Source organism: Trematomus bernacchii, unplaced genomic scaffold (assembly GCF_902827165.1).
Source record: "Trematomus bernacchii unplaced genomic scaffold, fTreBer1.1, whole genome shotgun sequence".
In the NCBI taxonomy this organism is placed as follows: Eukaryota; Metazoa; Chordata; class Actinopteri; order Perciformes; family Nototheniidae; genus Trematomus; species Trematomus bernacchii.
In genome coordinates, this window is record NW_022987910.1 from 5,174,784 (window position 1) to 5,282,279 (window position 107,496).

Here is a 107,496-nt window from a genome sequence, read left to right on the forward strand (position 1 = left end):
AAAGATGTCACTTTAAGAGTGGACTAGTTTTTTTAATGAAATAACAAAGATGCAGAGACACAATTAGCTTTTTTCAAACGCCTCAGCTGTATTGGCTTAATTGTTCCCCATGTGAGTTTAAAAATAACTAATCTAATTAGTCTTTTGTGTAAATATTTGGTTTGGCAGAGTCTCTTCTTGTATTAAAAAGAAAGTGTTTTTATTAGCAGTAATCTCTGCTAGTTTACATTTCATGCAGACTATGGAACTCAACCAAGAAAGGAAGAACCTGTGCTTTAGTTAAATATAAATCAAATCAAATAAAGTTTTATTTATATAGCACATTTTAAAAACGATTTTTGGTCGAGCCAAATGCTGTACATGCAATAAAAAACACTTTACTGCGATAGCAAACAGAAGACAATAAATTACAAGAGCAAATATAAAAATCAAACACAGGGAAATGTCAGGAGTCGTGCTCCTGACAAATATAAATGCCAAGAAAGACAATTCTTGATTTTGCTGTTTTATTTAATACCCTGGATACAGTTTTTTGTTGTGCAGCCTTGCATGCTTTGATTTGGCCCTCGCCCGTTGTGAATACTGAATATGCTGTCAAATATTTGAACAACAAGAGTGTTTGACAAATGTCCAGGAAACAGAGAAATGCTGTTAAGCCTCATTTACCATTACATCTATCATTCAACATTTGACCCCAAGTAGAGGTACTATCAACAACAAAGTGTACATCCTACACAGGTTGCTCTACTCAATGACATATTATAAATTGTATTGGATTTTAATTATTGCTTAGTCCCAGGAGATTGTGACCTCTTCGTTTGTCTAAACACCAAAAATAGATGTTACTAACTGTTCAATTGATCTGATTGACCCATTACAATGATACAATAGCAGCCCAAAGGCGCTTTGTTGAATTCTTTATGTCGATAATATTTGATTTAGATTTTGTTCATCATGTATTGTAAACCCTACCTGAAGGCCCTGATGCAGTCCACTATGGGACAAAGGTGATTTCACTTATGATCCAAATTAGATCTTCTCAGGACTGTGGCTGATTTCCCTGATGACACAGTGATTTCCAGCATAAATCTTACATCTTCAACCTGAGCAGGGGTCTAAACAGGTGGAACAGGGGTCTTAAATGTTTTTAGGCCCAGAACCCATTATTTGAAAGAGAAACGTAGCAAGGACCTACATATAAGGTTACATATTATACTACGCTTACAACATTTGGAGGGTGACCTAAATGGCCTTGATAGCCTCCACATGAATACAATACAGAATAATTAAAAATAATAATATATACTGTAGACATAGCTAACTCACAGTTATGAACAGCTACCGCACAGTGATTTAGCAAAGGTTATAGCTTCATTAGTAATAGTTATCTGTGTGAATACAATGTTTTTCTTACCCTTTAAGATAGTAAACTGAATTATCTGTAGTAGGTTGATCTATTTTAATGAATTCAACAAAACATGAAGGTTGTATCCAATTGCTGTAATGATATGTTGGTTGATGGATATAAAATGAACACATCACCATTTACAGACATAGGATATGATAATGGTAGTGCTGAGGTGCCATTGCTGCTCTTCATAATGCTTTCTTTTCATGACAACTAAAATAAGATGTAGCAGCAATAACATCACCACAACCAACAAAATAGGCATGAATACATATTGCTGCATATTAATTACATTTTATTGCTTAGTTTCACTCTCATTTGCTTCCTGGCGGTTCCTGTAATTGACAGAACAAATAGATAACAGCGCCAATTTTCTATTCCGGACGGAGTAATGGAGATCCCATTTCACAGTTTTCTACGCTGAAAATGAAGCAGTTACACCGCTGCTAGTGGGTGGTAGCTTGCTGGCACAGATCACTGGGATATTGTAAGACAAAGACATGCAGATATTTGTTTTTAATCTTCTTCTTAGTTTCACTCCATCCCTCCAGCCCTCACTCCCTCTCTGACAAACAAAGCTCTAATTTACTTTTAACTACACAAGACACCTGATGGCATGGATGGCATCCGAGGTGTTTACAGTTGCCCAGCCGATAAAACAAACCAGGCTGCCACCTTTAAATAAACAGCAGACATGAACGTGCAAAACAAACGCAGAAATACATGCATACTTTTCCAAAACCAGCAGACGGGTTTGTAAACATATTCCAAACGAGACACCCAGGTCATGATACATAAGTTTATAATAAGTTCAGCACAGCATAAATTTACAACAAAAGCTGTTGTCTGGAGCTGTCTCACTATGGACTATGGAGATGGACATGTCTGGTCATTATTAGGCATCCTTTGTTCCTCCAAGTGAATTCCAGAAAACCTTGCTCCTTTCAACTTACTATTAAAGGAATGAGGTCAACCTCTGGCCTGTCTTGTGTCAGTTCAAGCCTGACCATCTGCTTGTTGGTTGGAATATGACGCAAGCATTTGGAAATCCTCAGGAAGAGGACCAGTACCAGTAAGCAAGTGCATTTATCGTACCTCATAATTCATTTTCTCTTTAAAAAACAATATATTTGCAAAACACATGGAGCCCAGGGAGTTTCGGTCTCTGTGGTTTTTCTTGGACTGTTTCAATCCTAATTGAAAGCAGAATTGAAAGTGGTAACACAGACCCAAGGAACTCAAATCCGTTGAGGATTGATATGTCTGATCTAATAATGAAAAAGGTCACATTTGACGTTGTGCATCTGTCATATTTCAAACATGCAGCCAACAATGCATGTATTGTTACAGACACAACAATATGATCAAACTCAGCTGAGCAGAGAGTGTGAGAGAGTGTGTGTGTGTGTGTGTGTGTGTGTGTGTGTGTGTGTGTGTGTGTGTGTGTGTGTGTGTGTGTGTGTGTGTGTGTGTGTGTGTGTGTGTGTGTGTGTGTGTGTGCGTGCGTGCGTGTGTGTGTGTGTGTGTGTGTGTGTGTGTGTGCGTGTGTTGTGCGTTTGTATGTTTTAGAGAAAGTAAGAGAGAACAAATAAGGAGTTTTTGTCGTTACATATTGATTTCTTCTGTCAGATTGCCTTCCTTGTCGAGAAATCTCCTCTGTAACAATTACAATGGGTATTCATCAGATGATAGGTATCAAGTCTACAAGTCATGGAAATGTTAATCACCAATTTATTTAATCAGCCGGCACATGTTTTCAGCTGTGTCATGATGTCTGCCTTCCAAGACGTCAGTTCTTCTCTGTGTTTGTTTTTACATTAGGAAAACCAGCGGTGGAAAAAAGGTTTTAACATCAATAATGGTAAATACTGCTAATGAGCCGGTGCGACGCTGAGTGTAAAGACTTAAGCTTGAGATGGTGACGGAGATGCTGCTGATTTCAACTGTGAGACCACACACAGAGCATAATTCTGATGGTAACTGTAAAGAATTGTAACTCACAAAGCCACAGTATAACTAGTACTTCATATATTCCACACTAAATGTTTCACACCTGGTTGACCTCTCCAGCCAGCACACCTGCTTCTGATAAAAACTAATTAAGAACTTAATCCCAATATGAAAGCTTATTAGATTTGCATAGTACTTTTCGATATACATTAAAAGACGTTTGTTGTGCAGTAAAAACTTGACTTGTATTTGTGTATTGGCTCCCCCACTGTTTGTACTTTCAAAATAAACCACTAATTTTTTATGGAATCAGGTAAACATTGGAGACCTTGCTACACTGTGATGTCTGTCCCATCCTGCTCATGTCCACAGTACACATTTGACTTTGATCACATCCCCAAATATGACAGGACATTTTCATATAAAAAACGATGTATTTATTTACCATAAATTAAACTGTTTTTATTAGCAGAACATATTCTCATAGTTGCTTACTGTTACTAAGATGTGTGTCCTACAATAACAAGCTTGTCATTCTGTAAACTGAATTTTGTGGTTCAATTTGAGGCAAAATAGTAAAAAAAAGGCAAATTCTCAGTTGACCGCTTACTTACTTTTCTTATTCTCTTATAATAAGTCAGGAAGTGTAATTCTTTTGTTTACCCATACATGGTCAAATATATAGTGCTGAAAGACATTTGACAGGCGTAAAGAAACACACCCACAGATATGGCACAGTGGAAATGTACACAGAAATAATACAACAATAATGATCCAGGCCTGCATTGTTTGATGTAATTCAGAACATAATGGAATTTAAATATGTGTTATCTGCTAATAGACGTTGTTTGTTTTAGCAGCTTTTCCTGCTGTCTCTGTCTAAACAGGCTTTGGAGACTACATTTCCCACATAACAAATGAAAAGTATGCTACTAAACTCAGTCGACAACATAATTTTAAACTTTCAAAAGCTTTCTCTTTGCAGTATACACACCCAAACCAAAATGTGTATATTTAAGGGATGTTAAAACAAGTCAACTATTGCTTCTGCAACCTAGACAAGCACAGCCACTTAAAGAATCAATCAATCAATCAATGTTTATTTATATAGCCCAATATCACAAATGTTACATTTGTCTCAGTGGACTTCACAGTTTGTACAGAATATCAGTATGACAATACGACACCCTCTGTCCTTGGACCCTCACATCGTGCAAGGAAAAACTTCCAGAGAAAAACCCCACAGTTTAAAGGGGAAAATGGGAGAAACCTCAGGGAGAGCAACAGAGGAGGGATCCCTCTCCCAGGACGGACAGACGTGCAATAGATGCCGTGTGTAAATCGAAGAGATAATACATTTTACAGCATAGGTAGACCAAATCCACAGCAGTTACCAACCTGGGTGTAAGATTTGACAGACATCTGACTTTTGACACCCACATCAAACACCTGTGCAAAACCTCCTTCTACCACCTCAGGAACATTGCAAAACTCCGTCCCACACTCTCCCTGTCAGATGCAGAACAACTGGTCCATGCCTTCGTCTCCTCAAGGCTCGATTACTGCAACGCTCTCCTCATCGGGACTCCTAGCGGGAGCCTTCAGAAGCTCCAATATGTACAGAACAGTGCCGCTAGGATCCTGATGAGGGTGAGAAAGTACAACCACATCACACCCGTTCTTCATTCCCTCCACTGGCTTCCTGTCTCATTCAGGATCGACTACAAGATCGCACTACTGACCCATCAATGCATCCACGGGAACGCTCCTCCATACCTGAAGGAACTTCTCACATCTCAAACCTCCACACGCAACCTCCGCTCCACAACCAACCATCTGCTTCGCCCCCCCAGGACCAAACTACGCACAATGGGGGATCGGGCTTTCTGTGCAGCTGCTCCTCGCCTGTGGAATTCCCTCCCAGACCACCTGAGGACTCCACAGACCACTGACGCCTTCAAGAAAGGCCTAAAAACCTTTCTTTTAAAAAAAGCTTTTGATTAAAACTTTTGTTTATTTTGTTTGTTTTTATTATGCCTCCTGTAGCACCTTGGGATTGCTGTTAGCAATGAAAGGTGCTTTATAAATTGAATTTATTATTATTATTATTATAAATGTTTGGAAATGCATGTGTCTATAATGAGAAGATGAATCCACGAGGATGTCAACAATCCTGTGGGAGCCATCAGGGAAGTATGATGAGAGTCAGGCAGGACCACAGTGATAGGTTCAGCCACGACTCGAAATCCATGGACTCAAATCCAGAACTCAGGATAGAGGATCCAGGACACAGGATCCACGACTCAGGACTAAGGATCCAGGACTCCGGATCCAGAACTCAGGATGCAGGATCCAGGACACATGATTCAGGATCCAGGATACAGGACCGCAGCAACAGGAAAAGCCACGACTCAGGATCCCGGCGTAGATAGGTTCAAGGTTCAAGGTTCTTTATTAGTCATACAACCATAGCTACAGAGTAGTTATGTCGATGAAATTCTTAAGTCACAGGCTTCTCCAACAGTGCAACACAATATTACAGAAAAACAGAAAAAAATAGTGCAAGTAAATATTAAAAGTAACTGCAAAAAGAAAGGAATAGTTTAAAAAAAAAGTGAAATAGTGAAATAAGAGTCTATATGCAAGCTATTTGAATGATATATTAGGTAAATAGATAAATGATTACTAAGTAGCAGAATGTTATGGATGTTGTTACAGCAGTTCAGGTGTTTAACAGTCTTATCGCCTGTGGGATGAAACTGTCTCTGAATCTGTTGGTTTTAGTCCGGATGCTGCGGTAACGTCTGCCAGACGGCAGCAGACAGAACAGTTTGTGGCTGGGGTGATGGGGGTCTTTTATAATCCTGAGGGCTTTCTTCCTGAGGCGTTGGGAGTAAAGGTCCTCCATGGATGGCAGCTCCGTCCTGGTGATGTGCTGTGCAGTTTTCACCACCCTCTGTAAAGCCTTACGATCGAGGGCGGTGCAGCTGCCGTACCAGGCCGTGATGCAGCCAGTCAGGATACTCTCTATGGTGCACCTGTAGAAGTTGCAGAGTATCCTGGAGTCCATGTTGAACCTCCTCAGCCTGCGGAGGAAGAAGAGCCGCTATCGAGCTCTTTTGGTGATGGTGGTGGTGTGAAGAGTCCATGTCAGGTCGTCAGTGATGTGGACCCCAAGGAACCTGAGGCTGCTGACTCTCTCCACCATAGTCCCATTGATGGCGATGGGGGCGTGTCCCTCTCCCTGCTGCTAGATAGATAGATAGATAGACACCAAAAAGAAATTTGGGGGAAGCTGGGTTATTCGGAACATGAGAGTACACAGGTACAGACAGACAGAAGGAAGAAGTAAGGTGTCCCCCGACAGTCTAAGCCTATAGCAGCTAAACTAACGTGTCTACGTACATGGACTCCCTTAGGATAGGTTGAGGGAAAGGGGTAGCAAGTAAGAAGTAAGGAACAGAGGTGGAGAGGCACAACGTGTCTACGTACATGCACTCCCTTAGGATAGTTTGAGGGAAAGGGGTAGCAAGTAAGAAGTAAGGAACAGAGGTGGAGAGGCACAACGTGTCTACGTACATGCACTCCCTTAGGATAGGGTGAGGGAAAAGAGTAGGAACTAAGATGTATGCGCCACATCTATACCATGAGCGCATCGTTCCTAAAAAATTTATTTTGGCACTGACACCAATCAACAGTTGTGCGTCGACTCGGCAGGGATCAAGGCACGGATATGCCTCTGCTTCCACCGTCTACACACACAACCAAAGAAGCCCTTGGATGTGTGTTGAGGTGTAATGAAGTTAGACCTTTTTTCTATTCTTCTATTCTCACAAAACTACTGCCATCACTTTTAATGTTTACAAAGAAACGCCCTGCTTCGGGGAAGAGACGTCTCAGAGTGGTCACCGTTTCCCCCTCATCCATGTTAAGTTAAATTCATTATATCCAGTTTAAGACACACACTATAAATACAATTCTTGGGGGAAGATATAATAAAGGTCTTCGGATGCCCCCTGGAATAGGCTACAACCGCAGATTTTTGTTGCATCATTGCAATTATTGTATTGCGTATTAAGACATTTCAAATTTCCAAATAATTTCTGCCGAACCCTTACGCATGAGGTACGTTATGTTCCACAATTAGAAAGGGACAACACCCTAACAAAATGAAATATCACAGCAGCCCTCTGCTCTTTATAACTGTAAAGGGAAAGATTACTAATGTAGTTCCCGTTTTAAGAAGTGTTGAAAGTAAGATATTTTCACTTCCCTTTCTATTCTCTTTTGCAGACAGTAATTAACGGACAGTTTGTCTTAACAATAGTTTTGGTGCTGAACTCGAAAAAACAAAAAACACTAAAACTAGTTGAGCAGTGTTTAGTATCTGTTGTTACGTTTCCTCCAGATATATTTGTTCATCAGCTATGACAATACTTTGGGTTGGTTTTGAGGTTAATGAACATGCAGTTCAATACAGTCAATATTACCTCTGTTGCTCTCCCTGAGGTTTCTCCCATTTTCCCCTTTAAACTGTGGGTTTTCTCCAGAAGTTTTTCCTTGTACGATGTGAGGGTCTAAGGACAGAGGGTGTCATATTGTCATACTGATATTCTGAACAAACTGTGAAGTCCACTGAGACAAATGTAACATTTGTGATATTGGGCTATATAAATAAACATTGATTGATTGATTGATTGAGTCAATAAAAACAGAAAGCAAATGTGGTCTTTAATTAGAAAAAGGTCCTGCTGGGAATTTTCCATTTAAAACCACTCCACTGATGTATTGATGAGTAATAATGTTTTAAGAACAAAACATTTAAGATCAGGGGAGCATCGACTCAAACCTAATAGTTTCCACATCAGTTTCTGTTATTGATTGAAACTCATAGTCTTTCAGGGATGACTCATCCACAATCTCATTTGAAAAACGATCAGCATTTTCTAAACAGTGGCTACCATCACATAGTGTTTTTAATAAGATTAGGTTTTAATCATGTTTAGCAGATTACTGTATACTAGAAAAGAACATTTGTCTGTTTGAATGGGAGATACAGCCATTACACAGCCGATGGTCGTGCAATAGACAGTCTAATCATTATAAAAGCATGCACGTTCAGTGATATCACAAAATATTATGCGGATATGTTACAGATCTGCTCAGTCAAGTTTTGAATGGAACACTGTGATCGTCATGTTCCTCTGAAGAACGAACATGTTTTATTAGTTAGGTCATTACGTGAGGTCCTATGGTATGATACAACGTTTTTGAACATGACATTTTAAGAACAAAACTGAACACATTTTTATAAATAGACAGTAAAAGCTCTAATACCGCAAGGTGCGAAAACTATACAAAAAGGCACACAGCACAGTAAATAAGTACACTTTAAATTTGGCTTAAAAGAAAATGCAATTTGTTTTTGAAAATCAATTTTTGAACTTCCATAAAATGAAAAACTGTCACATTACCCAATTGTAGTTTTTAGATATTTGTTATTAGTTAAAAACTAATAATAACTAATAACTGGGTTTTAATGCAGTGGTTAAAAAGCGATATTAATGCTGATTTGTGTGTCCTTCTTGAGAAATTATCCAGAATATACTAAAGGGGAGGTGTTAAATTGGTGAGTGGTTAAGATGGATGCCACATAACCGCGGCTCTCCTTGTTACGTCTGTCTCTATCAACTGTCCAATACAGACGGAAGTGGCATAAAATCAAAAAAGAAAGAAGACATGTAAAGATTAGTTTCAGGTACTTTTGTTACAATGAATATGTTGGAGGTGAATTAAGTATCACCAGAGACACTGAGCAATGAGCCTCTGAAACCAGGCATACCTACACCCTAAAAAACTATTCTGTATCTAAGTTTGTTTCAGTGTTACAGCTTGGTAACTAACATGAAGGAGGACAACACAAGAGTAAGCAAATGTGTTAGTTTGGTCACATGCAAAGTGAGCGGGGGATAGTGAACTATGTCAAAGAGGGAGATTCTGTGTATGTTCTTGGGAGGAGAGATTTAGCTTATAAATTCAACAAACTGTATACATATATTCCAAAAATAGAAACATTGTTCAGGAGTCCCAATTGCACAGTATAGTTTCCATAGTCCTCCAAATCCCCTCCCCCAGGCATAATGAGAATAAAAAGGAAAACACAGCGTTTCGCAGTCTAAAGGCCCTGACACACCAACAGTCACCAGAGAACTTGCCGACGCCGACTGTTGCGTCGCCGTGTTCTCCTGCGTCTTGGCCATGTGTCGCACTGGAACACACCGCAAAGACTTCAGCCGAGCACGTACAAACTGCACATGCGTGAGTGGCAATAACTCTCCTTACCAGCAGGCGGCGGTAGTGTGTATTCGTCATTCAAAAGAGGCAACAACCGGAAGACAGAGAAGAAGAACAGACTGCGTGATCTAAACAAACAACAAATAGCGCGTGCGTTCCATTTTCACTCTTGTCCATCGAAAACATGTTTCGTGCGGTACTGGAGCTATCTGCCATTGGAGTGTTGCTTGTAGAAGACATTCTCAAGCAACCGTTTCGCTTCTCATGCACTGATTCGCTAGCTGAACAGCCAATCAGAGTGATTTCTTTGTCCGACTGCCTGTGGCCGACGCACGGCCGATTCAACATGTTGAATCGGCCGTGCGTCGGCCATGAAAGGCCAAATAAGGCGTGTCACGGCCGACGGTGCGGGACACACCAAATTGAGTTTGGGCGACAGGGCACGCTTCGTCGTCCCACTAACGAAAACGGCAGATTTCGGCCTGGTGTGTCAAGGCCTTAAGGGGTAAGGTCAGATTACATTGCAAAGTGTACACATTAAGGCCCTGACACACCAGGCCGAAATCGGCTGTTTTCGTTAGTCGGACGACGAAGCGTGCCCTGTCGCCCAAACTCAATTTGGTGTGTCCCGCACCGTCGGCCGTGACACGCCTTATTTGGCCTTTCATGGCCGACGCACGGCCGATTCAACATGTTGAATCGGCCGTGCGTCGGCCACAGGCAGTCGGACAAAGAAATCACTCTGATTGGCTGTTCAGCTAGCGAATCAGTGCATGAGAAGCGAAACGGTTGCTTGAGAATGTCTTCTACAAGCAACACTCCAATGGCAGATAGCTCCAGTACCGCACGAAACATGTTTTCGATGGACAAGAGTGAAAATGGAACGCACGCGCTATTTGTTGTTTGTTTAGATCACGCAGTCTGTTCTTCTTCTCTGTCTTCCGGTTGTTGCCTCTTTTGAATGACGAATACACACTACCGCCGCCTGCTGGTAAGGAGAGTTATTGCCACTCACGCATGCGCAGTTTGTACGTGCTCGGCTGAAGTCTTTGCGGTGTGTTCCAGTGCGACACATGGCCAAGACGCAGGAGAACACGGCGACGCAACAGTCGGCGTCGGCGAGTTCTCTGGTGACTGCTTGGTGTGTCAGGGCCTTTAGGCTTGTTTGAGACGAGCGAGGCCGACGCAGACCTGCGCAATTGCGATGGCCGTCTTGCTAGTGCGTTGCATGATGGTTAGTCATTTTGTCCGACTTGCTCTGGAGGCTCGCCTACATGAGACGTTCAAATCTCGCGGGACAAAGACGCCCGCAGACTTGAGAGCGAGGCGCGGCGAGGCGGCGCAGTTTCTCTCCACGGGCTGCGGAAGCGCAATGCTTGATGGGAAACGACTCGCTTTCATCATTGTTCCACAATGTTTATCATCATGAAATTAATATCTATATATTTTATACTATACTTGCACTGCTTACCGGTTTCATACTTTATATATCTTAGCATATTCATACACACTGTTCATACTGCTCATAGGCTACTGCAGGGTTGCCAACTCTCACGCATCTGGCGTGTGACACGCGCTTTCACTCTCAATCTCACGCTCTCACGCTGCCCAAACTATTCTCACGCCAAAAACAAGATGAACCAGCGATAGTTTTTGGTTGGTTATTTACAATGTTGAGTTGACAGCTGCTCAAGCTGTCGATCCGCTCCCTCCCCGCCCCCACCACTCTTAACAACGTTAACAGACAGCAGAGCAGTGGGAGCCGGTTGGTCAATCCCCGACCCGTATTGCGCATGCGCAGATCTAAGATCCAGTAGAAATTATAAAAAGTTCAAGTCTGCTGCTTATTGTTCTACTAGGCCAAAATAGAGTCAAAGAGTATATGAGAGTGAGAGTGTGTTAATTAATATATTTGGCAGTTTGGAGTAAGTCTGTAGATTTGTTTGTGTCTGTGTGTTTCATTTATAGGCCTCTCACGATAATAAATGTTGTTGGATACATTTTCCCGGAGATTATTGCGATAAACGATAATATTGTCGGCACCGTTGTATGACCATTTTAGACCACTGACATAATGATAATATATAATAATAATTCAAGTACATCCTTTCAAACTGCTAGTCACATCCTCATGTAAATGGCAATTTATCGAGGTCAGAAAAGTTATGGAGTTCATTTTTATTTATCGTACGATAAGTCAATTAATTGCTTATCGCGACAGGCACACAATAAAACAGTGGAAACAAACATGTTTGACTTTCATTAGTGAATGAAACTTTGTGCCCTTTATAGTCTGTGTCCAACATTGTGTATTTGTATATATTGTAGATATATCATATATATATGCTAAGGTCCCGCTACTGACACGATAGCAGTCATTTAGTGCGCATATGTGTAATTAAACCCATGATATCAAAATCTCACTCCAGCCATGTACCCAAAGTTGGCAACCCTGGGCTACTGTGTATATCAATTTTATTCATACACACTGTTAATACTGTTCATACTGCTCACAGGCTGCTGTGTATATCTAGTGTATTCATACCCCTCACTGTTTATTCATCATTCAATTCATTCTATATTTTATTCTGTAGATTGTGTACATTACTTTTCACTTTATTGCTTTTTGCACTCCTGGTTAGAAGCTAAACTGCATTTCGTTGTCTCAGTACCTGTAATCTGTGCAATAACAATAAAGTTGAATCTAATCTTGAGCAGGAACAAATGTATTTACTTAGTACATATCTGACATTAACGATTAAACACATTTGTGCATTCTTTATAAATGCAAACCGAGTCAAGCCGACTCCGGAGGTGGCGGTATGCACCTTAAAGTTAAAGCACACACACACACACACACACACACACCTTTTTGATTAAAACTGGCTGTCTTAAAGGGCCCATGTCATGGCCATTTCCACTGATCATAATTACATTGTTGAGGTATACTAAAATAGATTTATACTGTGCAATTTTCCAAACTCACATTGGTTTCGCATACAGCATCTCTGTCAAGCATGTGTATTCAGCAGTATTCACTTTCTCCACTAAACGACTCGTTGGAGCTCTTGCCCCCCCCTCCCTGTGAGCCTAGTGTGCTCCGATTGGTCAGCTCGGCCACTCGTTCTGATTAGTCAACCACCAGAGAGGCTGCGCCCATGTCAGTGCTTTTCCCGGCTGCTCTCAGCGTAACATCAGTCTTATCATGGCGTCGGTACAGCGGTATATTTTATATACATATATATTTTTAACTGTTGTTATAGAAGAGTGTGACGGCCTCAGGGCCTTTGTCTTACGGTGGGGTGGAGCTGAAGAGGGTAATCAGCGCGATCACGGACACCTCCGTAGCCGGTGCTATTAATCCCAGCGGCCCGGAGTCTCTCTCCAAAGCGGCTGCAGAAGGACGAACTGAGCGACCCTCTCCCCTCGACCACCTGTCTCTGCATTTACTACAATAAATGTGCCGTGGTTTTGTAAACTCGTGTATGTCTCCTTGTATTTCCGTTGTGGCCTACGAGCTACTCTCATAACAAAGAGTAAGTTATTTTTACCCGTTATAAACTACTACTGTTTGATGAGAAATCAAATCATGGTTTGCTATATATGAATTCAGGGAAGAAAGGATAGGCCTACTAAGTATTTCCATTAAACTTTATTTTTAGAAATGTACAAAATGAACATAAATATACATATATACACGGTATATCATCCATTCCTCCTCCTCGCATCTTGCCTGCGCACAGTCGGTGCGGTGCCTTTTAGCACCCTCAGTAGTAGTAGAATCCCTTCCCCGTCATGGATTGTCCGCCAGGATCTGGCTGGACGAAATCAAATGCAAATCACAAAATATTAGAGAAACTTAGTTGTTTTAGATTCGTTAGTAGTAGTTGTGTAATGAACAGCTTGCCTGCTAATATGCTAACCTAGCTTTGTTTACCTTGGTAGCTAACACGATATGAACGTTAGCTTGGAGGAAAGGCAACTATAATGCAGTGTAATAAAACTACTATGAACAAAAGCTAGTGGTTCATATTAGGCTAGCAATAACGTGTTTATAATTGCAATCGTATACGGGTATTCTGCTACGTTCGGTCATACAATGTAACTTGCATGAATACATTGTTTTGCGCTAGCATACAGCTAGCCTCGTTAGCTACATGCAGTATATGTACGGTCACAATGTACGGTAAATCACAGTACAGTATACTGTATGAGTATTCCGTGTGTGTGACTGCAGACATTCTCCTGCCATGACAAACATGTAAGGCCATCTGCTGACATTGTAGTTGATATATTTAAACGCTAGCAACGTAGCATCACAAAAATGTTTTTCTGACCGAAACTAGCTCTAGCTCCGTGTGTTAGATCGCTACGCCAGCTATAATGTAATTACGTTTCGCGACTGACCGGCAAATCACCCGGAGTATACTGTCAATAGGTATTTTGTGTGTGAATGCAGACATTCTCCTGCTATGAGATACATGTATGCAAGGCCATCTGCTGATATTAGAGTTGATATATGGAAACTCTAGCAACTTAGTTAGCACTGTGTCAATGGCTTAGCAGTCCAACACAGTTTACACATTTAAACAGTCTTGTTTGATAAATACACAAATAACAATGCAAACTTACAGGTTGTATACCCAGATCTTCCCCTGCTCCAAACGGTCCAAACAAGCTGTGCATATCCGGCCTCAAACTGGGCAATGTTTTGGAAGCTTTCGTCTGTGAAATGCCGGTTCTTCGAACCTCTGGAGGAGGAACACGACGCTGCTGGTGTGGCCATAGCTCTTCGGGATTGGTCCATTTCGTTCCGGGTACCGCATGACATCAGGCGGTACCCGGAAGAATCAAATGGGCAGTGACGTATCTCCAACGAGGCGTTTTGGGGAGGTATTTTCTGTGTTAGAGTTTTACTCGCTACAGGGTGTACTTTGAGGGTTTTGACTCTGCACACCGTTTACATGCATAAAAACCTTCATAACACACAAGGGGACGGGTAATAACCGGAAAAGCATGACATGGGAGCTTTAAGTCAAGTTGCATTTCATTTATAGAGAACTTCACTGGGTTTTATATAATTTGTTAATACAGCTGTTTTAAATGTAAATGTGTTGACTCTCAGGCTCACTGTATCATGTCTAAAATTAGACACAGGCAGTTGAGTTGGCTGATAAAACAGCACCACCTAGTGTCGAAGTTACAGTCAAATCCTGTGCACCTGTCATGTTTTATTTATTATTGGCCATGAATGTATGGTGTCTTGAGGCCAACAATGTAACTAATCAAGTCATTTACTTAGGTACAATTGTGAGGCACTATACCATTTTGATTGTTATTTACATGTCTTCTTTCAGCAGTGGAAGAAGTATTTAGATTGTTTGTATGAGTAAAAGCACAGATATATTGCCATCAAAACATACTTTAAGTATCAGAGATAAACTTCTCATTATGCAGAAAGCTGCCTCAATATCACTGGATCATTATTATTGTTGCATTAACATTCAACTAATTTAAACACCGTACAGTATATATCTAATAAGTAAAAGCGCCCAACACTTGTACTTCAGTATTACTTCATGTACGTAACCACAGGAGATAATGTGATAGATTTTAAGCTTTCTTTAAAGTTAATAGTATGCCTTCTGTAAGACCCCGATATTAGCATATACTGAACACTCTACATGTATAATGTATGATTAACATAAACATGCATCTTATGAAACCAGCAAAACATTTACAAAATATCTCTAGTATTCTCTCATAACAACACCAGTGGGCATCTCTTCTGTTACACAACCAGAGGGATAATCACACCTTCCTGTGCCTGTGATTCAGTTCTTATTGTCCTGCTGAGCGTGCTCCTAATTCATTCTCCTTATCTATTTAAACCAAACGATTAGCAGGTGGACACACATCCAATGACCTCTACCTGCCCCAGATAACGGCTTGTCCCATTGGCTGTTGGTGCTGCCTGTCAGCAAGAGGGCAAGGCGCCTTCTTTGCATTTAGTGTGAAAGGTCACAACCCTATAGCTGACGTGGATTACCACACACTCCTGTTAGAGATCTCATGAGCCACTAAATATAGCCTGTGCCTGGGATAGTGTCTCCAGTGAAGGGCTAGGGTGACCAGCCCCGACCCAATCTCAAACTGTCTGGAGGAGATCAGTGCTCCTTTCTGGCAGGAAAAGAGCTTGAAGAGTGACAGTTAGATTAAACATGACAATGAAATGCAGGTGAAGTAAAGCTCAATTTATTGATTTATGGAAAATATATCACATCTTTACATTTTTGATACCTTCAGAAATTAACAGTCCATTAACCATTTACTTTCTGACATCCGAATCGAAGATAACCAATTGAAACGCCTCAAGCCGAGCAGCATTTAAGTTCCGTGCATTAAAGAAATCAGCTAACCCGCTTTTTAAATGTAGCCTACTGTTCAAAACCCTAAAACATTTCCCATCTAAAGCTGAATTATTTGCTACAACCCAAATTCATCTCTGTCTGAAAGTCCCTTTCTAATAGCCCAAATGTAACACTTAAACCCCACCACCTGTAGTTTTGGTGAATATACAGTTTATGCATCCTGTTCAATAAAACAGCAAGCAGATTGAAGTTTGAATCACCAGACTACAAATTGAAGACGAGACACCTAGGACGGGAAATGAGTGTAACATATAGTCGTTATAGCAGCAGCAACAGTGACTTTTGGTTTCTTTTTCTTCTTTTACAACAAACCTTTTTTTTTTTAATATCCATATGGTTTATACCAAAGTGCAAATATGTTGAACTGCTTATATTTGTTATGTTATTACATTAAGTAGGTTTAATATAGTCTAATGAACTACGAGTCTTGCAAGAAGGTTGAGGCGTTAAGAGTATTATGGCACATTTCAAAACCAAAGATAAAACATGTCACAGGTCATTAACTACAACAATAGGCAATGCAAACTTTACGACACACTAATATATATATGTATAGATATATCTGGTGACCAAAGTTTGTCATCAACACATTAATATTTGAGAACACATTTATAAAGCATTACATCAATATTGTACCATCAGGATATCTGATTGCAGGACAAATATTTTAACTGCAGTCCTTAAGTATTGTTTTCACAATAATCCTTCTGAAGCAATGCAACATACTACTGTCTGTCTCCAATCAGTGCCGTGGGCCATGTAAAGCCCACAACTCAAAACCAGACAATATATAATCCCCAAGAGGAAAAAAACATCAGCACTTTTCAGTCTTTCGTTCTTGTCTGAACTCTTCAAGGTTAAAGGATGCTCTTCTGCAACCCGCCACCAATAAACACCCTATATCTCAACTATTTGCTCTTGCAATAATCAATAGTGACACAAATGTTACAGATATATAGCTATATAGTTATGTATATACCTCCAGTGTGTACACAGTCTGACCACTACCTCTGATGGGATCAGAGCCTCCTTGTTGTGACAAGAGACCGCCACAGGAAGGGTGCATGCAAGAAGAGTACTTAATTCAGTATTTAGAGTTCTTTGTTGAATATTGGAAATAATTAAATAGCCAACTTCTCTATACGAACTGTGGCATGGGCTCCTACCCCTCTGCCATTTCAGTGTTGCTCTTTCCTCTAAATTAATCAAGAGCTGGGTGACTCAGCAGAATCTTGGTCTGAAGTCTTAAAGCTTGGTCCATTCACTTCTTTAGGGATTATTCTGTTGGTGTTTAATTTACAGAAACCTAAGAAGTATTTGGATATACTGAAGCACAGATTGTTAAGTTCAACAGAAATAATTTTGGGGGAAGTTTGTTTATCATTTGATAATTGTTCCTTTTTTTGGTTCTTAAAGACAGTGATCTTAGGAGGACAAGCAACATTGAGAAAAAATGCAGTGTTCTCTTCACTTGGCAGTCATCATCTGGACAAACTCTGTGAACATAACAGAAAACAATTCTTTAATGACAGTCGCAAATGAAGTTAAGGCTTTTGGTACAGTACATTTTTTTTTTTAAATTATGTCAGAGCCCATCTAATAGTCATGTGGAAACAGACATTATTGCCGGTTTCTGTCTGAGTAACGCAACAATTAATGTTTTCTTGTTCTAAGATTTTATAAAAAATACAGTGATTATGTTGTTGTGAAAACAAGTAATGTGGCAAAGGGAACAAGCAACGGCAATGTTTTAATTAGTGTAAATTCGAAAAAAACGTATGTATTTTCAGGAAGAAACCAACCAAAAAGAAAATCTCACCTTCGTAGTTGACCTGCCCATCGCCATCAATGTCCGCCTCTCGGATCATTTCGTCCACCTCCTCGTCAGTGAGCTTCTCCCCCAAGTTGGTCATGACGTGCCGTAGCTCTGCTGCGCTGATGTATCCGTTACCATCCTGCAACAAGAACCATTGTTAATGCACTATTTAAGATTATATGCAGTACAGCAGCTAAAAACAAAAAATATCACTTATGTTAGTTGCAGTTTCTCTAGTATTAGGTTACACGAAAGATAGGTCAGTAAACCTAATTATCTCTATTCCTAAGCCTCAACTGTACATTGAGCCTAATGCGAAATATTTGTATATTAGCATGCAAAAGATAATTGTTGAGCTAGCAGAGAGGCCTGATCCTTTTAATGGATGAAAGTGCTGGTCAAAGGAAAATAAATAAGCTGTGACCTTGTGCAAGGGAGTTTAATCACATAAAAGACTTTGTCCATATTTTTTCTTTTCAGAATTTGGCTAGCCATCACAAGGATACAGTGGATAAACACATCTGTGTGGAGATCCTGTTGAGAGGTTCTAGTTAGGTCTACTCGTTCCTATCGTACCTTGTCAAAGACTCTGAAGGCTTCTCTGATCTCCTCTTCACTGTCTGTGTCTTTCATCTTCCTGGCCATCATGGTCAGGAACTCAGGAAAGTCAATTGTACCATTACCTACACAGTCACACAAACAGAGCGAGGTCAGAGCAGTTGTCACCAGTAAGTTGTGACTACATCAGGCTGTGTTCAATCTTGAGTAGAATCCAACGGATACATCTGCATTGCTGATACTAGTGAGACTACTTTTTTGTCAGAAATAAAATATGTTTGAAGCAACAGCATTAAGATGATGGCCTTTCACATGAGTAACAGGGAAGGGGTTATCTGCCAGACAACAACAGTCACCAGAGAAAATGTCACATTTCTTAAGGATGACATAAATGTCATGGTGGTAATTTAAAACCAAGTGCTTCCACTGATACCCTAAATATCTCCGCACTGCATAGAATGGGCAAACCTCCTAGGTGGTTTAAGGCATGAGCAACAACTGACCAAGGTTACCCTTTACATTGTGGTAATTAAAAGTTTCAACATATCATTTTATTGTGTGTTTGTGTGTTTCCTCCTCACCATCAGCATCCACCTCATTGATCATGTCCTGCAGCTCGGCCTCAGTGGGGTTCTGTCCCAAAGAGCGCATCACAGTCCCGAGCTCCTTGGTAGTGATTGTACCATCGCCATCCTTGTCAAACAGCGAGAATGCCTCCTTGAACTCTGTGCATTTACAGAAATAACACTCGTCAATACAGACACTTCACTGTTAGGCTTTCAAGCGGCCTGAATAGAAAACACGTGCTCAGCATTACCAGGGTGTGTGCATGACTAATTCAATGCTATGAAGGAATGTAACATGTGGGGTGCTGGACCCCTGATTTAAACAACAGCATAGCATGAGTTAAAGCATTGGTGCATCTGTTGATTCCTATAAATGGATGTGCATATGTGAGTTTTTTCACATGTGAGTATTATCCCGAGACTCCTTTTAGACTTGTCAACCACCAGCTAATATCCTCACAGATCTCTGGTTACTTAAATCTCTGAAGACATTCAAGTTTGTCAGGTTTGTTGGAGAATGAAGGTGCTTAACCTAAAACAAACCAAACACAGTTAAGGTATGCCCTCACCAGCAATCTGCTCCTCAGTCAGCTGATCAGCCTGTTAACAAAAGAATAAGACATTGATAAAAACACTGATAGTCCAACATGAAAATCATATTGTGGGCAGTCCTGCCAATGATTATCATATATTTTATACTTTTTAGTTTGGTAGATTTATTACAAATGTATTGTTTAAAAGTCAAATGTAAAATTTAGTAGGTTAGTTGAAATATGAGGGTTTTTTACATTATTGTCGAGACGAAAGTCAATATTAAAATGAAAATAATAATATCCGAGGAAAAACGGACGGATAAATAATTATTTTTATGTATTTTCGTTTAGATTATAATTATTATAGTATTGTTCAATACCAATAGGTTTTATTTTTAATAGCGTCGGCTACTTTTTCTGAATGATAAGCGAGCTGTTCAAAATATGAATGCCACTTCCGGTAACACGGCAACATAAGGGGCAGGAATTATGATGGCCGGTCTTTGTTCCCAAAGCCACGGAGGGAGAAGTTGGCGACAATGTGTGTGAGGCTTCAGAGATGCCGTTGGTATGTTTCTCCGTTGTTTATTGTGTTTTGCGTACTTGATCCGTTGCCTTATTGTGTGAGAGTGCTGTTGTGCAATCGACGGCTTTTACGCAGCGTGGTTTGTGTGCGCTCCGTTTTGTTTGGTGTATATTTTTAGACAGCGCAGATGGTGTTCAGTGAGGTTTTCTGAGTTGCTTGGTTTCAAGTAGAGAAATATACTTTCTTATTAATTCATTTAAGTTAATGATGTTTTGTAAAATAACTCACAATTTATCATTTGAATTATAATACCCTGAAAAGGCAGGAATGTGACTGAATTATTATTATTATTATTATTATTAGAAATAATGCAATGAGGCATACAGAATGTTTATAATTGTATTTGCATGTGAACTAACATTTGTTTGTCCTCTGTGTTTTGAAGGTTTTCAACCTGATGAAAATCTGATGCAAAGTCTGATTTTAAAAACTGCTGAGCAGAAAATAAAGACAAAAGAAAGAATCTGAGTTGTCCAAGCGTCCTCTGTTGCCCTCCAGCCTCTCAAGTTCGGGCAAAACACTGAATATAGGCCAAAACCGGGAAGAACTTGACAATTATCCTAGTGCAGACTTAACAAATAAAAATATAAAAACTTGATTTAATTGCCTTCACTGATGGTGTGTATGGCTGGAGTTGCTGGAGCCCTTTTAGTCTGACTTATGACAAAATTGTCCTTCAAATCCAGTACTCATTGTCAATTTTGTCATTCATCTTATTGGGAGGGTGTTCAAGGTTCATATGCTCAAGATCTCTTTTCAATGCAGTGTTCTGTAAAGATCAGAGGCAATATCCTAAATAAATAACCTGTTCCTAACAATATGGATAAGGCTACAGTATTTAGATATTATGTGTATTTGCCATATATATGTCATAATGCTTTTAATTTGAATTGCCTTGATGTTGAAAATGTGCTGCATAAATAAGCCTGCCTTGCCTTACAGTTGTTAAGTGTCTACGAGTTTCTTTTTTTCTACCATGCACACTCGGAACACCTCAACATGACTCAGCTGCTCTTCTTTGTGTAGAAGGTAACTACAGACTTTTAAAATTAACCTTTCAGTGGGGGAGTGTTAATACTCAAAGATTTATTTTAGGTGAATGTGACTTTGAAATCTTCCAGTACCATGATTATACAGATATAAGCTTTGGGTTTGCCGAATGAGAAGCACTGGCAGCAGATTTCACTCTTCAATCATCATCTAAAGATCTACATCAATGCAAATGCACTATAAACAAAGTAATTCAAAACAGACTGTGATATAATCTGACAGCTGGGCACAGTCATTGCCCACGAACTACCAAAAGACTATCCCTTCAGAGAAAAGGCTATTAAAACAAGCTAAATATTGTGTAACACCACTTCCTTTATTGAAAGCGTGCCCAATGGAGAAAGTGGATTTATTGGCTTTATACTTTATTTATAAAAATGATATTTTATACAATTTGGCTACATACACATTTTCAGGGTGGCTATGGTTTAGGCAGACCTAAACGTTTTAAGTCATTTTGATAATCACTAAAAATCTAATAGAAGACAGACTCGGAGATAGGGGTGGTTGTGTGGTGGAGAAGACGGTAAAACTGAACTGGGAAAAACATAGCGTCTGTCAGCAGGTTGACTTCACAGCTGTGAGTTTCTCAGTCTGCATGTCGGATTGAGCCGCCTTGATTCCAATCGTACCGGGTTTGAAACACTTCCTCCTCTAAATACAGTGTGCTTCCTGCCTCGTATACATAGCCTGGTACTGATTTCAATCAAATGTTACATTCGGTGAATTGTATTTCAAAAATTGATTACTTTGGTCAGTTAATTTAGAAAAATTCATTTAAGCCATAATATAAATAAGGCCCTATTGTTAGATAAATTAATAGTTTCAAAGGATCTGCAGGAACCCTAATGGGATTTCAGTTTATTTGTTGTATTAAGTAAAACATATATTAGTATTTTACCCAAACCCACATGCTAATATCAGTGGGCCAATGTTATCCAAACCTGCTGCTCTTAAGATTGCACTTTTTGCTTTGGCATTTCTAACACACAATTTATTTTCATTAACTTAATTTGACAGGTCATTCTGCCACTCCTGTGAGGTCTTACCAGGCCTGTCTAAGTCAGTCAACATGCCCACTTCAGGCTGAGAAAGTGTGATGAGGGACGGGTATAAATACTCCATAGCCAGAAATACACACGCCTGCTATAATTAGTGAGACACGAACAGGGTCGCCAATGTAGCACACTGAATATCACAGCAAAACTAACCACCTCTTTGCATCTTCTTTACTGAACAGATGTGAGGTGCAGTTTATCATCATAGACTAGCCCCCGTGCCAACTGTTGCTTGACATTGCTTGCTGCTTTGTGAAGTCCTTCATGTTGTCAGGAAATTATTTTCAAATGAATTAGAAACAACTGGCATATTCAGGTATAACAAGAATTTACTAGCCACATGAAATCCCAATAGCCTACAATAATATAGTACTGATAAAGGACTTGTTCATTTGAGTATAACCTAAGTTAGGCAATTCAACAAGTAAATATATGTAGATAATGCAACAATAAACAAAAAAATGGTTCCTCTGTTGCATCACAGAGTGAAGCATTAATTGGTTACTAAAAATGTTGTGCTATTTCAGAACTAAAGAGATAAACGCTAACATTTCTGTAGCTCAATATGGTGTTAACACCATGTGTTCCTCGAGTCAATTTCTATGAGTCACTGTGTTGGTTTTGGGGAGGGGGTTGGGGGGATAAAGAAAAGGGAGCAAGACAGACTGCAGAGTATTCACTCCGTCCACTGCAAACCAGTTCAGCGGTGCTGAAGCAAGCAGTGTCTGGATCAGAGCAAAGCAAGGTTGAGTGTAAGAGGATTTGTACAGCTGCTGTGAAAGTGCTCAGCAAAACAGTATTGCTGCTTTTCAACTTATTATTAAACAAAATATCGCATTTTCTCATGTCGAGTATAGAAAACTAAGGGCCACAGGTGATTTCTTTTCATGCATGTGACTCAATGGGGTTATGTAGTTTCCTTAAAATCTAACAGACCATGTGTCTGTTCTTGCACAGTACTGTAAATAAGAATAATGGCAGATTAAGAATAAGACATTGGTTATAGTGCCACTGTTGGGCTTATTTGAAATATGTATTTTTAGTTGTCATTTTGGAGGGGTGCACTGCGGGTCCTGACAGCCTACTGCACCAAGCATGGTTTGGTTCAATGCGGGGGAAAGGGAGGGGTGGCAAAGAGAGGATCATTCAGCAGGAGCAGAATGCGGATCCACGTTATGGCGCAATACGTAACGGTCGAGATGCTGTCATGGTGGTGTTTCGAGAGCACACAGCCCAAAAATGTTGCAACACAACCGTCATAATATCCATGCAATGTGAAAAACAATTGTTGCTTATGGTAAGCCACAAACTACTACCTGTGAGCTGTGTTCTTATGTAATCGAAATGGTTGGCGATTACAACCTTTTTTTCCCGCATGTCACTCTATATCCAAAGCCTCCTGCTGTTTTGCCTGCAAGAGGTTCTACCCATGTTGCAGCAACTTGTAATGTGGGATGTCAAATGGTAGTTAGCAAGACAGTTAGCCAGAGCTTTGATATTCATCTTGAAAGATTAACGAGATGAGTTTCAGATCGCCTTAACACTGGACGGTCTATTTTTACACAGCACCTCCTTCACCAGCGCCACCACGCCCACTCTCGACTCAAAGCAAAAGCGATAAAAAACCTTGATCCGAGCATGGAGGTTAAACCACAGTATTTACACACACTTAAAGGAAATTAGCTCAATTATAGCTATAACATAACAGCAGAGAGCAGACGGTGTGGTTCCCCTCGCAATACGACGTGCACATTAAGCTGCGCAGGTGATAATAAATACATTGGTTTCCTTTGGTTTACTTCATATGTAGAAAAACACTGAGTAACATTGTGATATAAAGATAAAGTGATTATCGACAACGTTTGTCCACATCAACCTCAGGACTTGCTGCAGTTTATCTAGCTTGTAAAAAACATTAAACAGCTATCTTTAGCTCGGATTAAGTTGGTTTACTGAATGACAAGCAGAGGATATGTTTAATTGCAATAACGATTAGTTTGCTAAAGCAGTGTAATCATATTAACGATATAACGTCAGCTAACATGGCTAGCGTTAGCCCGTACTCACCATTGTATCGTTGACGTTTCGAGCTCCGTGAAGATGACGACAAATCTAAGGTTTTGTATTGACCTTACAGTTACACGTAAGAAGTCCTTAAATTATATCAAACTTTATTACAATATATGTTTTGAGCAATCTGTGGAGACTGTCCCAATGTTGCACCAGAGTGGCCCGGAAACCTCAATCCAGTGTGTCCTATGCCTCACGTACTGTATCCTTCCGCCGGTGCCTGTTTGGTCCTCCCACTTAATGCAATGTCAAAAATATTGAGCACTGCACATGTGGAAGTGTTTTAATTGCAATATACGTTTACTATTTGTTATTAAAGGCCTATTTGATACATACACTATGCAAAACCACAATTCTTGTTGCTCTATATTCACCAAACGCGCAAAGATACCATCCTCACCACCCAGCCTCAAGGAGTGACAGTGTATGGAAGATTAACAATGCCATACTGCGCGTTCCGTACTAGTGAATTATTTAGTATGACTGAAAAAACGTTTCTATACATAGTATGTGAAATTAAGAATAATAAAATACAAGGATGTTCTACTGCACCTTCTACATAATATTCTGACCCAGAATTGATAATTTTAGTGTCAAGATGTGCAATTTGGACATATTAGTAAACTTTTAATAGAAAATGTAAACAAATACATTGCTCCCGCTGTGCAGCAGCAAGGCCCAGGCAAAAAAAAAGTAATGTCAACTAAAAATAATTCCTTCTTAATCCACTGACTCTTGCTTGCAGCAATGTTGTTTGGCCCGACACCCTTGCAGGGGTTCTGTCCGCAAATGTCGTTCTCACAATAGAGTGCTGCAGTGACGCGTCCTAAAACCCGGAAGTAAGCTGCGCATGGGTTCCTTCGACAAAAAAGCAATGCAATTTCTCCATAGGATTTTGGAAAATAGCTCGAATTAAGGTATGTGGTTGACACATTTAAGAGACGGATCACGTTTTGTTCAGTCAGATAATCTCCACATGTCTACCCTTTTAATTTTCTAATCATAAATCTATCGATCATAAATCTATCGATTAGATTTACGATTAGAAAATTATAAAAGTATAGGGCAGACATGTGGATATTATCCGACTGAACAAAACGTGATCCGTCTCTTAAATGTGTGTCAACCACAGACCTTATTTCGAGCTATTTTCCAAAATCGTACTTACTTCCGGGTTTTAGGACGCGTCCCTGCGGCACTCTATTGGTGAGTGTGCATTTGTCTCGGTGGAGAACAGGCGTGTTCAAGACTCGTAAAAAAAAAGGAGATCATTGGCTTCCTCAATAATTGTCATAACCACTTTTGAAAACAAAGTGACGCCCATGGTCACAATAACAACAAAGTGTATTTCTGAAAGAGGGACTCACTCCGCGTTCACTCTCTGTCGGAGTCCCTCAGACAGCCGAGGAGCAGGGAGCCTCTGGGGGCCAGATCCGCCCTCTGGACCTCCGAGACCCGGCCACAGCGCGGGTTCTCCGGGAACACACACAACTTTGTGGAGCTGCTCTCCAACATCTTCATTAATACATTGAATAAACGGGCAGTGTGTTCAGTGGCGACTGGTCATTAGGGGCAGGTTGGGCACAGCCCCACCTAGTGTCAGCAGAAAGTCATTCAAATAAGAATTCCAAAAAAAGGCAAAATAAATACTTCTTAAAATATATTTTAAGATCATGTTTAATCATCTGATTCGTCTGTACATTGCTGTTTTAGTCTGTGTTCTTCTAATTAGTGTCTACAGTGTGCCTATGGAGCCGTTTTGAGCAACGTGGGTCAAGCCCCGATCTAGCCCCTCTCTCTCACTGTCTAAGTGAATGGGTGCAGTAAAAACTACACTGCGCATGCTCAGAGTATTTTTCTATTCAATGTGTGCGTAAAAAAAAAAATCTCCATAGGGGCACTGAGCTGCCATACCTACCAAACGTCATCTCATAATTCAGAGAGCTGAGAGGAGCGTATAGCGATTAAAATCAGTAAAACGGAAAGAAAATGAATGAAGTTGACCATCTACTTCAGCTTTGGTAAGTTCATTTTATGTCATATCTTTTGTTGATCTTCTCTGTTTTGCCTATAGGCTATTGCTCTGCTGGATCGATTGATATTGTGACCTCGGTGATGAGTGTCTGTGTTTTCCTTATACCCGGACCCCCCCGCCCCCTCTCTCTATCGGAACCATGGATATTATACTAGATAGATACTACAGCTATTTGTTTACGTGTTTAAAAAAGCGCCAGAAGCTTATTTATACACATCTAAGTTGTTCGTGCCCCACCACTTTTGTACATATAAAAACGCCACTGAGTGTGTTAAGGAGAAAGATATCCAGAGCAGAGCCTCAAAACAGAGATTTAAACGACAGTAAACAGGAAAAGTTTTTACATTTCTTCCTGTCAAAACAGCAGCTGGGTCACATGATCTGTCCCATGTCAGCTGATTGGATCCGACAAAATAGGAACAGGTTACAAATATATATATTAAAGGGGACCTATCATGCAAAATGCACTTTTGTACGTCTTTTATACATGAATATGTGTCCCCGGTGTTCCAGGGAACTCACCAAGTGTCAGAAAACACAACCCTCTCTATTTTCCTCCATACCCAAATCTCTAAAAAAGGGGCTGCAACGGATCTGATCAAAACTGATCCAGATTTGAACACTTTCCTGACGTCAGGAAAGTGGCGCTACGGCTATTGGGCCAACTCCACCAATCAGGAGGAGACAACCACGGCATTGCCGTTCGAAAGCGCTGGAGTCTTTGTAGTACATATGCCAGGCCTCTAGATGGTGCTGTTGCTCACAGAATCAACCCTTGCTAAAACAGATCTAAAAAATGTCAAATTGAGCAAAATGAGGCATGGCTAAAATGCATGATCTGTTTGGTATTTTGAAAAAAAAAAGTATAAATATGCCTTATATAGGTATGGTCCTACACTATATTATTCAAATATAGCATGATAGGTCCACTTTAAAGTGGACCTATCATGCTATATTTGAATAATATAGTGTATAAAATGTATAAAAGACGTACAAAAGTGCATTTTGCATGATAGGTCCCCTTTAAATTGAGAGACGATATGAAGATGTAAGAAATGTAGTCACTGTGTCATTTTTATTTTCAATAAATGAATCAACCTACACAACACTTTTCAAATGTTCCAATAATGTGACTACAATTTTAAAACCATTAAATCTACTAGCAAAATCACTTCACACATCTCCTCACACTTCCCCTGGTGGTTTTACTACATTAATAACATCTGTTTAAGGAACTTTTAATTTTTTTAATTATGTATTTTGGCCAGACACATTTTTCCCCCCATCCCTCGTAGGTGGGGGGTGTCACCTTTAGGCTGGCCAGCACACAACATCCCTCAAAATATGAACACTCACAAAGGTAATAAAGGAAATGAAAACATAAAAAGTCCTGTACCTTTGTGTGTGTTTATTTCTTAAAGCAGCAAACAGAAAATCTGTTACCGTCACCCTAACAAAATGTCTCTCTCTCTCTCATTCTTCGATGAAGAGCAGCACACAGCCACTTATCTGAACTTTCAGAAGAATAACATAAGAATCTCTTGTTAAAAACACACATGTGCTTTAAAAAAAGTTAAAGACTCAATGGGAATAGGAATGAATGAGAAAAGTAGATCTACAAGAGGATAAATATTTGAAAGCAATACAAAATAACTGAGAGCCTTATTGCATTATATCTTGATAATGGTGACCTTGTGTCTGATTTTGGTTTTTCTTTGCATGAACAAAGACATTTCTGCCATAAAGTGTTGCATAAAAACTAATCAGAATGCAGGAAACTAAGTGTTTGACACTAAAAAGCAGTGCCCACCACACATTAATGTTGTCTTGACGTTCCAGCTGCATATTAGAGTTATATCATCTAAAGATTATTGCAATGGCCAGACCTTTTATTTCTTCCAGGGGTACGGAGGATGGGTGCATCCTATCTCATAAGGGAGTACACTCAAAAACTGCAAAGCATTATCCACAAGTCTCCACAAATTGTCTAAGTCAGTTGCAGCTCAATCAGAATGCTTGTCCTAGGGATTATTTTTTGTAAAAGAATAGAGGACACATATGTTATGGCCTTAAGTCCCTGTGCTGGCTTCAGTGGGATTCATGTTAAGATGCTAACACTTTACAATAACTCCATACATGGGCATGTACTTGATTTTCGTGTTAAAAATGTAAACTGTATAGTTTATTAATGTGAGCTATAAAGCACTCCAGGAGAGGGAGACATTGCTCTAGTAATTCCTATAGTTAACATCCAAAACTGGTCAGTGACAGTGACACAAGGTTGCATCAGACAGTAAAAAGAACATCAAGGAACAAGAACAAATTGAAGAATGCCCAAAACAAATTCAGAAATGTAAAACATAATTAAAAGATTGGTGTTTATTTTTCCAAGAAACGTTAGGTCACAAAGTCTGGTATGGGGGGTGGTGTAAACCATACTTGCCAACCCTCCCGATTTTCGCGGGAGACTCCCGATTTCATTGCCCTCTCTCGGTTTCCTCCCGGGGTCATATTTCTCCCGCATTTCTCCCGATTTCTGACAAAATCAGATTTACTCAGGACTGTTTCCACTCGGACTTTAATACAGCTACACCATTGTTTGGTTTCCATGGTAGCGTAGCGCGGCGCAACTGAAAGTCTGAGAGGGTGAGGAAGATAGTCACAGCAAACAGAACAAGAATCGACAATTCTACCCTCTGCTCACTCCTTTCCTGTTTCCGGTCTCAAGGTTGGCAAGTATGGTGTAAACACTTTCAGGAACACCCACAAACATCTGCACGCCCACGGGTTACAAGAAGTCCTTCTTTGCATTCTTTACGCCTTCTGTAGTGGATGTACTGAATGCGCTAGCAGGAAACAATTACTTGAACACTTTGATGACGACAGTATGTATTTTAAGTAAAGTAGAGTCTCTTTCGACTCCACTTCGAGCGATAGAATTACTAACAAAGAACTGCTAACAAAGCACTTATATACTAATAAAGGACTGGCTTATCTAAAGCCAGTTGAGTAGCACTTGAAATGTTTTGGCTCTATGAAACCTGATGTACTTATATGATTCTGTTTTCTTCAAGTTTGTATCTTCCTGGTCGAATGTACTTATTGTAAGTCGCTTTGGATAAAAGCGTCAGCTAAATGCAATGTAATGTAATGTAAAGGACAGATGCATCTACTAACTGTAAATATTTTCCTAGGCCCATAACTTTGACCCAGTTTATTAGTTAGTACTGCCCTCGCTGAGCACAGGCCTGCCACCTTGGGCTGCTGTGCTCTCAGTGTTTTGTCTCCCTATTCCTGCCTGTTGGTGTCAGCTGATAGAGGTGTTATAGTTCTTTATCTTGTTATGCACAATGTTGATTATTCTCTCAGAACTAGTTAAATACAGGGGTCTGGGGTAGAGATCTTCAGAATTGGTTTGGCAACCGCTATGTCAACTCGTGGCACAGCACATGTCTTGTGAATTCTCCGGCCGAAGCTCCAAATAAACCATCAGTGTTTGCCATCAATGTTCCTGCTCTCCCCGTGTCTCTCTGAGTCCTGTCTCCATTGCTTCAGAAGTTTCCATCACACTGATAACTTAGTTCATAAGGTTATTCCATCAGGCTTCTGCAACAGGTGTTCATAATGAACACGCAAAGGATGGAACTCTTGATTTATTTCCTTTACGTTTTTGACTATTATGGTTGCTTCTTGTCAGAGAGTACCAGAATTCGGGGCACAGGTATAAGGTGTATCATGTCATATGATTGGGTGTGTCTGACCCCAGAAGCGCATATGGTTTTTGACCACCTTAGCGCGAGTGTTAAAGTATCGCAACGATTGTTTGTCTGAATGAAATCTGAATGGAAATGGACTCTTCTTTTACGATGCACAACAATATAGAATACATGGATTGTATTATTCTGCACCTGATAACGAGCCTACCTAATCTTCATTGAAACAACAACACAAATGGTATTGTATCCACACAGTATAGCTGGTCAGCCAGGTAATTCCCGGGAGTTAAAACACCACATAGCTTTAGCATTAAGCTAAATCTCCAACAGACAAAATTCAAACTTCAATCGGTCTGTTTATTGATATTATCTTTTAGAATTATTTTAATTTAACCGGGTAGGCAGTGGATTGAATTCCTCTCGACAATTATCCTGTTCCTGTTTTTCAGAGATTCCTCTGTCTATCTCTCTGCACTCAAAGAAATGATGTTAGATTTACTTAATCTAGTTATGTCAACCGGCTGCACGTAACAAGGCTAAGTAAATAGGAAACAGACTAGTAAACTAATATTTACTTCTTGCATTTAAGTAAATCTTACCAAAGCATCTTAATTAAATGCTACATCATACAGTTATGTTGTATTTGCTTAACAGTTATGTTGAATTTACTTAAATTGTTGTTTTTACTTAACACAATTATGTTGTATTTACTTAAAGTTTGCACTGATTTACCTAACACAGTTAGGTTGTAATTACTTAACACAAATTAGTTCCATTTATGTTGTAGGATTGTGTTATTTGCACTTAACATCATTTAATCCAAATTGCTCTATCAATATAAGTAATTCAAATGACTCCAACTCAGTAATTTGTATTCCGCTCACTTTATTTTAAATGTTCATTTTACACTTATAACATTGCATTTTGCAAACAACCATCTGAATTGCCACAACAATTCAACAACAAAAAAACACTTAACTCCAACAGCCCATTTGTGGTAGGTGCACATATTAGAATTTTAAAGCTCTTTGCGTAAAAAACCCATGACAGCTGCTGAACTTGACAGTGATGAGAAACACGAGTGACTCAAGAAGTTAACATGTGGGCTGAAAAGCTACAATAATGACTTATTATCTGAACATTTTATAAAATGCAACTTTACTATGAAGTATGGTGTTTTTATGTCTTTCCAAACACTTAGATGAAACGCATCACATAATATTGCTCAAGCACATAATGTGTTACAGTAGATCTTTGCCTCTGTTATACACATGAACATATGTCTTGAACTTTCAAAGCAGAAATACAATTGTGAGTGTCTGTGTGTGTGGGTGTGTCTCTCTGTGTGTGGTGTGTGTCTGTGTGTGTCTATGTGTTTGTGGTGTCTCTCTGTGTGTGTGTGTGTGTGTGTGTGTGTGTGTGTGTGTGTGTGTGTGTGTGTGTGTGTGTGTGTGTGTGTGTGTGTGTGTGTGTGTGTGTGTGTGTGTGTGTGTGTGTGTGTGTGTGTGGTGTGGTGTGGTGTGGTGTGTGTGTGTGTGTGTGAGAGAATGTACCGAGATGGAAATGAACTGGACGTTATCTCTGTCACAGTATTTTGTCCTTGGGATTACTCTTGTAATCTGTTTTTCAGAACCTGCACCTTGGTTGACAGTCTGTTGCCATCCAACCCCATCAATACTTTTTGAATGAATTCAAATGTATGTTTCAGGTCCTTGGGGTAGCTCAGATTGAGGCTGTAAATCAGTCCAAGCAATACTGCCCATCCATTTGCCAAGTATTTCAGCTCTCGCAGCACTCCAACACCCTCGATGATGGTCCATCATCCAACATCCGCAAGTGGTTCCCCGGGTTCTGCTCCTTCGTGTTTCACGAGATAGAGTCTCAATACCATTGGCTCCATTTGGGTTGTTGCAAGTTCAACATCCTAAAGTGGGATTAGAACATAGTATTCATGATTATCAGTATGAGAACCCTGACACACATCATTTTATAATATGAAACAAATGAGCAAATCCTTTTATTGGATCCATTGTAAATAAATACATGTAGTTGTAAATGTACATGAACAATATAACCAAAGTAGCAGCAAATACTTTGAATAAAAAACAAATTCAATTATTTTTATTTAAAGAGGACATATTATGCAAATGTTCAGGTTCAAATTAGTATGGAGTGTCTCTACTTTAAAGAGTCCTCTCCTGCTGATGTTCAGGTGTATATCAGTATGTAGTGTCTCTACTTTAAAGAGTCCTCTCCTGCTGATGTTCAGGTGTATATCAGTATGTAGTGTCTCTACTTTAAAGAGTCCTCTCCTGCTGATGTTCAGGTGTATATCAGTATGTAGTGTCTCTACTTTAAAGAGTCCTCTCCTGCTGATGTTCAGGTGTATATCAGTATGTAGTGTCTCTACTTTAAAGAGTCCTCTCCTGCTGATGCTCAGGTGTATATCAGTATGTAGTGTCTCTACTTTAAAGAGTCCTCTCCTGCTGATGTTCAGGAGTATATCAGTATGTAGTGTCTCTACTTTAAAGAGTCCTCTCCTGCTGATGTTTAGGTGTATATCAGTATGTAGTGTCTCTACTTTAAAGAGTCCTCTCCTGCTGATGTTCAGGTGTATATCAGTATGTAGTGTCTCTACTTTAAAGAGTCCTCTCCTGCTGCTGATCAGGTGTATATCAGTATGTAGTGTCTCTACTTTAAAGAGTCCTCTCCTGCTGCTGATCAGGTGTATATCAGTATGTAGTGTCTCTACTTTAAAGAGTCCTCTCCTGCTGATGTTCAGGTGTATATATATATATATATATATATATATATATCTGTGTTTGGCTATGTTTCAACTTACCAAATATTCCTTTATGAAGCTCTCGGAACTTTCATTCAAGTAGACGCAGAGCGCTTTAAGGACACAGTCCCGTCGTGTTTCAACTGTGGGATCCTGAGGGACAAACACATTTTCAAAATCTTCACACAAGAATACTGATTATGCTTGTGTGCTGATTTTTGGCAAGTCAAAGAAAGGGGGTCAGAGAGGTTAAAATATATTTATATGAGAGGGACAACAAGAGAGAGAGATAAAGAGAATATGGTGTTGCAGTGCCCAAACTACACAATTTATTACAACTACATACCTTGTCCATGGCTGCCATGATCAGGGCCCAAATTGCGTCCTGCTGTTCCCCCCTTCTTTTTGAAAACCTTCATCAACTGAGACGAATGGCGATCCAGTTGAGACATGAAGGTAGGCAGCAGCGGAACGGTGGTGATGCGGGTGAATTCTGCGTTTACCTGCAACACATTGTGATACAGGTTCAAATGTTTTGTTTAAAGCTAATAATATCCATCAAGTGTCATAGCAGAAAGGACAGGACATCTACTGGTGTAAACCAAACAAAGAATTTCAGCTGAGGTTCTTTTCTTATACATGTGCATCTATTAAAATAGCTCTGCACTTAATACAGGTAAAGATTCAACATGACATCTACTTAAATGTGTTTTAAGAGCATTCCATGTTTTGAAAGAGCATGGGCATTCATAGTATGTGCATGGATATGGGTGTCTCTGACCAAAATGGCCGTGTTTTAATTTATAGTGCTTCAGTAATTGGTACCTTGTAGATTGAGTCTCAGTACACTGTTTGCATCTCCACATTCAAAACCTAGAGAAAAAGAGAAATGTGTTAATGATCCAAATGTATTGTAAATAACAACTATTATTGCAGCCATTAACATAATTCAGGGTGTGAGGTGCAGGATATAGCAACCCATTACTGGATCTTAAAGGGCCCATGTCATGGCCATTTCCACTGATCATAATTACATTGTTGAGGTATACTAAAATAGATTTATACTGTGCAATTTTCCAAACTCACATTGGTTTCGCATACAGCATCTCTGTCAAGCATGTGTATTCAGCAGTATTCACTTTCTCCACTAAACGACTCGTTGGAGCTCTTGCCCCCCCCTCCCTGTGAGCCTAGTGTGCTCCGATTGGTCAGCTCGGCCACTCGTTCTGATTAGTCAACCACCAGAGAGGCTGCGCCCATGTCAGTGCTTTTCCCGGCTGCTCTCAGCGTAACATCAGTCTTATCATGGCGTCGGTACAGCGGTATATTTTATATACATATATATTTTTAACTGTTGTTATAGAAGAGTGTGACGGCCTCAGGGCCTTTGTCTTACGATGGGGTGGAGCTGAAGAGGCTAATCAGCACGATCACGGACACCTCCGGACACTACGGCCCCAGTCTCTCTCCAAAGCGGCTGCAGGAAGACTAACTCTGCGATCCTCTCAACCACCTATCTGCATTTACCACAATAAATGTGCCGTGGTTTTGTAAACTCGTGTATGTCTCCTTGTCTTTCCGTTGTGGCCTACGAGCTACTCTCATAACAAAGAGTAAGTTATTTTTACCCGTTATAAACTACTACTGTTTGATGAGAAATCAAATCATGGTTTGCTATATATGAATTCAGGGAAGAAAGGATAGGCCTACTAAGTATTTCCATTAAACTTTATTTTTAGAAATGTACAAAATGAACATAAATATACATATATACACGGTATATCATTCATTCCTCCTCCTCGCATCTTGCCTGCGCACAGTCGGTGCGGTGCCTTTTAGCACCCTCAGTAGTAGTAGAATCCCTTCCCCGTCATGGATTGTCCGCCAGGATCTGGCTGGACGAAATCAAATGCAAATCACAAAATATTAGAGAAACTTAGTTGTTTTTAGATTCGTTAGTAGTAGTTGTGTAATGAACAGCTTGCCTGCTAATATGCTAACCTAGCTTTGTTTACCTTGGTAGCTAACACGATATGAACGTACTTGGAGGAAAGGCAACTATAATGCAGTGTAATAAAACCTACTATGAACAAAAGCTAGTGTTCATATTAGGCTAGCAATAACGTGTTTATAATTGCAATCGTATACGGGTATTCTGCTACGTTCCGGTCATACAATGTAACTTGCATGAATACATTGTTTTGCGCTAGCATACAGCTAGCCTCGTTAGCTACATGCAGTATATGTACGGTCACAATGTACGGTAAATCACAGTACAGTTATACTGTATGAGTATTCCGTGTGTGTGACTGCAGACATTCTCCTGCCATGACAAACATGTAAGGCCATCTTGCTGACATTGTAGTTGATATATTTAAACGCTAGCAACGTAGCATCACAAAAATGTTTTTCTGACCAAAACTAGCTCTAGCTCCGTGTGTTAGATCGCTACGCAGCTTATAATGTAATTACGGTTTCGCTGCTGACGGCAAATCACCCGGAGTATACTGCTCAATAGGTATTTTGTGTGTGAATGCAGACATTCTCCTGCTATGAGATACATGTATGCACAGGCCATCTGCTGATATTAGAGTTTGATATATGGAAACTCTAGCAACTTAGTTAGCAACAGTTAGCACTGTGTCAATGGCTTAGCAGTTCCAACACAGTTTACACATTTAAACAGTCTTGTTTGATAAATACACAAATACAATGCAAAACTTACAGGTTGTATACCCAGATCTTCCCCTGCTCCAAACGGTCCAAACAAGCTGTGCATATCGGCCTCAAACTGGGCAATGTTTTGGAAGGCTTTCGTCTGTGAAATGCCGGTTTCTTCGAACCTCTGGAGGAGGAACACGCCGCTGCTGGTGTGGCCATAGCTCTTCGGGTATTGGTCCATTTCGTTCCGGGTACCGCATGACATCAGGCGGTACCCGGAACTAAATGGAAGACTCAAATGGGCAGTGACGTATCTCCAACGAGGCGTTTTGGGGAGGTATTTTCTGTGTTAGAGTTTTACTCGCTACAGGGTGTACTTTGAGGGTTTTGACTCTGCACACCGTTTACATGCATAAAAACCTTCATAACACACAAGGGGACGGGTAATAACCGGAAAAGCATGACATGGGAGCTTTAAGCAGTGGTGGAAAAAGTACTCAGATCCTGTACTAAAGTAAAAGTATAAATACTCCATTACTTGCTATAGTCCCAAGTTCAAAATAATACTTAAGGTAAAGTTCCAAAGTGTTATTAGCCAAATATAATAAAGTATCAAAAGAAAAAGTACTTTGTGCAGAAAGCCTTTTGTAAAAGGGTTGCATCATAGAATAAAAATGAATGTTCTTATAATAAAAAATCTACATATATACAAGATTTTTTTAATGTTGTGATTTGTTAATATAGAGCATATTTTGGAAAGAACCGAGTAAATTAGTAGTACATGTATATGAATATAAACATTATCTAAAAAGGTAACTACAAGTGTCAAATAAATGTAGTGTTGTAAAAGTACAATATTTCCCACTGAAATGTAATTGAGTAGAATTACAGAGTAGCAGAACATGGAAATACTTTTCCACGATAAATAACTGTTTAAACACAAGCAGTTGCCACGGCAGGTAAGTGGCAACTGCCACACACATTCGCTTGGCTCGGCACCCAGAGTAACACCCCTTCAGCAGCCGCAGTTGTCTCAGCAAATAGTGGCATCTGCGGCTGAAGTACCTGCCACTATTTAATCTTGCTCTCTCTCTCTGATTATTATAAAGAAACACGTTTTCGGGTGAATTACGTGTCTATTTAAGAGCTGTCTTAATGGAAGATGTGCTTGTTGAGTGTGTTCCTGTACATGCTTTAAATAATTCACACTTTGATATTCCTGGCCGACATAATTAACGTAACGACCAGGCACGGCTCCGGCTGACGCAACAGTACAGTGCACAGATGGGATTTTATTTCTTCCAAATAAGCTTTACAATTGAACAAAAAAAACCTCCCTCAGGGCGTTACACTTGATTGAAGTTATTTTTAATAGACTTAGAAGACCTTAACCGACTATGACCTTCTTGGCACTGGAGATGTTTGCAACCAGGCTCTCAAATCTTTAAATCAAGCACATTTAAAAAAAAAAATTTAAAAAAAAGGAGGGAAAAAACGTGTCCACTTACTTTTGGTAAGAGCTAACATTACTATTATAACCACATCAAGCTAAAATCATTAAATACATAACGATTGACTTATACAGACAAAGCTTGAAATGTCACCTCTTTTGTGACATATTCTAACACTTTTAAGTGCAAGGGAACATAATTAAAAAGTGATCGTTAAGCTAGCTGTTAGCTAGCTGTTAGCTAGGCTGCACCGCTTTTCAAATCTATCATCAAAGTATACAGTTGGTAGCAGGGAAATCAAAAATACACATCAACTTTTGTATTTCATGGACCGTTTGTGTTTAATATATGTTAATATTTAAGAAACTTACCATAACATCGCAGGATGGCACAGGAAAGGGAAAAAATGCGGTTCTGTCATCTCACAGTGATACAGGATTCAAATGACAAATGTCCCCGGTCTTACAGCGCATGTGCTGAGAAAGTACGGCAAGCACTTTGGGACAATCAGTGCGTTTTAAATAACTTTACCATTTAAATACAACACAACATGGTAATGTAATCCCAAAACTTTGAACTTTTACATAAATGCAATTAAAGTCTCTTGATTTAATTGTAAAAAGTGCATTTACTTAGTAGTTTCAATATAAAAAAAGCAATTAATGCAAACAACATCCATATTTCATTTCTAAGAGTGTGTGGCACACGGTTTCCACTTGAGTCTTGTCACAAAGGCACTTACCAATAGCATTGTGTACACAGTAGTGCCACATCATGCCATGGCCTGAACTAGGGGTAGCTTGCACCTGTTTACCATTCACAGTGTCATCTTCACAATAACATATAGGAGGCTCAGAGTCAGAAAAACAGAGTTTGAGTAGTGGTCTGAGTTGCAGCATATTTTGGCGAAACCTGCCAAACACCCAGGCCAGTGTTCTCAGCATCCAGTCCAAACCCTGTTTGATGATCACAGAGATGGTGTTAAAGAGGGAATAAGTGCAGCACACTCCCAAGAGCATCAGGAGACAGTTTGCAACCTGGTATGCCCATGTGTCCTCATGGTGCTCTCTCTGGCCACTAACAAAATCCCCAAAGCCCACTGTGCTGAACGCTACAAAGCAGAAGTAAAGGGACTGTGTGTAAGTCCAGCCCTCCATGACTGAATAGAGAGAGGCAGCCCCACAAGCAACCAGCAGGACAGCTACAAAAAGGATGAATGTGACTTGGTATACAGATGGTTTCCAGTCTTCATTTCTGTCATCTTCACTGGTTCGGCCCTGCAGTCCACTGTGTTCGATTCTCCTTCTGTGACACCTAAATATAAGCAAGCTTAGCATTGTTATGACTCTCTCCAGGAAGAGATTGAAGAAGAGTATGGTAGCCGAGCAGCCCAGCAACCCATAGAGAACGAGCAAGGCCTTCCCCGTAACAGTGATCGGGGCTGTCACTCCGAACCCTAAAAGAAACATTTATGGTTAAAGCTCTCATCTGCAATTACAGACACTATCATACCATTAATGTCCTTGCACATAGAATTGTATTTTTACCACTGTAAAATGTGTTGTGTTACGCCATGGCCTAGCAAGTGAATTTTGGCAATATTAGGATGGTAGATAGTTTTACTATGTAATATTTAAAACAAGAAATCACCTGCCTTTTTACTTTTTACTATGAGATGAGAAAACACTGAAGAACTTTGATGTATATATGTCCTATTGCCCTGCATATTTTTTTTTTTCTGGCCGGTTATAAATGATTTATTTAATGTGCTTAAGAATAAAAGGATGCACCTGGCAAAGTTACACTTTTATGCTGGTGTGCATAAAAAAAACCCATAAAAGCCTAGTATATTTTTTTGGCCATAAAAGTGTTTACGCTTCCTACAAGTTCCCTTGAACCATAATTGACCTTGGTCAAATGAGACCGTGTGATATATTGAACTTTGTCAAGTAGCAGAAGTCGTGGCGGGGGTTTTGACTTCCCTCCTTCCCTCCTTCCCCTTTGGGTTTGTTCTTGTATTATTAATGACCGGATTCTACTGGAATTCACCAATCCCCCAATCCCCCAAGGAGGTAGAATTGTATTAATGTCTGTGACGTTGTGACCTTTACCCCAAAACAATTCAACAGCTGCTGTAAAGCATCTATTTAATATTTAAGACAAACTTATCTGTTAAAAACATTTTACAAGTACATTTACCCAAGTACACTACTTAAGTGCAATTTTGAGATAGTACTTTACTTCAGTATTTTAATTGTTCTCCCCACTACAATTCAGAGCTTAATCGTGTATTTTTACTCCACTACATTTATTTCATACACTAGGTTCCTTTGAAGATCTATGATATGAAATATAATTAATACCTAAATAAGACTTTGGTCAGACCTGGAGTAACATTCATAAGCTATCCTGCAGTATATAAAGTAATTAGATGTACCTACATGTTTACCAGCTGTGATAAACACATTAATGCATCAATAATTGTAAGCAAAACATAGTATTAGAAAATGGGACAATCTGCATAATTTTACTTTTGGTATTTTTAGTATATTTTGATTCTAAGACTTTTACTTGAGAAACATTTGCATTGCAGGCCTTTTACTTGTAACAGAGTATTCCAAGATTGTGGTGTTTCTACTTTTACTTAAGTACAAGATATGAGTACTTCTTCCACCTCTGACAGCAGGTAATCCAACCCAGTATCACGGCATTTTGTGTTATAGTCACGAAATGTAATCTATTGATTTGTGTTCACCAACACGATTTTCCCATTTTATGACGATAACACAAAATGCCGTGAGACTGGGTTAGGTATTCAAAGTAACTTCACCTCGACCCATAAAACTATGGCTTACTCTAACATCCTCCTTGTAAAACAAATATTACTCATATCCTTGACCACGTGTGTCTGTTCCTGTGGTTTCATCCACTCTATCCTCTTAAACTTGTGATGGCCTTTCTGGGAGTGGCAGGTCTGGAGGACATCCGAGAGTCAATGAGGTATTGGAACACTGAAAAGGCCAATTGGACTATTAATGTACACAGAGGGCACAGGCCACACAGAGACCTGCATATGTTCTCCTGTATTCATATATACAGTATGTATATAACACATTTCAAAAATCCATGTGGATTTCACAACAACACTGCTACAACAACACTGACAGGGATAGATCACTGGAGTGCTGCAATAACAGAACTTCCAATCTTTGCATGCTACTACTGTATGATCAGCAATGACGGCGGTAGCCCACCATGTTATCCTACTGCTACCATATCCTATCCACATTATTATTTCCTTTGGCACCACTGACAGGTAAACATTTTCACTGAGAGATATTTAAAGATATATTTGCTGTTTTTCGTACAACAGGATCTTTCAGCTAGGAGGAATAGAAAAGCAGTTGAGAAGAGGGGAGGAGAGGGGATTGACATGCTGCCAATATTTTTATTGGAAGAGAGTTGAAACATTGGGCTGATTGTTCCCTACCCAAGTTTTGCACGTCATATCAACGTCAGGAAATGTCTTTATTGGGTGGACCAGGAGAACCACATGTGAAGTTTATTCCGTTTCTATGTGAAAAGATACTTTCGGTATTTGTTTTGGTCAGTGGTCTAGAGGAAGGAAAATATATCTGCCAAAGCCATGAGTCATGTGAAAAGTAAAGTATTTGATTGTGGGGAAAAAAGTTTGTCAGGATGTGTTTTAGTGTCACATAGTATCCTGATTGCAGTCAGTAAATATGGAAGTTGTTGTTAGAAGGAAATTGGCCAGGGCTCTGTGCCATCTGTCGCTTGGTTTCCACAGTGACAGAGAGGGACTAAAGATAGTAGATACAATTATAAGTCTGTAAATTGATTCTCAGAGATGAGGCTTGTTTCATTTTTATCTTGAGAACATGTTTGTCCTCTACAGGTTAAGGTAGAATATGGATTTGGATTGATTGAGTTTAAAAACAACTCCCCCCTGTATGCCTCCCCAAATCAATATGGCTTAATGTGTCCTTTCTAATTCAGTTCATAGGATTAGTTAATTGTATGTAATTGTAGATGATTTATTTTGCATGAACATGGTATGGCTTGGTCATAAAGGGATCATCTCTGTGTCAGGAAGTGCTGAACAATTGGCCTTTCTCTTATCTGTTGGTTTGTCAATTGCTATTGTTGTGTGTTATTTTAGACCTCGGGACTGTGGGAAACAGTATTTCGATCTTTCTGTGTGTACAAACATATGTTGAGATTGACAATAAAGGTGACTATGACTTTGACTTTGACTTTGATTTGTGTGGCATAAAAATGTTGGCTGCAGTAGTCAGAATAATAGGTGTTGCACTTAGCAATTAACAGTAAAACGAACCGTGTTATATTTCATATTGCATTTTGAAAGACTGGACATTCATCTGACAAAAATAATCTGCTAAGCCACATTATATGTTGCGTGATTTAAAAAAAAAAACATTGATGAAAATGATGTTGTGCAGAACACTGGAAAGATAATTGATAAATTGTGGATTAATCAGCTGATGTTACCATTTTTCATACTTTATTCCAGGTATACCTCATATTCTTCTTGACTCACCAATGGTGGAGACTACTGTTCCCACAAAGTAGAAGGCACCGTGTATATCCCATAGAGCTCTGCCTTGTTCTGCCCTGATGCCTGCAGTCCTGGCCTCTTCATAGTGACACAACAGGGATTTCAGGTCTTCAAGGTTTATGTTATGCTCATAGCTGAAGTCTCTTAGCCTCCTTTCCCAGAGCTGGTGAGCCTTTAGCTCTGCTGGTCTCTCCAAGGAAGAAAATAAGGCAGCGCCAGCCAGCATGTAAAGAGCAATGAGCGCACAGAGCAAGGAGATGCGAGCAGTTTCCCTGCTAGGGATCAGGGATGGGCAGCAGCAGGAGAAATATGTCTTCATTGTAGAGTGGATTTTTCTTCTTTGTGTGCTGTAAAGTCAAATGCTAGGCAACAGCATCAAGAGCGATGATATTTGCTCAGCTGATTGACACCATCAGTATGGTGAAACAGGAGAGCACATTGTAAGTCCAGTTCTTGTCTCTGCCTTTCTATACCTCATCCATGCACTTCTAGCATATTCAAAGCAACTTAACACATTACTTACACAGCAACAGTTTCCTCAACTGAAAGTCTGTCAGTAAGGCAGCGTCTGGGTCTACAGGTGGCATTAACTCTGGTTTAATGATCTTTGTATATGTATGGCTTCTGCTTATCACCAGCTCAATAATCCATCTTGACTCTTCTTTTTATGAGCCACAAACATATGCACTCCTGCTACCTAGCATAACACAGACAATATACAGTATGTGTTTACTGCCTGAGTCTGTATCAGATATACTGGTCCTTATGCAATCTGGTCCACGCTCACTGTTAGTGTCAAGTTATGACTCTTCTTTTTCTTTCTGAGAAGAGAACTTCATAATATATTTAGAATGTGCAAACACTACATATTTCCAATTGATCAGATTTCAAGCATCCTGTTTGAGTTTGAAAGTGTGAATCTCAATCACAAAACTTAACAGTTCCTTATAAGTGTGTTTCTATTGGAGAACTATTCAACTGAGCCGTTTTCTCCATTGTTTTAGGCAAGTTTGCAAGTTTAAGTGTAAGACAAACATAACATGAGTGGGACATCAGTAGTTGTGGTTAATTAAATGAGGTAATACATAATGGCATGTTAAGTATTTCGGTTTTATCTCAACGGCTGCCATTATGTCTGGTATGTTTGGTGTTTTCCCAATGTAGAGGAACACCCCTTTTTCTTCCTCTGAAACTTACTGGAATAACACAATATAAAGCAAGTACTTTAAATGTCACACCAATTAGTCAATGGTTATTTATAACAAGACAACTATTATTTCAGTATTACTGTAAATGGTGATCTTACACTGAAACACCAAAAGAATAGTTGTGAGGCACCATATACTGTATATGTAAAATACATACAAATAAAATACTGTCGCAAAGGCCATGCCCCATGAGTCTTACACTGTAATAATTATTTATTAACATAAGTTTGCTTGCATTGAGCAAAATAAATCCCATTAAGGTCTTACTTTGGGTAGTGGGACAGCTGTTTGCATGATGTTTTATTGTTTGCACATTTTCTGTGAAGATGTGTGCTAAATTTGGATGGAAAACTTAATAGTTTTAGCTTCAAAGGCACACACAAAACAACAGACCATGTCATGGTCTTTACTTTAAGCCCCCAAGCTCATGCCCAAAATAAGGCAAGTCATAACAAGTTGTATTATGATTGTATTTTATTGCGATAAAATGTATAAAACACAAAGGACAAAAGGATGTTCTGTCGTATATTCAAATAAACATGCAATAGATATGTAATACCAGGTTTATAACACTTACTTCAACTAGAAAGAAATTCAACTATAGATTTGGAAAATATATTTTAGTTTAAATTCATACAGTAGAGATGAACAGTACTCTACAGAAAAGGTGCAGCCTAATAGTTTGTAATAAAGACACATGATGTCAATGCACAGCTTATTCTTTGGGTGATTAGGTTTTGCTTCCTTATGGCACATTAGTACCCCTGATGTTTCTTTTAAATGAAGTCATAGCTTTATTACATAATAATGACATGATAAATCCTGTAATTTACATTTCAACGTGAGTGAATGGCATGTGTGTAAACAGTTTTCATAGGAATTTAGTGAAAGAATACAAATAATAAAGCATAACAATTAACAAACAATGATTAGCATAATATACTGAAAGCCAGGGCACATTAGCTTATTCTGTATTGAACTGTTTCCAAGACCAGTCCAAAGGCAGTCAAGACAAAGTCAATACAGAGTAAATCAGTTTCAAGTAAAACTCTGCAAAAGGTTGTTGATAATAATGCCCTGATACTTGGACATTTTGGAGGGATGGCTTGATGTCTGTCAGTCACAAGGGTGTGTTGACTTCCTGTAGGTTTAAGCCCGGGGTTAAGGCAAAGATTAGGTTAACAAACAACTTTTTACTAGCTTATTAAAAAATGTACAATTATCTGATGCAAGCAAAGGAGTATGCGCACCAGACACACATCACTGTGTGACGCAGGATGTATGGCATTGACCCGAGGTTAGATGGCAAGTTCTCAGGTAATCCTGTTTCTGACCACCACATTTTTTTTGTAACGCAAACACAGAACGGACAGATAGCTTATGAGAAGATATTCACTAAATTTGATGAAAGTGTTTTAGATTAGAATCGCTGGCTGCACCTAACTTATCGATACTTTGCACACAGAGACATTCATTTTGTAATTGTTTGTGCCATATTCTGGGAATACAATAGTAATACAACAGTGTGCCTGTGCAACCCCCTGCACTGCAGAACCTGTTTAGGTATAAGCTACTTGGTAAGGTTTAGAAAGGATAGTGTTTTGGGTTAAGGAAGTGAGGTTATTGAGTGCAAAAGATTCGGAACAAAGAATTCAACATTGACTTTTAGTTTCACACGGGACCTCAACCTCCTCCCAATAAAGACTTTGTTGCTTTTTATACTACGTCACCTTTCCTGGCTCACAATCAGGTGTGTCACATACTATTTATAGTGCATTACGTTTTTAGGTACGTATAAAAAGTGCATGAGAAAAGCCTGTCAGCCTAAAAACCGTAGTTGGCTGCGTGTTAATTACAGTGTCCCTTAAGATGATGATAATAGACAAATATTGTAACTACTTTTGAAATAGCTGATAAGTAATAAAAGACTGAAGATTTTTCAGATACATTTACCAACCCTGACCATGAATACAGCAACAGAGAAACTGGTGGTGGTAACATGTAAAGCTGGTGACCTAAGGACCATAACACTTGGAAAAAATGAAATAGAGTGACTGGAGAACAGAATCGTGGTTGAAATCAACGAAGACATTCTTTCCATCAAAGAAGTAGATCTTTCCTGGGGTCAGTTTAGGGAAGCTGCAGCAGTCAGGTGTCTTCAGGATGTGAGGCAAGGCCAAATGTGTCATAGTGGCATTTCTTCCATGGATTTCCAGCACATCACGAAACACGATGCTGTTCAGAGACACACTGTCCACTGTTCCGATTTGCACTAAACAGGGACATAAACACAAATGGTTTTAAGCACCACTGTACATTTGTCAAGAGGCATCTTTAGATGTATGTACACAGAAATGTGTAGAAAATGATAAACCTATATCTTACTTTTGTTGCAAAGATCTGATTCATTCAGATTGTTTATGGACAGGAGTTTGGATTCTGAAAGGACATAATACACATATATTATTGCTAAGATCCAGAAACTGAACCATGCATGTTAAAGTGACAAAGATCAGATACTGTTCTGTTAGGCAAGCATCTCACAACTGACCATTGATACTCTTGTTTTGGTTCTTTGCTGGACTCAGCCTGCCTGCGCAGCATGACCACAGTGAGGCGTTGAAGTACTGGTGACCACAACATCCGAACCCACTCTTTTTAGAGTAGAGCACCTCATTGAACTCGCTGGAGCAGCAATCACTCTAAATTTGAAGTAGACATTATGTATAATATGAATGGTCATATTCATGAGGAAAATAAGACAGAAAAAATTGAGATTTGAAGACAAAAGATAATCAAGAACAATTTGAATCTTAAACATGGCATTGTTTTAGGTGAAGTCAATCTCACATGTACTGTCTTCATGGCTCTGGTATTGGAACACTGAAAAGGCCACTTGGACTATTAATGTACACAGAGGGCACAGGCCACACAGAGACCTGCATATGTTCTCCTGTATTCATATATACAGTAGTAAGCTGTCATTGATCAGTAACACATTTCAAAAATCCACGTGGATTTCACAACAACACTGCTACAACAACACTGCTACAGTATGATCAGCAATGACGGCGGTAGCACTGGCTAATAGATTTTAAGTGGTGTTATTGCAGCACTCCAGTGATCTATCCCTGTCATTGTTGTTGTGAAATCCACATGGATTTTTGAAATGTGTTACCATCAGAGATGGGGTCGTTACTAAAAAAAAGTAATATATTACATATTACATATTACTTTAAAAAAAAGTAATATATTACACTACTTCGTTACTCTCTACATAAAGTAACTCGTTACTTTACTCGTTACTTTACTCGCAGGGCCGGCCCGCCCCTCCCTACAGGCAGATCACGCAGACTGCTAAAGTTTCAAATGTTCTCTTTAGTTCAGTTTCCATTGTCGCATAAGACTGATCCAGATAGCTCTGACTATGGCTGTCCTCTGTGTCCTGCTATCTGTATTTTGCGCAGTATATCTCTGAACGATGCGATGGTGATTCCACTGTGCAAATGGGCAACATTACCTCTACTATGAAGGATGCTACAAGCCTGTCCATCTCTGCTTTGGTTACCGGTCCTCCAAATTCTAATTTGTGCTGCTTCGGAGTCGGCGGCGGGGCACTCACAACATCCTCACTCTGGGTTCGGGGGTCCTTAGCTATTAGCTTCACCTTAGCATGTGTTCTTTGCAGGTGTTTGTTGAGGTTTGACGTGGTGTTTGCAGCAGTGTATAACAGCTTCTGGCCTGGGGCCTCATTTATAAAGGGATATACGCTCAAAAAATGGCGTACGCCAGTTTCTACGCAATGTTTGCGATTTATAAAATACTAACTTGACGAGAAATGTGCTGTCCTCCACGCAAACTCTAACCCATGCGTACGCACTAAGCACACAAACGGGAGAGACGAGAAACTGGCGACACCGTTGGCAGAAGGAAGAATGGAGAGAAATATGTGGAAATAATACCATAAATAAAATGTTACCTCTCATTTATCAAATATGAAGAATTCATTTTCAAACATTGATTAAAGCCAATCTTTAAATGATTAAACAAACGCCTGTTTGAGACTCCTCAGTGCACACAAAAACATAACTTGGAGAAATAAATAAATACGGATATGCTATTTAAAACCACCTCGAATATGTTGTGTTAATGTTATGAAATGTTTTCTCATAAATTATGCGGTAAGCAGGAGGACAGAATAAACTGACGCCGTTTTGCATTTCTATAGGTTGTAGATACGAGCATGGTTTTATATACTATCACGTTTAATCGTGTTTTATGCCGTTTGCCAAGACTTGATAAGTCGCTCGTAAAACACAGGAGGTATGGAAACTAAGAACACCATATGTGGTAAATTGTACAGCTAATATAACACAATCCATTAGTTGTATTTCCTTTAACTGGTGGATTATGGATAGTTGCTGATCGACAGCTGGAACACAAACCACCAAATACAACAAAAATAATTCAGATCCAGTCGTCATGACTCCACTCCGGAGGGATTCCACGATCATTTCTTACAGTTTCTCATCAAGGGGGTGTCTCCTGTCCCCGGGACAAACACACTGCCTGAGGAAGGTTATGTGTATTTTTTTTGTCATTAACTTTTTTCGGACCACTTATTTATTTATTTTGGTGACGATCCGACCTCCATGCTGCTACTCTGGCTCAAACTGCATCCACCAAACAATATGATTTATCTCGACCTCCCCACAATAACCAAAATCTGACACGGTGTGAGATGTCTTTTTTAGCTGTTCTATCGTAATTTCCTGCGATCTTCTTCATGGAGTCAGTCAAAATGAATGAATGAATGGGCGTTTCTTTGACTATGTATAGGCAAATATGGGCGTTACGAGTCGATTGTGATTTATAAAGGGAAACAGGCGTAGGGAGTGCCGTACGCACTTCCCTCGCCGGTACGCAATGTTTTGTGAATCGGAAAATGGCGGAAAATTTATGTACCTATTTTTGTGCTTTGTACTACGTAAGCAACCTTCCTACGTCAATCCTACGCAAGGCGTTATAAATGAGGACCCTGGACACAGTTTGCACCTCACCGTCACATTCCTGTCTATTCTTCGGACGAACTCAAAATAATGGGCATACCTCCACCCCTCGAAAGTTATCGCTGACTCTGCCATGTTTATGCAGCACTGCACGTGGAGATGTGGACGCGCAAGTCACGCAGATTACGTACATATAAACCTGCGGCGGAAACCCCTCTTGTCTGTCAGTGTGATTATGACTGATTTTATAAAAGTAACAAAGTAACGCGTGTCGGGGCAATGTTAGTAACTGTAGTGTGATTACTGAATTATAAAAGTAACGCGTTACACTACTCCGTTACCGACAAAAGTAATATATATATATATAGTAATATTATTACAGTAACGCGTTACTTTGTAACGCGTTACTGTAATAATATTACGTTACACCCAACTCTGGTTACCATGTTATCCTACCATATCCTATCCACATTATTATTTCCTTTGGCACCACTGACAGGTAAACATTTTCACTGAGAGATATTTAAAGATATACTTGATGTTTTTCGTACAACAGGGTCTTTCAGCTAGGAGGAATAGAAAAGCAGTTGAGGAGAGGGGATTGACATGCTGCCAATATTTTTATTGGAAGAGAGTTGAGAGTTTGTTGGCCTTGTGAGGTTTGAATGTTTCTCATCATAGAAATATGTTGTCACTGCAGATACATCACACCTTTTCAAGATTCACTCACAACACTTAACAGTTGTGAAGTCGAAATCCAAATGGTTTTGGGTATCATTATTATTATTATTACAAAATCCTACCTCTGTGGTTTGCAGAAGGGATCCACAGCAGTTATAATATTTCTCTCCACTTTGTCCAGTCAGGTTGTAAAGTCTTCCCGCACAGCACTTCTTCTTTGGGTCTGAGATGTTGTAGGCTTCCCCCCCACAGCAGTGAGAGTTTCCATTTTTGGCATGCCTGGAGAAACATAGCTTTGTAATATCAAATCAGGTGATTGAGATAAAGAACAAAGGACTTGAAGCCTGGAGCGTATAGTCTTATCTTTTTAATCAGACATGCATAAGAGGCTGTTTAATGTTAATCAGTAAACCGACTTGCATCTCCAGCAGAGACGTCTGGGTCTCTTGTCACCTGAGAAGGGTAAATCCAACCTGCAGTCTCCTAATATCTCTGGTGTGGTCTACCCCACCTCCTCAAAAAAATATCTGGGTCTTTAGCTTCCCTAGAATTTTTCACCAACTAATAGATCACTTAAAAAGACTAATCCTTTTCAAGCTGGTCAGCTAGGATAGGGATTGATGAGTAATTTATATTCAACAAATTGAACTAATAGATAAACCAAAAGACCCAAAGCTTACTAAACTAAAAGAGCTGCTGAGTCAGACTTCTCTCTGGATTTGTCATTTGATTATTTTTAAGTACTGAATAAGTTAAGATTGAACCAAAAAACAGACTTGCACATACTGTAACTCGTAAACTCTTAAATGTCAGGGCCCTATCACATTTCAGTAAACGGCTGGAAAAGATAACAGGGACATGCAGAAGTATTGCCAAACCTTCCCAAACACAAGGCAGATGTTCATAAATGCAGATGCAAACCCAGACAGTCAGACATTCCTTGGCTCAATGGTGCACAAAAATTTCCAGATGTAATCAAAAAAGGAGGCACATGATCAGTGCATGGCTGCTGGAATGCCTTCCTGTCTGGGAGACAGTATGAAAACAACAAGACAGAATTTTTCTTTGCCACTCCTGTCTGAGTTTGTCTGCACCCTAACTCACAAGATAAACAGCGCAATTCCAGATCCGTCGGTTCATCTTTGAACACCCACAAAACACATACCGGACACTGCAGCACTCAAAAGTGAGCCAAAACACATACAGTACCAGACACTGCAGCACTCAAAAGTGAGCCAAAACCCTTCATATACAGTCTATGGCCAAAACATATACCAGACAATAAAGTGACCCCAAAGAAATGTTTACCGTCTCATTGAATTAAAAATGGTTTTCAATGATAAATATAAACACATGCACAAATAATCACCTGTGTCCATGGCAGCAGATGTCCTCCTTAGGAAGATAGGGTTCTCTCCCGCAGTAGTGTTGTTCAGGTGAGGGATGAGTCCCTCCAGCTGAACATACCTCTCCATCATCTCTGTACTTGTACAAGGTGCCTTTACGACAGAGGACTCCGCTTTGTGCCAAGCAATAAGACGTCTGTCCGAAGCACTTTAAGAATCACAGAAAACAAAGTAAAACTGTGCAAATGGAATTCTGAAAAAAATACAGACCCAAAATAAAAATGAAAATCGTCCTTCTGCTTGTGCCGTCAACTTAAACGACACCAATGTAAGCAGCGTCTACTGTCCATTATATCAAAAAACACAGTCACTCGCTATAAGGAGCTGGGTGGAGCTCTGAGCCCGCTGAACTAAGCTGCACCACGACAGCAGTTTTGTTTTTTACAGTATAATCTGAGATGAATTTCTATCAGTTCTAAAACTACTACATTATTTATTTGCAAAATATAAAGAAATGTGATCCAGGTCGTTGTCAGAAGACCCATAAGGCAGCCACTTAAAGTACTTGGGAGTTTAACAATTTTTTTTTTTTTTTATGTTAACCAAAAACCCCTCAAATCTCACGGTAAGGGTGTTGTTTCGTTTTCCAAAGACAAACACAGAGACAAATATTTGACCTTTACAGAAAAAATACTCCACCCAGCTGAGTTGAAACAGTTATCATGTTTAGTATATTACTTGATCTTTCCAAGGTTTCCTTCCAGTTACACAGCCATCGCAGCAGATGTGCGCCCTTGGGTCATACACAGTGCGGACACCCTCATAACGTTCTACAGAACAGACAGGGATGGTGGGGTTAGGAGGAGAAAAAAAGTATGGTTATTAGGCGGTGTTGGGATGAATGACGTTGGGAAAATTGTAACTCAGAGGTTGGGTCAATATTTGAAAAGTGAGTTTACCAGCAAATATTTCTCAAGAAAGTTCCCTTTTTGACAGACACACAAGGAGACTGTTCTCTAATCTCTGGTGGGCAAAGGGTGGAATAACATATGTGTGGTTTTATGAATTTAACATTTTCCTTGAGGTAATTCTAGCAAATATCAAATGCTATAAAGGCAGTTTTATGACTTAAGAGACTGAACATATTTAAACATCTAAAACAAGAAAAAGTCTACATTTATTCTTCCAAAAGAAAAAAAAGAACCAAGATACATAAAACCAAGATCTTATTGCTGCTTTCACGTTATGTTTCAGATGTTTCGACTATTCCTTCTGTAGTCTGTAAATCTGTTTACACTTACTAACCCATGACCCCAATCTTTCCCCAACAAATTACTACATAAACAAATCTTGACCACTCCTGTGACAGATTAGCCCTTGTATGAAGTAATGAGTTTGTATAAGGAACATGCAATGTAAACTTAGTAAGGTTGTTAGATCTGTTAGATCTGTTTGGAATAAATCAAGTCTCACACCTTTTGCAAAGGAGCGTTATATGTTTTGCTGCATAGCCATTACGAGATACGATATAAAAGCAGCTATTCATGCTTGTAACATTGTTGATGGTTCCCACATGTCATAACTTGTGCGTGCCCAGGTTATTCAGGTTAAATAGACATAATAAGATCATTAAACCTACAGTTGGTCTTCTGGCATACTTGCATATTAGCAACCCTTCACAGTTTGCCTTTAGGTGTTTTGTGTGCAACTGAGGTGAGCAAATATCGGCTCATGAATCATATTAGGGGGTTGTGTCAACACACCTCCATCAATATGATGACTTATCAGATAAAAGTAACTGATTAAAGTCCAACCCACACAAAACTACACACCCACTCACATACCTGAGGTGCGGCAACATTGAGACTTTGGCTGGTTTTTGTCACAGGAGCTGGAACCCTTTGACCCACAGATAAAAAATGTTGTCTGTTTGCTGTGGACGTGCAGAGATAAGGAAAAATAAACACAAAGGCACATTAGGCACAAAGTCAATATTTTCAACACAATATTGTTTGCCAGTTTTTGGCAATAATAGCATTTTGTTGTTCTCAGTAAGATAGTCAAAAACGTTGGTTTACTTACCAAATGAGCAGAGAAGAGGGTTTCTGGAAAACAAAACACAAATATGTGAATATCTTTAAGCAATAGAGTGGTGCAGTGACGAGTCCTAAAACCCGGAACTGAGTTAGCATTTTACCACATCCGGTTCCCTCGTCTCAGAGTCAATGGGATTTCTCCATAGGATTTTGGAAAATAGCTCGAAATAAGGTCTGTGGTTGACACAAATTTAAGAGACGGATCACGTTTTGTTCTACGACATTAAATACATCAGCAGTGACCCCACTGGTGATTTTTAAAGAGTTTACGTGTCTGAAAAACGATGGTTGTTAACAAGTGGCTGAATAGGACTACAGAAGTTGTCGAGGACGTTGTACCAAGTATTACGCCGAACACGTAAACACTCCCGCTAAGTTTGTCTGCCCCTGTTCTGCTTGAAAGAAAAAAGCAGAACAGGGGCACTAAGTTTGTCTGCCCCTGTTCTGCTTGAAAGCAAGTACCTGCGCTCTTGCAAACTGTTAAAACAAACGCTTGAACTTGTACAATTTTGAATCTGTATGTTTGAATATCGATCTTAAAGGTCCCATGTCATGCTTTTCTGGTTATTACCCGTCCCCTTGTGTGTTATGAAGGTTTTTATGCATGTAAACGGTCTGCAGAGTCAAAAACCCTCAAAGTACACCCTGTAGCGAGTAAAACTCTAACACAGAAAATACCTCCCCAAAACGCCTCGTTGGAGATTTCTCATTTACTTCCTGGGTATCGCTACGTAGGGATACCCAGTAGCCACGCCCAGAGCTATGGCCGCACCCTCTGCCAGCCTTTCACGAAACAAAGCTTCCCAAACCTTTCAGCGATTCATGCCGGATATGTACAGCGTAGGGCACTGAAGAACGATGCTGTTGTTTGGACCAGCGGGAGATTCGGGTACACAACCTGTAAGTATTCATTGTTGTTTGTATTTATGATGTTTAAAACAAACAAGGTATCTACCACGACTGTTTAAATGGGTAAACGTTTTTCGGGCCACTACGTTGGGATCGCGGAGAAATGCTCTCCGCAGACCCATTCTCACAGCGTTATAAACCTTTTTCTTACTCAATATCAAGCCACACTTATTGTTTTTACTTCGGCTGTGAGTGTTTGTGTGTGCTCAGGATGAGTTTAGCTTGTTCTCGCTGTATCTGTATCGCCGCACACGGAAGCCTGTCTCGCTGCTCCTCTGCTCCTCGCGAGCAGCTGCGAGCAGCAACGCGCCCTCAACGTCGCGACCAATCAGAGCACACTGGGCTCACAGGGAGGGGGGGCAGGAACTCCAACAAGCCGTTTAGGACAGAGAGTGAATACCGGTGAATACACATACGTTACAGAGATGCTGTATGAGAAACCAATGTGAGTTTGGAAAATTACACAGTATAAATCTATTTTAGTATACCTCAACAATGGAATTATGATCAGTAGAAATGGGCATGACATGGGACCTTTAAGTTGGCATGATGTTGAAGTCGTGCGACCCTGCTGTACTCGGCTGTAGTTCGTTTATAGCATAAAGTTAGCATTTTACTTCTGGCTATTAGATTTATGATTCGAAAATTATAAAAGTAGGGTAGACATGTGGATATTATCCGGCTGAACAAAACGTGCATTTATCAGACAGGTTCATTTTCCACCGACCTTATTTCGAGCTATTTTCCAAAATCCGATGGAGAATGCTTTAAAACATTGTGATCAATCTGAATCGACACACAATCTACATTTTAATTACAGAACTACTGCAGTAGAGTGGGTCTATTGTCAGTTGCTTCTGTTATTTTATCCATCCACTTTATTATACATGAAGTGGTCTACAGGTAATTTTTATTTTGCTTTTTTTCTAACGACAGAGAGGTCAAACACATTAAAGATATCAATTTGTTTCTTACCTGATTCTGCACGCCTGTAGAGAAAAAACACATAAAGTATTCAGTGAGAAAATAATAATTGTGTCATAAATAAAAAGTGTTAAACAGAAACAGAAACCCAGGAGCAACTGTCAGTGTGTCATCCTGCATGTTCAGGCAATCCCTTCATGCCTCATGAGGCCCGTACAACAAGGCACAATTTGGGGTTAGCAAATTAACCTCAGGGTTAACTCTGGGTTTTCAGTCCTACGGCGGTGGTTCACCCCATTTAAACCAACACTGAAATAAAAAATTAAAGAAGAGCGATCAAAAGATCAACTCGTTTAAAAGCACTGTCTGTTGACAACTTTCAGCTTGGATTGTAAAACAACATTAAACATTAAGGCAGAATGTAGACATACTAATGGGCTTAAACCTGCCTATTGATAACCTTATGATTACAGGCTTTATTTAGTCATTTAATTTATTGGTTAATATTTGAATCAGAAGCCCATTTATAAACAGATCCCTATTGTCGTTGAGGAATCTACTTATTGTTGAAGAGGCATTTTTTGTTGCTGCTTTAAGTGTCTTGTAAAATGTTTTTCTCCAAGTTAATACTTAAATTGTTATGTGGTTAGGAACTGGTTATTGGGCTCTCTATATCAGATGAATTCTAGGGAATCAGTACTGCCACATGACGATGCTCAGACGTACATAAATCCTTCTTACAGGAGCTGGAATTGATCTGCTTTGGCTCTAGGCTTCCATTCATCTCATGGCAGCACTCAGTCTTAGGGTTGTACTGCTTATGTCCACAGCACACGTGGCCACTGGAGTCTTTCTGCAGGAACGTTTTGCTATTATGCGGACCACAACACAAGTGCGTGTGTTTATCAAATGCCACTGCGGAAAAGAGAAAGATGCTGCTTAAAACGTTATCACTTTTGTCACAACAAATCTGACACAAATCAGTTTATTTTGCACACCAATACTGTGTCAGCTCTACTCACCTCTACCGCAGCAACTGGCATCTGGCACAGTTTTATTTACAACCGTTGAATCACAGCATAGTTCACTGGATATTTTGTAGGGCTTCTCTCCACAGAGAGCTGTTAAAACATATTCAGGTCAACATACAGACACCAAACACATTTTTAGCATGAAGTTCCCGACACAATCAGATTTTGCAGATTCAAAATGGGAGATGTGTAAAGGCGGAGCTATTTTTGTGTCTCAAATGAAATGTGCCGTTCATGGGAGAAATGTGGTGAAAATATTAAATTCTCAATCATGATGAACAATATGAAATTCTACAAACCAACAAATAAGAAAGATCTATGAAATTACATAAAATAAACTAGCCTTGGACACTGAAGGCAATTATAGAAATAAACCAATTACGACAAAGGCATCCGTACCCAGTATTGCGTCTATTCTTAGCATCATTTTTTTATCAAGTAGGAAAAAAGAAAGCATCAGCATAAAACATTGCAGCCGAACAAGACCCTGCAGCGCGTCGTGAACACTGCTGAGAGGATCATCGGTGCCAAGATATTGAAGTGACTGTTATTTTGTTATTTTGTAAATATTGATTGTTGTGATTTATCTTAATGTGTGCATATGTGTAAATGTGTCTGTTGATTGTATATATAGAGGATATACATATTTTATACAGATTTGTATATTTGTATTATTGTATTTTGTATTCGGGATTGTTGGAAACATTATTTCGATCTCTCTGTCTGTACAAACACACAGAAAATTTGACATTAAAGTTGACTTTGACTTTGACTGATCATATCAGAAATAATAAGCATGGCCTGAAAGTAAGAAAAGTCAAAGCTCAACGCTTTACCTTAAACTGCATTACACAGTAAGGGTCGACGTTCAAACGCACCTGACGGACAGCAGGAGGAATTGATGGATTCAACCTCAAGACTCTTGGGAGGAACAGTACAGCAGCACTGATTCCTAAGGTTGAACGGCTTATCTCCACAGCACCGGTGTTCAGTGGAGGTTTTCGGCACTACCTTCTTAAATCCTTTCGGACCACAACACAACTGCTTGTCCACATCAAAGGCCACTGTGGAAAAGATCAGGATGATATTTTCAAACTTTCATCTGAGCCACAAGTTTGAATCCTGCAAGCCACAAGGGTTTGGATCAGGGGCGTCGCCTGGACCTGAAAACATTCGGGGCTTAGCCCACAGTGGCGGCGGCACTAGTGGCATTTTTCACTGCAACACTCCCCACACGCACACACACAGTACACCCGCGACTGTTACAATGAAGGCTCGATAATCAGCTCACGGCATATAGGCAGGGGTAAAGTGGTATTTTTTATGAGTGGGGGGCGGACCTCACCTCCTCTAGAGGGGTCCGGGGCAGGGTTCGAGTTATGTGGGAGCCAATGGGAGCTGAGCTCCCATAAGGAGGGGTCTGAGCTCCCACGGACGCAGTGAAATCATACATATGTGGGGGTCGCTAATACATTACCAACAACCATTATTTTGATCACAAATAATGCATGTGTCAATGTCATGAGTATTATTTAAGTTAACGAGGTAAATAGGCTAAAAAAAATACACTGCAATACATTATTGCGCAATCTGTGCCTGTGAGCGTGCTGCGCGAGCCGAGATGATGTGTGTGTGCGTAGTCGAACCTTTTCATATTTAAGTTTGTAGCAAGTAGAGGGCTGCTGCTGTGTGTGTGTGTGTGTGTGTGTGTGTGTGTGTGTGTGTGTGTGTTTGTGTGTGTGTGTGTGTGTGTGTGTGTGTGTGTGTGTGTGTGTGTTTGAGTGTGTGCGTGTGCGTTAGTTTTAAAGACCCCCATAGAGCTCAGTTTATAACTCGAACCCTGGTCCGGGGGGATGCTCCCCCGGGAAGATTTCTTTTTAAATATTGAAGTTAAATGCATCAATCTGGTGCACTTTGAGAGCAACATGAAGAGATCTATGGATACCTCTCTCAACACCCATATGAAACAGAACTGTATACAGATTTTCTTTTTCTTTAAGGATATTTTACTAATCACTCCCCTTTTAAACTCTATTCTTGTTTTACTGCCATATAGTATTTCATAACTGTTTTTCCTTTATTCTCTTATTTTTTTTATAACTATAATGATCATATGAAGGTGTGCCGCAGAAATAATCTTTTGAATAATTTGTGACCAAACCGTTTGAGACCCACTGAGATAACTTAGACTAAAGTTAAGTATCTAAACACTCTTTAGCTCACCTGAGTCTCTCAGTCTGAGAGGAGAGGACTCTCCTCCAGCTTGTTGTGGAACAAACACCTCCTTATGTCCGTTAGTGCAGCTAGCTAACCAGATGCTAACAACACGGTCCCTGCTGGCACCGGGCACCGGTCCCTCTCTCTCTCTCTCTCTATCACACTAAATGCGCTATTGCCACACACACACAGAGCCGAGCTTGAATGACACAAGCACAGCACACGTTTATTTCCATGCAACTCTCTGATTGGTCTGGTGTCATGCCCTTGTTGCATTCACTGAACACGGGAAATTACAGTGCTGCAGTCCTCTCTTGTGTCATGATGAGGTTCACGTAAAGCACGGTTAATGTATTATATTATTGAGGGAAAATTGTCCGGGGCTACAGAAAAAACATTCGGGGCTAAAGCCCCGGATGCCCAGGCCAGGCGACGCCACTGGTTTGGATAAAGTACAGAAGAACAGAAAATAACATGCCTTTCATTTGAAATGCATAAGACTGAGGTGAACCAGTGGCAGCTGTAGGAGAATCATGACGTTTTCGTACTTAATTTCAGACATTGTATCAGAATTTATCAGATTCATATGTATGTTTTTTGGTGAACTTCTAAGCTGTTTAGTTCAGCCTGACTGTCCCGAGGCAGAGTTTAATACTCTGTAGACAAACATCTGCATCACAGGTATCTGATTATTCTGTCTGGTTACTATAAAGGAATCTACACCTTTCAGCCAATCAGAGGAAGCAAGAGTTTTTCAGGGGGAATTGTATACAATAACAAATCCTAAATTAATTGTATTATGTAAGTGTATACCCTGTTTTTATTAGATGATTTGCAACCAGCTCTACTTACCTTTACCACAACATTTGGCGTTTGGACCAGGCTTGGCTGCAACGTTAGACTCACAGCATATATCATTGAGTTTGTTGTAGGCCTTCAGTCCACAGCAAGATGACACCTTTTGACTAAGACCCTTTGTAACAGCTGTAAAAACAAAAAGGGTGTATGTCAACATGCGAACAGAGATTAATTCAAGATACAGTAACAGCCAAAAAGTGTTATATTTCTTTCGATGTGGGAAATTGAAAGCAAAAAAAAAAAATTCTGTTAATGCTGGTTTTCACTAGCCAATGCAGGGAAGTGTTTAAGTTCAAAAACAGGTCAGGTTCAAAGAGAGGACAACAGATTCAAGTGTTCATCTGCCTGACCTTTAACATTTTAGTTTCAATAATAAAATCATCAAACCACAACAGCAGCACGTCATTCAGTGCAGGTCTAGACAAAGGGTCTGTCAGTTCGCCCAGTATAAGCATTTTAACACTGCTGTTTTGTATTAACAGTGGCAGTGGTTATGACGCAATCGTTATGTTGGCTCATTGCGCATTTTTCCATTAGAGTCAGCAATGACGTTTGATGCTCTCTGAAGAAGAGCAACAAGGTTGAAGAGTAGCGGCCATTTGAAGCTTTAAGGTATCTCTAAAGATTATTATATTCCTTCTTCTCATACTAAAGCATAGTCTCTATTTTCTTAGAATTAAAATCATAAATCTAACATTGGAAGTTCTTGCTAGCCTAACAAAAATGGGTGGGAATTACCTGTTTTGTTATGTCCATTGTCTACTTCACAACACGTGCCTTCTTCAGGGTTGAAAGCCTGCCCTCCACAACACAGCCCTGCCCCTGTACAAACTTCATTCCCACAGCATTCAGCCTTGCCGATGTCATTACTTAGTTTCTCAGAGTTTGTCCTGAAAGACAGTCATTGGTATTGCATTAGCATCACAGTTATTATGTAGGAAATACAGTTATTTTACATTTAAATGTATCCTTCCTTCATGTGTATTTACATTTTAGTCTTATCCTTTGTAATACTGCCCTCTGATGGAGTTTTCTAAAAACACTCTAAACTAGGTATAGCCACAACGGTACATACACATGTCCACTCTTCGCTGTACATGCAGACATATTTCACAGGGGGAAAAAAAATCACCTACAGGAATAGATCACATGTAAACACGCCTGCTGGAAAGAGTTCTGGAATAGTTGATGAGCTTTTTAGTACAAACTATTTTGTGTGGAATGAAGGGAAAAGGGAGGACGGGAGATCAGAAGCTTTTAGTAGCCAAGTAAACTATTTGTACACAAATAAGGAATCTGAATAGTTTCTAGGCTTATGCAAATAAGGTGCTATATTTAGAAGCTGACGAGTAGAGAAGCTAGAATGAGGATGACTGTTGGGGAGACCTTCGGCATGGCATCAGGGGTCAATCAAATCGTAAAGAAAAGGTTTTTGGCACGGAGTATAAATGTATGCGTCACCTGATGATGAGTCATACAACATCACAGGCATTAACCTGGAAGACCCTCGCCCTAGGAAGAGCTGCTCTCTAGATTTAACAAACTACATATAAATGTATTTTTTTTATTTAAGGATGAATTGCTGTGGTTTTATCTTGTAGGTTTTATCGGCAGACAAAATGAGGTTGCACCGACAACAGTAAAATCATTATCACATCGAAAAGCAGAACTTGCTACATCCTGATCATGACTGAGGTGCCCTTGAGCAAGGCTCTCATCCCTCACTGCTCCAGTGACAACGCTCAGTGGCTGGCAGATCAGGTCACTCCAAGCCCAACATAATTTCATAGGAAGGCCAATAAATAGCATGCCACTTTCTAGTGCGATGTCTACACATTATCGTCTTTTGCCCTATTTTCCTTACCAACTAGAGATGCACACTGGCAGTTTAAAACATTGGATTGGGAGTGATGAAATCATACCAACTACTTGGTTAGGTTTAAGAAAGTATTTAGTTTGAATTATAATAATGACATTGTTATGTATTGTAATAATACTAAAATAATATTAAATAGATATAGCACTTTTCAAGACGCTTTGCAAAAGTCACATTTAACAAACACATTCATACAAGAAAGACAGATAATGTAACATTCAGATTGGCGGATGATAGGTTGGTTGATTGTCTGATGTGTATAGGGAGGGCGTTCCAGAGGGATGGTGAGGCAGCCCCCCAGGTCCGGAGCTTAGTCAGGTGGTCTTTAGGGTGTTTGCATCTCCATAACTAAGGAAACTTAACAATGGACATAAACTGCCTCCCAGACTTGAGTCCTGGACTTGGACTCGAGTGCCGACTTTCGGGACACGTGACCCAACCCGGACTCGCGCAGTGATGGACTTGGACTCGAACTGGGTCTCATGAATTCTCGCGCACTAGGACTCGGACTTCGACTCGCGCACTGACGGACTCGGACTCAAACTCCGACTACCGACTGACGTTGGTCTCGAACTCTTGGAAGTTTTCTCGAGTCCGGACGTACTCTTCCCAGCCGGTGTGCACTTTGCAGCTGCAGGGGGAGTTCCCGTAGCGCGCGCCCCCGCTATTCCCAGTGTTAAAATGTACAGAGCAGTGGCGGCTCCAGAGTATTTTTGTTGGGTAATCTATGGTAGGGCTAAAACCCGGCGTCATGGCCGCCCATCCAGGATTTGGGCCCGCCCATCCAGGATTTGGGCCCGCTGTTTTAATTCAGGGCAATACAACATTTTAATTGTTTTATTATTATGTTTATTGTTGTTATTTGTAGGGCTTTGTCCTAATATTTATTTTTGTTTTAAACTATGTTGAAAGATTAGTTTAATATCATTTTTGTATTTTGCTATGAAATTCTGAATGAAATTCTGAATGAAATTCTGAATGAAAGGCTGCGCGTGAGACTGGTTTTTCGCTGGGTTGAGTCGTGTGGGTTTTTGAGTGAGATGCGGCACAGCAGCCTGTCAGTTTACTCTTGCTAGGTTAGTTTGGCTATTATCATTTATATTTATCTGCAACAATGGATATCAGGAAGTGGTTCATGAAAGGAATATGGCAACTCAGCGCCAGATGCAGCCACATTAGAAGAAATCAGTTATGTTACCAATGAGCTAGCAAGCCAGCCAGGGACAAGGGAGGCTGGCAATCAATTATATTTTGAAGAGAAATTGACTCTCAAGCCGGTGTTATGCCGTAGGTTAAAGCCTTGCCGTAGATTGAAGCCCTGTTCGCGGGGACGCGCACAGGTGACATCATCGCCTGTATTGAACTTCGCCTAGTTTTCAAAGCTTTTTTCTCTCTTTTGAATGATATATTTCACATCAGATTAAACAGCAAACGGCTGAATAAATAATGTGCATACAATTGCAAGGTTGCTCATTTTAAGGAAAGACAATGAAAGGATAAGATGTCATTTGTCAGTATAGTCCTATTTCTTAAAACCTTCGCTGTTGTTTAAGTGTCTGATACTTGATAACCACGAATAGTAAGCAATGATAGTAATGATATATAACATATATGATAATGTCAGACACTGTGTTATTTTCAATCAAGCCTAAAAGATCATTTGTTCAAACTAGCTCCACTCACTTTAATTGCTCCTTTGAATGTAATTGTCCTCTGTGGTTTCCTACTCAACACATTTTTGTATTGTAATGCCACTCATATTTTATTTTTTATTTTATTTTAAGGTGACATTGAATGTTTTGAAAGGTGCCATAAAATAAAGTTTATTATTGATCTTATATCTGTGCCTATATCACGCTATTAATGTTCCTTATTTTAGACTAGGTTTTTCCTGGTGTCAATAGGGAAGATCTGCAATGTTCTCTACATAACATGTTCAGCAGAGCAGGTATTTCTCCTGCCAGATATGGCACCCCCCCTACAACTTTGTCCAGGACAGTCACACCGTCACCAAAATCACACTGGTGTTGCCTGTTCCCCTCTAGTGTGTGCTCACAAACGCATTTTACTCTGGGCCCATTAGGTAAAAAACTAAAGAGGGGCTTCCATATCCGGCAGAGAAGGTGCTGCCAGATATGGCACCCCCCCTGCAACTTTGTCCAGGACAGTCACAACTTCACCAAAATCACATTGGTGTTTGCTGTTCCCCTCTAGTTTATGCTCACCAAAGCATTTTACTCTGGGCCCAGCAGATAAAAAACTAAAGAGGGGCTTCCATATCCGGCAGACCAGGTGTTGTATAGCTGCCGGATTTGGAAGCCCCCCTATATCTTTGTCCAGGATAGTCACAACTTCACCAAAATCACACTGGTGTTGCCTGTTCCCCTCTGGTGTGTGCTCACAAACGCATTTTACTCTGGGCCCATTAGGTAAAAAACTAAAGAGGGGCTTCCATATCCGGCAGAGAAGGTGCTGCCAGATATGGCACCCCCCCTGCAACTTTGTCCAGGACAGTCACAACTTCACCAAAATCACATTGGTGTTTGCTGTTCCCCTCTAGTTTATGCTCACCAAAGCATTTTACTCTGGGCCCAGCAGGTGCAAAACTAAAGAGGGGCTTCCATATCCGGCAGAGAAGGTGTTGTGGCTGCCAGATTTGGAAGCCCCCCTATAATTGTTCACCTGCTGGGCCCAGAGTAACATGCTTTTGTGAGCACAAAGTAGAGGGAAACAGCAAACACCAGTGTGATTTTGGTGAGTCTATGACTATCCTGGACAAAGATATAGGGGGGCTTCCAAATCCGGCAGCCACAACACCTGGTCTGCCGGAAATGGAAGCCCCTCTTTAGTTCTGCACCTGCTGGGCCCAGAGTAAAATGCTTTGGTGAGCATAAACTAGAGGGGAACAGCAAACACCAGTATGATTTTGGTGAAGTTGTGACTATCCTGGACAAAGATATAGGGGGGCTTCCAAATCCGGCAGCTACAACACCTGGTCTGCCGGATATGGAAGCCCCTCTTTAGTTCTGCACCTGCTGGGCCCAGAGTAAAATGCTTTGGTGAGCATAAACTAGAGGGGAACAGCAAACACCAGTATGATTTTGGTGAAGTTGTGGCTGTCCTGGACAAAATGATAGGGGGGCTTCCAAATCTGGCAGGAGAAATACCTGCTCTGCTGAACATGTTAGAGAACAGTGCAGATCTTCCCTATTGACACCAGGATTAACCTAGTCTAAAATAAGGAACATTAATAGTGTGATATAGGCACAGATATAAGATCAATAATACACTTTATTTTAGGGCATCTTTCAAAGCATTCAATGTCACCTTAAAATACAATAAAAAATAAAATATGAGTGGCATTACATTACAAACATGTGTTGAGTAGGAAACCACAAAGGACATTTACATTCAAAGGAGCAATTAAAGCGAGTGAAGCCAGTTTGAACACATTATCTTTTAGGCTTGATTGAAAATAACACAGTGTCTGACATATGTTATATCATTACTGTTATATCATTGCTTACTATTCGTGGTTATCAGACACTTAAACAACAGAGAAGGTTTTAAGAAATAGGACTATAGCTACTGACAAATGACATATTATCCTGTCATTGTCTGTTCTGTAGGAAGGAGGAACATAACAGAGTGGACTCAAAAACGGAAGTTTGTTCACGAAGATTGTGACAGATCTGAAAAGTGTCCTTAAAACGAGCCTCCTCGCAATTGTATACACATTATTTATTCAGCCGTTTGCTGTTTAATCTGATGGGAAATATATAATTCAAAAGAGAGAAAGTAAATAGTATCTTTCGTTTTTCCGCTTAGAAAACGAGACGAACGCTCAATACAGGCGATGACGTCTCCTTTGCGCGTCCCCGCGAACAGGGCTTCAATCTACGGCAAGGCTTCAATCTACGGCAGGGGTCGGCAACCTTTTTGATATGAAGTGCCATTAAAAAAAAAGATTGTTATCAGCGTGCCAACGATCCAGAATTATCAACGGGGGGGGGGGGGGGGGGGGGGGGGGGGGGTTGAGGAGCTTGACGCTCATGAACTATCAACAGGAGGGCGGGGGGGCCTCGCTGCGGGGAAGCAGTGTGTGGACCTGGTTTAAACGGCATAATAATAAGGACGATCGTCCGTTCTGTGATTCTCCAGAACACACATGTTATGATATTAGGGTCATGCAGAGTGAGATGAGATCGCTGTCCCTTTAAGAGAGAGAGAGAGGGGTGTGGCGTGTGCATGTGTGTGTGTGGATGGTAGAGCGAGAGTGAGCGAGCGTGTGTATGTTTCTGGAAGTGAAACGAGGCAGCAGAAAAACAGGTCTGTGATGTATTTTGTGAAACAGAAGAACAGCTAAATAAATGCAACGGCCTCCCAAGAAGAGCTCGCCTCTCTCCAGTCATTTAAGCTAAAGTGGGTTATTGAACCTGAAGCTTGTTGCTTCTGCCCTCCTCGACTACGGTCTGGGAGCCGACAGGAAAGTTCAACACACAGATGGCCAGTCCGCCCCTTTGTAGCATATTATTTCAATGAGAGATGAGCAGATCGCCACTGGGCTTTCAACTAAAGACACAGCCACGCAAAAACTGCGGCATTTGTAAAGCTTCTTATGGGTACTGCAATTTGTGAAGTGCTTTCCTCTGTGGTGAAACGATCAGCCCTGCACCACGGAGGAAAGCGGCAGAAAGTCACCTGGAGTTAAAGAGAGCGGGGCTGCGCTGCGTGCGGGGAGACGCGCTCTGGCGGCGGTCTCGTTCAGGATCCGAAAATACAATTTAAATATTTTGCACACTTATTCGACTTATTCCTAGGGTGCCACTGGTTACGGTGCCGCGTGCCAATGCTGGCACGCGTGCCAGGGGTTGCCGACCCCTGATCTACGGTATAACACCGGCTCTCTCACAAACTCCTGCTCTGTGCGCAAGCAGACCACTGCACACGCTCTCTGCCTGCCTCGCTCAATCTCTCTCTCCCTTTCTCTCCATCGCTCAACCTCACTCCACGGCCCAATCCCAAACCGCCCCCTACACCCTACACCCTACCCCTACAAACTACCCCTCCGTTTGCGCGTTCGCGCGGAGGGTCCGCCACATTAAGTGCTGTTCCAAACCAACGAGTGTGGAGCGGTGTGGAAGGGGGGAGTGGGCTATCAAGCCCTCAAACAGCGAGTCTGCATCAGTGCTGACTTGAGACCGGTCTCTACCTGACCGGAGTCACGCTGTGTGTGTCCGTCAGGAAACACGCTGTTTACAAGTAGTTCCAGCAAACATCCACTGATAAATTGCGATGTTAACAACCTCATGATAACCTCATATTTTTTTAACTTAGGATCATACCTGTGTTTAGTCTAGAAAAGGTAAATGTGTGCATTTTATTATAAAGTTGTGTATATTTACAGACTGTTGCAAAAACTAAGAAGCTTATAAACATCAGGTTTAAAACTAAAAGAGCTTTACAAAAAAGTAACACAATGAAAGATGTTTGGAGTTTTATTTGAGTTATTAATTTACATTTTTTGTCTAAGAGATGCTGATTTGAAACCGTTGTTACATACAGTTAGGCATTTCCTGTTTCTGCCGGAGAGAGGGGAGTTTGTCCCAAAGCTTGCCGCTGTATTTACTCCCTCCATCTGACAGGAGGGAGCCTCATTCAGCTGCGAGTGGCTACAGACGGAGTTCACTCCGCCACGGAGGGGTAGGGTCGAGGGAGTGGTTTGGGTTTGGGATTGGGCCCACCTCTCCACCCTGTGTGCGCTCCTCAAGTTTGCCTGTGCTTGCCCAAGTTGGCACAGCGTTACAAATGTGCCACAAAACCAACCAATGGATGTAGCCTATAATAAGACCGTCAACAGCCTTATGGCAACCTAAAACCCCTCTGTTTCCGTAACAACAATTCACGAGCGCCCCTCACCCCCCCCCGTTGACAATTATGATTTCCCGGGAAATGTAAGTTTCGGGGTGGGCCCGCCCTGGTAAATCAAATGCCCGCCCAGAGACGTATGTCTGCCGCCGGGTCTGCGTAACCCATACAGTGGTGGGGCTCAAGTCAGTATTTGCAATGTAATTATACACGCTATATCGCCTCCCTTGACAGTGAAACGCCACGCGTGAGGTTTAGATTATTTCCCTGTCTCAATCCAAATTGAACTGTATGAAATAAAAAGGCACATTTGTCTTGTAGTAAATAAAAAGGGCGACCTGGAGCCAATCCTGCAATTTCCCCACAGGTGAAAGAGTTGACATGCTGAACACCCTACCCTTGCAGGGGGGTCTGGGGGGATTTTCCTCCAGGAGATTTTTTGAAATACTAACATAAAATACACATTCTGGTACTCTCTTGAGAAGAAAAATAAATAAATCTATTACTACACGACATATTTAAAAAAATGAATGCCATTTTTGTTTTTTGTTACTTTGTTCTGAAAGCTGAACCTGCTGCTCCTAACAGAGAGAAGAGGAGAGAGGCTGTGTGAATTACTTTACATTGTGGATAAGGGTGGATAGCCCCCATTGTTCTGTGTGTCAAAATGAAAGACAGCCCACACACCTATCAATCATCAAACCGTGGGGTCTTATTTCATTACGTGTTGATTTCTATCAACACGTAATGTTGTATCGATGTATAGAGATGTAGCCTACTACAGCAAAAGTATTCTCCGTCGGGACTTCCTGCAACAACACCACGCCGTTATCGTGATTCTGATTGGCCAGAAGACATTATCAAAGATGTTTTATTGAGAAGACGATCACTACGTGACAAAAGTTTTCAACACCGTTTCTAGTCTTCGGTATTTCCAGACAAGTGGCTACTGAAATCAATCTTACTAACTGCTGTCTGTGCAATTTACTCCGCGCCAGTTGGCGGACTTTATTTGGCTTCATTTAACCTCATTTTTCATGGTGGGGCTAAGGTGGGGCTAAGCCATTTCTTGGTATGACTGAAGCCTACCCCAGCCATACCCTGGCGCTGCCACTGGTGCAGAGACACACACCCCCATATCGTGCTGTGTGGTTTTACAGAAAGAGCAGGCAACATGCTCTTTAGGTGAAAGGTCGATTGAGGAGAAGACTGTGACAACGTGGAATTTCACGAGGAAAAGTTCACAGTGTTATGGTGGTCACTGTTTCACATTGAAAATTGCACTATGCTATTCCACTGTTAACATCATTTCAATGACGTTCACAACAACAAACCATTTATGTTTATGACCCATCCCTAATACAATAGGGTTGACTCGGACTTCGACGAGTGGGGACACGAGATTGACTCGTACTACAGAATTGGTGACTTGACTACAACACTCCTGCCTCCTTGATGAGAGTCAAGTGTCCATCAACTCCATTCTCCTCCCTTCCTCAACTTTCTTGCTTTTTAATATGTGCTTAATATATGCTGCCACCAGAGCAGGCATAAATTAAAAGCAAATTATTTGATAAACTTATGTTATTCATTTGAATCGAGTGCTACCAGAAGTGGCTTGGTACTGGGCCAATAATTTGGTGCTACGCCCCTGTTTGTCACTACACATGTTTGAGCTTCTGTACTTGTGAGCTACCTCACTCACTTAATGCATTCTTCAGCTCCCAATCCAGGGTCTAAAACTTTCCCTTCGATAAAGTACCCTTATCTCAAAGGCATAAAAAAACAATCTTGGTCCTCTCACACCCACACACTCAAGAAGAACACTTACAGGACGCAGTCGCTTTTAGGGTCTTCTCTTCCTCCCATGGCAGCCCCTGCACACAATCCCAGATATGAGTCATTGGGAAAATAACAGGATTTGTTAAACTGCCAACATTTAAAAAACAAAACTGCTCCATAATCCTGCAGCAAAATGCAAGACACCCATATTTCTTTCTTATCAACATAATAAAGTATTATACAATGAAGTTGTTGTGTATAGGCTTTTACTTAAAACATGTTAAACTGTGTGAGAAAGAGAGAGTTGATGAATCAGCAGGTTCAGAGAAGATGTAGCAGGGCTAACACTACAGCTCTGCCAGAGAAGCCTTAACATCCTTCATTTTCATGCCAGAACATGCATCTTCTTGCATACAGACTATTACACTTGGAACCCATTTCTGTAGCCAACGTTTTAAAAAATATCCATTGTTTGATTAGTTATTTAAATAAACTGTCCCCCACATAATTTAATGACTTAATGAGTGAGGAAAGACTAAACACCAAAATTATAACGGAACAAGAACGGCCAATTAAGCTCCGTTATATTAGGAAAGTGAATTAGCCCACTTACCACACACATTGGAGCCGCCAATCAGCCAAACGGAGGAAATGTAAGCGAAAGCAAACAGCGTGAGCATCTTAGAGCCTGTTTGGTCAACTGTTAGAGTGTTGCAAATAAAAACGATAGGCCTGTATAAATAATATCAAAGGGGCACTCCTCCTTCCTTATACACACCTACAAATATGTCACCCCATCGCTGAGTCCTGGTCATGTGACGCAAATAAGACACTAGACATCCTAATTGGCGGTATACTAAACCTCCCCAGCATGTCTTTAAGCTTATTAAGGTCCAAATATTTCATAAATATATCAATTTGTTTCATGGAAAAGTGATGTCTTACTCCAACAAAATATCCAGTTATTATCAAGTTGGGGGGGGGGTTACAGATGTCACCACCATGTGATCGTTGAATTAAAGAAAGGGGGGTGAATATGTTCACCGGTTGTTTAGTCTGCTTTTCTTTCTGGACTCGAAGCAGACGCGTTGACGCATTCACCAGCCACACACTTGTCCTTTATAGGTGGAGGATTGTTATGCTTATTAAGGACACTGAGGTTTCCAGCTATTCATTAGACACCAACTATATTTCGTTTACATGCAACTGAAGTACTCTCTAATTGTAACTTAAAATCAACATGCAGGCACTGTTAAAAATGAACATCCTGGTTTTGAGAATTTAATCAGGTTAAACTGAGACAAGCCACTATAAGAACAGCCAAACTTTTCACTCATCAATCCGTCAATTTGGGCTTACTTGTTTATCCCCCGAGGTTCTTACTAGTTATCTCATGTGCAGAGTTCCTCATACATTACGGAATAAAACTGTGCGTGAACCAAACAAAAACTTGCCCAAATGGAGTAGCCAGAATTATAGCCGTGACAAAAATCGTTTGTAAAAGTAGACTACAAGCCTCCTACCTCAGAAATGTATAGGCCCCTTTCCACAACTGTGTTATATTAAAACTCAAGAATACCAGCAGCACTTTTTCTTGAAGAAATTAATAGTAAGATGCTGGGCTGACTGAGCCTGACTCAGCAACTCAGCAGTCTAGAGTCTAGACGACACTGTCTTATTTTTCCATAAAAAATAAAAAAACGTTCATGTTTGAATAGAAAATCCGTGTGGGCGTCAATTTAATAAAATATCCTAGGGTAATGAGGCATCAACAAACTTCCCTCATTCAGTAAGGTTCAAGCAATGCCCCATAGTGGATGGAAAATGAATAACTAGTTCTCCCCCTCCATGCAGAAACTAGATGAGGAGCACGTTCAGCCACAGACGCATCCCTCCTCGGCACAGCACTGAGCGCACAACCGGGTTAACCCATCAATAACCTGCACTGAACATTAATAATATTTACACTATATGCACAACTTATACCTGCTCTGGTACCTGCTCCTTAAATGTTTATATATTCAATATCTGTTCTGCTCACATATATATGCACCGGTACATCGTTTAGCTCCCGTTATTTGTTATTTATATTAGCCTACTGTTAATCAGAGGTGAGAAGTAGTGGAGTACAAATATTTCGTTACTGTACTTAGCCTAAGTACATTTTTCTGGTATCAGTTTTTACTCCACTACTTATCTTTCTGACGACTTTTGACTTTTATTTCTTACATTTTTAACACAAACCTGTACTTTCTACTTTTTACGTTTTCAAAACAGGTTCGTTACTTTAGTTTTAATCTGTTTTTGGTGGCATGATGATTATTATTTAGAGTCATTGTGTGCCTATTGATTTTAACACAATCCGTGTATCTATCATTTCCCGGTCTTCTCTAAAGAAGAGAGACCAATGAGAACTTTGTAATGTTGCCGTTGTTCAGCATCGAAACATTCATTAGCTAACAATGACATTATTGTTCTATTCATATAAAGGGAGGTCAGTTACTCTATAAAACAGTTGATATAGTTATACGTTTTACTTATACATTTCGAAGCCCATCTTCTGTACTTCTATTTGAGTAAAGGATGTGTTTACTTTTGCCATCTCTGCTGTTAATACATATGTATTCTTATTTTATGTTTTACTTGTATTATTATTTTTTAATTCCTTTGTATATTCTATTTGTAATATCTGTGTTTCTTCTTATTCTGTTGCTGAAACGTGAATTTCCCTGGGATTATTAAAGGTCCATTTTATCATCTTAACTATCCAGAAATTCTACATTTCACACAATAATAATACCCATTAACACAATGCAATAATAATCTTCCTTCCGTTCCTATAGTGTGACTGAGGGAAGCATTGTATGTGTAAGTGTATTTGTGTGAGAACTTCGTTAAGAAAAGAAAAAGGACATAAGAAAAGGCCTGCCCTGAACCACAACGGTGCAAGCTCCTCTTGAAGAAAGCATCGAATTAAATGCTCAAGTTAAAATTAAAATATCATGGATTGAAGCTATACATTTATGAACATGATTTAATTCTGCTTTGAAATGTATAAACAAGCTAAATGCATCGCTCATATTGCCTAATAAATTGAATCACAACTTTCGTTTGTTTGGGTGATTCATTTATAATTTCTAGAGAGCGTGGATCTGCTGAGACATGTTGCGACTTGATGACGGATGTGGCTCGTGCCCAAAAGCAGCATCTATGCAGAAGTGTTCCTTGAAAATGTCTCTGAAATAATCGTGCAATAAAAGATTTGAAAAAGACAAATAGCTGTATTTCAACGGAGTCTATTGCGGCGCCTATATGTCGATATTATACAATAATAATAGCAACATTAATACTAACATAAATAAGAATAAGAATAACCTGAATAACCTAGGTAATCTTTTTTAAGTATCTGCATTTTTTTGCCGAAACAGATCCTCTCGCCAGAGGAATGAAAGCCAGCTAAATGTAGGCTAATTGTCAAACTTTCAAACTTCTTGATGAAAAATTGTATGTTATTCAAAACAAAATCACTAATTCGTTATTTTGGAACATCATTTCTCCAAAACACATAACAACCCCTCAAATATTCAAGAGAATGCAAATTTGAAATATCACAAAAAAAACGTGAGCTTATTCAGAATACAAAGCAGAACCAAGAGAACCATGCTCCTGTTCTTAAATTATAATGTGCTTCCAGTTAAGAATAATATAGATATTAAATGGCTGCTAGTTTATCACTCAATAATACGGGGCCAACATGCATTTTTTTCATATGAAGATATTCTCTATTGACTCAGATGAGTTGCATTAATTGATCTGGAACATGATGAAATCAACAGACCTTGCGTGTCAAATGTAGCTTGTTGTCAAAGGCTACATACATTTCTTCAAAAACATTAAATTCAGAAGGTCAGAAAACTGTACATTTTAATTTAAAGTTAAATGTAAATCCTAAAAGTGTCTGGACCAGGGACGTTGCCTGGATCTCATTGGGGCCTAAGCCAAGCCCAACAATTTTACATAACACAAATATATACAGTGAAGGAAATAATTATTTGATCCCTTGCTGATTGTGTAAGTGTACACTTACAAAGGAATGGACAGTCTATAATTGTAATGGTAGGTTTATTTGACTAATGAGAGACAGAATATCAAAAATAATATCCGGAAATGTCCATCATATAAGAGATATATATTGATTTGCATTTAACTGTGGGAAATAAGTATTTGATCCCCTTGCAACCAACAAGAATTCTGGCTCCCACAGACCGGTTACATATCCTCTTCCTTTAAAAAAGTACTCCTATACTTGTTACCTGTATAATAGACACCTGTCCACAGAATCAATCAATCAGATTCCAACCTCTCCACCATGGGCAAGACTAAAGAGCTGTCTAAAGGCCCTGACACACCGGGCAGTCACCAGAGAACTCGCCGACACCCGACACCGACAGTTCCATCGACGAGTTCTCCTGCGTATTGGCCGTGTGTCGCACTGGAAATCACCGCAAAGACTTCAGCCGAGCACGTACGAACTGCGCATGCGTGAGTGGCAATAACTCTCCTTACCAGCAGGCGGCGGTAGTGTGTATTCGTCATTCAAAATAGGCAACAACCAGAAGACAGAGAAGAAGAACAGACTGATATAAACAAACAAATAGCATGTGCGTTCCATTTTCACTCTCGTCCATCGAAAACATGTTTTAGAATATAAAAATACATGAATGATGAAATGAGCACATAAAGTGCAGACATACTATAAAATCACAGTTAATAGACCTGCATCTGATGATCGCAGTGTTCTGGCGGGTGTGTAGTTTATTGACTCAGCAATGTAATAATGGCCACTTCTTGCTAAATTTACGATGAGATGAAAAACCAGACTCGACCAAACAAGTCACGGAGCTCTCAGCAGAGGACAGCCGGGGACGCTCCCGCCGATATCAGAGATGTCCCTGCTATGTGTGGGAGGTAAGAGAGGACATTTAAGGGCTATGTTTGATGTCTTTAAGTATCACCTGCTGGTGTTTAGCTGCTGTCTTGTGTCTTAAATCGTTTGTTTACGTCCCTCACTTCCGTTTCGCTTCTCATTTGCTAGCTGAACAGCTGATCAGAGTGGTTTCTTGGCCCGATAGCTTGTGTCCGAAATCGGCCGGGTGTCGACCGTGAAAGGCCAAATAAGGCGTGTCACGGCCGAGGGTTCGGGACACACCAAATTGACTTTGGGCGACAAGGAACCCGTTTTCGCCCAACAACGCAAGACGGCCGATATCGGCCTGGTGTGTAGGGGCCTTATGGCGCGTTTCCACTACAGCGCGCAGCCCGGTTTAAGAGGGCTGTGACGTCAGCGGCCCGTTTGTGGTTGCGTTTCCACTTGGCCTAGTACCGGCCGGCGGGTCCTAATTCACAGTTTTTCTGGCCTCATAAAATCGTGGGGCTAGGGTTTGTGACGTCAACGCTCTCGGCTGCTGATTGGTCGGAGAGAATCGTCACAATCGCGCGCGAGATAATCCCTAGCGTCGCATATATACAGCGATGCTTGCAGCATTTTTACAAACAGCATTTTTGTTAACAGAGGACTAAGAAGTTAACAATGGCAAAGAAAAGCACACCATGGTCGGTCGAGGAAGTCACGACGTTCCTCCATTACATTTCTGATGACAAGATCCAGCGGGAGCTCGACGGGATGACTCGAAATATTAAAGTATTTCAGGAGGTGTCTACACTGATGGCCACAAGCGGGTACTCAAGGACTGTCGTGCAGTGTAGGGAAAAACTTAAAAAGATGAAGGGTGAATATCGCTTGGTGAAGGACAATAACAACACCAGTGGTGCCAGTAGGAAAAACTGGAAGTGGTTTGACCTCATGAACAGCATTTACGGCCATAGACCGGCTAGCGGAGGGAGGGAGGGAGGCCTGGACTCAGCAACAGCGTTACTGGAGTCTATGAATGGTACGTTTTTGCTAACGCTCTGTTATTTTCTTGAAACCTTTGTGTCCCTATCTGTTCTAAAGCTCACTTCTAACAAATAAGTCTATTGTATCCTTACATTTATGTTCGACAACCCATGCTTTTATGGAGCCCCGAAGGCTAGCTAGCTAGCTAAGACAGATAGCATTAGCTAGAGCTAGTGTTTGCTAACACCACATGTGCCATTGTTTACGTTCAGTTTGTCTTTTCTATAGTTGTTGTTGCTATTTATAGTATTGTGCTGCAGTAGTTTGTGGAATTAACAAGTCATGTTTCTGTTCTAGATGATTACGTTTTGAATAGCGAGGATGAACCAACACCGTCCGGTGCATCGATATCATCCATATCTACAGCACAAACTCCAGCTCGAGCACAGACACCAACACGAGCACAGACACCAACGCCGAGTGCCAGCTCGACACCGCGTGTGGTTCTAGGTAAGAAATAGGCTGGAATTGTGACTTTAAAAAAAAAATGTAGACCATCCATCGTCAGTAAGTAAAATAAGCTGTACCACTGTGTGCGAATGCTCTGTTACAAGTAAAGTAACTAGCTAGTAAGCAGCTAGTATCTAGGGCCAGAACTTTCTTTAATTCATCCTTACTGTTCTGTTTATACATTTTATTCTTATATCCTTGTGTGACCTGTACCTGTGTTTTTTCATTGTTATTGCTAATTATTATTTATATAATTATCTTGTCACCCAGGCAAGAGGAGACGAGGAGGAGAGGAACTGGCCCTGCTGGAACGGCAACTGGCCCAGCAGAAGGAACACCAGGAGCAGAACCTGGCCCAGCAGGAGAAGATCCATGCCGAGCAGAGGGAAGACCGGGTCCTGCAGGCTCAGTACATGAACCAGACCATGGTGGAGGCGAGGGAGGCGAGGGTGTTGGAAGCCGCCTTGAGAAGGGAGGAGATGGCTCACGCAGAGAGCTTTAATGCATCCTTCATGCGCACTATTTGCCAGGTGCTAGTGGGAACGGGCAGCCAACGTGCCCCGTCTCCTCCGCCTCTGTGATCCAATAACCTCTGGCTGTACTTTCTTGTATATTTTTTATCTTTAATACAATACAATCATTTTTTTTTTTGTATTGTATAATGCCATGCCTTTTTTATGCTGCTGCAAGAAAACACTTTGTGTTAAATAAAGTACTTCTTTGACTTATCTTATTGCTTGTTGATAAATAATTGCACCCAACAGCGATCACACAGAAAGATGGCATCATCTAGGCGTCCCTCTTCAGTCAGAAATATCATAAACACCATCATTGCCCACAAAGCACTGCACAGTGAAACCTTTATCATCTGTTGCAATTAAAGCAAATAAGAGAATAAATACTTGGTTAAATAAAACATTTTAAGTCTTTAGCAGGACAACTCTGCATACTGTTTGAAATTGAGTTTGCTCGCTTGAGGTCCTCTAAAACATAACATTACATATTTTGTAATGGTATTAAGAATACATGATAAATAATACATTTAGTAAAAATTACTCAATTGTAATACCCTCGTTGTGCTAGACTCAAACACATTGCTTATATATTTAAAAGAGAAGAGAACAAAATAAACTATAACTACACTGTAGCTATGTTCGTATGACAAAATACAAAACCTTGAAGCTGAATATAGTTCTGCTGTGTTTTACACTGTTGTATTTATGTTTATAGTTTGCTTTGATATTTGCTTAGATTATTTTTATGGGGCAGTAAATACTGGTGCTTGAAATTCAAATATTTACTAAATAGTCAATTCTGATAAAATGTCTTGGGTTTAAATAATTTGATAAACACATGTATGTGAAACATTATTTTTTTATTTATGTTCAATACCATACAATGACTATTTATGTATTCAGGTAGCGCATCAGACCCTCTCGTATGTCCCTGCCCTCCTCCTCTGCACCTTGTGCCACTGCTACCCCTGGCTCTGCTGCTGGTGCATCCCACCCATCATCATAGGTCTCTCCATGACTCTCGCAGAGGTTATGCAGAGCACAGCATGTCAGCACCATTGATTTAACAAGTTTCACATCACAGTCATTTCTTTTCATGAGGCAACGCCACCTTCCCTTCAGTCTACCAAAAGCGTTTTCAACCACTACCCGTGCTCTGCAAATCTTCTTGTTGTATGTCACATGTTCTTCTGTTAGCCGTCCAGTGTCAGCGAAGGGTTTTATGAGCCAGTTTTGCAAGGGATAGGCATTGTCTCCCAGGATGTAATAGCCAGCATTCACCCCACCAATGTTCCTGGTGCAAGCTGGAAAGTAGTTGCCACGACTGGCCAACTCCCACAATGTGGACAGTCTCAAAACCCGAGCGTCATGCAAGCTCCCAGGCATTCCTGCAAACACATTCCAGAAATGTCCCTTACCATCAACAACTCCTTGAAGGATGATGGAGTGCCAGCCTTTACGGTTGAAATAGTCACAGTGGTATTCCTGTGGTGCCAAGATGGGTATGTGTGACCCATCAATAGCACCTACACACTGAGGGAGCCCCCACCTGTTCTCAGTGTAGGCAGCCATTTCTGCAAATTTCTCCCGGTCTGGTGAACGAATTAGTTCCGGTACTAACAACGTCTCTGCAGCAGCACAGAAGTCTTGCACACACCGGCACACAGTTGTCTTGCTCACTCCGAAAATATGTCCTATGCTTCTGTACTCTGAGCCGGTAGCAAGCTTCCACAGTGCGATGGCCACTCTCTTCTTAAAAGGTATACACACGCGGAATGGTGTGTCCTGTCTCTCCATCGCTGGCCGCAGTTTGTTGCACAGGTAGACGTAGGTTTCTTCAGACATCCTGAAGTTCTCCACCCACTGAGTGTGTGTGAAAGATGGAACAATCACATTCCACCACTCGGTAGCTCGGTCGAGCATCCAAACACATGGTCTAGGGCGGCGAAGTAACTTCTGAAATACACAAACAAAAGCATACATATTTTAATACGTAAAAGTGGTAGCTACAATTAATTAAATACTTGAAATACTTTGGTCGTATGGGGAGCGTGAGCCTAAACACATTGCTACTGTAGTTAGCGAACGTTAGCTTACCAAGTAGCATTGTAGTCTCGAAGAAGTATTAGTAGTAGTAGTTAGAGTCCTCCTGTAGTCTCTGCGGGCTGCCAGAACTCTCGCGTCAGCTTCCTCTATACCTCGTCTTGCTACAAGTTGCCTCTTTCGAAACATCTCTTGCCTATTTCTTGTGATAAAGAACCACACAGCAAGCAACAAGCAAACGATCTTTTCAACATCCTCCATTGTTGTGTGTTGTGTCGCTTTGTCGCATTGAAGATGACGTCACGGCAGTTTTAAGCAGCGTCGCTCCGCCTACACTGCGTTACTATAGATACTGACCCGGTTCCTAAACTGTAATGGAAACGCGCCACAAAGTGAGCTGGTCCTAACGAGGCCGGGCGCGGCCAAAGGAGGCCGAGCGGGGCCGAGCGAGGCCGTGTAGTGGAAACGCGCCATTAAGGACCTCAGGGACAAGATTGTAGACCTGCAAAAGGCTGGGATTGGCTACACAACCCACTCTCTTCAGTCTGCGTACAAATGACACGACTTTACACATTGGAAATGTGTGCAATAGATACGCAGATTTTGCGTGCATATGATACGCCAACCAAATGAGCAGGCGACCGATTAGGCGATTTTCTGTAAGAGAGGCTCTCTGGACACATTTTTTTAACCAGATGAAGAGGAGATAGAGGAAGATTTCTCAGAAATGGAAGACAACAGCGATCCAGACTATGAGCCTACAACAGACCAGGAAGAGGCCCCTGAGGGAGAGGCCCCTGAGGGAGAGGAGGGAAAGGCCCCTGAGATAGAGGCCCCTGAGGGAGAGGAGCCTGAGGTGACATTCCAGTCCAAGAATGGCAACCTGCTCTGGCATTCATCCCCCCGGGAGAGAGGAGGCAGAGTAAGAGGGGAAAACATAGTGAGGATGACACCAGGGCCAACTCGGTATGCAGTATCTCGTGTGGATGAAATCAAATCCAGCTTTCAAATGTTTCTACCAGAGTCCATTGAAAAGATTATAATTGACATGTCAAACTTGGAGGGTAGGTGTGTGTTTGGAGACAAGTGGGAAGAATTGGACCAGGCAGCCCTCCAAGCCTACATAGGTCTGTTGATTCTGGCAGGATTATATGGTCAAACCATGACGCTACAATGAGTCTGTGGGATGCAGAGTCCAGCAGAGGACGAGAGGCGCTCTCCTCAAAATTCGCATTTACAGACACGCACACTCTGGTGTCATGTGTCCCAAAAAAAAACAAGAACGTTATCTTGATGAGCACCCTGAACAAAGATGCCGCTGTCAGCACCAGGGAGGATAGGAAGCCACAGATGATCCTGGACTACAACAGCAACAAAGGGGGAGTTGATTGCCTGGATAAGGTATAGTAATGTATTTGTTCATCTTTCATGCATGTTGATTCATGTAAAACATTTAGTTTTACGTCAGACAGATAAAATATTGCTTGCAAGTTTCTAATCTCTTATTCCTTGTTTTATTTCAGCTTACTGGTACCTACACCTGAGAATGACGGCCCGGTGGCCAGTGGCAGTGTTCCACAATATGATAGACATCTCTGCCTTCAATGCATATGTGGTGTGGACAGCAATAAATCCGGCCTGGAATGAGAGGAAGCACCACATGAGGAGACTCTTCCTGGCAGAGCTTGGGAAAGCTCTTCCTGGAAGAGCTTGGGAAAGCTCTGCCAACTTCTGCAAGGAACATTCAACCACAATTGTGCATTGCCAACTATGTGCGGGAACGAACGAACACACACACACACACACACACACACACACACACACACACACACACACACACACACACACACACACACACACACACACACACACACACACACACACACACAGTTTTGTTACCACAGTTGACAGCATGTATCCATTATTCACCAACTGTTCAACCTTGACTGAGACAATGAACCTCTACTCACTTCATCAGTGGAGACAAAAGTAGACAGCAAAGTATTACATCAAAACGTTAGGTTAAATATACTTTAAAGGAATACTATTAATTAAGCAGAAGAATAACCCTCATATATGTTATCTTGCGTTTTACAATATTTAATTATAATTTAATATGGATTGACATTTCAATCAATTTTACAGAGATTCAGTTTCAAAATACGTTTACCAGAAATGTAGTGACGTAGAAGTATAAAGTACTTACGCAAGTACTTAGGATCAAACTTGAGTATTAGTTTATTTTCTTCACTGTCCACAACTCATTTAAAGGTTCAGCTTGAGTATTTTTCATTTATTTAACAGGGACACACTGTAAAAATGGCTGTGAAATCCACAGTTATTTACAGTGTTTGTGCACAGTCAATTACTGTATACTATTTTAGAGTATAATACCGTGTTTCCTACCAAAAATTACTGTACCTCTGGAGTTACTTAAAAAATATCAGTAGTAACGTCCCAACTGTAGAAAATCACAGTAACCAACAATGTACTGTATATATTCACAGTAACCAACAATGTACTGTAGATATTCACAGTAACCAACAATGTATTGTAGAAGATCATAGTAACCAACAATGTACTGTAGAAGATCACAGTAACCAACAATGTACTATAGATAATCACAGTAACCAACAATGTACTGTAGAAGATCACAGTAACCAACAATGTACTGTAGAAGATCACAGTAACCAACAATGTACTGTAGAAGATCACAGTAACCAACAATGTACTGTAGATATTGTTAGAAGTATTCGTTGTTCTCGCGTCCAGGAGAGAAGCTTAGAATGAAGAGACTAATGGAGTCTCCGGAAAGGTTCAAATTAGTTGAGTTTAATTAAATGGCACGGTGATACAACAAGCAGAGGGTAAGAGGAGAGACAGAGCAGTGAAGAGGTGAAGAAGGGTCTCGAGACAGCTGGTTATATATAAAATATCCCCTCCGTAGGCTCCTCCTCGAGGGCCGGTTCGCGTTGCTGGGGGTCGTCTTCAATGTCCGTTATCGCGCATAACAGAGGATTCAGACGTTGTACATTCATTGCATAACTCCACACACCTCTTCTCCTCATACTCTCTTTCATTACTTTTTATTTAATCCATTATAACGGCTGTAAATAGCAATATGGTCTAGCTGCGGCCGCGGCAAGTACACAACACTACACGACACGCCCCCTACACGACACGCCCACCTGACACGACACGACGGTGGCTGAGAGACATTAGTGATCTCCAGTGTGCTGGGTAGTGTGGCGGCGGAGGGAGCCGAGGGCACCACCGGAGGAGAGGCGAGCGATGACAGCAGCATCACCGTGGTGCAGCTCCCCGCACAGACTGAGGGGACTTGTTACACGGAGCCCATCACCGGGGAAGCCTGCGGCGGGAGAAGGCGGTCTGCTCGGCCTGCCCTTGGCTCTGGGGTCCCTCCTTAAAAAAAGTCTCATCATACTTAATCCTAGACAGTAGCACATGGTATATATTGTACGACTTTGTCATTTTTTTTAATGTTGATATGTATTCGCTCATAGCCTACTGTGCCTTTCACGCAGACAATACAAGTGCATTTTGAAATGACAAATAGGTTTATGTTTCAAGTTTATTTGCATTAAAAACGTGTTTTTAAACCCTTCTGTTCAAATTTGATATTTTGTTTCTTAAAAGATTAAATCTTTAAAAACATGCTGTTTGCCATTTTTAAAGTTTGATGGAAGAAATTAAAATATAGGTCACTGACGTGGAGCTTTAGGCCTGCTGGTCAAACCATGACGCTACAATGAGTCTGTGGGATGCAGAGTCCAGCAGAGGACGAGAGGCGCTCTCCTCAAAATTCGCATTTACAGACACGCACACTCTGGTGTCATGTGTCCCAAAAAAAAAACAAGAACGTTATCTTGATGAGCACCCTGAACAAAGATGCCGCTGTCAGCACCAGGGAGGATAGGAAGCCACAGATGATCCTGGACTACAACAGCAACAAAGGGGGAGTTGATTGCCTGGATAAGGTATAGTAATGTATTTGTTCATCTTTCATGCATGTTGATTCATGTAAAACATTTAGTTTTACGTCAGACAGATAAAATATTGCTTGCAAGTTTCTAATCTCTTATTCCTTGTTTTATTTCAGTTTACTGGTACCTACACCTGAGAATGACGGCCCGGTGGCCAGTGGCAGTGTTCCACAATATGATAGACATCTCTGCCTTCAATGCATATGTGGTGTGGACAGCAATAAATCCGGCCTGGAATGAGAGGAAGCACCACATGAGGAGACTCTTCCTGGCAGAGCTTGGGAAAGCTCTTCCTGGAAGAGCTTGGGAAAGCTCTGCCAACTTCTGCAAGGAACATTCAACCACAATTGTGCATTGCCAACTATGTGCAGGAACGAACGAACACACACACACACACACACACACACCCACACACACACACACACACACACACACACACACACCACACACACACACACACACACACACACACACACACAGTTTTGTTACCACAGTTGACAGCATGTATCCATTATTCACCAACTGTTCAACCTTGACTGAGACAATGAACCTCTACTCACTTCATCAGTGGAGACAAAAGTAGACAGCAAAGTATTACATCAAAACGTTAGGTTAAATATACTTTAAAGGAATACTATTAATTAAGCAGAAGAATAACCCTCATATATGTTATCTTGCGTTTTACAATATTTAATTATAATTTAATATGGATTGACATTTCAATCAATTTTACAGAGATTCAGTTTCAAAATACGTTTACCAGAAATGTAGTGACGTAGAAGTATAAAGTACTTACGCAAGTACTTAGGATCAAACTTGAGTATTAGTTTATTTTCTTCACTGTCCACAACTCATTTAAAGGTTCAGCTTGAGTATTTTTCATTTATTTAACAGGGACACACTGTAAAAATGGCTGTGAAATCCACAGTTATTTACAGTGTTTGTGCACAGTCAATTACTGTATACTATTTTAGAGTATAATACCGTGTTTCCTACCAAAAATTACTGTACCTCTGGAGTTACTTAAAAAATATCAGTAGTAACGTCCCAACTGTAGAAAATCACAGTAACCAACAATGTACTGTATATATTCACAGTAACCAACAATGTACTGTAGATAATCACAGTAACCAACAATGTACTGTAGATATTCACAGTAACCAACAATGTATTGTAGAAGATCATAGTAACCAACAATGTACTGTAGAAGATCACAGTAACCAACAATGTACTATAGATAATCACAGTAACCAACAATGTACTGTAGAAGATCACAGTAACCAACAATGTACTGTAGAAGATCACAGTAACCAACAATGTACTGTAGAAGATCACAGTAACCAACAATGTACTGTAGATATTGTTAGAAGTATTCGTTGTTCTCGCGTCCAGGAGAGAAGCTTAGAATGAAGAGACTAATGGAGTCTCCGGAAAGGTTCAAATTAGTTGAGTTTAATTAAATGGCACGGTGATACAACAAGCAGAGGGTAAGAGGAGAGACAGAGCAGTGAAGAGGTGAAGAAGGGTCTCGAGACAGCTGGTTATATATAAAATATCCCCTCCGTAGGCTCCTCCTCGAGGGCCGGTTCGCGTTGCTGGGGGTCGTCTTCAATGTCCGTTATCGCGCATAACAGAGGATTCAGACGTTGTACATTCATTGCATAACTCCACACACCTCTTCTCCTCATACTCTCTTTCATTACTTTTTATTTAATCCATTATAACGGCTGTAAATAGCAATATGGTCTAGCTGCGGCCGCGGCAAGTACACAACACTACACGACACGCCCCCTACACGACACGCCCACCTGACACGACACGACGGTGGCTGAGAGACATTAGTGATCTCCAGTGTGCTGGGTAGTGTGGCGGCGGAGGGAGCCGAGGGCACCACCGGAGGAGAGGCGAGCGATGACAGCAGCATCACCGTGGTGCAGCTCCCCGCACAGACTGAGGGGACTTGTTACACGGAGCCCATCACCGGGGAAGCCTGCGGCGGGAGAAGGCGGTCTGCTCGGCCTGCCCTTGGCTCTGGGGTCCCTCCTTAAAAAAAGTCTCATCATACTTAATCCTAGACAGTAGCACATGGTATATATTGTACGACTTTGTCATTTTTTTTAATGTTGATATGTATTCGCTCATAGCCTACTGTGCCTTTCACGCAGACAATACAAGTGAATTTTGAAATGACAAATAGGTTTATGTTTCAAGTTTATTTGCATTAAAAACGTGTTTTTAAACCCTTCTGTTCAAATTTGATATTTTGTTTCTTAAAAGATTAAATCTTTAAAAACATGCTGTTTGCCATTTTTAAAGTTTGATGGAAGAAATTAAAATATAGGTCACTGACGTGGAGCTTTAGGCCTGCAATGCTTTCAAAAAAAATGTTGGTGGTGTTTCAGTTTTGAGTGAATATGGATGTTAAATTCACAAATGAGTATGAATAATCTTGAACAAGAACAGGATCTTGAGCCATGATGTTTTTAAAGTACAGAAACATTCAGAATGCATGACGATTCCTTCAAAGGTTTTATAATAGACCCCTAGTACTTTTAATTTATGAAGTAATAATAATACATGTGAATGATTGAGCTCATTAGTGGCCTGACTGGCCCTCCTAATTTGGTCCTTAATGACCCCATGATGTGATTATGTATATCTTAAAACCTTTAACAACTATATTTAGATGTTCACAAATATCTACATTTATGTATAAATACATCTGTAGCAGTTAGACAAACATAATTAATAGATTATCTCATTAATACCTATTTTATATATTAAAAAAAAGTTTACTAAACCACCGTTTGTTGACAAAATGATTTGGGTTGAAAGTTATACTGTTGTGTCTCAAACGGATAGACTAGGTTATTAATTTATTTGCCTAATAGTTGCTTAAAATGCTACAATAACATTTGCAATTCGTTTTTAATCTGCCATGGACGGTAATGTCTCTCAGCCACCGTAGTGTCGTGTCAGGTGGGCGTGTCGTGTAGTGTTGTGTACTTGCCGCCATAGATATATATAAACACGTGTTTATATATATCTATGCTTGCCGCGGCCGCAGCCGCGGCCGCAGCTGGACCCTTCTCATAAATAGACGGGAGTTAGACTCTGACGTCACTGTCGAGCCGTTAGTGGCCGACTCCGCCTACTAAGGGCTTCTCGGCAACTCTGCAGAATCCTATGGGTGACGTCACGGACCCTACGTCCATTTATATATACAGTCTATAGCCTCGTCTCAATACCCCTCCTCGACTCCTCCTTTCCCTCACTCGCGTCCCTTCCTTGCGTCTTAGCTCCGCCTCCGTAAGATGCGAGCGAGAGACACGAGGAGGTGACGTGAGGACAGAGGAGTCCTCAGGTATTAATTGGGATGTCCTCGTTCACTCAAACGTCACTCTTAAACGACGTCTGTTAATGATGACATGTGCACAGCTGTATCCCCTCTCATTGGGTTTAACTGAATAACCCCTTAGAACCGGCCCATTTATTGTTAAATATGTATTTAAATGATGAATCTTTCTCTTTTTAGTCAAGGAATTCAATGTATGATGGTTGGTCCTGCTTTTGTGTTCCGTTTTGGTGTAAAATGTACATTTCAATAAAATTATAATTATAATAATGTGAAAGCCTTTACTCTGAAAATGTGTGTCCTGTAGATCCCCACATTCACCAGAAACCAACATTCAGGACTGTGAATTTTAAATAATTTAACTCCTGAATATCTTAACAACAATAACAAAACAAATAATTTGTATTTATCAAGATCTAGCCATTTATGAAATAGCTTTCTTAATAGCTATGTTTTAGTGACGTTCAAGATCATTAGGCAGTCAGCCAGCCAGTCAGCCAGGTGCCAGTCAGCCAGGCAGTCAGCCAGGTGCCAGTCAGCCAGCCAGTCAGCCAGGTGCCAGTCAGCCAGGCAGTCAGCCAGGTGCCAGTCAGCCAGCCAGTCAGCCAGGTGCCAGTCAGCCAGGCAGTCAGCCAGGTGCCAGTCAGCCAGCCAGTCAGCCAGGTGCCAGTCAGCCAGCCAGTCAGCCAGCAGAGGCAGGGGAGACAGGACAGGTGGATGCAAGTGGTTCGTTCCGGGGGAAAAGGAAAAGGGCAAAGGAGATGTCCTCCTTCGAACAGAATTTGCTGTCTGCCGTCGCTCCAATTCTGGCCATGCCATTGGTGGTGGAGGAGGAGGAGGACCTGTTATTCTTCCGGAGTCTCTTGCCCACCATGAGACTGATGTCGAGAGCAAAGAGGCTGCGAGTCAGATTTGCCATCCACAAGGTGGTATTAGAGGCAGACCAGGAGGAAGATTAGATACTGATACTGATACTGATCCACATTACATCTTTTTAACACTCATCACACACTTCACTCACAACATTACATAAATAAAAGTTATTTAAAGTATGTTATGGCTATACTGTGTCTTGACTTGTTCATGTGGTTTGTCAGTTGCAACATACCAGAAGCTTCATGTATGTCGATATATAATGTGCGGTCTTCTGTAATTGTTCAGGTGAAAACCTGTTGTAATTATGAGTGGTTTATCACTAAAAACAGGACTGAAGGAAAAAGGTTGTTAGTCATATCATAATATCAATTCAAGAAACATGTTTATTAGTAATGTTTGATTTTAAAATGGCTCATTTGGAATATTTGCTTTTTAAAGAAAATATGGGTAGCTCTTAAAAGAGCTTTTGGTTTGCAGACAATGGTGACCCTACACCACATTCGCCTGCCATGGCACTGCACCCTCCGCATTGAAATAGGAGCTGAAGGTCTCCCGCAGTTGGATGGATCTGCGTGTGGCATTGTTGGAGCCCATCCTCGGTGCATCACACAGGGTTGGAGTAGCTTCATCCGTGGACTCGGCAAGAGGTGTGCGTGATCGCCTTCCTATCGTCTTCCTGCGGAGGAAGTTGTGCAACACACAGGTGGCCTTCAAACACAACTCTGTTACCTCCGGGCTGGTGGTAATGACACGCCTGAACATTCTCCACTGGGCTGAGAGGATGCCAAACGCACATTCAACCACCAACCTGGCCCGGCTGAGGCGGTAGTTGAACATCCTCCTTTCACGGGTGAGGTGACGTCCAGGGAATGGACGCAGCAGGTTGTCCAGCAGCGGAAAAGCCTCATCTCCTACAAACACATGGGGAAGAAGGCCCAGCTGCTCTGCTCCTGGGATGACGGTGTCAGGTGGTAGCTGCAGACTGCCATCTCTGAGGCTCTCTCCAAATGCCGAATTCCGCAGGCTCCCACTGTCGCTGCTCCTTCCAAATCCTCCAACATCCACTACCCTGAAGAGGTACCGGGCATCCACGACAGCCAGCAGTACCAAGGAGTGGGTGGACTTATAGTTGAAGTAGAGGGACCCAGAATTTGCCGGAGCCTGGATCACCACGTGCTTCCCATCAACGGCACCAACGCAATTTGGAAAGTTCCAGATCTCCTGAAACTCAGCAGCGATGGCTCTCCAGTCCTCCGGCTGTGGTACTGGCATGGTCTCCTCAACCAGGGCGGTCCAGATGGCACCCGCAACCTCCTTGACGATGACAGCCACTGTTGCATGCCCGACCCGATAGCTGAATGCTATGGTCCTGTATGAATCACCAGTTGCCAGGTACCTGAGAAAAAAATATACACATGATTAAAAAAAAAAAAAAATACACAAAACGTACCGTAGGCAGATGGCGAGTCGCTCGGCGGGTCCGATTGACACACGCATATGGGTGTCCACCTTTGTGATCAGTGGACCCACTTTTCCGAGCAACTCGTCGAACACGTTTTTGCTCATCCGAAAATACTGCTGGAACAGGTGGTCATCCAGACGGAGCTCTTGGACCAGAACGTGGTATTCCCCCCGTTGCAGACGTTTTCGGAGTATTGGATGTACCCAAAAGCGATGCACACGAGGCCTCCTGCGAGACATTGCATACACTAAATTCACCCTTGCTACTACACGTTCTACCCTTGCTACAAAACCGGCATCCATTTTGGCAATAGTGGAGAAGAACCGGGCTTTTTTGCTTTGTATATTGGGGGCGGGAGATTCATGTGATTGGTTGATCGCAAAAAAATCCCCAAGCTTCAGATACGCCCACCTCCAAGATTTTTTTAACGCTGCTGCAGCAGCGTTAAAAAAATCTTGAAACGCTTCTGCCCATTCACTTTGAATGGGGTGACGTCACTTTCCCTCTCTTTTCGCCGAAATGCATTGTGGGCAGGCGAGCGGAGATTTTGAGGATTTTGAGGATTCAAAGTTGAACAATGTTCAACTTTTGAGGCTGAGGTGGAAGCGTCAGCCAATCAAATCCCGTGTACGCAAATCTGACCGTTCAAGCTCTAGCCAATCAAACGGCGTGTATGTATATTCCAAAAAATGGAGGAGAAATTAGCGGTAGCGAATCAATCACCCGGTGCTTTATGACCAGACCTACCGGGATATAAACCGGAGGAGCCAGGCATGGAGGGAGGTGGCAGAGACAGTGGTAGGTTTTCGCCTGTTTTGGGGAGTTTATATCCAGTTTACTTCGGGCTTTTTTGCTTCGTATGTCGGGGGCGAGAGATTCATGTGATTGGTTGTTCGCAAAAAATCCCCAAGCTTCAGATACGCCCACCTCCAAGATTTTTTTAACGCTGCTGTGTAGACGTTCCGTTAGTAGGCAGAGTCGGCCACTAACGGCTCGACAGTGGCGTCAGAGTTCCACTCCCGCCTGCTCCAGCCTGCTCCAAATAAGGGCAAAGAGGCGGAGCCGAGGCGGGATCTGCTGCCTCCGAGCTGGAAATAACAGAGCTAGCTCAAGCTACCAAGCTAACATTGTACGTTTCTAAGGTAAGCGGACATGAGACTATTCAGCAAAACTATAAATAATAATCTAAGTTGAGTTTTTAGCATAATACTTCAGAATCTTAAAATCCCTTAACGTTTGTATGCAATGTGCTAAATGCAACACTGGAATCAAGCAAATATTAATATGTTTGCATGACATTAGTTATTTATATTTTGCCATCACTTAATTATACGTTTAATACATTTAAGTTAAGCTAAGGTGCATGTGATGATAGCTAGTTAGTGCTCTTACCTGTGAGGCCTCCTCCAAACAGCATTATAACCAGACTGTATCATTAAAACTATAAGTACCAGTTCTAGATCCTTGACTTTAGACAAACAATTCAAAAGACAAAATGTATTTAAAGACCAATCTTTATTTGAAGGTGCCTCTTAACCTGAGATATTAGTTATACAGTAATAGTATTGACAATCTAAAAAAACTGAGCAACTCAACGGTTCACTTTTATATTTCTTATTGTCTAAAGCATTTATTATTTTCATTTTCCCCCTCTCATATTCAGTGTGGATGGATTGAGACAGCGTGGTGTCCAGAGAGCTGCAGAGACTTCAGGGAGAAACCTCCGTGTGATGGACGTCCTGTCTGTTGGTTTGGAGAGGACTGAGGGTCTTTCCTCTGTGAGGAGGATCAGACCTGATGGAGGAGCCCATGCATAGCTAATACCAACTGCACAGGCCTTGTCTGTCACTTTATTTGACTAAATGTGTTTACTTATACATTTAATAGGTTTACACCTTCTGTCCATATGTGCTTTTTATTTAAAACATGTTTGATTAACCTTTGGTTCACATTTCAATAAATTGAATTTGTATTTGCACTCCTTTTGTCCATTATTCTTACTGAAAATGTTAGATTACACATTCACATCTGACTGAAGATTGGCCCCATTTATTTGCGTTGCAAACTCTGCGGTACAAGGTACATGTTGTGAAGCTCATAAAGTGAGGCAAATAGAAATAATCAGCTGATGGAGTGTAGATGTGGAAATAGGTGCATTCGATCAGCTGACTGTGTTTTCACAATAAAAGTAGTTTCTTAGTGAATGTCCTGTACTGGTCTTAACATCTCATAACATCAGCTTTTAATTTTCCTATTGGATGTTTTTCTTGACCCTCGGAGAAAGAGGAGATGCTGAGTTGTGTCTTTCAGGCATGTCCTTTCCTAACAAAAATTACAGGAAACATAAAACATATTATTGCAGAACAAGTGTGAAAAGAGGTGTGTTTGTGTTTAGGGGCTGTAGATATATTTATTTTGTAATTGTAATGTTTTTTTTTATTTCAACAGTGAGCTACAAAGACAATCAGATTATGAATGAACAGTATGAAATTCATCAACATTGAAATGTATTTTATTATCAAAATAATATTTAACTGTTATTAAAACAAGCTTGCTCTGTTGTCTCACTGAAAGAATAACTTTTACCACGTTTTTACAGACAATATTGAGAGATAAATAGCAGTTGTCACTATGCGTTAAATATCTTTGCCTTCAATACCTTAAATTAGAAAGCTGACAGTCATATTGCTTGTTAACATCTAAATGTAACCCTTTGCATGGAAAAAACCCTCAACTTCACTGATGTGTAGGTGATCTAGTATTTAGTATTGTTTAATGGAATGTATATCAGTGTATTAAAGTCAATACTTCATTTATTTAAACCAATATCTTTCTTGATTCTTTGTACGGTATGAAAAAAGAGTATTTGTACCTGTGCTGAAGTTCACTGCTGTGAGGAGTCCAGTTCTGTCTCTCACTCTCTGGTCCAGCCTGTCTGCATCACCTGCACACTTTAAACAAACAGATATATATGTAAAGTACCATGTGTACAAACAATATAACTGATTATCTTCTGTTGAACATGTTGGATTGTGTATTGCCCGAGTCAGGGTCCTTTTTATTTTACTGTAACTTTGGAAGTTGTGTTACCAATGCTTACTGTTTATTTGATACCAATTTGGTAATGCAATTAATAAAAGCAACAAGGTTTGGGTTCGTTCTTCAGATGACTGTGATGTTAACGTGGAAGCTCAATAATGAACTCCAGCTCAACCAACCATATTGTAATATCTAAGTAATCATCTTGAAATATGACATTAATAATTGTAATATACACACATCTTATTGTGAGGTTGATTTCACATACACTACTTCGACGTTAGCTTGTCTACATACTCGAGCATAGCCAATTTAAATTAACCTTAGCGATGCATACAGTTCCTACCTACATAATAAAATATCTCTCTAAGTTACAAGGATGACCTTATTTTATCAACCTCAAACAGAAGCCTTTTGTTCTCCAGTATTATCCCACTTAACGCTTAACACTTGTCTATTTCGTTTTAACCTTTATATATACGGTCTATGGTTTTAAGTTAACTTGGAGGCTACGATTAGCATCGTTAGCACCGATGTAGCTACCACTCGCTTACACGCTAACCCAAGCCTTAACATTCATTACGTAGCTGATTAAAATCATAAACACATAAGTACTCGAATTTCACTTACCGCAAAACGGCATTCATGCACCGTCTGTTTTAACCGCAGAGCGAGTCACAATAGTCCGATATATAAGCATGAAGAACAAACAAACACGGCCGGGGTCAAGTTGTGTTCCCTGGATGAACTGAGCAGGCAGAGTCCCTGTAGCTTCACGGAGACGGAGCAGCTAGCAGAGAGACAAGAAGCTAACAGCAGCAGTCACTTGACAGAGCTGTCACTCAATGTGACCACGCCCTAATTTATGCAAAAACTTTAAGACCTAATATAAATAAAAGGGTCATGTTAGAAAACAATTCACTCACAGATTCATAATCATGAAGGTGGAATCTAACTATATACATAATAATATTTATTGCAGCCAGGGCTAGAAAGGTTTTTTTTCTGCTGTGAAATTGGGCATTTTAACATGGGGGTCTATGGAAATTGCTCCTTTCTGCAGTCATCGCCTATCGGCCAATATATGAACTGCAGTTTGTGGCACTTCCGTATTGGCGTCCCGGCTCTTCCCCAGAGTTTGCCGCTTGGTTGAAATCGACCAGCTGTGAAGGTGGGGGCGGGGCTTTTATACGCGAGTAGTGAAAACTATGGAGCTAATTTCCTGCCATAACTCCACAAACAAACTAAACAGGTTTTACAAATGCCTCATGATTCACTAACAAACACAATGTGGTTTGCAAATACAAAACACCATCTACAAACTAATGCATTTAGTTTTGCAAAGAAAAAACGTATCTATCAAATAAACACATACCATTATTCTAATAAATCATGTTTCATAGACAAATTCAGCATAGGTTTTACAAGTACACACATTTTTTTTACAACTACAACACTTATTTTTACAAGTACAAAACTTGTTTTTACAACTACAACACTTTTTTTTACAAGTACAAAACTTGTTTTTACAACTACAAAACTTTTTCTTCTCACGGCGGAATATTACTGCCAAAAGTCACGTGAGTGAGTCACGTGACTTTTGGCAGTAATATTCCGCCGTGGTTGTGCTCATACACACTCACACATGCTCACTCACACATGCTCCACGGCAGCAGTGGGCACTACTGAGTCCATTGGGAAGGCGGGAGGTTGAGCAGAGCATGGAACAGCCCTTGCCAGCCTGATCATGACAGCGGTGTTTCTAGCGATCCAGCATCTGAATTTAGCGATCACAACGAAAACAGCCAAGACACATATTGAGCCCAGAAAATGAATGTTCTTAGGGCTGTAAATATAATAAGCCTTTGTCTAAAATAGACAACATTGTAACTAAGGAGATTTAAACTATACAGCGATTCTGCACTCGGTCAATCAGCTGCTCTTCATTTTCTTTCCTGCTATATTCAATGAGTGATACAAATATTTTTTACCATACGTTCTGAATAAAACTGATACTGTTGGACTCGGTACTAGTTGACTGCTACCAGTAATAAAAGGAAGTACTTTACTGTGTACTTTGTGAGTAATCCTCTGTCAGAGTCCCCTCCATAGTACATAATGCATGTTTTTTGCTATCTTTGATGAATGATAAAAGGGTCATTCCAGAATTGGAGGACAATTTAGACACCAACATTTTTGAAAAATGAACCTTTCATTTGATTATTTTTTGTTATGTATTTAGGAAAAACAGATAATAAACCATAAAAAAAAAGTGATTTGCCCAGCTAAGGCATCAAATGTATATTTTCCAATGAAGAATTAACCCTGTTACTCTAATTATAGTAACAGGGTTGCAAGTAACAGGGTTGAAAATCAATGCTAATTTTAGCTTTTACCTCAGGAATTAATGCTAGCTGCACAATGTAATATCATTGTCAAGGAATGGACACACTTTATATTATATTTATATTTATATATATTTAACAAAAGAAAGATACATTTGAAATTAATTTGTTTTTGTCTCATAATTTGCGTTTGTATGAGTGCCACACTCCTTCAAGAGTGACAAGATTGGAAATATATTACAAATAAAAGAGAGGACTTAGTTTTGGTCTACCCATGGTAGTAGCACATGGCTTGCTGATGTCCTTTCCACTGTGTCATGCGACAAACAGTTTTTTCACTTCCTCTGCCAAGCTAAAAAGGTTTCGGTAACATGTTGCGCGCATGTTGAGGGACACACCTTCTGTGCAAAATTACTGTTATTTAAAATGTGTTTATGATTTAACAAATTGATTTTACCATTACAAGACACATATATCAATAGAATAATACCAAAAAAGTAAATAAAAACCCTATTTTAAATGTTATAGTTGACATGCAAGTTGGTCACCAAGAAGCTGGGACAAGAGAAAAGGGCAATTTTAGGGGGTGTTCGAGAGCTATTTGATATTTTAAATAATATTTTGAAACCACTTTTTCTACAACTTTATATGCATCTTGTCTCAAGACAAGTATATTTAACACAACAAGTGCATGTCTTAGCTTTTTGGGCATGGATTATTAGATTTTTTATATGGGGGACATGAAATGTCCTCCAATTCTGGAATGACCCAAAAATAAAATGTTACCATTAGTTCTTAATAAAATTGATACGGTTTGACTTTGTATTAGTAAGCCTACTACTAACAATACATTGAAGTACTTTTACTGTGTATTTTTTGAGAAATACTCTGTCAAAGTCCCCTCCTGAGAACAAAATCAAGCCACTTCTTCTAAGTTTTTTGGGTGATTTAATGGGTGATGTAACATTAATGACAGACATAATATGAGGTCCTTGGCACTCTAGAGGGGTCATTTTGTGATCATGGGGCATCACCCTTACAGCATCAGGACAATATCATATGGAGTCAGATACTGGAAGTGGGCTGGAGGCGTTAACTGGGACTGATGGAAGGATGAGGCTGATGAGACTGAAGAATCTGCGAGGAACGAACTAGCGGCAGAGGAATAATTATATATTAAAAGACAGCAGCATCATAAGAGGGCAACCATGTGACAGAGTGTGTTGCTTTATCACACAGTACCCTCAGTGTGTTTTAGGATTATTTCCTCTTTATTACTATTTTAATTTACCAATTTATTCATTCATGGCTAATAAATCTTTTTGTCTTTACGTATTTATCAAGTCAATTCAAGTTTGTTTGTGAATAAGTGTGTTTATGTATAAACTCACTCATTCCCGTTTTCCTTTTCTCCTCCTCTTGTTGTCTCAAGCCACGACCCCCTCACATTCTGTTAGACCATGCCAACTCCTCTGGTTCCGTCTTCTCCTCAGTCCATCAGCTCTTGAATCCTTCCGCTGTTACTCTTTTCAGTGGCCCAACTGCTTTTCCTTTCATCTCCTCTTTTACAGTCTCTTCGCTGTTGTATGGAGGGCGTATTCTGCTCTCATGTCCCACACTCTGCTCTTGTGCCAAATCTCGTGGCTCAGCTTGGAACTTCATGTCCTGTCTGAGGGACTGATGAGAGTATGCCTCTTTATGTCAGCATGCTGTTCTGGTTCTGGAATTCATTTGAATCGAGTGCTACCAGAAGTGGCTTGGTACTGGGCCAATAATTTGGTGCTACGTCCCTGTTTGTCACTACACATGTTTGAGCTTCTGTACTTGTGAGCTACCTCACTCACATAATGCATTCTTCAGCTCCCAATCCAGGGTCTAAAACTTTCCCTTCGATAAAGTAGCTACCCTTATCTCAAAGGCATCAAAAAACAATCTTGGTCCTCTCACACCCACACACTCAAGAAGAACACTTACAGGACGCAGTCGCTTTTAGGGTCTTCTCTTCCTCCCATGGCAGCCCCTGCACACAATCCCAGATATGAGTCATTGGGAAAATAACAGGATTTGTTAAACTGCCAACATTTAAAAAACAAGATGTCACCACCATGTGATCGTTGAATTAAAGAAAGGGGGGTGAATATGTTCACCGGTTGTTTAGTCTGCTTTTCTTTCTGGACTCGAAGCAGACGCGTTGACGCATTCACCAGCCACACACTTGTCCTTTATAGTTGGAGGATTGTTATGCTTATTAAGGACACTGAGGTTTCCAGCTATTCATTAGACACCAACTATATTTCGTTTACATGCAACTGAAGTACTCTCTAATTGTAACTTAAAATCAACATGCAGGCACTGTTAAAAATGAACATCCTGGTTTTGAGAATTGAATCAGGTTAAACTGAGACAAGCCACTATAAGAACAGCCAAACTTTTCACTAGTCATCATCAATCGGTCAATTTGGGCTTACTTGTTTATCCCCCGAGGTTCTTACTAGTTATCTCATGTGCAGAGTTCCTCATACATTACGGAATAAAACTGTGCGTGAACCAAACAAAAACTTGCCCAAATGGAGTAGCCAGAATTACGTATAGCCGTGACAAAAATCGTTTCTAAAAGTAGACTACAAGCCTCCTACCTCAGAAATGTATAGGCCCCTTTCCACTACTGTGTTATATTAAAACTCAAGAATACCAGCAGCACTTTTTCTTGAAGAAATTAATAGTAAGATGCTGGGCTGACTGAGCCTGACTCAGCAACTCAGCAGTCTAGAGTCTAGACGACACTGTCTTATTTTTCCATTAAAAAAAAAAGAACGTTCATGTTTGAATAGAAAATCCGTGTGGGCGTCAATTTAATAAAATATCCTAGGGTAATGAGGCATCACCAAACTTCCCTCATTCAGTAAGGTTCAAGCAATGCCCCATAGTGGAAGGGATGGAAAATGAATATTAGTTCTCCCCCTCCATGCAGAACTAGATGAGGAGCACGTTCAGCCACAGACTCATCCCTCCTCGGCACAGCACTGAGCGCACAACCGGGTTAACCCATCAATAACCTGCACTGAACATTAATAATATTTACACTCTATGCACAACTTATACCTGCTCTGGTACCTGCTCCTTAAATGTTTATATATTCAATATCTGTTCTGCTCACATATATATGCACCGGTACATCGTTTAGCTCCCGTTATTTGTTATTTATATTAGCCTACTGATAATCAGAGGTGAGAAGTAGTGGAGTACAAATATTTCGTTACTGTACTTAGCCTAAGTACATTTTTCTGGTATCAGTTTTTACTCCACTACTTATCTTTCTGACGTCTTTTGACTTTTACTTCTTACATTTTTAACATAAACCTGTACTTTCTACTTTTTACGTTTTCAAAACAGGTTTGTTACTTTAGTTTTAATCTGTTTTTGGTGGCATGATGATTATTATTTAGAGTCATTGTGTGTGTGGCACCCCTGGGATGTGTGACCACATTAATATAATAAGTATTATATTTAGAGTTAGAATATGCCTTTATTTTGTACATCTGTTATTTTCATTTCACTAACGGGGTCGATAGATGCAGTGAGTAGTGAGGCGGAACGTTTGTGTTCGATTCAATGGTTCCGGGGTACCGATTAAAGCGACGGACGTTCCCGGGGTTTCCTCAGAAGTAATCTGGAAGGAAACTGAACACAAGGGGTGTTTCTCAATCGCGAGTACGCTTGCTTGGTAGCACATGTCTGCCGAGCATCTTGCTTCAGAAGCGAGTCAAGAATACTTCCTGGCATTCGGAAAACGAAGTGTGGAACACGCTAGCAAGTGTGCAGGTGTGCGTCATATGAGAGGCCCCGCCTTACATCTTCCGCCACAGATTTGGGGAAATTGGTCCGTGCGCAAAGCATTGTGGGGATTTTAAGACCGCGAAGTCTACTCATGTGCAGACTCGATATTTCTCCAAACGGAGTACGCCGGGCTCGGTAGATTTCCAAGTATACTGGAGATTGGAACAGTACTTCGGCGGCACTCGATGACGTAGTATGCTTGAAATAGTGGCTCTGAAGCAGCTTTACTCGCGATTGAGAAACACCCAAGGTGTCCTCATTACTTCTGTTTCACCTGCACCATACAGGTTGGTAAACTGTGCATAAATCACAATGAATCCCCCATAAGGTTTGCGAAGATAATATGTAACGGCCCGCTAACAGTTAGAAGACTTTGTACCGCTGTTTACATGTGTAAAACCGTTAAATGGTGTGAGTGTATTAGCCTAGCTTCCCCGGTACGGCGCCATTTTGGGGACAACGTGGTCTGACGCAGTAAGGATACAAGTTTGTCAGTATATCTGAAGCCTCCCGTACACTGAGTATTTACATGCATGTATAGTGATTGTGAGTTTGTAATAAATATGTACTTTGTAAGGGTTATAAGTTAGTTACTGTTGGTAAAACAGTAAGGTTGTTTGTTACACTTAAATATGTTTCAGTAATGCATTTTAGTGACCTGCCATTAATGGCAGAAGGTAAATAGTCAACATGACAGGTTAGAGGGGTCATGAAATACTACTTTTAAGTGAAAGTAAAAAGAAGAGTAGTATTTAATACAGGTTAATACTGTATACAAATGTATTTAAGGTACAACAGATTTTATTGAATGTGAAATTCAATTGGACATATGTGTTTATCACATAAAAGAGTAACATACAGACAGAGTGAAGGTATGTGAATGGTTATTAAGGAATGTAAGTCGAAACTGAAATGCATAAGATAATTGATATGTTTATATGATTTTGTGTAATAAAACAACCTCAGGAGAAGTAATCTGGAAGGAAACTGAACACAAGGTGTCCTCATTACTTCTGTTTCACCTGCACCATACAGGTATCATAACCGTTACTGTGGTCCTCATATCGGGGACCCGTAACAGTTCTTGGGGGCTCGTCCGGGATCGGCGCCACCTACTGGTCGGGAGCTGATCCATTAATGACTTCTATGACCAATACCGGAGCTGATGCGAGCAGAGAGCTGTAAGCTGGAGCAGACGTGGAACCGTTGCTGAACTGGGCGATCCATCGTGAGTGAATTGGAAGAGCTGCTGTCATGTCGGAGAGCCAAAGGAAAAGTCTGGTGTGGGACATCAGAAGAAGCCTACTCTCCTTGTCAGCGAAAGAACTCCTCCACATTGCCAAGGAAGTGGGTCCAGTGCCAGACCAGGAACCGTCTGAGCTCGAGGAGGGAGACGATGAAGGCTGCTTCAACTACATCAGTTTATTTATGCACAGTAAGCACTTGCTTGAGTCAGAAGATAGTGGGATGGCTCACTTGTTGATGTTGAAAGATGCTATTGATGACATTGTGAAAGACAGAGAAGTAAGTGTACAGGGTTTGCCACATGTAGAACCACACTTAGAGATAAACACAGGTAACAACACTAAGCAGATATCTGAAGCTGAGACAGATCTCACCGCTTCTCCAGTCAGTTTTAATGCTGTAGGTGATAACACAAATACTGGGTTACTGGAAATGCTTAATAGCTATGAAGACCTGGGCAAAAGGTTAAGACAAAGCATTATGGCACCTACAACACAGACACTAGAACAACCCCCACTGTCACCAGCACACACTAGTAAGTCTCATCATAACATCCCACACTCACCAGCTCAGTCTGCTGCCCAGTCCGGCCCTGAGACAATGATCTCCTTAAGAGGACTCTCTTACCTCCAGAGGAGGGAGTTTAAGGTGCAAGGGGGTCAGGTTGGTGATAATTCTTCGGACATAAGCTATAACAATGTCTGTAAGCAAATCGAGGAAGGGATTAGAGAAGGCGTCCATGACGGAGACATAGTTCGTGGTGTGCTCCGAATCATACAACCTGGAACTTTCAAAGACATGCTAATAAATAAGGATGACCTGACAGTGATGGAGCTCAAAGGCTTTCTCCAGGCCCACTTAAGAGAGAAAAACAGTACGGAGTTATTCCAAGAATTAATGTGTGCTAGACAGGATGATAATGAAACACCACAACAGTTTCTCTACCGAGTGATAGGGTTAAAGCAACGTGTCCTATTCACCTCCAAACTGTCAGACGCAGGCATTAAATACAGTCCAGCTACTGTTCAAGATGTGTTTCTACATACGGTCTTGCAGGGACTTGGGTATAAACACAGTGATGTACGCAGAGAACTAAAGCCTCTTCTATCAAGTGGTGAGGTGGGTGATGAAACAATATTACGTCATGTAATGAGAATCACCAGTGAGGAGAGTGAGAGACAGAAGAGGATAGGTCCTTCTCGTCGGCAGGCAACAACTAGTGCTCATAGCGCACAACTTGAGCTTAACAAAGTCCAAGAGTGTGGCAACAAGCAAGAGAGCACAGCACACAAAACAAAGACAGACCCAATAAAAGAGCTTGCAGCCAAGGTAGATGAACTAACCAGCATGGTTGAGGCTATGAGACAACAAAAGCAGCCACATCCACTAGACATGATGAACCATAACCAATACTCTCAAAACAGAGTGAGACCCAGGAGAGAGAAACCTTTTGGTTGTTCAAAATGTGTCGAACAAAACCGGCCAGATTGTAACCACTGTTTCTATTGTGGGGATGGAGGACACAGGGCTGTGGGTTGTTTAAAGAGACAGGAGAGTCAGGGAAACTCAAGCCGGTCACTGCAGCGGGGTTGCCAGTGATCGGATCCACAATACGACCCCAAGCTGAACATTCTGGTGAGGCAAAAGCACAAACCAGTTGTGAGGGCAAAACAGTTGAAGTAGCTGGTGCCCAGAATAGTTACCAGCAAGATGAACCCTCGACTCAGTTTTCTTTTGGTTCACCAGGGGTGAAACGTAGAACTGTTGCCAAGCTGATAGGGAAAAAGTCGCTAATACAGTGTAATCTAAACGGATTGGCAGTGACTGCATTGCTTGACTCCGGTGCTCAAGTCAGTATCATAAGCCGCGCCTGGAAAGAACAATATCTGCCTAATCTTGATGTTCGACCAATATCGGAGATTATCGAGGATCTGGACGAGCTAAAGGTGTATGCAGTTAATGGCGAGCTTATTCCGTTTGATGGCTGGGTAGCCATTATGACCAACCTGCCAGGAAATGAAGAACCCAGTCTTTCCATCAGTGTTCCATTCCTAGTCACAAGGTTGGCCATGGAGAGACCATTGGTTGGTTTTAATGTTTTGGAGGAAATCATTGAGGGACAGCCAGAACGATTGATATGCACTCTGGTTAAACTGCTTCGTGATGCCATCAGTGTTCCGGTGGAGAAAGCCGAAGCAATTGTGAGCTTTATTCAGGCAGTTGAACCAAGTACGTCGCAGGGACGCCTAAGAACAGGTGTAAATGACATCGTCATTCCGGCTGGTCATGTCACCTGGGTGAGGTGTCGTGTTCCCCAAACCCTGAACCCCTCTGATCGTCTGGTGTTGTTTGAAGCTGATGAAGACAGTCATCAATTATCGCAGCTGGATTTAGGGACAGGTTTGTTTGAGATACAGAACCCTGCAAAGCCTTATGTCACAATTCCAGTAGGCAATAACACCAAACATGATGTCACCTTACCACGCAAGACAGCCCTGGGCGTATTGCAGCACATTGAAAGGTTTGTGGATGCTGAATCTCCTGACAAGACAACATGTACTGCAACAGTCAATGAGGTCTCAACACAACCCCTTGAACCAATCCAAAAAGCTGAGCCGATTCCACCCCTGTGGCACCCACCAGTGGACCTCAGTCACTTGGAGGAGGAACAACAAGAGATTGCCAAGAGAATGTTGTACGAAGAATCAAAGGCTTTTGCGAGGGACGGAAATGACATTGGCTGTAACCCTAGCCTACAAATGGTGATAAATCTGAAGGACGATATTACAGTGCAAAGGACGTATACTTCCATACCAAAGCCGCTATTGAGGGAGGTCAAAGAATATATTCAAGACCTACTGGTGAAGGGATGGATTGTTAAATCCAAGTCTTCCTATTCTGCCCCTGTTGTGTGCGTACGGAAGAAAGATGGCTCTTTGCGCCTTTGTATAGACTATTGCCTGCTCAATCAGAAAACTGCACCAGACCGACACCCACTGCCTCGGATACGGGACCTACTGGACACCTTGGGGGGATACTCTTGGTTCAGCATCCTTGACCAGGGTAAGGCATACCACCAGGGTTTTGTGGTTGAAGGTTCACGCCATCTGACCGCCTTCATTACACCCTGGGGGCTTTATGAGTGGGTGAGAATACCGTTTGGTCTTACGAATGCACCAGCAGCTTTTCAGAGAAGTATGGAGGAGATGTTGTGTTCTTTGAGGGATGAGTGCTGTATCCCTTACCTGGACGACATCCTGTGTTACTCCCAGACCTTTGAAAATCATGTGGAGGTGGTTCGGAAAGTGCTCCAAGCGATACAGACTCAGGGAGTGAAGCTCGGCCCTGAGAAATGTGAGGTATTCAGGGGACAAGTTTGCTATGTTGGACGCCTGGTCTCTGGTGAGGGTGTTCGAGTCGACCCCAAAGATCTAGAAGCTGTACTGGCCCTGAAAGCGAAAACACCGAAGACCCAGACTATGAGCCTACAACAGACCAGGAAGAGGCCCCTGAGGGAGAGGCCCCTGAGATAGAGGCCCCTGAGGGAGAGGAGCCTGAGGTGACATTCCAGTCCAAGAATGGCAACCTGCTCTGGCATTCATCCCCCCGGGAGAGAGGAGGCAGAGTAAGAGGGGAAAACATAGTGAGGATGACACCAGGGCCAACTCGGTATGCAGTATCTCGTGTGGATGAAATCAAATCCAGCTTTCAACTGTTTCTACCAGAGTCCATTGAAACAATTATAATTGACATGTCAAACTTGGAGGGTAGGTGTGTGTTTGGAGACAAGTGGGAAGAATTGGACCAGGCAGCCCTCCAAGCCTACATAGGTCTGTTGATTCTGGCAGGATTATATAGGTCAAACCATGATGCTACAATGAGTCTGTGGGATGCAGAGTCCAGCAGAGGACGAGAGGCGCTCTCCTCAAAATTCGCATTTACAGACACGCACACTCTAGTGTCATGTGTCCCAAAAAAACAAACAAGAACGTTATCTTGATGAGCACCCTGCACAAAGATGCCGCTGTCAGCACCAGGGAGGATAGGAAGCCACAGATGATCCTGGACTACAACAGCAACAAAGGGGGAGTTGACTGCCTGGATAAGGTATAGTAATGTATTTGTTCATCTTTCATGCATGTAGATTCATGTAAAACATTTAGTTTTACGTAAGACAGATAAAATATTGCTTGCAAGTTTCTAATCTCTTATTCCTTGTTTTATTTCAGCTTACTGGTACCTACACCTGTAAGAGAATGACAGCCCCATGAACTTTTTCATGTTATATGGGACTTAAGGTCCAAAATAGATCCCATGACCTTTCATGGTCGTGCTCAATGAAAGGTCATGGGATTAATTCATTCAATTCATTATCTGGGGAAACATGTATGAACTATATCAACAACAAATCACCATCATCACACCAAGAGGCACACTGCTAGTCCTCGCACACTGCTAGTCCTTCGTGGGGCACCAGCCTTACAAGACTAGGCAAGCTTTATTGCCTATTCAACTATAGCACCTTTCAACACAAGGCACCTCATTGGGTGTTTCCCAGAAGATAAGCATCATTTCACAGCAATTACAACAATGACGTATCCAACAGAATGCTGCAGCTCCCCTGTCACAAGGACAGATACTGGAAAACATTCCTGCCCACTGCAATAACACTGTACAACAAATCACCTCTGGCTGGAAGAGAACTCTCTGCTCCATAGTTTCTCTAGAAATAAAACCACCTTGTACATTTTACTCACACATAATCTGTTTCATATTTAATACTCCATAATTCCATATATTTTGAATATATATATATTTGTATATATATATATATATATAATATCTGTATGTATATTTTCTATTTTGTATTTTGACATGTATATTTTATATTTTATTTTATATTTTATTTTATTTTATTTCTATTCTTGTATATTTTGTTTTATTGTAAAATGCCTTTTATGCTGCTGTAACAAAAACAATTTCCCAATTTGGGATCAATAAAGTACGATCTATCTATCTATCTATCTATCTTCACTTTCTGTGACGTTGTCTTCCTGGCATGCAATTCTCTGATTGCATGCCAGGAAGACAACGTCACAGAAAGTGAAGATACGTCATTTTTGTAATTGGTTGCATACAGTGGCGGCTGGTGGAAAATATTTTAGGTGGGGCTGTGGAAATGGTGATCAAACAATACTAGAGGGGTCCCCCGGTAATTTTTTTTGAGAAAAGACCCCTTAAATCATGACTTCTGGTGATGTTCGAGGGGGGGAGAAGGACAATTTGAGGCTTAAAAATATGAGAAGACTGATCAATACCTCCATAACTTCAGTGTGGTTAGCTATGAATCTTCCAAAACTTCCAAACACCTTGTCCTGGACATAGTTTCTACAGCATAAACTGTGCAACAGTACAGTAGGCCCACACAAACTGCAGAACTCCGGGGCTTTGGGAACACTGATTTAATTCCCATTTAACCTGTTAAGGGGCTTTTTTCCCCCGTTTTTTTTCTCACGAAACTGTGTCTCAGGGCTTCTTAAAATGTAATAAACTATTCATGTGTCCTACTCAGAGGAAACGCATCTAACTGATGATATTGTAGCAGGATGAGAGTCCTAATCCCTTAGAAAGCATATTCTCCTCTTTTGGCTCTTGTGAGCATGTCACCACCAGGGGGCACCCTATAAAAGGGCAGAGGTTTCTAGCTGGCTGTCTCTTGTTTGTTGGTACACAGACCCGCCCCACTTGCGTGTTTGCCGTGTTTGCTTCCGCCACCGGTGCAGGTATGTTGCAGTTGCATTGCTCGCTTCAGGAAAGGTTCTGCAATTTGCCAGCGTATTGATACTTAGCCCTGCTTTGCCTCACCTAGTGGTGGATCCTCCGGGTGCAGCCTGTCAACGCAGCCATAGAAAGCATGAAGCTCTCTCCTCTCGGCGTCATCGATAGGAAAGCCTGATCGGGCCAATCCAATGATTAAGGGACATCTGCTGTTTTGCTTCACCGGATAAAGTGTATTTATCGGCACAACTGCTGTTGATCCTGCCTAAATGTTTGGGCTGCTGCTACTGTGTTGCTGCTTCTGATTGCTGCTTCTGGCCAGCTTTGCGTCGCCTACTGCGGAGGCTCGCTCACCAGTTAAAGTGCTACTTTAACTGCACGCCTTCCTGCTGCCTTGCTTGGGCCGACACTCGAAGTGTGGAAGTCATTGAACTCTGGGGCTAACTCCCCCCTATAACTTGTCCTTACCTTGGCCAACTTGATTTAAATTAGTTTGTTTATTTTATTCTAGTTAATTGTTTATTTTGTTTACTTGAACCTTTTATCTTGTGATTTGTTTTATTCTTAAATGTTTACACAAGTTATCTGTTTGAGAACATATTTGCTATTGTGTTTGTTTATTACTTTGATTTACTTATTTAGCCCCATTAACTGCATTTCCCTCTTTGTCCCATACTTAGTTACTGAGAGCTGAAGGTGGTGGTGCTGGTGTCCAAGGTGGTGGTTTTCCTCTCTTCTTTTGTGTGTGATGTGCTCCCCCGGGATTTGATTTCCTGCACGTATGACTGGGGTGATTTAAGTTTGGTTTGTTTGGGGATCCTTCCACTCACTCGTCGACCCTACCCCCCCACTGGTAAGCCTCAGCCCCTAATTCATTTTTTCCCTTTGTGCTACAGCCCTGTGTGACTGTTTTAACCTGCATTTTAAACTATTGACTTATGCTAAATAAAATTGTATATTTTTGATAAATTGAAACCACGTCTCCGGCTCCATTAGTATTCGAACCTATGTGTCCTCTGAAAAAGTGTTAATATTTCCTTGGGTGAAACTCCCAAGGTGGCGTTGTCGGAATTGTGAATGGTGTAATCAAACCAACTTGAACAAATACATTCACCTATCCTCCCCTCTGCGGCTACTGCCACAATATGAACCATGTTTACCGAAACAAAACACAAGTCTCACAAGAAGCGTCTAAATGAGCCCTGAGCGAAAAAATGCTAACGCACTCTAGGTATAAATCAATCGATGTACTTATCGGATATGCACAAACAAGTTTACAAGCTGAGATTCCACATATTCTAGAAATATAAGTATCATCACTGAGCGATCAGAACTCGCGACAGGGGAAGCAAATACAGACATCACACGACGCAAAACATGGAGATATGCTCACCTTTTGCAGAATAACAATTCTGATCAAAAACGAGAAAAACGCAGCTGAAGGTTAATCCATAAATTAATCCAATGTGTCTGTCACTTTGAAAAATGATTGATGATCCATAATTCCATTTTTATGTCAAAAACGGAGTTTTCATTAGCTGCTAAATAGTAGCTTCCAGAGTGTATGACAGCTTCCTGTTTTGTCTCCTTGGATACGAGTCCAAACAACTCACAGACTGCACCGGGCGCTCACGTAGGAGCCCTGTGACCATCATATTTGACGACGCTGATTGGCTGAAATTATGTTTTTGCGGCATAGTTTACACGTTACAGATAGCAACAGTCAGCTGCTAGTGGCTGCTGCTGCACTGGTTGAGGGCTCCTCTCTTAGCGCCCAGACGAGAGAAGGTACACGGGCAAGGCCAGGCAGGAAACATGTGACTTATCAGTAACTTTAGACATCGTAACACAATTTTAAACGAGATTTTATTGTAGATTATACATTTTACTGATACCAATTATATAATATTTACCTTGTTCATTAAAAATAAAAATAAAAATAAAAATATTTTTTAATATATATTTTTATTTTTATTTTTATTTTTTAATATGGGAAGAGGTGGGGCCGCGCCCCTATTGACCGGCCGCCACTGGTTGCATAATAGGTTGCATCAGATGTGGGCTGATACATCTTAACGCAGGGGTGGGGAACCTCCGGCCCCTATACGGCCCGCGAGACCATTTGATACGGCCCTCGAGGTAATTTATTATTATTATTATTTATTTAATTTATAAACACACGCAAAAAAGAAAAAAAATTAAAGAAATCTAGACCGCAAAAAATTAAACAAGCGAGTGCCTGTTTTTCCTGGCCACGGTCTGGGTCCTTGAACACAACACAAGCCTAACGTGTCATCACGTGGTATATGTCTCGTCTGACAGGGGTGCAGTTCTGACCGAGAGCACCAGAACGCCGCTCCGGCAGTTCAGAAATTGCAGTACCCATAAGGAGCTGTACACCAGTGGCGCCAGCAGGGGGGGGGCCAGGGGGGGCCATGGCCACCCTGATATATTTGTTGGCCCCCCCACTGGCCCCCCCACCACACACACCGCCTCGCCAGTCACGTATGCGTATTAGTTTTATCTGATATTTAACAACAAATACACAGCCAGCCAGCGAGTCCCTTGATTTGAGCTTCCAAAGCTCATACTGCAGCCCCTCCCTCTCCCACTGCTACCATGGTAACACTCTGATACTCGCGCGCACCACTCTCTGATTAGCACAGACAGCAGCAGGTTGCAGCAAAACTTTTCTTTCTACTGACTGGACTGGAGTTGACAAAAATCCACCAGACTTCTAGAAGGTAAGTCGTATACGTTCGTTGCCTGTTAAGCCCCACAACACTTTAGGCTTTAGTGTGTTAGCTTTAGGTAGCAAAAAACGGAGATATGCTTACCTTTAGCTGTTATTCTGATCAAAAATTGTGTTCAATGGCATTAAAACGAGAAAAACGCGGGAAGACCTGGAAAACAGGCTCGGGGCTCAGTAAAGGCTGGCTTGACTTCAGGTATAATTCGTCTGTAAACACACTTTGGCGGCTATCCTAGTTAGCGTTAGTTTAGCTTGCTAAGCTAACGTTGATGTCGGTATGCTGGGCTGGTGTAATGCGTAGGCTACTATTAATCACTGCTGTGTGTAATGTCAATTTGCAGAAAATGAAGAGAAAGTCAACAGGCATCTCTTCTTATTTTAAGAAGAAGATGAGTAAAGGAGAGACAGAGCTGGCAGGGGAGCAGCAGCACAGGGCTAGTGAGGAGGAGGAGGAGGAGGAGGAGGAGGAGGAGGAGGAGGAAGAGAAGGAAGAAGAGGAGAAAGATGAGGGAGAGGAGGAGGAGGAGGAGAAGGGAAAAAGAGGAGAAAGAGGAAGGAGAGGAGGAGGAAGAGCATGATAAGGGTGCACAACACCAGACAGCAGCAGGCCAGGAACTGGCAGCAGCATCAGTCAAAGAAGGGAGACAGAACAAATCAAAAGCAGCTGTTCCTGGACCACCAGGTGATGTGATGACTGTGACCCTGATAATGAAATGGATGCCTAGGCTAGAAAGTAATGTTGGGCTCATCATTCTAAAAAAGTATTATATTACTCATTGCTCTTTTCTCTTTCCAAAGGTGATATTGTGTTACTAGTAATGTATTACTGCCCAAACACTGCTAGAGAGTAAAGTAATCTGGATAATTGTGTGGTTATAGTGTTTCTACATTAACAAGTCATGACATAACCACTTAAAGCATTCTGATTCATGGTTATTGGTAGATGAGTTTGAATAGAATTGTCATATATAACAGATAATATCTGTAACTAATTACTATGGAGAGGGGTTAGCTACTCGTTTTATAATCATTATTCTAATATCAGAATAATTGATTTTGCCTCTTATTTTTTCACAGACATCTCCCAGTCAAGAGCAGAGCAGCCCAAGCAGCCACACCTGAAGTTCTTCCCACGAACACTTCAGGGGGATCGAAGACGGTGCTTCTGTAAAGACTGGTTCAATTATCATAAATGGCTTGAATACTCTCAAAGTAAAGACTCTGCCTACTGTTATGCCTGCCGGCACTTCAGGCCCCGGCCCCACAGGAACGAAAACGGGTTGTATCCGCATATTTCTCTTGCGTATAGCCCTTTTTGCCACACGACGCCGTAACGAAACGATAGAAACGGACCCTGCAAACGACAACGGGTCCAAAGGTGGATAGATCTGGGAACGGAGCGCTCTGGGGGGTCCAACGGCTCCGTGTGGTAGCCTCTATACGGTCCTTTTCTGATAATGACGACGCAATAGCCCCGCCTCTCCCGACCTCTGCTGGTCACCCCCGCAAAAGTACACTGCACACTGAATTCAGATTATTTATCTTTATCTCGATATGGACATAAACGCGAGTGAAGTCTAATCTGACAGGACGGAGACACGCAGCTTCTCCCGCTGTGATGCAGCGGGAGCAAAACACACACTTCAAGTCAGATCATCACCCTTAGCTATTTTAATTACCTCTCAAACTACCTAAACTAGTTATAAATATGTTTATTTTTACTGTCGGGTCACTCATTACTGGATCAGCTGCTGCATGAGACAGACACTGACGCTGTCAGAAGAGAGGAAAAAGAGACAGGCTCCGTGTATTTTATTATTATATATCATTATATAGAGTCGTTATTCATTTGTTTTAAAGCTCAATAAATAACAAAGAAGACCTTTGACCGGCACTTTTATCATTTTGTCCGGAAGATTTCAACTTTAACACACGTTGACCGGCGAAAAATAAATAAATAAACAGAAGTGCAGCCATGACAAACCATTCTTCTTCGCTGCTTTTGTGGAGGAAGTTGCTGCTTTTGTGGAGGAAGTTACAGCGCCACGTACAGGCTCGGCATATGTACTGCAGCTTTTCCAGCGGTTGGATCTAAACGGAGCTGTCTTGTGTGGGCAGACACTATCCGGTGTATATTGCGTGTGGACGGAAACTTTTTGGCGATTGCGTTTGCGTTAATCCTATGCGTTTTGCCGTATGCGTTCCCGTGGGGCCGGGGCCTCAGTCTCCCTTCCTCAGGTGATTCGGCATTCACATCGACAGAGGGGTTCAAAAATTGGAAAAAGGCAACCTACAAAGACGGGGGACTTGTAGGCCATGCCAAATCTGAGGCCCATACAAAATGCAATGTTAGCATGGGCAGAATATGAAAAGTTAAATGCAAGCACATTCTCTCTCTCAGCCTCCTTAAATGCAGAGTATAGTAAACTAGAGAATGCAATTCCTGAAGAAATTGCTAGTGGGAATGCTTAT

At 41.0% G+C, this 107,496-nt stretch overlaps 4 protein-coding genes and 3 long non-coding RNA genes across 11 annotated transcripts; 1 reads left to right on the forward strand and 6 right to left on the reverse strand.

Annotated features, from left to right (window-relative positions):
- Positions 1–15,885: 15,885 nt before the first annotated feature.
- On the reverse strand, positions 15,886–28,814 carry calm3a (calmodulin 3a (phosphorylase kinase, delta)). 2 transcript variants are annotated; one of them, XM_034115032.1, is made up of 6 exons: positions 24,318–24,687; positions 19,593–19,623; positions 19,039–19,182; positions 18,476–18,582; positions 17,903–18,038; positions 15,886–17,579 (listed from the first exon to the last, which is right to left on the reverse strand). In XM_034115032.1, the coding sequence occupies exons 1-6, from the start codon at positions 24,318–24,320 to the stop codon at positions 17,551–17,553; spliced, it is 450 nt and encodes a 149-aa protein (XP_033970923.1). In that variant the 5' UTR covers positions 24,321–24,687; the 3' UTR covers positions 15,886–17,550. The 2 variants fall into 2 exon arrangements, with proteins under 2 accessions (XP_033970923.1, XP_033970924.1); XM_034115033.1 differs by lacking the exon at positions 24,318–24,687 and adding an exon at positions 28,795–28,814 and having other exon boundaries at positions 17,269–17,579.
- A 2,788-nt stretch (positions 28,815–31,602) lies between these two features.
- On the reverse strand, positions 31,603–33,224 carry LOC117470471. The gene is made up of 3 exons (XR_004554695.1): positions 33,200–33,224; positions 32,914–33,006; positions 31,603–31,995 (listed from the first exon to the last, which is right to left on the reverse strand). It is a non-coding gene; the product is annotated as an uncharacterized LOC117470471 (long non-coding RNA).
- A 5-nt stretch (positions 33,225–33,229) lies between these two features.
- LOC117470470 lies at positions 33,230–37,393 on the reverse strand. The gene is made up of 3 exons (XR_004554694.1): positions 37,337–37,393; positions 33,679–33,726; positions 33,230–33,356 (listed from the first exon to the last, which is right to left on the reverse strand). It is a non-coding gene; the product is annotated as an uncharacterized LOC117470470 (long non-coding RNA).
- Positions 37,394–37,790: 397 nt separating this feature from the next.
- Positions 37,791–41,881, reverse strand: si:ch211-261a10.5 (potassium channel subfamily K member 13). Its single transcript, XM_034115380.1, has 3 exons — positions 41,545–41,881; positions 37,878–38,421; positions 37,791–37,794 (listed from the first exon to the last, which is right to left on the reverse strand). The coding sequence occupies exons 1-3, from the start codon at positions 41,879–41,881 to the stop codon at positions 37,791–37,793; spliced, it is 885 nt and encodes a 294-aa protein (XP_033971271.1).
- Positions 41,882–43,257: 1,376 nt separating this feature from the next.
- si:ch211-195m9.3 (galaxin) lies at positions 43,258–68,907 on the reverse strand. 4 transcript variants are annotated; one of them, XM_034115327.1, is made up of 16 exons: positions 68,891–68,907; positions 67,417–67,462; positions 58,580–58,731; positions 57,836–57,967; positions 55,645–55,830; positions 54,758–54,856; positions 54,462–54,650; positions 53,787–53,800; positions 51,889–51,911; positions 51,651–51,739; positions 50,545–50,636; positions 49,830–50,014; positions 48,583–48,739; positions 45,322–45,472; positions 45,156–45,209; positions 43,258–45,042 (listed from the first exon to the last, which is right to left on the reverse strand). In XM_034115327.1, the coding sequence occupies exons 2-16, from the start codon at positions 67,452–67,454 to the stop codon at positions 44,786–44,788; spliced, it is 1,818 nt and encodes a 605-aa protein (XP_033971218.1). In that variant the 5' UTR covers positions 67,455–67,462; positions 68,891–68,907; the 3' UTR covers positions 43,258–44,785. The 4 variants fall into 4 exon arrangements, with proteins under 4 accessions (XP_033971218.1, XP_033971217.1, XP_033971216.1 ...); XM_034115326.1 differs by lacking the exon at positions 68,891–68,907 and adding an exon at positions 67,981–68,084 and having other exon boundaries at positions 54,477–54,650; XM_034115325.1 differs by lacking the exon at positions 68,891–68,907 and adding an exon at positions 67,981–68,084.
- A 4,383-nt stretch (positions 68,908–73,290) lies between these two features.
- On the forward strand, positions 73,291–74,087 carry LOC117470537. Its single transcript, XR_004554700.1, has 3 exons — positions 73,291–73,318; positions 73,621–73,773; positions 74,044–74,087. It is a non-coding gene; the product is annotated as an uncharacterized LOC117470537 (long non-coding RNA).
- Positions 74,088–85,055: 10,968 nt separating this feature from the next.
- On the reverse strand, positions 85,056–86,236 carry LOC117470560 (protein ANTAGONIST OF LIKE HETEROCHROMATIN PROTEIN 1-like). Its single transcript, XM_034115381.1, has 2 exons — positions 86,017–86,236; positions 85,056–85,962 (listed from the first exon to the last, which is right to left on the reverse strand). The coding sequence occupies exons 1-2, from the start codon at positions 86,130–86,132 to the stop codon at positions 85,056–85,058; spliced, it is 1,023 nt and encodes a 340-aa protein (XP_033971272.1). The 5' UTR covers positions 86,133–86,236.
- Positions 86,237–107,496: the final 21,260 nt, after the last annotated feature.

What these genes read in the sequence shown, in the direction of transcription:
- calm3a (XM_034115032.1), bottom strand. An exon ending in GACTGAGGAGCAGATTGCTG is followed by an intron (nt 19,183 to 19,592) that starts GTGAGGGCATAC and finishes GTAAATGCACAG; the next exon opens with AGTTCAAGGAGGCATTCTCG. An exon ending in CAATGAGGTGGATGCTGATG is followed by an intron (nt 18,583 to 19,038) that starts GTGAGGAGGAAA and finishes GTGACTGTGTAG; the next exon opens with GTAATGGTACAATTGACTTT.
- si:ch211-195m9.3 (XM_034115325.1), bottom strand. Translation starts at nt 68,047, where the DNA reads ATGCTCACGCTGTTTGCTTTCGCTTACATTTCCTCCGTTTGGCTGATT. An exon ending in CAATGGACATAACAAAACAG is followed by an intron (nt 57,968 to 58,579) that starts GTAATTCCCACC and finishes TTGTTTTTACAG; the next exon opens with CTGTTACAAAGGGTCTTAGT. An exon ending in GGAAACCTTGGAAAGATCAA is followed by an intron (nt 50,015 to 50,544) that starts GTAATATACTAA and finishes TGATTCTTAAAG; the next exon opens with TGCTTCGGACAGACGTCTTA.
- si:ch211-261a10.5 (XM_034115380.1), bottom strand. Translation starts at nt 41,881, where the DNA reads ATGAAGACATATTTCTCCTGCTGCTGCCCATCCCTGATCCCTAGCAGG. An exon ending in AACAGTAGTCTCCACCATTG is followed by an intron (nt 38,422 to 41,544) that starts GTGAGTCAAGAA and finishes TGTTTCTTTTAG; the next exon opens with GGTTCGGAGTGACAGCCCCG.
- LOC117470560 (XM_034115381.1), bottom strand. Translation starts at nt 86,132, where the DNA reads ATGAGCAAAAACGTGTTCGACGAGTTGCTCGGAAAAGTGGGTCCACTG. An exon ending in CGACTCGCCATCTGCCTACG is followed by an intron (nt 85,963 to 86,016) that starts GTACGTTTTGTG and finishes TTTTTTTCTCAG; the next exon opens with GTACCTGGCAACTGGTGATT.